General features: G+C 30.6%; 1 protein-coding gene and 1 long non-coding RNA gene across 7 annotated transcripts; both read right to left on the bottom strand.

Annotated features, from left to right (window-relative positions):
- Window positions 1-1355: 1355 nt before the first annotated feature.
- LOC134721035 (cell adhesion molecule-related/down-regulated by oncogenes-like) lies at window positions 1356-86877 on the bottom strand. 6 transcript variants are annotated; one of them, XM_063583712.1, is made up of 16 exons: window positions 86743-86877; window positions 67137-67172; window positions 57626-57697; window positions 35254-35414; window positions 25890-26180; window positions 25247-25393; window positions 18437-18592; window positions 10533-10697; window positions 9814-9924; window positions 8993-9430; window positions 8112-8521; window positions 7482-7707; window positions 4955-5167; window positions 4439-4677; window positions 3112-3532; window positions 1356-2481 (listed from the first exon to the last, which is right to left on the bottom strand). In XM_063583712.1, exons 4-16 carry the CDS (start codon window positions 35339-35341, stop codon window positions 2372-2374), a joined length of 3015 nt encoding a protein of 1004 aa, XP_063439782.1. In that variant the 5' UTR covers window positions 35342-35414; window positions 57626-57697; window positions 67137-67172; window positions 86743-86877; the 3' UTR covers window positions 1356-2371. The 6 variants fall into 6 exon arrangements, with proteins under 6 accessions (XP_063439782.1, XP_063439784.1, XP_063439783.1 ...); XM_063583714.1 differs by lacking the exon at window positions 67137-67172; XM_063583713.1 differs by lacking the exons at window positions 57626-57697; window positions 67137-67172; window positions 86743-86877 and adding an exon at window positions 57205-57523.
- A 6617-nt stretch (window positions 86878-93494) lies between these two features.
- LOC134723294 (uncharacterized) lies at window positions 93495-112432 on the bottom strand. Its single transcript, XR_010108040.1, has 3 exons — window positions 112343-112432; window positions 110520-110677; window positions 93495-93608 (listed from the first exon to the last, which is right to left on the bottom strand). It is a non-coding gene; the product is annotated as an uncharacterized LOC134723294 (long non-coding RNA).
- Window positions 112433-120747: the final 8315 nt, after the last annotated feature.

Consider the following 120747-nt stretch of genomic DNA (forward strand, 5'->3'; position numbering starts at 1 on the left):
TGCCCTAAACATTCTATCAACAACAAACTTATATTCTTAACAACCTTATAAACATTTTGGTCTGCAAGTTTTCATGTAATTTAAAGATTTTTTTTCAACAATGATCATTTATCTGTTTGTTTTTTCCCCCAATTTATGACATATATTTATTAAAACAAAAGCGCATCAAAAGGAGCATGTTTGAGCAGAAACTATTTTCATTTGATAAGACTAAAAAAAATCCTTCTGATTATAAATATTCGACCTTATAAAAATATCTAAACAATTCTTCATATGAGACAATGAAACTTATATTTTTTTTCATTTCTAAGTTTAATTTCTTTTTCAAAAACAATTGGTATAATAAGTACCGGTACCAAAGTACATAATTTTGTTTTAAAATCTTGTTTTTCCCTGAAAAATTGACAACAAAAGTACATGGAAACTTGTAGATAAGGAATTGTATGCAACAATCAAATATCTTCTTCATTCGATATAGATAGCACCATCGACAGAAATAAATATAGACCCTGAAAGACTAACACTGACTGACAAAGGAAAATATTGTCAAAAAAATAGCTGATATTTAGGGACTTTTTTACCCTCCTGTTTTTTAAATTTGAATGATCATAAAATGTAAATAAAGATGTGGTATGATTGCCAATGAGACAACTCTCAACAAGAGACTGAATGACAAAAAATATTTACAACTATAGGTTACTGTGTAGCCTTCAACAATGAGCAAAGCCCATACCCAGTTTTACAAATTTTAGATAGAGCTTTTTAGAGATATGTGTCATGTCTTATGTGTAAATTATCTGTATCTTTCAATATAAGCAATTTTTTGAAGACAAGTCAAACTTCATATATAAAATATCTGCTTCTTTAAGAACTATATAAATGACTCTTCAATGTTCTATGAAATGAAAATTCATTGTTGTAACATTTACGGTCCAAATTTTCTGCATCAGATGTGCATTTCGACAATTAATGTCTTTTCAGTGATGCTAGAGGCCTAAATATTTGAAAAATCAAAAACTAATTAAAAAGAGGAAGAGCAAGAATCCAAAAGAAGGTACAAAAAGTAGAGCTCAAGCTGGTCAAGGAATCAAGAGCTTGGCATTGTAGGTTGATAAGATAATTACAAATGGTTTTATCCCAAGACGAGTGAATGCATAATTATTTCCCTACTGTCAATCAGTGCATTGATTGTTGCTAACATTTCTATAATATATTGCATAGGTGGGACATAACAATGACACCAATTTAATACTGAACAATGCTTATGTACAAAATGATATAATTTAGGGAAAATTCTCGTTATAATCATACACAACAGTGACACAATCTTCCTCCACTTCATTGAATTAAAAATGTTACTTTCCCCTCCCCAATGTAAATGTACAGTGAATGTTTAATGAATGAAGACTTCTTAAATTAAAATTAAATATTTAACGATTTCGACAAATGTCTTCTAAGTCTGATCTATGTTAAAAATAAAATATTTAATGATTTTGACCAACAAATGTCTTTTAAGTCTGATCTGTGTTAAAAATAACCTTTATTGAATAGTATTTCTCATTAGTGTTTATGTTTAAGCTATGCTACTTTTAAATAAAAGATGTATAAACATGAATGTCTTTTTCTAATCAAACATGACAATATTGAGAGCTATTATCTAAATGGAAAAGTTGTTCCCGAATATTCATAATTAGTTGAAAATGCTGCAGAGATTACAAATGGTTTCTCTCAGCGAAATATCTATTTATAGAATTAAAATCTCCTGCAAATTAGGTAGAATCTGAATGATATATGAAGTGAAGAAAGATTGTTCTGCTAACTTAAAACTTGTATAAATTTGAATTAAAGTACCCATTTGAGCACAAATAACAATCTGTAGATTTACCCTATAGGACTGGTTTACCCTTTAACAGGGTACCAGTATACAACGATACGACCTGGCAGGGGTCAACAATACTTCATTTTAGAAAATATTTTCATACTTCACAAAAATGAAAATATTTTCCATGGATTTCAATCAACAATGTCACATCACAAGTAACTTCCTGTTTAGGAATTTATATCACAGCCAATCAAATTATTGTTTACTTGTGATGTACAGTTTCCATGGTACTATAAATAACTTTGGTTATTTGTCACAGTTACTATATAAAGAACTGCAAAAATATGTCCAATCTTTGGCAGTAAAGTTATCCAATGGAATTATAGCATGATGCACTCCATACAAGTATTTAATCCTGAGTATTAATAACATGATGCACCATAGAAGAGATTCTCGTATTAAATGAAATGCCAGGTAGACTGTACATTATTCTCGTTTTGTTGAATAAAAGCTGTGTATATCAGTCTTTTATTTGAGGTTAGTTCCGTGTCATACGACCTGATCACAATCTTCACTGGAGCTAGTCCGTGTATAACACTGTTCAAATGCTTCTGGTGAATTTGTATCTCTATTTACATGTGAAGACTCAATTGTTCCTTCTGAAAATAAATTGAGATTATATAGATGAATATTTTGCAAAAACAGTGGCTGATTTACATTTGATGCATAATACCAGATTTCCCAATGAATCATATAAATATAGATATAAAAATTGTTGCTTAAAGGTGAGAGATGCACATGGTAGGATAATTTTATAATAATGCATTAAGAGTTTAAAAATTGCACAATAAAAAAAATATCAGTTAAATATGTTGCTCATCAGTCAAACATACATGTTCTAAAAAGAGTGTTATTATTTTCAAATAGTAAAATGGTTTAATTACTTTATGTACCCTAAAAAATCCATATTTCAGAAAGAAAACAAAATATGTTTACATGCTGCTGTATTTTTTCTATCCCTATATGAGGGTCTGGATGGGGGGGGGTCTGTTATTCTGTAAACATTTAATTTTCACCCCGTTTTCTCTAATTTTCAAAAAAATTAGACCACACATTTCTCTAATCTTGATTTTTTTGACCGTTATTCTCTTATCTTCTTTTTTTTATGAACATTATTCTTTAATCATTTAACCCCATCCAAACCCTCCTATATGGCTTGTAATTGTTTTCTCACATCAAAACAGTTCGATGGTTTACATTCTGTTACTATCATTATTTAATATACTTACCATTACTGCTTAAATCAGTATTCGTTGCTTGATCTCTTGTAGAATTTTCACTACTTGCTGCTTTCCTTTTTCGTCGTCGCTTATGTTTTCCTGAATGAACACTATTTTCACTGGCCACAGAACTGTCATTAGAACACTGCTTCACAAAATCTAAATTGTTTGTGTCATGTGACTCAGCCAGCTGATCACATGACTTATTAGAATATTGCTCCTGAGAGTCTGAAGTTGTAAATTGATCGTAACCAATTGGCACACTGTAAGAATTAGGTGAGGGCGGGATGGCGGGTGCCTCCCCACTACCCATAGAATCTGGAGTATTGAGACACTGACTGCCTTCCAATGAATTGTCCAGATTCTGTTTATTGTTATTATCACTATATTGACTAGGTAAGGTGCCATTTGGATCAAAAGTGGTGGACTGCTGAAAAAAACATAAACAAAGGTCAATATAACATGCATAGCGATAAAATACAGGTTGATAATGATTTGCAGAATGTCGATGTAATGTTTTTTTTTAAATGCATTTAAATTTTTAACAAGCAATACTAAAACAGCATTTCAATATACATGTACATATGACCTATAGTTGTTAATTTCTGTGTCATTTGGTCTCATTGGCATTCATACCACATCTTCCTCTATCTATATTTTACTGTGTTTGTCATATGTAACATATTGCATCATAAAGGTACATTCTTTGGTATTGAAAATTAAACAATAATAAAACAAATTAAGAAGTGGCAATCCTTAAAGTTTTAAGAATGAAGCTTACTTCAATATTGAATGACTGTCCTAATATTCAAACCATGATCTCTCATACCCTGAATAAATATCAGGTAGCATTGATGTCTAATTATTTACTGAGCAGATTGCATGTTATTTGACTCTGAGTAGCTCATTTGAATTGGTACTTTGAAAACATTCCATTACAAATATAACATGCATAGCGATTAAATACGTCGATAATGATTTGCAGTATGTCTTTTGCTCATTGAATGCATATGAACTCTGGCCCCTATCTAAATGACCGTTTGACCCTAATAATATATCTGGTGAAGTTGATTCCCAGTATGTTCATTGCTCATTAAATGTATATGAACTCTGATCCCTATCTACATGACCTTTTGACCCTTATAACATACCTGGGGAATTGGTTCCCAGAGTGTCCATTGCTCATTGAATGCATATGAACTTTGACCCCTATCATCATGACCTTTTGACCCTTATAACATACCTGGTGAAGTTGGTTCCCAGTGTGTCCATTGCTCATTGAATGCATATGAACTCTGATCACTATCTAAATGACCTTTTGACCCTTATAACATACCTGGTGAAGTTGGTTCCCAGTGTGTCCATTGCTCATTGAATGCATATCCATTTCTGACAATGGATTAACATTTACATTCATCTTTGTATAAGTATTTTGAACCTGTCCATTCTGAACAGGTGGCACTGTAGGAACAGCTGAATATCCACCATTTACATATTTCTTCCGCAGACTGTCAGCATAAATTCTTTGAGATGGATCTTGAAATTTGTTTCTCAGAACTGCATCATTCATAGCATCTGTAATTTAGACAGAGATATATGTTGAAGCAAGGATGTAATGGAAAAAAATATCCTTAAAAATATGCTATATATTCTCTGAAAATTATTATGTTTTTTCTTATGAAACTTTTATTGAAATTTCTCATCCTAGCATTCTTTAAAGCAAAAGTGTATAATGGAGTTTAATTATTCTCAAATTAGCACAAATGAAATTAGTTCCTTTTCTCCTATAATGGTAAAGGTTTCTAGAAATATTCTAAAATATTGAAAAAAAATATTTCTAATTAAAATTTACCCATCATTCTCCTTTGTTGTCTCTGTTTCCACCAACACATGAAGATAAAAACAATCAACAACAACATGAGAACACCAAAGACGATTCCCAGGATCATGTATAATAGTTCACTGTTAGCCTGATTGTCAGGTTTAGTTGGTGAACCCTCGTTGCTCTGTTCTGCTGGTGGTTTAGATGTGGATGGTGGGATGAATGGAAATTTTGGTTCCTTTCCTGAAAAATACAAATTAATATCTCATGTAAGGATTTTTTTTAAACATATTAACTTCAAACACAAATACGGCTATCTGCATATCAAGATAATGATTGAACAGTTTCACCAAAAAGAAAAATATGAATACAATATAAATATAATGAGATGTGGTATGATTGCCAATGAGACAACACTTCAATACACTCCATATAATGGTTAGTAGGTTAGTGTGATCTGCTTTCAAGATGCCAGTGGAATAAAGACATTGATAGAATGGGAATATAACTACATAGAAGTTGTACAATTATTTTTAAGAACAGCATACTTGAAAAAAACCTGTATGCGTTTTTATTTGGTTTATATTAGTTTTCAATATGTCTGAAGGAGCCTTTTAAAATTTAGCTTAGATATGGGTGATTGATGCAATGTTAAGTCACATAAAAATTCAATCCCCTAGTCACATAGGGTTACTCAAGTTACTCAGACAACGGAAGTTATCTTTATGCATTCACTGACATAAAATTTCCTGCCATTAAATTAAATAAAACTATTGCATAATATCTTTTGTCTAGCAATGGTATTCTCATCAAAAGTAACAACAATTCATCTATATAAAAAAAATAATAATGTGTTTTTTGTTAGATTTTTGAAAACAAAACAATTTGACCTTTTTGCCCCCTCTATCAAGTCTATCATCTGACAAATATTTGATGTATGTTTTAGCACCAAACTGTTTTACAGTTCTTATTTGTAATTCACTTTACATTTCTCTTATAATTACAGAAATAAAACATTAGATGATAAGATCATATCTATTTATTTGATTGAAGTAATAGATTCTGATTTTTTATTAATAATTGTGCAAAGGTCAATGCTATTGCTATTGATATTCCAGCTGATAAAGTCACTATCAAAAACAAATATACCATTATTATTCTCTCTCCTGTTGGTTAGCTCCATAAAATTAAGATGCATCATGGGTATATTTGAAGAAAAAAATCAGTGCTTATAAAAATTTTCACTGGTTATTCAAAACATTTAAAGTGAGGGGTGGTTTGATCTTTAATTATGAATGTAGAGATCGGGCCTTTATTTTTTTGAATACGGGATATGCACTTCTCCTTCTCCGAACTAATGATATATTGATAGGAATCTAGAAAAAAAATGCTTTAAGGTGGTACCCAACACTTTCACTAAAATTAATTTGGCTTGTTTAATTTTCTTTTAATTTTGTCAAAATATTTACTTTGACTTTGGTTATATAGCAGTTTGACAAACATCAATTTTGATCATTGAGAAGCCTAATATTCCTTTTACAACACATCATAATTAAAACGTTTAGCTGACTTTACAGAGTTGTCTCCCTGTAGTGTTAGGTACCACCTTAAAAAAATGGGTTTTTTTGCGGGTATTCAGGATGAGACATACTCCTACCAATAGAGTGATTCCATTGCTTTTATTCTTTTTCTAAGAATGTAAAAATGAGAAAATCTTTAAAAGATGAAATTGTTGTCTACAGCACATGCTATCAATGTGTGTGGTTTGTATGTGCAAGATTCAGAGAAATACAATCAAGTTTATCTACAATGTAATATTCAAACTTTCAAATCTAATGAGTTTACGACTTTACTATCTATTTAAAGGGATTTTATCAATTTATAAATAACATAAATGTACATATTACACAATAGGTATGTACTCTCAAAATACATTCATTCATGTTATACTTACATCAAACTGATTATAACCTATTTTTACCTTAACCAAAACTTCAGCAAATTGGATTGTAACGATGGAGGGAATTTGTAATTGAACTTCTATAATTTATACTGCAACTATTTTTGCAATCAAAATTATTTTTGCCAAGAATTCCTCTTAAGTCTGTGCTAGGAGCTGTCTTAAATTTGTATTGAGTTGAGATTTTTTTTTATCTCTCCTTGTTGAGGTACCACTGTGACTTTGAGATGAAGAACAGCAATAAATGCACTGTTCCTTTTAATTTCATGTTTCTTAATGTGCAGGTACTGATTTTGTGTCATAGATGAATACCCCATATTTTTTTGTTTTTCTTTTGTATTGGTTCTAATAACTGTTGTATGAGGGGGGATAGGACCTTTCTTGGGACTCCGGGATCGGGTGTTTTTAAGCTCGGGATTTCGGGATTAACCCTTTCGGGATCCGGGAATTCTTTTTTTCGAAAAATCGGGACCTCAGGATTTCGTATTTTTTTAGCCCGGGATTTCGTGTTTTTAAACCCGGGATTTCAGGATCAGGACCCACTCCTACCACCCCTCTTGTATAGTCACTGACAATATTTAGACAATCTATACTAACCTTCACCTTGAGTTTTCATGACTACTGTGTTACTAAAGTCACTCATCCCCTCTGAATTGAAGCACTGCATTTTAAGTGAGTATTCTGTCGCTGCTTTAAGTTCAGCCACCAGATAAGTTCGTATTGATGGTTGCATCAACATCTCCTTCTTGTAGTCTCCCTTAGAATTGAATGGTTTATAATACAAGAAGAATCCTTCTATAGGTGATGACTTCACTGGGATGTACTGAAACAGAAGGATTTAATAGTAAATAATTACAGATTTAAAACATGTACATGTCATGTGTGAAAATTCATAAACAATGACACCTATCAAAACTTGGTATATGATATAAGGAATTGTGAAGAATATGAGAATAGACTGCAACCCAACAACATGAATAATAGAAATCTAGGCAAACATCTATATAATACATCTGTCCAGATTGAACATAATCTTCAATCCTGAAAGACAACTATCAAACAAAGTTAAAATGAAGTGAATGTAAGCGTTTATAGGCAACTGTACAGCCTTCAACAATAAGAAACTCACACTATAAAGACTGCTTAAAAGGTCCCTACATGAAAAATGTGAAAAAATAAATTGAGAAAACTAACTACCTAGTTTATAACAAAACTTGCTAGACTTACATTCCACTTGATATTGAGAGCATAGTTGTCCATGTATGTAATTGGTTTAACTTCTACTATCGTTGGCGGATTCTTAGGAACCTGTGGCTGCTGGTATGTTGGAAGATGTAATGTGAACTTGTCCGAGTTAGGGCCAGCTTTATTGTCATTATTGGAATACACAGCTGCAATACGAAACTTAAAAGTTCCCTCAGCAACCAAGTTCTTGACTTCATACTGCCTACGATCTCCCTGAATCTCGTTATCATCTGTCTGCCATGGACTCTTCTTTGGTTTGATCACACGATACTGAACACGGAAAAATATAATATTCAGTCCATCATTGGCTGGTACAGTCCAATTCAACTTGACTGACGTGTCTGATAACTGGTACACATCAGGTGCTGATGGGGGTACCAGTTTTACATTGGCTACAAAAATAAAGACAAACGATTACAATGACTATCAATTAACATGGGAAAAATAGCTTTATTACCTATCTGCAATTTTATTATAAGTTGAGAAAATTATATTTTTTTTATTTCATATTACATATCAATCTTTTAAAATGATAAACAGCAAATACAGACAATATAATACTCTGTGCTTTTGAAACTGTTTTTTTATAAGTTGTTACCAGACATATATTTTTAAAAATAGTGTTCAGCTGTTGTCAGCTCTTTGGTCAGGATGTTGTCTCTGACATATTCCCCATTTCCATTCTCATTTTTTTCTGCTAGCCAGTCTATATTGGAGAATTAGTTCTTATTGCATGTCACATATTCAAATGTTGAAACTATCATAACTAGAACACATAAATACATTTTTTTCTTCTCTTATGAGATATATTTGAAAGTAGTGTTGGTAATTTTTTTCCGTTTTTCTACTAAAGAATGACTTACTATCAGGCCCATCATTAACAGGTTGAGGACCTTTTGTTTTCTTATTCTTTCTCTGTTTTCTGTTTCTCCTATTTTTCCTTCTACGTTTACCATTTTTCCTTTTGACATTTGGCCTCTGTCTGGGATTGTTATTGTTTTTGATAGATGTTGTAGGAGCCATTCGATCACCTGTGATGTCCACTCTAATAACGGCATAATCAACACCAATGTCATTACTGGACATACACTGGTAAAGTCCAGCATCATCGTGGATCACATTATTAAGGCTGTACGTTGTTCCCTGATTCTCGTCCACATTGAGAATGTTAGAGATTGGGACAGCATTATGATACCATATCACCTCTGGTTTAGGAGAACCTCTCACCTGACAACGTAACTTGACAGAATTTGATGGAGTCAAGGTAACTGAGGTAGTTTCTGCAGTAACTGTTGGAGGTTCTGTAAATAAATTGTAAAGAACACTTAAGATCATCCATTTATATTACCCACTGGTTTAAGATATTACATATTTAATAACTGGGCAAAAAGTTAATCTTGGGATATGGTTTTTTCACATTCCTTTTTCCAAAATATTTGTCCCTTTTTTTCGTGAAACATGAAGAGAAAACATTTTTTTATCTTAGTAACCTTGAACAATATTTGCTACTTTAAAAATTTTACCACAATTTTAGTATCCACTAAAATATAGATACATTTTATTGGTTACAACTGATGTATTCAAATAATCTATAGTGTTTGGATCAATTTGCTACAATAGGATTATAAATAAAATATTTTCAAAACAAAATTTTTGGTGCCGTGGCCAGGTAATTAGTACTTACCAATTAGTTTGAGATAAACATCCTTTACAGTCTGTTCTTCATTGCCACTGTTCACTTTACACAGGTATGTACCTGTATCTTCCTGAGTCACATTTCTAATTATTAAATTTCCTGCAAAAAAGAACCAAATGATTATCATGACTACTGTTGATTTATCATTATTCCTGGGGTACTTATTTTAGTTCACTTTGAGGTTTATGTAACTACAAATTTAAATATTCAACAATATATGGCGAGTGAAAGATGAAAGTACAATAACATACCCTCCATGAACTACAAACTTTTATAATGTAAAACTTAACTAGGTCTTTCTGTAAAAAAAAGCCTTTTTATAAATATTACCAGGCAAACAATGTTTTATAGTTTTTTATTTCAAAATCTAGACTAAATTCCATTAGTTGTTGTCATGGTTGTTAACTGATTGTAAATTTGGTTTTAAAGCTGCAAGTTGGTCACATATCTGAACAGATTTTGGTCACATAAAAGAAGCAATGGAATTTAGAACAGCCAGTTTAGACATAACAAGGTTAAATTTGATGGATTGCAGGGGCGGATCCAGCCATTTTGAAAAGGGGGGGTTCCTAACCAAGGACAAAGGGGGGGTTCCAATTAAATGTCCCCATTCAAATACATTGATCGTCCAAAAAAAAGGGGGTTTCAACCCCCGGAACCCCCCCCCCCCCTTCTGGATCTGCGCCTGGATCGTAGGAAATACCTACCCTGAATAGTTTCTGTTCGTTCCTTTGGTAAACTGCCGCCATATTTGTCCCATGATACAACAGGTTGAGGTAGACCTATAGCAACACATTCTATTGTAACGTCCTCTCCTTCGTGGGCTTCAACTTCTGTTGGTCTGTAAACATTTACATTGCCAGTAGTTGAACCTAAAAAAAATAAAATTGAGAATGAAAATGGGGAATGTATCAAAGAGACAACAACCCGACCATAGAAAAAACAACAGCAGAAGGTCACCAACAGGTCTTCAATGCAACGAGAAATTCCTGCACCCAAAGGCGTCCTTCAGCTGGCCCCTAAACAAATATATACTAGTTCAGTGATAATAAACGCCATACTAATTTCCAAATTGTACACAAGAAACTAAAATTAAAGTAATACAAGACTAACAAAGACCAGAGGCTCCTGACTTGGGACAGGCGCAAAAATGCGGCGGGGTTAAACATGTTTATGAGATCTCAACCCTCCCCTATACCTCTAGTCAATGTAGAAAAATAAAAATTCAAAAATAATTTTTCATATTTTGTCACCATTAGTTGTTGTGGTTGTACCTTCTAGTAAAAAGGATGGTTATGTTGCTTTATTTATCTGCATACAGAATGAAAATCATTAAAGGATGATTTAATGTCTTCTAAAGAACTTTTTTGTTTGCAGATAACTAAACTTAGACTCCCATCAAAGGTATATAATGTATTGTTCCTAAGGTTTAATAATATTCTTTCAAATTAATTGGTGGTTCATTTAAAATCATATATCATACATAATTCTACTCAAATTTTAGTTATATTTACTAACCAAACAAAAATCAAGGTTTTAATGGCAAAATGATATTTAAAGTAGCCGATTTTAATAGATGATTTCACAACATTTAATACCTCATTAAAACATGCAATTTGCAAAATTACAAAGAATTCATTATCCTATCAAAATATGTAATTTGCAAAAAATAAAGACTTTATTATCTATTAAAAATATTTAATTTGTAAAACAAACTTTGTAAGATAAGTTCATATCTAACAAATTATCTACAACAAGATTTTTAGCTTGTGGATTAATAGCCTATTACTCTGATATGTAAGTGAAAAATACAGGGGAGGTAATTACAGCACATTCATGTCGGAATTAATATTTCTTCGAAAACTCAAGAACAACTTATTTTGATCACGTTATATATTATTAACTGTAACATTAGGTAAATAATAAGGCTTCAACCTCTCGTTCAAAATGGCAGTTTTGTTGGTACACATCTGTTTTTATAGTACTGTTGTTAAAAAGTCATTAGCGATTGGTAATGAGTACCCCATTTATTTAATGATCATCTAACTAACAGTGAGTAATTATACTGTAATGAAAAACATGTGATAAATGGACATTTTTCTCCAAAATAGTGAATTCAAAAGTCATTTATTTTTTGTTTGAAGTTGCTACAATAATGTTTTCTGGGTAAGAACATAGATTAACCATCCGGAAAGCTGGCAACGCTTCCTTAACATGCAGATTAATGGGAAAAAGTAACAAAAATAGAAGGATATATTTGGCAATATTGTGTTTCAAACTTATCGATAATTAGGAATAAGATATATGAATCTGACAAATCTATAAAATAGATGTTTTACATGCACCTTTCTAATACATTTTATTTTACAATCTCAGAAGTCTTGATTTCACCAAATTTAAATATAAGTTTTAGCTCTGAAATCAAATCCAGATGGAACCATCAGATTATTTTCACGAAAAAATAAGTTAAACCTTTTTTCTGTCATTGTTTATGTTTGGAAATGGTAGTGAAAAGATTATCAGACAAATACAAGCTTCTTTGTTTAAGGGAAGAATAAGACTTTTGACACAACTGTAATTTAAAAAATATTTTGTTAATTTTAAGGATTTAAATATTATAAACCAGATGAAGCAAACTTAGCAACATGTCAAGTTTCACTAAAATATGACATATGAAAACTGAAGTAACCATATAGCTTTATCTTGGATCTAGTGCAAAGTTGAACAAAGATCAAATCAAATATCTCCCCTCCCTGGACCCTCACTAACATTATCATTTTTCATCATCAGATAGCAGGCGAACTCATCAATCACCCAGTAGATACCAAAACCACATCAACAGGGGCCAGCCATGGGGTGCAATCATTATTCTCACTTTCTAATATATAAAGGTATCAGATAACATTTCAGATTAATCGTCTTCAGTATTTTTCTAATGAAATTAAATTTTATTAAAAAACAAGGGTCAGATTTCACTATGAATGGTAGGCCTATTAAATCATGGCTGACATGCCCTACACCTGAATTTAACACCTGTCATTATACTAAGCATACAATTCTTGTCACTATCTGGTCATCTCAGTGGTCACTTAATGGTCAACACTTATCAATGTCAATTCTAATCACAAAGATACATTTCACATCATCAAGGATGAAAACATGATACAAATGAGAGGCTGGTTTTTGTCCCCTTTCAATTTCTTTTCTCTTTCAGTTTTTGGCATTTGAAATTAATGACATAATGTTTATATCTCTAGTGACTTGCACAGGTGACAACACCCCTCTAAAGAAAACATAAACACAAATGTTACCCTTACTGGTACCCTTATTAATCAGAATGCCATTAATAATGACCTGGTATCCATTTCCAGGTCATATCAAATCCAATGATATAATTCTATGACTTTAAAATCTCATTTGTCAAACTGTCCCCCCTGACTGTTATCTGTTGAGAGGGAGTGACAGTACTGTGCAGCTGACAGGAACCAACAGGCTGTACCTGACTGGTATCAGAACCAGGATACTCATTCACATAGTCACCATAGTATTGAAAATGTCGAATTTCTGAAGATGAATAATGATAAAGTAGGGAAACTTCTTTCATCAGAGTATGTCTAAGAAGTATGTCTACCAACAAAATGAAGGCTTTGCTAACAGGTAAAATAAATGCATCTCTCCACAGTTATCCCTCAAGTTGTCATTTTTTTCAGGTCAGGAGGTGAGGGAGTTTAATTACTAGCAAACAAGAAACCAAATATGTAAGACCTGGAATTTAAAAAAATAAATCTAGGATATAATTTCATGGCAAGGAAATTCCTTTGATCTCTTATCCATATATAGTTTTATTGAATGAAAAATGTCTGTGAATAAAATTGTTTACAGTTTGTATACGACCTTGAGTAAAAATGTCAAAACTGGACAATAGCATTCATATTAAAAGCATATACTTATTATATATCACAATCTGTCAAAACAAACCCTGACTAAAGTTAACATCAAAACACATTCTTTCAAAAATTTAATTATTATATTCAGTGAATCAAAAAGTGTACCGGATTGCTAAATTACACACTCATGTTTCTTTCCTCTCCATAATTTAAAGGATAAATTTGGCCTATTAATACCATGGTCGTCTGTTTTGGTAGATTGTTCACCCATGACAACTTATAATTACTGTATCCTTATTTTCAGTAGCTTTGTCAGTCTAGAACTGTAGTTAAGTAATAAACCCAATCATAAATTTAGCCAACCATTATAAGTACTGGGTTATTTCTGTTCTTAGTCATCCTGAAACATCAGTGCAAATATCCTACCTCAAAACACTGAATAAGGGATATCATTATTAATCATAAGTGGTTAAAAATTATAGCAAATTTGCAAAATACAACTTCATTTTTTCTTTGTACTTTTATTAGAAGTCTTAGATTCTAGGAGTTACTCCCCTTTGTTTTTATTTTTTTCAAATTGCATGACATTCAATAATAAAACATTAAAATCTTGTAATTAATACACTAATTTGTTGTTAAATCTAAATTTGAGGTAATTAAATATTGCACACAGATGTCAAATAATCCCTAATAAAGAAGTTGTACAAGTAAAAGACGTAATACACAAAACTTTTTTGTAAAGTTATCTTAAGAAATTTTACATTGCTAATAAATCATAGGAAGGAACCTTTTTTTTAACTGTATAATTAAATGAACAATGAAGAGATACAAAAAACTTAAGGATTTCCTGACAAGTATGTCTTTTTTATTTTGATGTCACATTTTAACAAATAATTTCATAAACCAAAAAAAACCACCACATAATTCATGGTCATAAAAATGGACAAAATAAATTTGGTTTTATCCTTCATAAATTCCTGAACAATTTGTCCATTATGAATGTTCAAAATCTTAGGATATCTTTCTAGCCCAATGAACACAGTCGACAATTTGGCCAAATTATTTTTGAAAGTTTAATTACCCTGAAATAATTAGAACCATTAATGGTATAGGCCTATTGATGCTTTATTAGTTGGTGTATGTCAAAGTTTCACTACATTAGGTTCTTGTCAATCAACTTTAATATAAGGTTTATAGAAAATGAATTTAGGGTTGAATGAAATGTTATGGTATGAGCAAATGTTGGGGAAACATAATATCTCAGATTTATTTGTCAGATGTAAAATATATTGCTTTTTTTTGGTTTTAGATAACACAATTTTACTACATTCACAAATTACACTTTCAGAAAAATAACTGAATGTAAAAAAAACTTAGAGATATACTGCTGTCATGATGACCCTTGTCTTGGAATAATCAAAGCGCTGAAAGTACTTTCTAAAGCTTACTTCTCAACTAGAGGACATTTCTAAAATATTTTGTAAACTGAGTAATGTCTATTTCTTATAAATAAAAGGTAGCATGTCACAATAAATTAAAATATTAATATTGTGTCTCTTAAATATCATTATTCTTTGCTAAAAGTAATTTTATTTTTAGTACTTTTAAATATTTCCATATTTTTTTCTTTCTTGAAGAATTTATTATATTACAACTGGATATTCACCAATCCCCTGACAATTATATAACCTTGTTCATGTGTCATAAACCCAATGAGGAACATTAAATAGGATGAATTACTTTTAGACCCAATGTTTTAAACACTTTTTATGTTATGTCACATAAATTCCTACATGTAAATTCCATTATACAAGTTAATTCTGTTATCTAACCACCATACTTGACTTCATAATAATTTCTTCAGTAAAGTCAGAACATTACTTTCAAGGACTTTTAACAATTATTATAATAATTCATATTTGATTTATTTTGGCAAATCTTAACTGACAATTTGGTAAATAGAGATCCATAATTATAAAATATTTTCATTGGCACGTACCTAACTTCCATTATAAACGTCTATAATAGCACTTCTATAAAATATGACATAGGAATTTGGTGATATCGGTGTATAATATTAAAAGGCATTGTAATGGCTGTCTTATCAAAGTAAAAAATCATGCCTTAATATTGTAAACTGTAGTTCATATGAATGTATTACTTCTGCATGGTAGAACTATATCATGCCATTCTATTGAGAAGAAATCGTATCAGTTACCTTAAAAACAAGTCAGCGCAGAAATCAGGTTGAACTTTGACATAACAAAGTTGTTATCAACCATTTTCTATACCATTTATTTCATTGAAATCAGTATTATTTTTCGTGTAATCATGTGACTCCATTGAACAGGTGAACAGTCTAAATCATCACTCCATACATTTTCAAATATTTTTTTTAATAAATGCCATAATTATTTCTATTTATAACCCATGTCAAACAATCAAACTTTCTCCTAAATTAAGTTTTAAGTTTTTATTACCTTAAGTTTAATACAATATGCCTTCTCTTATTACAATATCTCTTTTCAAATTACATAACTATATTCAACACAAATTAAAAATATTTTTGCTAGTATGACAAACCTTAAGGTCATTGCAAATTATCTAGAGATGCAAACAGTTGAAACACTTATTTACAAAATGTAAAATTAACAGGCTATTATTTAAACTTGGAATTATTTTTAATTATGGAATTTGCGTTATTTCTTGTGCTTGAAATTTTTGATAAATTCCATGTCAATTCTGTACTTAAATGTTCTGTGCTGCGCACAACTTTCTATTACAAAGAAAATAGTATATTTTCAATAGAATGTTCTGTGCCAGCACAACACTATCTAACCAAAATACATTGTATGGAAAATGTTATTAACCGCCCAAAAGATTATAATACCAAATAAACATGGAATTTATTAAAAAAATTAAACACAAGAAATTACACAAATTCCATAACTAAAAATAATTCCAAGTTCAAATAATAGCCTGTTAAATGTAAAATTATAGAATATAGGTATAGTGGTCATTAAATAGATGTTTTACAATTTTCGTAATTTGAAATTTTTGTTTTAATGTACTTAACTAGATCAATTTGACCTTTTTTCCATGTTTTATGTTGCATACAAGAAAGTTTACCATGATAATTACTCTGGAAATATTTAGGTTGATGGGACCTACTTTTATCTATGCCCATAAAATACAATATTAACTTACCAAAGTTATTTTTCAAAAGCCTTAGTCAAGTAGATGTGGCCTTTACTTGTGTGCAGTTTATTGTAGCAGATACATAGTTGCTTTTTAATTACAGAGTACTTTAAATAAATGGCTATGGTTAGAATTTCTATAAAAGTAAAAATTCTTTAGCCATAATTTGGTAGATGTGACCTACTTTACAGATGTAGACAGTGTATAGTATAACTTGACAATGTATGTTTACTATTAACAGATAAATAGTTACTATTTAATTACAATAGTACTTTAATAAATGGCTACGGTTAGATTAATTTACCAGTTAATACTCTTTATTCATAATTTGGTAGATGTGACCTACTTTACAGATGTAGACAGTGTATAGTATAACTTGACAATGTTTGTTTACTATTAGCAGATAAATAGTTACTATTTAATTACAGTAGTACTTTAAATAAATGGCTTTGGTGAGAATGTTGATACACAGAGATAATGGAATCTATTTCAGATTTCGTTACCTTTGGCAGTCTTTTTATCAACATACAGATAATAGGTAGAAAATATAAGTATAAATCAAAGAAATCGTCTTTGATCTTTTTCAGTAAGCGCCAGGTGCCTGCCCCGTAAATTAATGCTTCCCAAAAGATAAAAGTTTTTAACTGGGCAACGTGTGAACTATTATGAGCTCATTTCACTTTTGAACAAAGCACCACGCTTTGGAACCAAGCAAATAATTAAGATTAATAAATAATTTGGAAATATTCAAGACCACCTCCGATGATCAAAAACAGTACTTGTTTTTAACCAAGCTTAAATTTTATATTAATACAGACTATTGTTGAAATGTCTCATTCATGAGTTTTATGGCTCTTAATATACCCTCATGAATAGTTAAATGTCAAATTTATATTCGTTCACACATATATGATAGGGAAAAGATTTCAAAGGTCCTCTGTTCATACACATATATAATCTTGTAGATTAAAATAGACAGGTGAGTACAAGTGCAAATATCATTAGACATAGAATATATAATGTACTGTCTGTTCCCTTCCTTGATTGTCAACTCTTGGAGGACACTATCAACAACTACAATGATCTGCAGTTTGTGAAAAATCGGTCACTTTCTGTTTACGAGTTTTTATTAAGTGGTGATAGAACAAAAGTTTAAAAACCTTATAATTTCAAGATAAAAATATCAATTATCCATAATTGTAAAGGTGTTTAATACAATTTTTTAAAAACCATGAAAGTTTGAATTCTGTAAAATTTTGCAACTTTTTTCTAGTATGTCCTATGGTGATGAGTTGAAATGCTGCTAAATCTCTTTTAACACATTCTGATGGCAAAAATTCAGACTATACATATAAATGGCAATGTTGTTTTTTTCAAAATTAAATAGGATAAGGATTGCATTTATGGAATTTGCATTTTTTTTTTAACTCTGGGACCATTGTTTCTATGATGTATTTTCAGAAATTGCTCTTATATAACAATTTCAATAAAAAAATATGTAATTATTTCTGAATATGTTACTTTACCTTGGGTATAATTTCTAACACTGAGAGAGATAATGTGGCTTGATGTTCTATTTTGATTGGATACTGGGTTCACAGCAATGCACCGGTATGTCCCTTGGTCCTTTAATGTAAGGTTTCTGATGAGTAAATAGCCAGATGATAAAATTCGGTAATGATCTGAAATAAATAAGTAACACTCAATATCAATCACAATTTATAGAAATACATTGAAATTCAAAATCGTACAACCGGCTTAAATGGTTTCAGAACAGAGTAAATGCATGATAGATACTTGGATGATAAATAATAATTAACTGCAATTGCTCACTATACAATTTACTCAGGAGTATTTCAAAAAGATGCTCAACAATAGCACACCTCTGTGGCAGATATAAGGAGGTTTCTGGGGATGATCGATGCATTTGAATGGGGACATATGGTTGGCATCTCCTTATGAAAAAGGCTGAATCCACTCCTGCACCTGATTTGATCATATAACCACCTTGTTTTACATTACAGTGGTCATCTGAATAACTTTTAAATCAGTACATGTGAATTCTATTTTATTTTTTTTATTGATTATTTTAAAAGCCAATTTAATGACTATTAATTAATCCTATTAAGGACCTGACAATCTGCACATTCTGTTGATTAATCCTATAAAGGACCTGACAGTCTGCACATTCTGTTGATTAATCCTATAAAGGACCTTTCAGTCTTCACATTCTTGTACTTTCATCATCAGAGATATAAAATCAAAATAATTAACCGTAATTTACAGTTTACACAGAACACAGTATAAGTTAATCTTCAGTAAAATTAATATCCATCAGAATGAATCAAAGAAGATACAGAAGCAGAGATAAAACAAACAAGAAAACACATTAAACAGATTGCAGCTAATTACCCAATATTTAATACATCTAATTGATAAAGTGTGCAAACATCAAAAGTGAGGCCCCAGATTGTTAGAATAACTAACATCAAACTACAAAGGAGTCCTGTTTACGATGACATACATCTGTGCAGGATCAATCTCACCGTGCTTCATCTGAGCTTACTAAGACTTATGTACATGGGTCCAAATGTAAACAATAAGCAAATGGAAAAAGAAACAAGGATGGTTCATAAATGTCTTGGAAAAAGAAACAAGGATGGTTCATTAATGTCTTTTAAATACCTTACTACATATTTAACTAACTACAAAAAATGAAGGAAACAAATTGACACTTTTTAATTCAAATTAGGGAAAAACTGGTTTGTCACAGCACTCCCCTTGTTTAAAAATTATATCCCCAACCTCCCATGATGTAATGAGCCGATTAACCTTTGACCTGGGTGAAGCATCAGAGAGTCAGAAACTTTTGAACTGATGGCTGACATCAGACAGAGGTTTCATTAGAAGCAATGAACCCCAGAAAAAATTCACTTCAAAGAATCTCATTCTCAAACATAAAAAAACTTGACAAAATCCAGAACACAATATCATACAAAAAAGTAACAAGGATTTTAATAAATAATTAATTAATAACATTTCATAAATTGCAGACAAGTTTCAAGATAAGACATTTCCTGCCAGGTTTAGGTTTCTATGGTAACAAATTATACTTTATCATATTTTATGTCGATACATTGCAAAAATATATGTAACCTAATGATGGTTGGTAAATGAAACTGTTGGCAGTTGCCATATTGCTTAAATATGCAGCTATACAAAGCACAGCTGTGAGAGGAACAGAAATTTATCATTTATCATTCTTAGCTTCTGTACAAGGCCACTGACTTCTGTAGTCTAGTTTTACATTGTCAAATTTACTTCATCAACAAAGAAAAAAATTCAAATTATAATCGCAAGCAGCAGTTCATCATGGTAGATAAAATATATTCTCTTAATGATCCGTTACTACATAATCTCTATTGAGTCTCATACTCGGAGAGTTAGGTGATTTAAATGAGATATATGAATGGATTTCTATTATTTCTTTCACAATTTCAAGGGGGAATACAAAAAAACAGCCTACAAATGGATATTTATTTTAACTTTTTAACAACATCATAGAAGAAAATGTGAATATTTAAACTAAATCAACGCCAAATTATACTATTCATTTGTATATATTTCTTAAAGATTTGAACATCATCCCTGTCATTTAAAAATAAATCAAAATATCCTTCTGGAGCCTTACCAAAAGTATGAAATAGTTTGAGGCATATTTTTATTGTCAATAAAAAGAAAATGATCAAGAATAAAACTTGTGAAATTATAAATTTATGTGTAGTATGATTATAACAATTACATTAACATGTAAGGTGATATAATTTATTACCGTTACAGGTTTAAGATGAGATCCAAGGCTAAAAATAATACTGGAGAAGAACAATAAAAAGTTTATAAGGTAACACATCCGCTGTACGTTGACATTTAACGAAAATAACATTGCTGTATATTTCAATTAATGCCTGTTTAGTTTCAATTGCTGCAAATGGTTAGCTCAGTATAATATGAGGTCCTATATAACCTTTCCAACTGAAAAATTCATGTTGTTTATATACTTATAAATATTCAGGTTAATGGTTTCATGCAAATTTAAAATAGTTTTGATGCATTTAGTGTTCTAGTATGTCAAAGTCATTTATAACTGGTAACTAAAAAGAGGGTAGTTAAGGTTGTTTTTTTTAAATTCAAAGTTGTGTCCATTTTTATTTCAGCGTATTACCACCATAAACTATAGAACTAAATCAAAGAAGAATGTGTCCCCCACTCAAGCTTGCTTTTCAAATGAAAATGGGATGGACAAAAGTTGGATGGAAGGAAGGTCAAATTTCAAAGTTTTGTCTGATGATTAATTAATGCTTCGAAATTATGCTGCAACAAAAATGATGATGATAAAAAGTCTGAATCCTTATAATTTACATTTTTGGAATGTTCTCATGAAATTTGTTACCCTTGCATTTAGATATATTTTTGACAATCTTGAATAATGCCTTTTAAGATATACCATTGCATAGTATTATAGATAAAATATCAGCAAGGGGTGATGTTGGAAGGTTTTAAATTCACAATAAATATGTATAAAATACATATATCATTCTCTACATGAGGTTAAAATTACAAACGGAAAAAAATAAATAAGATAATACAGGTAATTAATTACGTGAAAACCAATTACGCCATAATAAGGAGTACTCCTATCTGATATGAATTCACATTTATCTTGCAAAATTACTGACCTAACCATATTAAATTTTCTAAATTGACTTTGAAAATGCATTAAAAAATACCCATTAGCTTACAGAACTCATCTATTCTAAAATAAAGGTCTAGTAAACGAGTTGTGTCCTGCAATCTGACTAATACAATCTAAATGCAGATTTCATACAAAATACATTAGTTAACTTAATATATGTAACTTAAATCTTTGATATTGTTTCAGAAATACATTAACATGTCAAAGAGTTGTTCTCACATTGTTACTTGCATGTACAAATCACATTAACATTCAGTTTTAAATCAACACCCAGATTTCCCAATCTTACTGATTTCAAAGGACTCTATTACTAAAATGAAACTGACCGTGGAAAACATATTAACATTTGATACCTGTAGCCTTGGAAGTTTGACATACTTTATTATTCGCAAACATAAATGACTTTTAACATGATGGACTTATAACATTTGAAAACATAGAGTTATTTCCCCTGGATTACAGTTTTTATCAATATCTATACATATTGTAAATTCAGAAAATTATTTTTTATTATTGGGAAAAAGGCTACAGAGTTGTAAAGGCAATAATTTAAACTCACATTTTGAAATATTTTATATATCAATTAAACAGGATTTTTCTCAAAATCGTAAAAATTAAAAGCGCATTTTTAAAGTTGAAAATTACAAAACCGCAAGAATAAATGCACTGAATTTACAGTATTTCAAATTTATTCTTATTACAAGTTTAAAAGCCACTAGATATTAAATTTTTCTAATACATAAATCATTCTAAATGATTTTTCACATTCTTAGTTTTCCAGACTTAAAATTTAACAAATTTAAAATAAAACAATACGGTTAAAAAGCAAAAACATTTTTTCTTTGAAGTCATTCAATATACCATACAGATTATATTTCTTACAGCAGATCGCATGTTTCAGATTTAAACAGAGTTTAAAACAATATAAGACTATAAATTTTCAACAAATATTGCCTAAAGACTTGAAGTGCAGGAACTTAGGAGAATTTATCTGATTGAACATGTTATCGTTTATAAACAATCTCCACTAATTTGTCCACGGAGTTTTAAACACTTGACTAATTTGTCTTACAAGAAAAGGATGATTTACTCCTAAAGTTACTGATTATTCTAATTAGCAGAGCCATTTAATTTTCTCCTTGGTATGATAGACATCTGAATAAAGACAATAGCATGGACGGGGTCAATGTGGTTGTCGTCCCTTTAAACTTTAGGAACAATATAATATCCAATCACACTTCACATACCTTAGGCCATTGATATACTCTGTATTACACCTAATTGGAATTTTGTTTTGTTCCGATTCAGAATTACATCTGATTACGATTGAGCACATTTTAAATCTCTGCTGTGGTCAAGAATTTTGATCTTTTTTTTTTAAATACAAAAAGTTTAGATAACAAATGGATTTTTCTGATGGTTGGGAAAAAATTAAAATTTCTTTGTTCCAACTTGATTTATTCTTCTTTGTTCATTGCATATTTTAAATGATTTTTTCTTTAATGTTTTCTTTTTCCTATTTGTTTTCAAAAAGAGATATAAAATTAAGTTAGCGTCAAATATGAAAACATCTGATACTGATAGGAAAAACATGCTCTTAGAATTACCAATATTAAGTTATAAATTTCCAGAATATTACATAATTTGATTTTTGCCAGTGAAACTAAAGCACTACTCCATACCCTCATTACTTCAGCACTGATTGTACCAAAATATATCAAAATGATTAATATATGTTTGTTGTAAAACTGCAGCTGTTAAAAAGTCACTACCATGGAAACATGATACATTTTAAACATCAGGGGGCGATACTAATTAAAGGGAGAATCTCAAAGTTAATTTTTGTACAGTATATTTAAACACATTTCCACCTATTACTGAAATCTTATGTTGTTAAAGACTCAAAACAGTGGCCATTAAAAATCAAATATATGGAACTGATTAATTCATTTACTAATTACTAAAAAAAACCTTTACTGCACCCCTTAAGTTATTAGAGCACCTGCAAAGTTTGTAAAGAATTTTGTAACAATTTCTATATACAACCCCAGCAGAAGATTATTAAAATTAAGATATATTAGATGGGGCTTTCCACTTGGCACTTTGAAGTAATCTATCCATCCTAGTCCTATCATACTAATGTGTTCGTCTGCAGCGGGGAGCTTTACACGCCAAAAAAATTCTCATTTGTATCTGTCAGAGTCACCTGAACGTTTTTTTGAAAGAAAGCATTTGTAATCATTTTTACATTCTTTTATCATACATTATAGAAATTCTCTTTTTCTTCCATTTATTACAAGGACATAGCTCATTTATATATTTCAAACACCAGCAAGATGTGTTAATGGGAAAATAGAAGTTCCAGAATCATTCAAAAACAATCCGTTCTCATTTTTCTTATTTATCACTAACAAATGTTTTGAAAACATTAGGGGTGCTGTTTGGGAAATTTTTTCTGCAGATTTGTTTTTCATCAAAAAAAAATAAGGTTGATTTTCTTCGTCTCGTTTAGGTTAAGTGTGTTATGATGCCAAGTTTCTACGTAACTTAGATAGCAGGATATCATAGGTAATCCAGTTTAACCCCCGTTTATCTCTTAATGACATTGGTACCACTTCAAATGGGTGTGTATTTCTCCTAAATTTTATCAAGAATCGTTTAACACTTTGGTCAAAGTCTCATAAAGAACTCTAAAAACATAAATCTAAATTCATCTTTTTGCTACCTTAAGCTATCAGTTTAAAAATATTGCTTAGGTTTCAGTATCATTAACCATATAAATGTCATAGTAAACAGATTATACTGTTTCTGTGGAAAATTTGATACAAGGAGTGTAGAAATGACATAAGCCTACTTTACACTCATATATCTTTCAAATATTTCAACCTCATATTAAAATATTTATCATGATGATATTTGAAAATTTCTAACAGATGTTTTAAGTTTTTCAAGTAATTTAAATGAACTATGCAGAGAGGCAAACATTTTTTGTAAAAGGATAAAAAAAAGTGGAGAAATATCTAGATGAAAAAATTAGAAAGATATGGTACAAAAATTGTAAATGAAAGTTGGTATACAAAACTCTCTAACTCCAAAGGATTCTATTATTTTAGGGGATACCAATTTTACAAATTGGATTTTTTTTTACTTTAAATGAAAGTTGAATTTCATGGTTTTCCCAAAGTCTGCATACCAGTGGCTGATCCAGGGGGGGGGGGGGGGGTTTGGGGGTTGGAACCCCCCCCTTTTTAGGACGATCAATGCATTTGAATGGGGACATATAGTTGGAACCCCCCCCCCCTTTTTAAAATGGCTGGATCTGCCCCTGGCTTACATTCCTATAAAAAATCTTTAATTTGTTAAACATTTAAATTTGTGGTTCCCATGTACCCAAGATATCCATGAAAAAGGGTATCATAACAAATAATAATAAAACTACAGTAAAAAATCTTGTACAAATTTCATATTTATGAGGTCAATCTTAACATATAACTATCTCCCTTTTACTTAGCAAATTCAAGGGAGACAACCCCAGATTCTAACTTAGCAAATTCAAGGTAGACAACCCTAAATTGCGACTTACCAGATGAAGTTGATATAATTGTTCCATTCAGTTCAAATAAAATATTTGCTTCCGGACTGCTGATAGGAGGTTGGCATGGCAATACTATACTATAGCCTATAGTTCCATTCAATCGTAAATCTTCTCGACTTTGGAATCTTTTTAATACTGAAATTGATAATAATTAAATTAGGAAACAAAAGATTCAGTATTCAAGGCTATGGTATCACTTTTTATTTCTCATAGATATCATGAGGGTTGAATATATATAAAAACTTTGAACATTGATTATACTTTTTTCACTGCTATATCAAATGTGGAGTAGTCAAGGATGAAAACTTTGGCTGCCTTAACTTATTCCAACCTTGTTGAGGGGTTGTCCATTTTTAGTGATGTGGATAATTTATTTTTAATATATGATTCTTTTGGTATAGTTGAAGCAAGGCATATGATGTTAAAGTACTTATAACTAATACATGTATACGTCTATTTTTATCTTGGATTGGTATGAATTATTATAACTAGGTCTTCACATAATTTTATTTTGTATTAAATGCATTTCACAATAACTTTCATGACTTTTCGTCTGTTAGGTGTCTTATATGGTGACATTGTTAACTGTTTTAGGTAACTTTAAGAATAGGTGATTTGTCAACATAAATACCTGTTTTAGAAAGTCTGGCTGGCCGGCTAGCCACTTGTCCAACAGATGTCTGTGCTATACATTGATATATCCCTTCGTTACTATCCTGCTTCCGCTTATGTTTAAAATTTGCTATATGAAGATTTGTTCCTTCAATGCTAAACCCCCTTGATCCCCCCTCTTTCACAAAGTCTCCATTGAATTTCCACCGTACAACAGCACTAGAAGGCAGCACCTTGCACGGTAACGTCACTGATGCATGATGGGATATTACAGCTGATTCTGGTTCTTCTAAGAAGATAGGCAAAGAATCTGAAATGTAAAAAAACTTTTTATCAATCTGAAACAATATCAATATGTTTATACATAGTACTAATAATGAAATAGCAAGGTTTTTTAATATCATCATAACATTTATATTTTCTGGGAGACTTTTAAGGAATTTTAAGTCACCAGATATTCAATGTTCGCTGTTTAATTCCTGACAAATTGCCTAATTTCTAGGTTGTTTAAAGCTTGTCCTATGAGGTTCCAGCCACATCCTCCTTGAAGAACTTGTTTAGGTTACAGGTTGTTTGTTAATACACAGTTCTTAAAATGTTCCATTTATTAAATTTATTCATTTTAAAATTAAGTTAGCATGCAACATCTTAACCTAATACATGAGTAATCATAAATATGAAATTAGACACCATCATGAGACTTTCAATATCTGCCTGTCTGGACAGTGAAAAATCTTGTCTTTACCATGATACAAACCTACATTAATTTAAAGGTCAAATTTCTGGATACTCTTGATCTTATTGTATTTTGCAGATAAAATTTTAACCAGTCTAAAGCAAGAACAGGAAACCAGAACAATACAAAAAAATTAGGTTTTTTTTCTCTTTTGAAGCAGACGACACAATGGAGATTTTCTAACAATGATATATTTTTTTTCTAATAGAAAAATAATCAGAGTGTGTAAAAATTTACATTTAAACTCTATAAATATTTCATTTAGATTAGACGTGAATATTTTATACATCAATCTTGTATCAAAGTTTCACACCGATATGTGTAGACTCTTCAGTTTACTTTGACAATTGTTATATTGTGGTTCTAATCCAGATACACAGAATAGACATTGTTGTACACTCTGGGGTTCCATAAAAATTATCAACAATGAGAAGCATGCTTTAAGAAGACTATAATCAAATAAAGATTACAAACTTTTAAACTTTGTTTGAAAGTTATATTTTGAAATGCAAATTTTAAAATACTTATAATATGTATTGAGGCAGCAAACAAACAAAACATTTTTTCTTAAAAAAAACCAACCTTGTATATGGCACAATTACTGCCCTTACCGAAAAATAAATGAAACTACATTGAACAGTGTAGATAAAATCAGGATACTTTACATAAAATTTTAATTCTCTCCATATGAGATCCTTAATGGTTTGAAAATAACTTAATAATTTGGGAAGCAGCATTATAATTAGGTTAACTTGAAACTAGTACACATTTATGTTTAGGGACCTGAAGGCCACCTTCATGGTGCGGGATTTTCTCTCTGTGTTGAAAACTAATTTGTGGCCTTTGGTTGTTTTCTGCTGTTTGGTCCGGTTGTTGTTTTAAAAACAGTTCAGTTTTAGGGTAATGATTTATAGGTTTCCTCCGGTTTCATAATGGATTACGGCCTTCTCCTGTTTATAAAAGAGGCTTGGTCCTGTTTCTGATGAAAGGTTCCCTACTGTTCATAAGAAATGCTCCCTCCTGTTCTTATAGGAACACTCCAACCATGACTATTATTAGGTACAGACTATTTTAAGGTGTTACCTACTGGATATTATCTAAAGTCATTTACTAAACGTCTAACTTCTTTCCTCATTAGTTTTATCATGTTCAAAAGAAAATAAATTATCTTCTCCTGCTTCTACAACTTAGTGAAATATCAGATGATTGTAGAACTATAGAAAATAATGGTTTAACAGCCTCACACACTTGAAAAACGCTTTATGGATTCACATTTAGATATAAAAACATATTTGTTGTAAGAGTTAGATAAATGTTAGAGATATCTGCACTCTGTAAATGAGCAGGCAAAGAAGAAAGATTTGTTTCTTCAACCATTATTATATAGTATCACATCTGTCTAATATTCCTAATGGCCGTGTAGTGCCAAGTACAAAGAATGTTATACACCACTCTACAATCAGTTTATAAACATATTAACTTAATGTGTATTGCTTATGTCTTTTTCAAAAACATTTTTGTCATTTTCTTTTGCCTATCGACCATCTGTAGTAGATTTAAAACATATTTACTCTAATTTATCAAGTTTGCTCAATTTTCAAATAAGCAATTACTCTGTAACAACTAACTGCTCTCCTGAATGCCAAAAAATTCTTTAGGAAATCAAGAAATAAAACAAATTAGAAAATGTTAAAATTTGTTTACTCATACTTGTCATACCAGAATTATATGTAATGAATACCAAAAGTCATTTATTTTACACCTAGAAACAGGCTTATATGATGATTAAAAATCTTTTCCATTTTTTGTTTTGTGTCTTGTATTCGTATTAGAACTGTTACCATAGATGTCTTTTTATGCATGTTAAGAGTGGGGATAGGAGGGGTCCTGATCCCCAAATCCCGGGTTTAAAAACAAAAAATTCCAAGGTCCAGAAATCCAAAATAAAGAATTCCCGGATCCAGAAATCCCAACCTTAAAAACACCTGATCCCGGAGTCCTGATAAAAGTCCTATCCCCCTTCATGTAAGCAAACCAAGAAAACTGGACTTTTGACTATAACATCAATCAAATCAATAATTTCATATTTAAATGCAACAGATTGTTTGTTCAAGTACATTAAAGGGTGGAACTAGCTGTCACGTCAGAAGATCACAAATGTCCCTGCCTGCAGTCAACTCATATGGTGTACAAAAGTATATACGGTGGAATCTTCAATTTTTGTGGGTATCAGTTAAGTGGATTGCAGAAAACTTGCATTTTTGTTGATATTTGATTTCATGGTTTTGCCAATCTCTGTATACACAGCCTATTGAAAATATCTGAATTGTTGAACATTTGAATTCGTGGTTCACATGTTACCACCAGACCCAAGAAAATTGTTATCCAACAAATAATAATGAATCCACAATAACTGATACAAATGAATCCACAATAGCTGATACATTTGAATCTACAACCTTGATCTTAAACTCTGAGTGTCAAAGAGAACGCATTAGTGGAACTATTTTTTGTCCATTATGTTAATAAACAATGTATAAAAACTGATACAGTCCAAACGCAAAGCACATGGCAAACATATTCCAATAAAATGTATTTTTCCTTTTTATCATGTGTACTGTATTTTTAATGTATCATTTGAGGCCACAGTGTACAGTTACAGTAAACCAAAGCAATGATGTAGGTATTACATTATTACAGCTCTTTAAGTGCCTGACATCTCAAATCACAGCCAAGATATTTCTTAAACAATATCCATAAAATGTTAAAGTTATAGTTTTATGACGTCTTTCTGAAGAGTAATGCAGGGTATCACTAGTGTGGTCTGATTTAACTTTATAGTTTCTCTTCTCACTATGATAACAATAACTTGTCTATATTAACACTCATAAAACAACTATCAAATACCCCATAAAAACACACACTTACGATACATATACCCTGTTTGTCAAACAAATGTTAAACCATCAAGGTCAAGGTTAAATGATGCAGAAGATAATTTAGGATTTTTGTAAGTTTTATGACGGGAATAAGAATTAATATTTTGACGATTTGAATCATACACCATATCAATAGAAGATATAAAATTCACAAAACCCGTGAAATTTTAAATACAGATATTTTGTTGATGTTACGATATGTAAAACATGCCCCTGTTTCCTTTTTATACAGTCTAGAGGTGTATGGTTGATTTCAAGTTTTCATTGATAAAACATTATAGAATGCAGAAATGATAAAGATAGTAGCTAATTCATCACTCTATCCAAACGATCTGTTGAAAGTTTGTATAAAGTAGAAATAAAAACAACTTTAAATTTATTGCTTTAGAAAAGCTTCATGTTTTTTCTACTTCTGGTTTGATATGAACACAAGAATGCTGGAGCTGTTATTCATAAGACAGCAACCCAATAAACAATAAGACCAAATAAAGAATAGATTGAATTTCTTATTTAATGGGAAATTTATTAATTTGGTTTTTTTTATACTACACATTCTAGTCCAAATTGACATGCCACCAAACAATCACATTTAGCAAAATTCTGCATATCTCCACTTTTCTTCTACTGCATGTTTGGTGAGGATGCTTGAATCCCCCAACCCTCTGGCTTTGAGTGTGATTAGATAATATGCTAACCTCCATCTCGAAGCTCTGTTCTCTGTACAATCTGGTACCTTATAGTTCCTTAGTAGTGTTGGCCATTTTATCCTAATGTTGTATAAATTTATGAGCACCATTTTTAAATATGAGATCAAAGTCATCAATTCTAAAGATTAATGAGGAAAATATCAAAATTAAAGTGAAAATCTAGTTTGGACTTCTGCTATACCCTGAAGGTTAATGTCCCTACTTTGCATTAAATAACCATTTAACAAGATCAGGATCTGAACATTTCTATAGGTGTGGATAGAATGTTATGCAAATGGACCCATAAGGTATTGTACAAGTGTTTGGCTGAATGCATCTAGAAATTTTACTTAAAAACATAAATCATGAAATAATAGGGGATTTGAATTAAAGGAGGTGTGTTTTGGAAATGTTTATAAATGTTCGTTATACATGGGTTTTGTGTCCTACGAGATGATTTTGTACCGGGTTATACTGCGTAGTAATAGACATAAGCAAGTCAAGGGTACACAGGTAGAATGATTGATCTTCTGCTCAGAAAATCTTGTTCACTTCAATGTTTTGTTTTATGGATGTTTGACCATGGTTGACCAGGTTCATTTTGATACTGAACTTAGAATTCAAACATAAATTTTCCGATTAAAATGTCATTTAACATCTAGTGCTGGTTGATTCAGCAACTTTTTTTCTTAGGTCAAGTACTGTAGAATGAAATTACACAATAGTGTTACAATGGAATTGAGTATTGACATTTGAACTTTGTGGGCTATATTTAAAGTAGAATTTGAAAAAATTACTAATAAAACTTATACATAGACTGAAAACCTTACTGGTGATTTTTTCTCTCACTCTCTATTTTACACTGACATGACTTCCTTTTCAATCTCTTCATGCATTCTTTCATCAAAGGAGGTTAAAGAGGAAGTCTTTAGCACCTTTGTTGGTGTTATCCTTTAACTTGAGGTCTAATTACTTTATATCATTTGATTACTTATCTATCATTATATAATTTATTTGGTATGATTTTCCAGAACTAATGTTAAAATTAGAGACAAATCAAGAAAGTTTACTCTAGTCAGGGACTTTCTATACTAACTTAGCTCTAGTTTGATCCTTTTGTAAAAATAGGCCATTGTTGTTTATTGTTGTCAATGTGTTTGAGAATTTTGAGTTGGTAATTAGATCAGTCAGATCTACACTGTTAACATCCTAATGTTGGCAGTATGGACATGTGAATATGCTGTAATGTGTAATGTCTAAGACATACCATTGACAGTTTCTACAATAAATTTTGCATGCATCGTAGTTCCACATTTTTGTCATATTTTTTTTCACAGGAAAACAATTCTCATTTTTTGTAGCTTTTGCCTACCTTTTGCAGCTGTTGATAACAAACTTCTCAGTTTGAGAGGAAAATTGTACCTTAGTCTTAGGACTGCTCTTGCATCTTTAGTTGAATGTTTGAATTAAGACTGAAGGTTTAAATACCATAGTGTGTGTGTGCTTTGTTTTGTAAAGACTTGAAAAACAAGTCATCTCCTTTTATTTAGATACATCTCTTACAGACATTCAGCTGTTTGGTTTGAGCCAAGGCTCCTGCTGAAGACCATATCTTGACCTATTTTACTTTGGTTTACTTTTATCAATTGTTACTTAGATGGAGAGTTGTATCATTGGCACTCGTACCACATCTTCCTATATCTATTGACGGTTTAAAAAAGTGGACACTAGTTGATGAGACTTTTAAAATCAAAAGTTATTTAATTCATGGTATATCAATACAGATTGGCCAAAGGGTTATAGGGAAAGAGGAATCATTTTAAAATCTTTTTTAATCTGCCTCATAAATCATTTGCTGTCACAAGTCACCACAAATGACAAATCAGACATATAATTTCTGTTTTCAATATATGTGTTAATTTCAGTTAACTTGTCATTTATACCTGCTAAACTTATCACTAGTGCAATAAGGACAAAAATTCTAATCAATCAATCATATTGCATATTTTTCAATTTTATTACAAAACAGCTCCATATTAACACGCAGTAAATCATATCTTTTATGTGATTGGTCAGTCTATAAATGTAAAAAATGTCGGAGATCATAAGATATCAATTGTATATATTAATGTTTTCTGTCACCATGTATGAAAAAAACAACTATAATTCATGTCTAGTATGATTTAAGGCCATCAAATTTGAAAGAAGTAATTAGAATGAGTTTTGTATTCAAACCTGTAACCAACCAATTAAGACATTACCATATTAATGTTCGTTGCAGGAAGACATTATGACTAATTTTACATTTTCTAGAATACAAAAGTATGACAATGTTCCATATTTTGAGAATAATTATAAATCTTCGTTCATGTCAAAGATTTCCCACATTCTCAAATGGGTCCATATATAGCTGTCTCTCTTTCTCAACTGTAGTCTTTTTCATAGAACCCCTTGTATTCTCTAACTTTTCTAAGGGACATCTCTATTTCAAGATACATTGTATCAAAGATTTCATTAAAATGTAAGGAGCAATACAACAATTATGTACAAGGAATTTTTCCCAAACTGTGACCTCAATACTACAAATCCAACTTCATGCCGTTATGATTAATGAGAGAATTCTTGAAAGCTACTGAGCAACAAATAAATAGATTTGGATATCAGGTAATTTGATATTGAGTTATCTCCCTTATCAATCATGTTGAAGATGTGACTGGTATACCTTCAAGGGAGATAATCAATCGTGTTGGAATGACCAATGATAATCTATAAATATCAAATAAATATTTACCTATTGATTAGCCCTCCCTCCCCCCTTTTTTTTACTTTTAAACCAAGCGTAACATGAATAGTCATTAGTTTCATTACTGAATAAAATTCTCATAAATAACTCTCCATATCTACATTTTTCATCAGTTGTCCACACTAAAAAGGCATGCTTTAAATTACTACCTATTGACATTTTTTTTTATTATATAAAAAGACTTAAACATTTCCTTTTAGAAATATTTTCTTATTTCTATCAATGACAAATTCCAATAGATCTAGGAAGATGTGGTGTGAGTGCCAATGAGACAACTCTCCATCCAAATAACAATTTATAAAAGTAAACCATTTTATATGTCAATGTATGGCCTTCAACACAGAGCCTTGGCTCACACCAAACACAAGCTATAATGAATGTATTTTATTGGTAATATAATGTATTTCTAGCTAGACTCGTCCTGAATATGCATGAAATATTTGACACTGGACGTTAAGCAACCAACAATTAATCAATGTATTTCTAATTAATAATAAATTAAAACATTTGTGGGAAGACATATATTCTAAAATGTACTATAGTGAGGTAGAGTGCACATCAATAAAACAAGCAACCAAATTACAGATTGAGTTAAAGAATCAAAACTAGGAGAAAATTGGGGTTCCAAAATTATTATTTTAAAGATAAAGCCTTATCCTTGATCTGAATTTAAAATCTGGACTTACAACTTTAGCATTTTTACTTAAAAAGTTCTTAGTATTCAATCTTGAGTTATAATTTTCCGACTATTGCTAAATCTTGCTTCCTTATTCAGTGGCAGATCCAGATGGGGGTTCCTGGGAACCCAACTGAATTTGACTGGAGATATAAAGTTGGAACTCCCCTTTATCCTGGGTTGGGAATCCCCTTTTGAAAATGAATGTTTTTTGTCTGTAGAATAACAACTTCAATTGCCCTCCGTATATTTATATATCCCTCTTTTTTAATTAATGTCTCTAATTGTTGTCATGGAAAACTGCATTCCTATCTCAGATCTGATTATCATATTAATAAATTACCCAAAACCAAATGTTCATTTCTGTGAAATCAACAACCCACAGAACATTAACCACCATTTCTAAATTTCTAAATAGTCAGATTCGAACTGATGATAAAATTTCTTAAACCTTCAAAGATTAAATTCAGAGGACCTGTTCTATTTTTATACCATGCCACTAAACCTCTGTGAAAAAAACGCATTAAGATTTCCTTTAATAACCCAGTGTAACCAGACACCAATCAGATAGCACTAATATATAGCCAATATTACCATACATAAATCATATAGTTTTTACAGGCAAAATGAATTTTTACGTTAATGGTTTTAACTGAAAACTGATCAAAGGTTTTCTGTAATTCTAGATGTCCCTATTGATTTATTTATATGTTTTTGAGGGGTTCTCCATAAGGAAATAGGGTAAATCCTTCACATTTTTCTGAAATCCTCAAATAAACAGACAATCTGTGTGTTGTTAGGTTGCAGTCTCATTTACAACATCCTAATTTTTTTTGCCCATTTGTAAGAAATCTATTGTAAAGGAGTGGATGATAAGTTCACATTTTTCGAGTTCCTCTTCAGGGATTGTTCATTCAACTCCCTATGGTTTCTAGCATGTGACAAGAGTGAACCTGGATGAACTTCGTTTGATTTTTTTCTAACAATTTAAGGAAATGTTTAAAATATTGAAGGTCATGAATAAAGTATCTCTGCACTACCTGGTACATGTACGGATTGTTGTTAAGAGAAAAAATAATTGTCCTTTCAATGGCACAATAGTCTTTGATGCCCTGTAATTTGTGCAGTCTCTTATTTTTAATAGTTTGAAAAGAATAATGCTATGAACAATTTTTGTGTGGTCTCAAAAATAAATTTGCAAACTTAAATTGAAAATAACTCAATGGCATAAAAGTGAGAAAGATTTAAAAACTATTATAAAAGGGAGAGAGAACTCTTGCCATTTCAAGAAATGAGAAAATACTATTGGAAAAGCTGTTATACACTAAACCATCCAACAAATATTGTGTTCAATCTGCTTAAAGCTAGAGTCAACATATAAGTGACCTTCTGAAATGTTACGCTTATTGGAATAGATATTTATCAGTTGTTGTTAATATCTAAACAAATCAGTTTTAGGATATAATATGGTAAAATATATCAACAAAATTCTAAATATTCCCAACAGTAAAATCACTGTTCCATCTATGTAATATTTCTTTACCTTCAGAAGTTGTTGCTTTCACCATGACGACCAGGATCCATAGTAACAGACCCTCTACTAGCATCCTGTTGATGCCAGGCCTCTTCATACTCTGTCATAAAGACACATAGACAAATAGAATCCACTCATTGAATCACCCGTTTATAATCCACGCAACAATCCTGAAATATACAAAAATATATATGATTAAACCAGATGCTCCGCAGGGCGTAGCTTTATACGACCGCACAGGTTGAACCCTGAACAGTTGGAGCAAGTATGGACACAACATTCAAGCTGGATTCCGCTCTAAATTTGGATTGTGATTAAATAGTTGACACAGCATAGGTTTCTGACACAGAATGAATGTATTCAAATGAACTTAAAATTTTTGTTTTCTCTTAGAGCAATTCACTATGCTGTTGAATATTAATCCTCTCAAAAAAATGTTAGAAGAAATTTTCTTTTTATTTATGAAATTTCAAATGAGAAAAATTGAACCCAATTTTTAATCACATCCCCCTTTCCCTTATTCCAAAACTAATTTCAATTAAAATATTCTAATGGAGTTTGCAACAATTACTACTCATTTAAATACATCATAAAATATTAAGATGTAAAAAAACTGCTTGTTATCACTGAATGGTAAAGATTATTTAAATTTATCAGTTGGTAGTAAAAAGTGAATATACATTGTATATTGAATATAACAAAGATTTAAGTTGATTCTGGACAAAGAAAGATAACTCCAATTAAAAAAAAATCTTGCAGATATTTCTTGCTTACTTTACTGGACAAAGAAAGATAACTCTTAATTAAAAAAAAAATTGCTATTTCACAATATTGTGCAATTAGATATTTCTTGCCATTGCACAAAACTGTGCAATTGAAAAGACTTGCTATTGCACAATACTTAATATAATAATTTTAGATCCTGATTTAGACCAACTTGAAAACTGGGCCCATAATCAAAAATCTAAGTACATGTTTAGATTCAGCATATCAAAGAGGCCCAAGAATTTGATTTTTGTTAAAATCAAACTAAAATCAAACTAAGTTTAATTTTGGACCCTTTACACTTTAATTTAGACCAATTTTAAAACTGGACCAAAAATTAAGAATCTACATACACAGTTAGATTTGGCATATCAAAGAACCCCAATTATTCAATTTTTGATGAAATCAAACAATGTTTAATTTTGGACCTCGATTTTGGCCAACTTGAAAACTGGGCCAATAATCAAAAATCTAAGTACATTTTTAGATTCAGCATATCAAAGAACCCCAAGGTTTCAATTTTTGTTAAAATCAAACTAAGTTTAATTTTGGACCCTTTGGACCTTAATGTAGACCAATTTGAAAACGGGACCAAAAATTAAGAATCTACATACACAGTTAGATTCGGCATATTAAAGAACCCCAATTATTCAATTTTGATGAAATCAAACAAAGTTTAATTTTGGACCCTTTGGGCCCCTTTTTCCTTAACTGTTGGGACCAAAACTCCCAAAATCAATACCAACCTTCCTTTTATAGTCATAAACCTTGTGTTTAAATTTCATAGATTTCTATTAACTTATACTAACGCTATGGTGGGAAAACCAAGAAAAATGCTTATTTGGGTCCCTTTTTGGCCCCTAATTCCTAAACTGTTAGGACCGAAACTCCCAAAATCAATACCAACCTTCCTTTTGTGGTCATAAACATTGTGTTTAAATTTCATTGATTTCTATTTACTTTAACTAAAGTTATTGTGCGAAAACCAAGAATAATGCTTATTTGGGCCCTTTTTTGGCCCCTAATTCCTAAACTGTTGAAACCAAAACTCCCAAAATCAATCCCAACCTTTCTTTTGTGGTCATAAACCTTGTGTCAAAATTTCATAGATTTCTATTAACTTAAACTAAAGTTATAGTGCGAAAAACAAGAAAATGCTTATTTGGGCCCTTTTTGGCCCCTAATTCCTAAAATATTGGGACCAAAACTCCCAAAATCAATACCAGCCTTCCTTTTATGGTCATAAACCTTGTGTTAAAATTTCATAGATTTCTATTCACTTTTACTAAAGTTAGAGTGCGAAAACTAAAAGTATTCGGACGACGACGACGACGACGACGCCAACGTGATAGCAATATACGACGAAAATTTTTTCAAAATTTGCGGTCGTATAAAAATGGTCAGTAACAAAATTATTGAAAAGTTTGCTAGTGTTATTCAAAATAAAGGCAGTATTTTCTTTTAATATTATTATTCAACATACTGTCAGTAATTACTTTTTGACAGTATTATTCAACATACTGGCAGTACATATATGTACTATTTGACAGTACAATGTACTATTCAACATACTGACTACTTATTTTTTGACAGTAATATTCAACACTGTCAGTATTTACTTTTTGACAGTATTATTGAACATACTGGCAGTACATGTATGTATTTACTTTTTGACAGTACTATTCAACATACTGAAAGTAATTGTTTTTAAAAATACTATTCAACATGGTGACAGAAATTGCTTTTTGACAGAATTAATCAATTTTCTGACTATTTTTGTTTATGAAAGTTTACTGAGTTTTTGAATCAACCCAGAAATAAATTAAAAGGAAACATATTTTGCACAGATTCAGTAATCTTTATTTAAAAAATAACCAATTAAAACTTGAAAAATAAGACCATTTTTGTTTATTAAATTTGGCAAATGCTGTAAATTCACTCATTACTCAAGTATTATGACGAACCATACATAATTTTATTACCCAGAAAAACTAAAAATTGTATAGCTTATCAAAATATCTTTTCATGACAATAACTGTCAAACACATATGTAAGTTAACAGGGTATGCTTTCTAAACCCTATATATTTAATTCAACCACAACTAAGTAATGTTTTGGGATAACATGTTTCCCTGTTTTTGTTAAGAGACATAAAAATCCCTTAAAAAAACAGTAAAATTAGTCTATTTATAAAAAGTCTGCTAGCATTCCATAACCTGCGATAACAGACCATAAAATCAGCAACAGAAGTGAAGTTGTATACTGGTAGCAAAGTCGTAAATCAAGGGATGTAAGTAAATCTAAACAACTTTTACGACCTTTTTCAAACAGAACTCGATAACAGTCTACACTTCTCAAATAAATTCAACCATCAAAATTGGCAACTTTTTATAAAGATGTATTTTTTTCTCTGTAAAAACTATGTCATTATTTTGATATAATTTGTTATGTATTAACTAAAACACATTAAAGAACTGAAATCGTTTTAAATGTGAAAGATAACCGGCGATTTTTGTTCATGTTGAAAAAAAATGTTATGCTATTCATAATAATAAGAATTGCAATTTCTCATTCAAGATTTTGATGATAATTGGGGTTACATCCTTCTAAAAGTTCCTCATTAATTTACAGGAATGCAGCAATTCATATATACAATGTATATAACACGTAAAACAGAAATATGAAACTGTATCAGTGATTTCATAATATTATAAACTCATTATAAATTCTTTAAATCAAAAAACTACTGAACTCTTGAGGAAAATTCAAAATAGAAAGTCCCTGAATCAAATGGCAAAATCAAAGGATGAACAAATGGACAACAACTGTCATATTCCTGACTTGGTACAGGCATTTTTAAATGTAGAAAATGGTGGATTCAACCTGGTTTTATGGCGCTAACCCTCTCACTTGTACCACAGTCCCATCAAATTTAATAATATTGATAATAATGCGTCAACAAAACAGTCTGTATTGTCAAGAAACCATGTCAAATGTCACTATGGCAAGGTCATAGAAAAGAGAAAATTAGTTTAAGCTGGTTTAAGCCAACTATATTATGTTTTATATTGTTATCAAAATTATGTTTACAAATCCTTTATTATAGCTGCAACAGGTTTTCTTGTTTATTTCATGTGTTTGCAAATTTGGACAAAATTTGGTTTGTACCTGAGCCTTCTGCATTGACAAACTGCAGTTCAGGTGTGTAAACATTGTTTAAAATTCAACAATAAATAGTTTGATAAATCCATTTAAAATTCAAAAGTACTTTCTGTCTGGTTTTCAGTAATAGCACCAATATTTAAGTCATTAAGAACAAACTTTTGTGCACTTGAAGATTTGTTGAATTTGCTGATCAAATTCATAATAAAACAAATCAAGCTGAATTTTTTTTTATCTTCTAATTTAAAATTTATGAAAAAATTGTTAAAATTAAAATGAAGTGACAACTTGATTGTCAATATTGTTTTAGTCCTTTGTTGTGCTTTTCATCATTGCCCTGATGACCATTTGAAATACAAGATTTATTTATGCGATCAATAACTGTATCATAAACTATGTTAACATACGGAAAAATAAACTTTTTATTTATGTGATGAATTCCATGTAATATTTTTGGCAATAATGGTATCACCACAAGACATTTATCTTCATTATAATTCAGGTGTACAAAATGACCATACCTCAATACAAGAATGTTAATCCAAACTCCCGCTGTTCCAAACTTTCTAAAGTATTATCCCGATTATTATATACACCCCCTATTGACCATTGTGATATAATCTCAGCCTAATGATTGGTCATTTCAATGATAATCAATGACCACTTATCATTTGAAGATTGGCCAACTTAAACAGGTGAATCGTTTTATCTTGAAGAAGAATGTATATAATCTATCAACAAAGACTGTGGGGGAACTTTCTGCTTACTGATACTTACTCCTGTCAAGGTACAGAAAGTGCCTCCAGGGTACAGCTGAATACAAAGCTGTTTCCATCTGTCGGCACAACAAAATACACAACTAAATCACCATCTCTAATCACTTATTTTATGATTCTGTCGATTCATAACCATTTATTTCTGATACCATGATTTCATTATAATTCCTTGGATACCGATTTTTGTGGATTCTGGGGGTCTAGGTTTAAATACATGAATTTAAATATTCAACAAAGTACAAATTTTCTTTTGGCATATTATGCAGACTTCGGCAAAACCAAATGGGAACGACCAAACAACCATTCAGGCCCTTTTGGATATACATAAACTGTCAAAATATTTCAATCGAAATTTATCCAAAATTCACAAGTGTCCAGTCTTTTGCTTTTCTCTGGGATAAGAACATTTTGATTTAGCAAGACAAATTTAGCAAATAATAACTGATTGGGCATTCCAAATTTTGCACCATTTAATAACAGGATTCCTTTAATCACTAGATAGTCCCTGGACAATAAAATGTGCTGATAAACAGGTTTGCCTTTATGTGATGGTATTTGAAGATGATTGATTGGTCAGTTATTTGGTCAGTTAAATTGCCACCTGTGGTCATTTGTATCATAAAGCTGCTAAGTGACCGATTGATTCTATAATCAGACCAGATAAACACTGATTGTAAACATGATAAAGCAGGAACTAGGTGACATTCATCTGACCTTCTTGTTATTTTAGTAGAAAAACTAATTTATCTGGATTCTTGGGGAAAGAGAAAATTCAATGTAAAGATATGGTTTTTGATTAGTTCCATGGATGGAAATGGGCTACTTTGATTGGACAACAAACATGAAGAAATTTAATGATTTAAAAAACTTCATTGGTGAATGCTTATGTCCTAAAAAAAATTAAAACCATTAGGCAACGCAGCATTTCATATCATAGTAGGCCAATTTCAAATTCAGTTCACAATTCATGAAGAAGAGACATATTACGAACATTTCAAATTCATTTGGTCTCTGTTGAATAATACAAAGATATTGCACTTCATTTGATGTGGTCTTGTACAAAATACTGTGCTACAAATGACGCCAATATTAATTATATTTACACAGATTTGTCTAATTAACAAAAACTATCACCTCTCTAGACATATATTACTAGAATAATTATCCTTCATTTTGACAAATTTATACAAAACATCTTGGTATTTGGTTTGAATAGCCCACAGCTACTTAATCTTAACTTGGAAATATAAAGATTGATTGTTTTTCACACATGAAATGACAATATTAAGATATTCATTGAAAGCTGTTTATGACATATGATATGTATATCACCAATAAAAGCATATTACATTTGTTGACCCTTATGCCATGTTACGTTTGTTACGATATTTTCATCATCAATCAAGACAATACCGCAAACTATAAATATCGAAAAAAAAGAACAGCGCAGTTAAAAGTGATCTAGAAAAAACAGGTTGAATATTTTGAACAACATGGTTTAATTCCAGCTGTAGGACAAAATAAGCAATGAATTAGATGTATGGTGATTTCAGTATACAACTAATTTGAGATGATCCCTAATGATGTGGTAAATGTGAAAGAATTTAATTATTTTTGCACATATTAACCACTTCATTGAAAGGTCATTTTATTAAAACGTTAAAATAGAGTTAATTACAGATTTATTCTTCTGAGGTACCCTCTTCATTTCAATCTGACTTGAACAACTTATAAATTGACTTCTGACCCCAATAGCTTGCTTTCTTTACAATTATAACAAACATAATTGTTTTCTTAATGCCATTGGTATACTTCTGCACAAAGATCTCTGCAAGAGTGCTCCTGCTGTGTTATGTAATACTTTACAAAAGATAAGAAAACTTCTGTCAAAACAATATTCTTTTCATTTCAGTGATGTGATACTGAAAATTACTATTTTATTTATTGTGTCAATAAGTTGATAACTCTTTGGCCGAAAACACTACCAATCTCAAGAGGGAGGTATGTTGTGTTATATCTTAATTCATTTCAATGCTGTTTTATTTCATAATTATTTCCAATTGGAACTACTGGATTGTCTTTATTTAAACCAAGCTGAGCCCTTTTTCAAATAATAAGATTTTGATAAACAACAACATGTCAAATGAGCTGATATCAGTACAAAGAACAACTTTTAGAATGCATTCAATGTGCACTGTACTTGCCTTAATCTTGAAAGAGGGGCGAAAGGTTACCCAGAGGGACAGTCAAATTAAAGTTACCTCTCAAAATCTTTCACTCAAAGGTGCACTTTATTTACCTAAATTGTCCTCCTAAACTGCAGTCAACTTGACTAAATCATCCTCTCAAGGGTGCATTCTACTTGCCTAAATTGTAATCTCAAAAGAGGCACAGTAATTAATCTTGCATCAATTTTCAAAAAACCTTTCATTAAAGGTGCATTCTACTTGCCATAATTTCCATAGCAAAAGTTCCACATCACACTTGCCTAAATCCTCTTAAAATGTGCTCAATTTGCCTTAAATCAGTATCAACCCTCTTACTGAGACTCTCAAACCAACATGATAGCTAGTTTGACACACACCACTTATTTATTATTTTTTATTAATTTCAAACGTTATGAGGGCTGTAAAACTGGTTAAAGAAGTGTCAAGAAAATATAAATATACTTAAGGTAATCAATAGGCTACTGATCTAAACCAAAGTACCCCCAAAACAATATATTATGGAAAATTACAAATTTACAATCATTTAAAGTTATCTAAGGTTTACACTTCTGCCATCGGAACAGTTCCTTGTAAACACTCCAGTAGATTAATGTCCCCTTGTTTAAATTTAATTTGTGATAATATAATCTATTTATTTGTTTAAATATTTACAAACTTATTAAATCAATAAAAAGCACTTTATTATACCGATATGCTATCATTGGGAACAGTTAATATTGTCTTTTGTTTAGTTATTTTCCTTGTACTCTTCACATGATGCATTTTGTAAATAAATGGGGAAAATCACTTTTTTTTTACCCATTTCTTAATTGACGAGTGATCACTGCTTGAGTGTACTAAAGTTGAATACACATTTCAGAGCTCAAAAGGCCTTTTTATCATGTACATGTTGTAAAAAATGTTCAATGTGTGAAGGCAATACATGAAATGTTTTCCGAGCAATGAAAGCATACAGTCCAGACTTAACCAACACATCCAAGTCCATCAAATGGTCCATCATTAAACTATTATGGTTGATAAATATCACCACTGGTAAATCATGAAGAAGGACTGCAATGGATAAGACTTGGTTTTAAAGCTATCAGCCTAGAATTTTAAATTACAAACAAGATAACTATGAGTTTCAAACTAAATGCAGAGGTGGATTTAGAGGGTTTTTCAGGGGTTGATTATATAGGGAATCACTGAAGCATGACGGGAGTGGGCCCCCTCTTATGCAGTCAATGGGCCCTTACTTTTGAAAATTTCTGGATCCACCACTGAAATGGATTACAATTTTACCAAAAGTCTAATAAGATAAAAGAATTGAGATAAACATCAATGTGGCCAACAACACATATACAATGTATACACCTAAATATCATGTTATTTGTCATGTTTATAGCAGAACCCATTTAGAACTATCACCTCAAGACAGAATTCTCCCTTTAGTCTGATCCATACACTTTTTTCCTCAGACAGATCTTTACTTTCTAGTACTGCATTGTACTACAATGGCTACAAGTAGAGGATGGACCTCAAGTCAGCGTACCGTACCTATTCATTATTGCAGTGGATTTGTTGATTTAACAATCCCTAAAATGCAGTGCAGCATGTATGATACAAAATGATTAAATATAGCAATTTGTATGTCAAAATAAAGAAAAATGGTTGATTTAACTTATAAGCTACATTACACCCCTTTCTCAAAGTCAAGGGGTACAAATAGTCTAGTGACATTATTTTGATACGGTAGATTGGATTTAGTTATGCAATCTTTACAATGTATCTAATGTATGAATTTTATCTAAAATTAGGACTGCTCTGTTATATTTTACATGGAAAATGAATGAATAATTATGGATGAATTACTCCTCTAACCAACCAGGTGTTACCTTATCTAAACACACGATTTTCTAGAGAGGGTCAATTTCATAGGAAATTCTTCATTCAATGAAAAATCTCAAACTGATGATACACTTTAAAGATCAAGATTTCAGCTTCAGTAGTAATGCTTTACCAACCAAATCTTTCTAATTAAAAAATGACATTATTATTACTTAATCCTAACCCCCTCTCCTCTGGAGAGGAATAGGTTATTCGTCAACAGTAGACCTCAAGATTAATGCTACTGTGATCTAGACAAAACCTGCCTGGCCCTTTTGATTTCATAGTAAGAAGTGGACAGATTTTGAAAAGTGTTTTAAATAAATGTTAAAATATAAAAAGAAAAAAAAATTGAGAGGAGATTTAATCGCAAAAAAGGTATAAATCTTTTTTAGCAATTTACTTTAATTACTATTTACTGCTAATTTTGAAACAACAATGGTGAGTAGTGACCTCCTACGATGCAAACATTACCCCATTCATTTGTAAGAGTGGCTACACAATTGTCAACACTTCTTCAAGTTAACAAAAGCAACGGAAGAAATTAAGAGTCACAGACCTTTGAACTCAAAATACTTTTTAAATATACCTAATTTTGGTAATTATACCTTTCAAGGACACCGTACCTTGTGGCTCACTGGTCAATTTATTCAGGTATAGAATCAAAACCTTTAATTACCAGTTGTTAGCATGCAATAGTAGGTTTATAGGGCTGTAATTATTCCGTACATAGTGACTCATCTGAAAATAGTTTTTTTGTAGTATTTTTATATGGACTAAAGCAATTGATAAACAGGTGTTTAGAATGGACACTACCTGTGATTTACGCTCTCTATTCATGTATGGATTTTCTAAATCTGGACACAAGAATTTTCTGCATGCCCTCTTAGGAATTTCTTCAAAAATCTGGATGGAAATGTTAATACTATTTCAGATGGTACTAAGAAAGGTTAACTGATGAAAATGGCTGTCTCTTGGTTAAACTGCAAACTGACACAGATAAAAATAACTTCAGAACAGTAAAAGTAACTAGACCAAATTTCAAAACTTGAACTGTTTTATGTGGTCAAAAGCATTGTGTACAAGTTTCATAGCATTTGGTTGAGGCAAAATTAAGAAACAGAAGGGAAACCAATTTTGGGATGTATGGAGGGACAAGGGGAAACTTAATGTCTACTCTGTAACAGCCGGGGCATAAAGATCAGTACAAGTCTTCCTGAACTTCACACCTGTATGACCTTCTGTGCCTGTTACAACAATGATCTGACTGAACACCAAACACAATGAAAGATTTACTTCCTGGATATCTTCCATACAAATTTTGTTGTTATGTTGTAACAATAATTACTGTTTATCATCATGAACCTTCACCAAATAAACAATCCTTCCTCAATACACAGCTGGAATACAACTTGACCCCTTGTGCTGCTTTTTCTTCTTCACACAACGAACATTTCAAACATTATACACTTGAAACAGATAAAAGATTCCACAGATTCTGTACATCCTATAAACTGCCTAGAAAAATTTCACACTAGAAAAATTAATGATATTTTATTTCTGGCAGTATAACACTGATTACCAGAGTCTTTGCTGGAATTTCATTTAGGATAAAGTAGAAAATGTTGGCTTTATATATAATTATTTATGCCTGCATACACTTAGTTACAAACAAAAAAATATGTCAATGAACGCAATCTTTTATTAATGAAATGAAATTATCGACCATAAAACAGAGTAATAGCCTACCACTAATGAAGAAGGAAAGATACATTGAGTGCAAAGGTAGCCTAAACCTGAAGGTATGCAAACAAGAATATGTGAACAAGAACTAGAAAAAAAGTAAACTGTAGGTCATGTAAACCTTTCTTAACATGAGCACAAAACTAGCTGAAGGTCATCTCAACAGTAAAGCATGAGCACATAACCAACTGACACACATCATCTCATCAAGAACACATGGGCACAAACTAAATGTTTGTCATCTCAACAAGAACACACGAGCACATGCTAGTTGTAGGTCATCTCAACAAGAACACACGGGCACAAAACTAAATGTAGGTCACCTAAACCAGAATACATGAGCACAAAACAAGTTGCAGGTCATCTCAACAAGAACACATAAACACAAACTAGTTGTAGGTCATCTCAAAAAGAACATATTAGCACAATACTAACTGTTGGTCATCAAAAAAAGAACACATCAGCACACACTAGTTGTAGGTCATATCAGCAAGCACATAGGAGCACAAACTAGTTGTAGGTCATCTCATTAAGAACACATGGGCACAAACTAAATGTATGTCATCTCAACAAGAACACAAGAGCACATGCTAGTTGTAGGTCATCTCAACAAGAACACACGGGCACAAAACTAAATGTAGGTCATCTAAACCAGAATACATGAGCACAAAACGAGTTGCAGGTCATCTCAACAAGAACACATAAGCACAAACTAGTCGTAGGTCATCTCAAAAAGAACATATTAGCACAATACGAACTGTAGGTCATCAAAAAAAAGAACACATCAGCACACACTAGTTGTAGGTCATCTCAACAAGAACACATGAGCACAAAACTAAATGTTGGTCATCTCAACAAGAACATATGATCACACAAGTTTGTTGTAGGTCATCTTAACAAGAACACATGAGCACAAAACTTTAATGTATGTCTTCTCAACAAGTACACATGAGTTTAAGCATAAGAACAAATGTATCTGTAGATCATGTTAAACAAGAACATGAAAATCATACCATAAACTGAAGAGAAGCTATAAATGAGTTACTAGTTCAACTCACGTAAGGACTATAAGTCACCTGAGTATGCAAAAAGGTCATAGAAAATTGGACCACTCTATTTTTAGACAATGTTAGAGGGCCATCTTAATTCCTCAACAAAATAGTAAATAGATTTGATTTTTATGTTAGTAAAATTGTCCCATATCATATCCTTTCCTATTTTATTCACATTTTACTTCATCCTAATTACATATCTGAGATATTTGGCCATCTTGTATTACTAGTTAATAGTCCAGATATAAGACACCTGTTTGGTCCGATGTAAACAAAGCCTTAAGGTAGGTACAGGTGTTATAACAAATCTGTTAAGGTCTACAGGTCCACAGGAAACTTGTGATAGCTCATAACATAATTGTTTTTCTTCAAATATTTATGAAATTTTTTAAACTACAGTAAAGATATTTTCAAATATTAACTTTAAAATTTTCAGATTAAAATAGATACTTAACAGGGGTTGAAAGGAGATAGGCATATGTCAAAGCAGTGGTGCTTACATTGACGTTCTTCATCACGAGAGTCACTAACAATCTTCAATGACACATTAACTGACAAGAACCTTACTATACAAAACAAAAGTCTGTTTTTTTTTCAAATATCAAATCATCTTTGTTTAATCAGAATCCTGAGAATATACAGGAATGTGGAAATTTATTGGCAGAACCAGGATTTTGAAAATTGGAGCCCAAAGAATGCAACATATGACATACATATTTTAAAACATCTAGGCATTAATCTTACATGTGGCTTTATAACAGTGACCAGGGTCAGTTCTCACATGTCCAATGGGTAGGCTATATTTTCATTATTGATAAAGACTTCTTGATAGAAAGAGAATAATACCAGAAAAGAATCCCTGTTATATTGCACGATGCAATGAAATATATGCAATGAACTAAACAATATTCACCATCAAAAAGATAACATGGACAAAAGCCCCATACTTGAATAGTCATTTTTCAAAATATCCTTTTTTATGATAATATATATATATATAGAGTTAACGTCCAACATGTTAGCCTGAAGCTTTTTTCAAAGCCAGACATATCTTTTTGTTCACATTTGATAATTTTATCATTCTGAAGGGAGAAAACATAAAACAGAAGTAAGTACAAATAAAGAATATACATTACAGGTCAAAACATCTAAAAATACATTTTAACTAATATAAATCATGTTAATAAAATAAAACAAAAATTCTTCATTCTAGAGAAAGACTTTGTAAAAACAATTAAATGTTTCTGTTAGCGGTTTAGGTTTAATACCGTTCAAAAAAGAAAGAATGATCTAATATTTCTTCTGGGGTAAAACAAATGTGCTGCACATTTTAAATTCCACATATCGTAAAACGTGTAAATATGAGGCGGGAGCATGAAAACATGCAACTAACACTGATATTCTATTATCTAATTCAAACGGAAACAAAATAGATTGGTTTGTAACCAAAGGTGTTACACAAACATACACATAGCACACAGTTCATTAATACTTACATTCATATAGAATTAAATTGTGTGAATTAAATAATCCAAAATACACAAAAAAACATATCCAACAATCTCAAAACAGTTTTGAACTATAAATATTGTGATTTATAGATTTGTTTCCATTGTTTTGCAATATGTACAACACAACTTTCAACACAACTAGTGTCTATTTTTAGCTCATGGTTTCCTCATAAAAACTACTCTAACAAAACTTTCAAATGAAGCAGAAGAATAATTCCCTTTAGAAACATAATGTAACAATTACTCCTCCTGCACATCAACAAAGTAAACCATTTTATAAACTCTCTTTTTATCCACCATCTTGTGTACAAGCAGAGCTAGGGGTGAATTAACTGTATCATAGTATCATGTTACCAGGGCAAGATTTCTATGTTTTTCTTGTCAAAATATAAATTTCTCCACATGTTCGTACACTTGATACTTCATCAGAGAGCAGAGGAATGCTGATAAAGGAAAGCTTTCTGATTATATACCAGGTTTCTGGTGGTAATAGTTTTTGTAATTGTGTTCTTTTAACACTGGGTGAAAACTGGGAATTTTATGAAATATTTCTTCATAGATCTTATCAGAATATTCTTTAAACAAATAATTCATAATTGTGAATGGTTAAAAGAAATGTGGGGTATATGTGAATGAGGCAGCAACCCACTAACACAAATAACCAATAAACGTCTAGTAGATAACATACATCTTTCACAATAGGTGCACAGGTGGTTATACAATATGTAAAACTGGAGTAGAGGACATATTTTGTTTGTTCCTTTGAATATATATTTTTAAATTGCACTACTTAAATTTTTCAAGTTTTCTAAAGCATAATACATAATGTCTTTATCTTCTTATTTTTTAGTTTTCAGCTAAACTAAAAGATTTGAATAAGAAATTAATGGAGTCAAAGCTTGATCTTAGTATCTATAATCCATACTGTACGGTTACCTTTAATTGTTAATGTTTGTGTCATTTCGGTCTTTTGTGGATAGTTGTCTCATTGGCAATCATACCACATCTTCTTTTTTATATTAGTACCCCAATCCCCCCACCCAAAAAAAAAATACAAATCTCATAAAAGTAATTTTTGGTGTGTAAAAATAATGTCCCCAAATTAGGTTTATTCCTAATTTTCAAAAGCCGTGAAACTTTATAGTAAAAATGTATTTTCATTTTTTTTTTAAATATTTTTAATCAACATTTTAAAACTGCATGCATATCCATTAAATCTTAGCAAAAGAGTCCAAATAATGGCACCTGTCAAATAAACTAATTTACACCTTCCAAAGATATTTATATAAGTTTTTCATCCAAACTGCACTCAAAAAGCAATCTTAATTAAGTTCACACCCACTGGGCATCTTCCCTAATGATTAAAATCAACATTGTGGTGTCAATCAAAATAAAGGGAAATAACTCTATAAGAGATTAATCAAACTGCAGCGAATATAAAAACACTAATGTTTTTCTACAAACTGCCTGAGTACTATACATAAACATGCCTTTGGACAAGTCCATCTCACCAAAAAGGTGTCACTTATATCTTGTGGTAAAAGCTTGTATAATCTATTTCATTTAGATTACTATAAATAGCAAGACAACAAATAAAATTTAGAGTTTAATGTTGATGGGTTCGCAAATTGTTGTGAAAAATCAAGTTTCTTAGCTGTCAATTTATCAAAAAATATCCAATATCTACCTAATGATAAAATAGAATTTTCCACAAGAACTAATTCACCTTCTGTCTGTTAAAGTCATTATATCATTTTTCACAATGTGTAAGATTACTTTCCTTCCCCGCTGACATTTTGAACAATTTCTGCACATATTTTGGAATGGTTTTCAAATTCTACTTCTAACATTTCATGGACAATTCATCATTCTCCCTCTCACCTGACTGTAATTTGTTAGGAAATCATTTTTCAAACTTGCTACATACTGCCAAAAAACAAAATTCTCAGACTTATCGCCTCTCTGGTAACTTGTTAATGATAGATATGAGCTCCTTTTGATGGTAATATCTGGAACAATTGTTTGCTGTATTTCTATCAAATTTGAGTGAAGCGACCAGGAAATGTTTGTAAAAACACAGATGTCATTTGTATCTACCTTTATTGAACTGCCACCAAATCAAAGTTCAACAGATACAATAGATTAGAGTAAGAGCGCATTGCCAATAATCTTAACTCCTACTGAAATGACACCAAAACATACCAAAAACATACAGAAAATATACCCAATAGAAACGATAGTTCAGAGCACAAGCTTATTGCCAATACAGTAATTCATACAGAATTGGCATCAAAACATACTACAAAAGATACCATAACAGGCTGCACGTTTAGCCACTAGTCCGATGCCCCAGACTAGTAAAATTTCATTCGGACTAGCAAGTTTTTGCAAAAATTTGTTTGGACCAATAAGAAAAATGTCTGAATATTGGTCTTTGGACTAGTAGTTGAAAAAGTTTTTGGTGCAGACTGCCATAATTCAGAGCATGAGTTTGACAAATAACTTTAATCATTGATACAAACAGTACCGTATTTACAATCACAACAGAATTTTTTTCAAATTTCAGTTATATTATTGACCTCTAGTTTTCGTGCCTAATAGGTTGTAGCTTTTTTTTGTATATGTATACCCACATCTCCTTTTATTCTCAAGTATGACAAAAAAAAGTGTCTATGATATCAATATTACATTGCATTGATATAATGATAAAGTACTGAAAAGGAATTTATTTTTTCAGAAACTCACAACTTTATATGAAGTTTTTTTGGTTTTTTTATATAGCAAATTTCAAAGAGACATTAACCTATCTAAATGACAAAAAAATCTCATTATATTATAATGATTATGTTCCATAAGAATTCTTGCATACATGGTAATATTTAGACTACTAGTATGTTGAACACATTAAGGCAATCTATATTTTAGGATACTTAGTGCAACATATATAATACTTCTTTTAAAATTTACTACATTCTTTAATCAAATATGTCAAAGGTTGAACTTCAAAATTGTAAAATTTAATACCGAAACCCATTTTCCCACAAATATGAAAGCTACATTTATCATTGAAACCAAACTTCTAATGACATTAAGGTTTATAAGTCATTTTCTAAGGATACAAAATTATTCAATTAAAAAATGTAAATTAGTATAACACATCACGTTCTTATATTTTAATAGATTCATATTTTTACATCTGGAGCATTTATAGTAAAATTAACTTAGACCATTTGAAGGTGCTGAATTCAACAAATGAACAAGCCAAAATTATATTGCATAAAAGAACGATAATTTAAGTTGTTGAATGGCCTATAGGTTGGTTTAAAGTCGAGAACAATATCAATCATGGTTTCACCAAGTGCAAAATAAAATAGCTTTCCCAAAACATACAAAGGATCCTGTGTCAATCGCCTAGCTATTTATTTCTGTGTCGCCATATTCATCATTTGAAAATTACATTAAATTATATGTTAAATATACCCTTACACTGTCGGGTGTAATATAATGTTGTTTTCTCTGACGACTTCAATAATCGCTGTTTTGTGTGTCACAAGATCTATAGCAGAATGAACCTATTACATTAGAATAAACACTTAACACAATACCACTACAGAAATACGCTTTTAGATATTTTCGACTCAATCTACTTTTTTCTCTCGGCCAGAATTGAATGTAACGGTGACAAGACAATACAAATCTTTGTTACAGTCAAATGTTTAAAAACTTTATGTCAATACTTAATGGCTAATCGTTTGAACACATCTGAATTATTGAGAAGTTTTTTCTATAATGGGGACAAAATGTTACCAAACATTCCCTCCTTACCTTCACCTGTTTCCATAACGACCAATTCAAATTTATAAAGACCAAGCTCTTCTCTTTTGTTGTTGGCATTGATCAGCCTCTCTTTTTCATATTAAAGGTATTCATCAATCTAAATATGACAAAAGTCCCCTTGAGTCGGGTCTTTGTTGTATATTTATAGAAAAGCTACAATACGCTTAATAGTTTGTACACTGTTTAGGAAAATGCTAAGGTGTCTTACAACTTTATTTGAATAGCAGATGAACCAGGCAGGGTTCCTTTTATTTTTAATAAAAGCACTATTTTTTTTCAAAATAAATATTTTTTTTAAGAATTCAGAACTATCCATTTTTACTAATTTTAGATCTATCGTCTTCGGTTAAAACTGTGACCAAACTGATTAATTGTGACATGTCCAGTGGTAAATATAACCATCAACCAACCAAATAGGTAGCATGATAAACTCACTTATAAAAAAATCTTCCGGAATACATTAAACACTTGTGAGCTATGTTTGATAGAAGATTGCCGAGTATGAAGATATTAACTTCAATGTTCCTAGTACAAGATAAATTACTTAACCCAAGAGTCCATTATACAAGTGAGCATAACTGTTCTGGGCTATTACAAACTCAAGTCTACTATGAAACCAAAATATCAGCCTAACACTTAATCTAGTCCCTTAAAATGTTCTCTGGTGTCATATATCACGTTCCTATGAAGTTATAGAGGTATTATAGAATAATAAATTGACTCCTGTGATCAAGTCTGTGGTCTGTTAGGTGATAGATAGAAGTTTTAATGTTGACACAAATGTGTGAATTAAGTAATAGACAAACACTGATAAAGTCATTAGTCTTCATAATCCTAAAAAAACACTCAGTCTGTGCAAATAATGAATAATTAAAGGGTGCTCTCAAGGAGGTTGGAAATAAAAAGCGATAGGATTACTGCAGATCAGTTACCATATAAACGTATTTACTTTCATAAACATTTTCCTCCAAACGATATTTTTAAATCAACACCTTGTACTTTTTACAAGTAAATATAGGTTAATAAAATGTTTTTATTACACTTGCATAAAGTTGAACTGGATTTTATATGAATAAATTATTGTTGCTCTGATCAAGGCTGTCCTTCCAGTTTACCTTCTGAAGAATAAAGTAAAACACCATCTTACATTTTTTAAAAGGTATTGAGAAGGAAAAAACTCCATGACCTTGGACAAACCTTCGTGGTAATAATTTTTTTATTTAAAATCCTGAACTTAATCTTTTTAACCTCCTGATTTCTAACCCCTAATTGGCCTCTACCAACTAATCCTTAACAATTAGACAATGTATATATCTTAACTAAATACAATGATTACTTTCTGTAGATAAACAATTTATTTATATGCTTGACCTAAAATTGGAGAGGTGGTATTTTTTATGTTCTCACATACCATTCAAAATCAAATTAAAAAACTAGTAAATCAATAGGGTGGTAACATTTCACTCCGATGCTTTCAAATTAAAACATTTAAACTTTCTGCATATCATATTGATTAGGTATCTTGATATTCTATATTTTAAAGATTTAAAGAAACCATAAAAAATATATCCTAATTTTCATGAGTGTTTTCAGATTTGATTACTAGTAACAATGCCACTTTACATTCAAATTTAAAAGAAACTGACATACAAACCTCAAATGAATTACAGTAACACACAAATATAATATCCAAAAGAGATGAATAACGAGGAATTTTGGGAATTACAGTAACACACAAATATAATATCCAAAAGAGATGAATGACAAGTAATTTTTGTAACTCTCTGCCAAATTTAACCATACCCCTATTTTTAAATCCCTTACACAAAGTTTTAATAAGAAATTATTAATGGTTACTTCACCTATAGAGAAATAACAAAACTAAGATTAGACGCTTGTTCTTATGACTTAGCATGAAAAATGTTTACTGGACAATGGACGATAGAAAATCGGAAAAGAAAATATTTCATAATTCAATAGATGGGGAATATTTGGGCGATAAGACCGTGTGTTTCAAGTTACATCAACAAAAAGATCCACAGCCTCTGGCCAGGTTTATAAGTCTCTTGTCAGATATCCTTCATAGGGTTGATACCTTTTATATCAGCTGTGTCACATGGTGACTAATTCTAACAGTGCATCTCAACTAAAGGATATTTTGACAACTATTTTGTCATGTCGGACATGTTTTATTCTTTATTATAGTTTTATTTTAAGTGTATCTAATCATTCATGAAGGTATTACCAACAGTTATAGGTACGCTTACTGTAATTTCAATTCGCTTCAAACTCCGCCATTATATCATTGTACCTTGGATGTCATCAATAGGAATAAAAGGTGATGGGGTGTATGTGTAAATAAGACAGCAACCTAACAATACCATAAACCAAAAGACAAAAGAAGGACAACATGCAGTCATGAGAGTATTTCCAATTTGATGAATAAATAAAAATTCTCGACTAAAAAAACAGTAGGATGCAGCAAAACATTACAATACAGACTTTAAAGCAAATACCTTTTCTTGAAAGCGTAATGCCATATTTTTAACAGGTTGAAAAAGTGCCTCATCATCAAAATGTGAGAATGCAGGTTTTTAATATTAATAAAACTGAACATTATGATTTTTCAACTTCTTTTTAATTCTTAGCTCAAAACATGTTCAACAATTAAGAATAGAACCTAACAAATCTGTACAAAGTCACGTACTCATATCGATTAATAAACGTTTATGTAATATACCCTTTACAGGGAAAAAAGAGAGAAAAAGAAAATGACTTGATCGCAAAAAATTACATTAAACTGCTACACACTAGGGTTAACAATGGCAGAAATTAATGAGTTTAAAGCCCTGAATAATACAATAATTGAAGTTTGGAGATCTCCACCATGTGAAGAAATATAAAACCCTTTCAAAAGTTAGGTGAAATTTTTCATTTTGGCATGACAACAAAAGAAAGATGTATGGTTTTGGTAAAAGTGGAGAATAATGTCTAGTCACACAGAAAATGGTGATTTGTATCAAAGCAACAAATACATCAATTCATATACAGCTTTGGAAAATTGCTGGATATTAAATTAACAAATTTTACATTAACATTTATCACTTTTAAGGAATTTTATATAAGAAATGAGTTAAGTATTAATTATTCAGGCCAGGTATCCTCCTTTCCCTGACAAGAAATGTGTATGAATAAATATGCTGTGTGAAAACTGATTAATTATACCTGAACCATGCTGACCCAGGTTAATCTCTGAACTTTGACATCTAAAGCCCATAGGCTGATTTTAAAAAAAAGGTTAAAAAAGGAAACAGGCTTATAAATAGATGTAAAGGTACAAACTAAAACATAACTGACAAAATTGTATATTGTTGAAATTTAGAATATACGTTTGCAACAAACTTCTGATCAATAAAAACACTTTTTGTGATAACTTACATGTAGTTAAAAGTGGACAATTCATTCTATTTATTACACTTCATTAACCAAAAAAAAATTCCCTAAACTGTCATAACTGACCAAAAAATCCCTATTTAATGGAAAGAAATATTATTGTGGTAAAGCAGATGATATTTTTTTGTTATTTTGATCATCTGCTTGACCACAATAATTGTAGTGTAAAATTTGGAAAACAAATATTTGATAGAAAGGGTGGAAAAACTAAAATAAATGGTTTGTGCTTTGTAGAATTATTTTTTTCTAAATCTGACAAAAATTATGAAGTTAAATGGTTGCTCTCTTGACTTACATTTAGCTTCAGTAGTTTGGGGAAAATTAGAATTATTGAAATTGGCATTGATGACAAGAGAATCTTTTAAATAAATATATGTTTTCAGATTACTTCGCTGTTCAGTATGCAGCAAGCCAAAAATGACTTTCAAATCGGTTTGCAAATAAACATTTTAAGAATGCAATGAACGTAAAATGTGTTTTTATACTTTCAATAAATTAAAATCATAGTACAATGAACATATAAAAATAAAATGCAATTAAGTCTTTCTTAACTAAGAATTTAACATACTTTCTGTCAAGTCCACAAATGTACTACACTTGTTTTAAGGTTTAACCTATGACCTAAAAGAACTATGACAGGTTGTAATGGCCCACGGATAATTTATGACATTATTTTATAGGACACAATTCTTTACTTAAGATAACACTTAATACAAGACCAGATATGATGATCTCATCTTTAAGTTAGTGTTTTCTTAAAAAAAATTGGTCAGTGTTCAAAACCGAAGTAGATATTTATTAGCAATTTTTTCTTCGAATAAGGTCACATTCAAATTTATTGTATGAAAAAAGAAGATGCAACTTAATTCAATTCAACAAACTCGAGAAAACGGTGAAAAAATCTACATTTGTTTAGTTTTTCTAGAAATGATCTTTCAATTTTAAAAAAAAGTTCTTACTCAATTTCAAGGCTTTAAAACAGTAGATGCAAATTCTTTAACAAGCTCCAGAAACAGAAAAAAACCCAAGCCATTTGTTTCTGTTAAATCTGACAACTTAATGTTTTTAGAACCATGTCAGCTTTAATGTTAAGAAAAAATTTCACTGAATCTGTTAATTCAATTTTGATGCTTAAAACGTTTATTACAGAGCCGTATGTTAATACAGCTTACATTGAACTTAGATATAATGCTACAAAAACTTGCACTAAAAGTGTAAATTTTAAATATTTATTTTGGAAGTTAGTGCTCTTTTTTTTATTTTAATCAAATACAATTTTACGCTTTTGTTGTGATAACCCTCACATTTGTCATGAAAAAATCATTGAAATCTTCCACTTAATGTCAACAAAGTTTAATCTTCTTACTGCCAGATTGAGGTTCATGTTTCAATGAATAACAAATATTTTTGTGGCATAATTTGATACAAATTTCCGATAGGTAGATAAACATAGTTGTATGAATAGTACAAACAGGAAAAATATATACAAATCGTTCCAATATATCTCCTGAACAAAGAGTAACATCAACATTACCGTAAAATGTAACAATGCTATACACAAACTCACCTTTCATGATCAGGTGAAAAAAACAGGTAAAATTGTCCACCATTTAATATCCGATAAACAAATTAAATCTCAAGTATAATTCCCTACATAGTGTAATAAAATGTTTTAACCTCCTATTATAAGAAAATGCATTTTTGCAACAGAAATGTACACAATTTATTCTCTACATAGGTTTTAATCCTTGTCCATCGTCTGTATTTTATGAAAACATTTACACACAACCAACACACAAAGTTTTCACGCTTGGTTTGCTACATAAAGAATACAACCCATTCATTGCCTGTAAGAAGGACCACGTGTTCTATTCCCTAAACCATTACCTTCAATTTGATGACTGACAACTAAGAGGCCATCAAATAGGGTAAATCTTCATGGTAATATAATTATTATACATAAAGATCATACAAGATAAGAAACCTACTTTAAAAACCCTGTGGTGCTCTTGTGTGGATTTTATTTCTTCCCTTCTCTGTTTTTCTTGGATACAGCAATTCTGGAAAAGATAAGATGCATAAAAATATATGTATAGAAGAAGATTTACATATCTTTACTAAAAAAAGTTTTTATTATTACAAAAAACAATCATTGCTTCTAAAGACTCATTTTAAAAAGTTTGGTGTAATAAACTCTGATATGATGTAAAGATGAAGTTTTTTTTATTCTGTTTTACTCTAAAATGAGTTTTAATTTACATTTAAAAAAAAAAACACAACCAAATGAAAACAATTTGCATGATTTTATGACCAACAAAAAAAATAAAAAAAAAAAATTGTGCTTCAGCAGTATTTGCATTTCCACATAATTTTTTTTGTGGAATGTTTTTTTTAAAGGAAAACAGAGCTCACTTAAAACTTTTAATTCCTTCCTATCACCCCCTCTCCCAAAAAATCCCAAACCCTAATCAAATAAGATTGAGAGAGTAGGCCCTCAAAAATGAATGCATTTAATTCTAAAGGCCTGCTTGATTAAAGCACACATAAAGGGAGGTAATCACTCAAAATAATATTTCAAGAGCAAAACTAAGAATTTCTGACAGTAGGAATAGAGAACTTTTATGCAAGTTATCTCCCTTTTACAAGAATAATGGCACACTAAGCAAACATAAAAGACAAAATATAGTGAGTTTATATAATGTCTCTTTATTTTTAATTCAAACGTACACACTTAAAAAATATAATTTTGGAGTGTTATTTTCTAAGAAAATAATCAAAATGTTTTGTTTCTTCGGACCCACTGATGAATAAGTTTAGAAGTAAATACATGAAAATTAAAAGCATCACTTCTAAATACAGACCTAAGCAGAAAAGCCCAAAGTGTCTTGTGTCAAGTTTGCATGAGGGAGTGGCATCTTTAACCTTACAAGTACAAGACTCAGAATATAACCAGACTAAGAATATCTAAATATGTATCATTTTAATCATGTCAGTACTAAAGAGCACTCTCTACTGCAAGTATACAAGCATCAGCATCAAATCTGAACCAGTAATCTCTTTGTATGGAATTAAGATATTTGATCTGGTGTTTATTAGATAACATAAATGACCACAATATTGAAACCCTACGAGAAAATCAGGAATTGAAATTTTATTTTCTGTTGAGACTAAAAGATTGGAAAACTTAATGCATAAACATTTAAGAGCATCAAAAGAATTCAATTTTGAAAAAAAAGAAAGCTGGCTTGATATAGTTGAATAGCCCTTGTACAGAATTGAGAATGGAAAATGGGAAAGTGTTAAAGAGACAAAAACTTGACAAAAGACCAGAAAATAGCCCAAGGCCATCAATGGGTATTCAACACAGCCACCAAAAAAGACCAATATTTCACCCTGTTCCTACTGCACAGTGTTTCCTTTTACTTTTAAAAGGCTCTGTTCATTAGGAGTAGGATTAAGTTTTAGTTTAGGTTTAAAGAAATATATAAGAGCTATGGTAGATGTTAAGGTAGGATTAGGGATAATAAGAATATATATCCCTTTATGGTAAATATATCCTAAAACAAAATGGCCTAAAATGCCCCCCCCCCCCCCCCAAAAAAAAAGAAGATTTTCCAGTACAAGAATAGACTCCTGTCTAGGACCTCTTTAAATAATGTTTTGGGTATTGTTCACAAGTTTTTGTCAACTTGAACAGGTCAAATTTCCAACAAGAGAAGGGTATTGGTAGCTTATTTAAAGGTGCAAATATTTCTACACGGTTGACGTCCACAGTATTCAAAATCATCCAAGTATGCAACAATAAAGAATTTTAGACCTGTACTTAATTACATGTTCTATTTGTTATTGAATTTTACAACATAATGATACAATGTGCAAGATCTATATCATAAAAATGTTTATAAATGAACTAAAAATCTAGCCGTCAATTTCGTTATTAAAATGCAATGTGCATATTTTTCATTGATTTTCACTTTTACTTTGGACAATATGTGAAATGAGAGAATAGATTACAATAATTACATTTACCGATAAGTGGTAATGACAAGCAGAGAGTTATGTAAGGTTTTATCATAGCTTACAGGTATTTTGTTTCTTTTCTTGCAACATATTTCTGATTTTTCAATCATAAGAAAATTAATATCTTTATTATTTGCATAGCTCTGCAGATATGGGTTAAAGACGGAATGACTTATGAAATTAGCACAAGAAATGTTGTTTTGATAGAGATGGAACAAGACACCATCATTTGATTTTTAAAAAAAAGATAGGACCAAAGTTAGATAATGATAGGGACATCATTATATTTATTCATAAAAAAACTCTTTAGAAGAAATGATATATATATACTGATGAGAAAAAATAAATATTATCATTCCGAAATATAGATCACACAAATTATAATCTTTTGAATTAATTGAAAAAAAATGCAATAATTTTTTTCATTTCATGTGAAGGACTGTCATATCTTCATAGTTCCATAAGTTAAAACTATATAATGGCTCATTGGCTAAAAAATAGTGACACATAAGGAAAATTATCATGAGTTTTTGAGTGTCTTTTATTTGCCAAATAATTGAAATAAAGCCAAAAATATATATTTGCATATCATTTGTTTTCTCCTCTTTTATTTTTCAGTTCACAATTTTTCAAATTTCATTTGCAACTGTTAAAATTTCCTTTTCATCCTTTGTTTAGTATATATTTGAATGGAAACAGTTTATTGCATTAGAGTTGCTTCCCTTTAACCAGTGATAATATTAGTTGCCTTGGGGTTACAGATAAAAATGTGACAGGATGATGTATCAGGTGAGATATTTACCTGCAGAACATACCAAAATCTATCTCATTATAACACCATATAGATGTTAATCAACAAATGTAATGATTGAGGGAACTGGGGGCAACGCAAATTCTAGGATGGAAAATGTTTGGCAACTTTAATTCAATCTACAATGGAAAAGGTCTTAGTGTAAAGAATCAGAAACATTCAGGGATAAAAAAATCATTATAAGTAAAATGTATCAACAAGAAATTTTTCAAAATAAACCATCCTTGAAGAAATATTTTTCAAAAATAAGAGTATTTGTCAAAATCTGAGAACCATAGATATGCTGTTTTAAAATTTATTTTGTTTTTTTGTATGGAAATAAATATTGTAAATTTTAGCAAGAGTCTTTTTTGGAAAGGTTTCATCCCTTACAATGTGTTTGTCATCTATGGCATTTAAAGGTACATACTTGACATAACTATCAAAAAATTATAACTTTCATGCCTTTTTTTTTTTAATTTTTAAAGATTGACTCAATATTCCTATCTTCAGATTTAGTATAGTTACACATTATACCTTATATGTGTTATCTTGAATGGTAAAAAGTATGCAATATATATGTTCAGGGAGAGTTATCCCATATTTTAAGATAAAAAAATACCAAAGACAAATAATGTCAATAATTAATGATAAATGGAGTTAGTTGCTACCATATATGTTGAAAAAGAGACCTCCATAATTATCATTAACACCTTTCTAATATTTTTTTGTATGAGTTATTGACAACTTTTCAAGTGAAAACAACCAATATGTCAACTTATCTTCAATTCAAGCTATAAACTTGAGGTGAGGCTAAAAGAATGTTATTTGAATCAATTGAATATGTGTCGATCATAGACCAGTAAATTGTGCTCCAAATCAGGATGCACACATCATTCCTAGAATTATTTTTGGAAATAAATAGATCTATTAACGAGAAACATGACATGTATTATCACAGAATGTTACAAAAAGACCACAGCTATTTCCACTTACGGGTTTATTGTTCCTTATTAAGAAGATGTTACAATGTTCAAGCATTTTGTTTTTCTTTGCTAAATCAATGTAGTATTTACAGAGCTACTAATAAGTTAGCTTTAAAAGTATAATGGTAAACTCATGGATATGTATTAAGCCAGGCCAGGTTTCACAATCAAAGGTGTAAAACTGGGTTTGAAAATCCATCCGCTTGGAATAATTATTCATGTCTTAAATTGATGGCAAAGCAGAACAATTAGTTTTTTAGGTATGAATAAAGAAAAAATTTACTTTTGAAAGATAATGGGAAACATTTTTAATAAAGTTCCTGTTTCAATGTGTACAATGAATTTTTTAAAACCTCAATAATGAGTAAAAATATATAGAGCCCAATGCTATTTTTCTCCCCATGATATATCTCTTTAGCATGAAACAATGTAAAATGAGCTTTCACTGTGAATGAAAAATGATTGTATAATAAACTACAATTCTATCTAAACAGATGGTATAGTAATTAAAGACTAATATTCTGTTTTTTCCTTTCTCCAGAAAAAATAAATTAAAGACAAAACAAGGATGCATAATGCCAAATTCTTGACAAAAAATGAATGATATTAAAACAAATATATATTGTTGCACAACTGTATAGATGATGATTGTTACTGGTAGATGATACAAATGTTTGTATTTATAGCTGGAGAACATGATGGATAGCAAGCAGAGGCAATCTGACAGTTTAAATAAACCAACAGATACACCGAATAAATAATCACATTTTGATTTGAACATTTTTTTCGACAAACAGAATTTTTTGACATGAGATTTATGACCACAGCGTCTCTCGTCTATAATCATTTTTTCTGATAAATTTGATTTTTTTTTGGCAAAAACGTTTTGGTATTTGTAAAGATTCTAAATTAAGACAAGTCAACCCACATTAATTGAAGGTATCATTTGTTTCATTAATTTTTCTTTATAAAGTTGGGCAGATTTACAAAAAGATTTTACATTTATTTTAGTAGGAAAATCAGGTATTTGATTACAGTATGGAATTTGTATGTTATTCTATTGCCTGCTAACATTGCCATATTAAGTCTTTTAATTTTCTTCATAACAGATTTTTTTTCAAATTCTGACTTTAGACTCTGAAGTAAAAAAAAAATCAACATCTTACCTTCTCTGTTGCAGAATATTGTTATTTTTGGGGTAAAAAATAAAGGTGGTTATGGTTTCGATACACAACAATGATTTCCCCCAAAATTTCACCAAAAGATAGTTTTATTTTCCTTCTTTTAGTTGCTCTTAAATGACCAAGAACCAGAATCTCCTACCATAGAGTAGGTATAACCTGTCAAAATATTATATATTCTGGGATCAAAAGTTGGTAATGCCAGGTCTATATTACAATTCCCAAAACTTCTTCTTTCATATTCAAACATCCTAATAAAATCATCTAAAACTGTTCTTTTAATTATATACAACATTCTTTCTAAAATCCAAAGAAATGGTCTACTGTATATTCATTATTATTTGTTGGATACACATTTTCTTGGGTTTCATGGGTACAGCTGACCATGAAATCAAATATCCATGAATTATAATGCAAGTTTTCAGCAATTCATAAAAATTGATACCCATGAAAAATAAATGAATCCCCAGTAATCTATTATATCCATTCATCTTACTAAAATCACTAGAATTGTATCTATTATCACATAAACTGAGCTGTTTGTTGATTAGCTTTGTGACCCTGTACATGACAGATAGACGAAGTACCCATGAGATATCCAGCATTCTTAACTGACATAGCCATGAATCAGTTACACACTCAATTTCTTCAAATCTTTCATCAAATTCACTTTAATTGTAAATTTTGATGGATATAGAATCATGTTGCTTTGATGAAAATTATCAGTTTGAACTTGCAAATAACTTACTGACACAGTTTAGGACCATCTCAATGATAAAAATAGATTATAGTCATCTAAGATAGCCATCAAAGAGACTGATGTGATTAATTCTAATATTTTTGATGGAGACTTATGAATTTTTAGGAATACTATTCTATTTTTTTTAAATGGAAGATTTTAAATTTCAAAGGAAAAGGTACATAAAATTCAGATATTTTGACACCAGTCTAAAAAAACATAGGTTTGTAAAAATGCAATAAATCTAATCCATGAAAAGTTTGGAAAATTCACTTAATGCTGTTCCCAGAAACTGACCCTGTTTTGACTAGACTAACACAGTTTCTATTGTTCAATAATAAAAAAAGCTTGAAATTATAAAAATAGATTGAGATGAATGTTCAAGTTCAATGAAAAAGCATTAAAGAACCAAAATCGAACGAAAAGGGCAATCCCAACATCTAGAGGTTTACATATGTATATAAACTACAAGTGAAAGGTTTAGCTAGCTAAAAAACCAGGTCTAATCCACCTTTTTCCAGGAAAAAACAAACCAGGAATCAGCCTTAGTAAGACATATTTTGAAAATATAATTTACATCATTGACCAATCACATTGCTAAAAATTATTTGACCTTCACCTTAGTTAAAAAAGTTTGCTTGTTTTGTCCAATATCAAGTTGTTGCAACATAAATGAATCTAAGAGAATGTTCTGACAGTTTTCATTATTTATAATGTATTTAGACACAGTAGGGAGTATACTAGGATTTCTAACCTTACATCATAAACAGCAATAATTTCACAGAACATTGAAAACACATCAGTTTTCTGTCATCTGATATTTTTTTAAACTTATTAATGATTTTTCAATATTATCCTCCTGCATGGAAACTTTTGAGAAAAATTAATGGGAAACCATCAACCACAGTTTTATACTTTTACAGACACAAATTTTGCATGTTACAGATAACAATTTGGGAAGGTAATTGATTTTATAATTTGATTAGGGACCTTCCCCTTTTGAGTTTTCCTTGTCGATGGGTATATTTCTTATTTTACTTTTTAGGTTTTTCAGGAGAATGTTGCCATAGAAAAGCTTATAGATCCATCTTCCATATAAATTACAGTAATTTCCGAGAATACCTTTAGACTAAATGTAAAGGAACAAAAATCAATAGAAATCTCTATAAATTGAACAAAAGTGCAGGGGTTGAAGTCATGAAATACTTGAAACATGAAATCCAGCATTTTGATTGGTTGATTTTGGAGAGTGAGTAGAAAAAACTTACTTAAAATTTTGAAGACTTGAAGGCCAGGACCTAAATCATATGTCAGAACTACTCCCTTTCCCATCACTATAAAGAGGCTTCAAAAAGGTTAAAAGTCTCAAAAAGAATTTCAATAACAATACATTTATCAAATTTGATGTAAGTGATTAACCAGGTGTGAGACAACATTAGTACAATTTCTCCAGGTACTTCTCAGCATAAAACTATTAAGTAACAGTGGAAAACTAGGAGCTATAGGTTTTATGTAATAAACTTCAATTGATAAAATTACCACCTGTCCCTCATAATTTATGTTTCCAGGGTAACAAAAATACATTAAGAATTTATCTTTATAAATGTTGTTTCCTCAGAAAAAAAATTCAACATCTTTTACTTTTTCAATCAATTTTTAACATCTTGAGAAAATATGACTAGCCATTTGCAAAATGGACCAGTCTACTGCAGAGATGAAATTCCAAATGAACACCACATAGTCAGGGGAGATTACTCCTGCTGTTAAAGGGGCACTAGCTGTCAAATTCATGTTCACCTTTTCTAATCAAATTCTCATATTTAATTTTATAACAATGTAAAACATTTATCCAAACTATTAAAAGTCTAAATAAAACAATAAAAAAGGCACAGGCATGAAAATATGTAGCTTCGTTTCATATGTATTTGAGTCTAGATGCCATCTAATTATTTGTGGAGTTGACCTCTATAGTCATCCGATGACCATATAAGTGATGTAAACATAAATATAGATATAAATAGATTAAGCTAACACGCGCTGTTGAATTATTCTATGTCTATGTCTATTTAATTTCATATCACAAATAAAAAATAAATGTTTTTCCTTGTTTTTCCCTGTATTATAATGTGTATTTGTGGATCGAATCAGTCAATCAAATGATTTACCTTTGTTTCACTTTCAATGTTGACATTCTCATCCTTTAAATAAGTTTACACATACAATTCACGTGTTATCCATCTCAAGCTAAGGGGTTAAATTAAAGTTCACATAAATACAGATTCAAGGAGGTCTAATTATTCACTTGCAAGTGAATAATTCATAATCAATTTTTTTTTGGTCAAAATTGAACCTTATTTGCTTCTAAAAGGGACTTCTTATTTCACTATTTGTATTTCATTACTGATTGAGCCAAAAAAAATAATATATTAGGTTTTTCATATATCTCCTAGCTTATTAGTGCCCCTTTAAGGGTCATTTCAGCAAAAAAACTAAAAACAAATGTGTTTCCATTCCTATTCTTAATTGTTCCTATAAACAAAAGATATGAAAAGCTTAATTTTTAGATTACTTTAAAAATAATAAAAAAACAAGTTTGAATCAGACTTTCCTCCCCCTTTTATAAATAGCTTTCATTGTTATTAACTACCTTCCACATCAGAAAACATTTTTATTGTAAGCACTAGCGACACATTTATAAAATGTAAAGAATCTGCCTGACAACTGACATACATATATGAAGTACATGATTTTAACATAATGTCATATCATCATGTTTTCTTGTCTTATTTGGAGTGTTAGTTTAAAATCAAAGAAGTTTTTATGTTTTCTCCAGGAAACTGTCGATGTCAAACCAGTGCAAACACGACAGCTCAGTCCGTAACTAATGTCCTCACTGAACAAACATCTCTGGTCACTTGTTTTACAGTTTTCTGAGACAATTTTCCCATAGTTTTATCACAAAAATGTCTGTAAATTTTCTTTTTACTATAAAGTGTGCTTGCTTCAAGTTTTACGTGAAACTTGAAATTGTTTCACCTTAGACTGAAATAACTCAATTTTTAACAAAGATTTATAACATGAGGTTTCTTTTGTCCATAATTTTATTTCAAAATAAAGAACACATCTTCTACTACTTTCACATTTTTCCATATATGTTACAAGAGACTGTTTATTTGTAAATTATTCACTAGATTTCCAAAGTTTCAAGATTTTAAGCAAATTTTTTATTTCTTTTTTGCAATATGAATAACATTTGATAGTCAAATTTACTTTACATAAAAAAAAATATGTTAGGTTACCTGTTTTTAAGCCACAAACAATTCAAATTTTATGATTTAAGACATTATGCAGGGTTATTATAATTAGAATTAATTATATACAAATAAATATAGAGAATTAAATTACAGAAAACAAGAACTAGTAGAAACCCATGAGACAGCAAGTCAACCCCAAGAGCAAAACAAAAATTACCATATGTGAATACCCACAGTTCAATCATTTATGATTTCTTTTTTTTTAAATTCAGTTTGAAATCAGGTTAAATTCTGAATTCAAATAACAGAAGGTCATAAAATAGCACTCAACAACATTAGTTTGGAAAAAAACCAACATAAATGCCAATAGCAATAAAGCAAGGGAGATAATTCAATGAAAAGAAAAGAATATTCAAGTAGAAAGAAAATGGTGTTATACGATATTTGCTGATGGCAATATTTGTTGAATCAAAATTGACAAATTAATTTTCATGTGATTAGAAAACTATGTAATTGTTTGTTTACTCACTATCTGAAATCAAAACTCGTCACTTTCAACTCAAACCTGAAATAGAAGAAGAAAATACTTAGCATTTTACACCAAATGTATTACTGCAATAACAACTAAATATGTGTGACTAATTCTAGAAAGCAACACTTCCAATAGGAGCTTCCAATGCCTTATACTAGACAAATTGAGCACCATGGATAGTGTGTGTTGTGTTACATGCTAGATAAGGATTTTTCATTGGCTTTTTTTTCTATTCTAGTTGTTTTCAAATAGATTTATGCTTGACAGATATTGGTTTGTGGCAAGCTTTATCCTTAAAATATATATACTGGGTTTTATACTTCAAATCATCATTTAATAGGCTTCATTCAAAAAGACACTTTAAATTAGAAATAATTAGTTTTCTTTCTAATTCTTGAAACAGACAGGAAGTACTAATCAGACATCAGTTAGAATTTGGAGATGGGGATTATTTATTTGCCCAATTCTGCTAAATTTAACAGGCCTTGCACTTAATAGCCTAACTGAAAGCATGCTTTCTAAATCAAAAACACAAACACTTCTATCATAAGCTTTGTCATATCACTGAATATGATTCATTGACATACTGAAAATATAATAAAGAAGATATGGTATGATTGCCAATGAGACAACTCTCCACAAAAGACCAAATGACACAGAAATAAACAAATATATGTCACCGTACAACAATTAGCAAAGCCCATACTGCATAGTCAGCTGTAAAATGCCCCAAGATGACAAATGTAAAACAACTTTTAAGTTATGTCCCCTTAATACAAAAGTACTTCCCCCATAAAGTGGTATTAATACAGTTCAAACTATCCATTATGTAATATTTCCAAATAAATAAATCACAACTATAAAAACATCAAAGAAAAGTATGTACTCCCTCCTCCTGGTTCTAAATTTATACATCGAGTTCACTCTGGCAGAAAAAGGATTTTCTTCTTCAATTGAGTTAGCAAATTTAAAGGTAATTTTGCACCCTGGTGACTCTCCCTGAGAAAAATATGGACAAAGTATATTTTAGAATTGATTTTGGCGATCGGTTCATTTATTTCTGTATCTCAAGCTGGTGCAACAGGTCATGACAAACAGTTGGACGTTATTTTAACACCAATGAATACACAAGATTTTAAAAGGTGTATGTAAGCTTGGTAAAATGATTGATGTATGCATGAAGTGACAGTACTGACGATTCGTAACAGGTGAAGAAAGTTAGGTAATGTTGACAAAATCTTACAAACTTTTGTTCCGTGTGGACGTCTAACACAATGATATGGGACAATCATCTACGGCAAGATGAATAAAGTCAAGTGTACTCAAAAACATTACCGTCAAATAATTGCTTTCTAAACGGAAAATAAAGGCAAAATATAGGCGACAGATATTGACAAATTTTCTATTTGCTTCACGACAAGGTAAAGATATAAATGGCGAGTAAATCCTTTTTCTAACGAAATCCAACACCTGGAATAAAAGATTTTATTGATTCAATAGTTCGTATATTTGTAAGGATATGGATGCAAATGAATCTTGGACCTAGAACTGTACTTGGCTATCCAGTTTAATTCTCCATCCATCATTTTTAACATCTTTTCTAAACCAATTTCAAATCACAAAATAGCTCATATAAATTATCAATGGAAGTTTTGTGAAAGAAGTATCTTATACGTCACCCTTTTGTGAATATTCTTTTTTTTAAACTATGCATTTATATGGTCAATTTCTTCAAAATTGGTTTTTATGAAAGAAATAGATTGATGGCCCTTAAATTTTAGGTGAGAAATTTAAACACTAAATATCAAACAGAAGCAAGTTCAAATTTACAAATAAATTGTCTATCTACCATGAAAAACTCACTTGTGAACATTAAATAAAAATTAATATGGTCATTTGAACCATAAAAGCAGATGGCCATATGTTAATCAATTTCAATGTTAATATTTCAAAAATACATTTAATCAACAGGGAAAAGAATAAAGTGGAAAAATAAAACCTAATAAATTTGTAAAATACAATCCTTTGATCTCAAAACAGAGGAAATCTCCACTTTACTACCCATATTATTAAAGCAATGATTCAATATTACCCTGTTTTAAATAATTAAAGAATATCTTGTATTACTAATCTTTCGTTAAAAAAAACAAACTTAGAAGAGTATATGTATAGAGTATTGACCCCCTAAATATAACACCTTTCTGAATATGCAATTTAAAGCAATCTAATAAAGACAATCTTAAAGATTTGTAAAGATTTCCATTCAAACTTAGACACCGTGGGTTATTTAGCATGACTAATTACTTTGAAAACACACCCGTCTTATTCAAACTGATACATTTTTTCCGTAAAGACCCATTGTATGTGACTGGGATAGAATTTCAGTCATCATAAAAAACGTCACTTCAATTTTACTTAGCGTCTTCGGTTTTGAAAAAAATATCTAAACTAGTCCATAGAAATCCTCTATGCATATCGTGCTAAACTATTTCAAGTCGGGTGTCGATACGGCAATAAAAACAGACTAAATGCTCATTTATGGACTCGGAATGTAATTGAGACACCAGGTTACACAATGGTTTATAGATCTCCTAACTGATATAACATTGTTAACAATCTGGTATCAATACCAGACCGGTAACCATGACAAACAAATTTGGCCACAAAGGAAATTTGTCAAACTTACTGGTCAGCAGAAAATAAAAGTAAAAGATCAAGTAATAATACTTGCATAACTTTTTTCCATGACATTTTCTTATAAAAGTTAAACACAATTTGATTTTCTTAGGGTGTAGCTATCATTTAGTCACTTGTTATAAATCATCCTTATAAAAAGAAAGAAACAGAATAAACCATACCTGTAGCCAGGGTGGGTTCAAGGGAATTAGTACAAAACAGAATAAACCACACCTGTAGCCAGGGTCAAGGGAATTAGTACAAAACAGAATAAACCACACCTGTAGCCAAGGTGGGTTCAAGGGAATTTATAAGTACAACCCCCCCCCCCCCCCCTTTTTGCAAACAAATAAGTACTGTTAAAGTCGACATTCTGTTTGAATTGTAACTATTAAAGTTGAGTTAGCTAGTCCATGTAACCCCCCCCCTTTGGATATTCCTGGCTTCAGGCCTGTAAACACCATGGATATCAAACTGAAAATTTACTACATAGGGGGAATTTGTCATATCCTAAACACGTGTCATATCTACTTGTGTTTCTAAAACAGTTTCAGAATGACACATAATTGTTGGAGTCGTCTTCAAATTGTCTAATGATACAATAATTTAGCAGTTTTAAATTACAAATAATATTTGCAGTAATTTCTCTCCTCCAAGGTTGTATTACTATAAAATATATAATTGCACTTTTAAAGATTGCATATAATTATATTTTTGTCAATAGATAATTTAATATTTTGTGTATTATTTCAATTTTGTGACACAACATAGTTTGTAATAGAAATCAGGTGAAATTTAGACAGCATGAACTTTAAAGTCTATTATGGTTATTTTGTGAATAATTTGAAGATTCTATGGCTGGTATTTTAATGACCAATCAAAAGGCCATCATTTTTTTCTTAGATCAAGGTGAAATACTGACATAACAAAATTGAGAACGCCAAATTAAATAGGTTTTTTTTAAACATTAACCTCCCCTTTAAAAGACCAAAAATAAACAATAAGTATAAGATGTGGTATGGTTGCTAATGAGACTGTCAATGTATATCTGTTCTGTCTAACAGAAGTTCCAATGGAAACTTTGTTATAAACATTGTCATAATATCTATTCCTGCTGGATCAAATATTCTATTCTATTCTATACCATTTATGTAGGAACATATACTATAACATTTATTCCTGTGGAAATAATATTCCTGAATATTTTTTCCTTTTGGAACTTATTATATAAAGGAACTTCTATTCTATCAGAGACCAAATGATTCAGATGTTTGCAACTAAAGAATGTTGCAATTCAATAAACATGTAAACTAATGATGCCCTTGTTAACATCAAGGCCAAGTTATAAATTATAAGTACTGAAGATAAGGTCAGAGTTTAAATTTAGAGTTAACACAGGTCAGATAACAAATTTAGAGTTAACACAGGTCAGAGATCAAATTCAGAGTTGCACAGGTCAAAGATCAAGTTTAGAGTTAACAAGGGTCAGAGATCAAATTCAGAGTTTCACAGGTCAAAGATCAAGTTAGAGTTAACACGGGTCAGAGATCAAATTCAGAGTTTCACAGGTCAGAGATCAAGTTTAGAGTTAACACAGGTCAAAGATCAAGTTTAGAGTTTACACAGGTCAGAGATCAAGTTTAGAGTTAACACAGGTCAGAGATCAAGTTTAGAGTTAACACAGGTCAGAGATCAAGTTAAGAGTTAACACAGGTCAAAGATCAAGTTTAAACTTAGCACAGGTCACAAATCAAGTTTAGAGTAACACAGGTCAAAGATCAAGTTTAGAGTTAACACAGGTCAAAGATCAAGTTTAGAGTTAACACAGGTCAAAGATCAAGTTTAGAGTTAACACAGGTCAGAGATAAAGTTCATTGTTAACACAGGTCAAAGATCAAATTTAGAGTAACACAGGTCAGAGGTTACTGTTTATAGTTTTTTCTACTGGTACCCTTACTTTTGTCAACATATATGTGTTCCTCCTAACAGAAGTCGCTGTGGAAACTGTTATAAACAATGTCATAAAATCTGTTCCTGTTGGAAAGATATTCTTTAATCTTAATTCCGTAAGATAAAAATAGTGTAATATTTGTTCCAGCTGAAACAATATTACAGAAAATCTCATCCACTTGGAACTTATATTATGAAGGAAATTTTATTCTGCGACCTTTCCCACATTGAGGTCCCATGCTCTCGATTTTCTTGCCTGGTTTTATAAACCTTGTATGACAGGAACTTTATATAAAACAAATCCTAGAGCTGGTTAAGGTATGGATAAACTATTCATAAGGGGGTTACAATAATGTTTATCTTTCCACTCTGGCTATATTTTAACATACTTATAATTTTACAAGCTCGATATCTATCAATGTTTACATAAATTAAATGTTATATTAAATTTCCTAAGTACTCATTCACACAATGTTTATTATGTAAATGTTTACAAAAATCATAATGAAGTATATAATTTCAAGATAAAATATTATCAAGATCCCCACTTCTGTTTTAATCGTTTAATGATATCGATAAACATTTAAAACATATTTAAACACATACGAAAATACCAATGATATTTGTAACCTTTCATAAGTACAAAAATATTTTGAATGGCAATATTTGAACCAATGGCCCCCTACTAATACAGAAACTAGGTCTTTTTATGTCTACATACTATGGACAAATTGGACATGGGATTTCTGACAGACTTGCTACATTCTCTTTAAACAACAACCAAATGGCTTTGTCCCCTATTTCTAAAGACGAACATATCCATTTTTATATATTCATTCTTTTCTTTGTCCTTTCGCTGCTTGATATGGTATTGATAAAATACATCCTTTAACAAAGCAATAATTAAATTCAGTTTTTTAAACATCAAATCATTAAATTTAATACAAATTTGATAAATACCCATAAAAAAACTGTTCTTTAGGAGAGTATTTCAAAATTAAAGACGGTGTGAAATTTGACAAATTTGTACTGGGTTGTTCGGTGCACTGCTGTTTGTTGTATCCAATTGACTGGAATTAACATTCACAAAACCTGGAGTAATCATGCTTATAATACGGAAAAATGTCTCCGTCAATGGGGAAAACATTAATTTTAAATGCTTGTTTGAGTCTAGAATATTTTTACTATGTTTAACTTTTAGCTTTTATAAGCAGATCACTATAGCGTGCATCCATTCTTTTCTTAAGCTAACAGCAGTCATTATACTATAATCCAAACTCACATTTTTTTGTGACCTTATTTTAAGCATTTATGTCATTTAGATACATAGCTTATTTCACAAGAAAATTCTAATGTGCTTTGAATTTTTGTACCCAAAACAGCCAGTACTTAGATTTGAATGACTGCAAATAATGATCCTATAAAAGCCACTGCAATGAAAACAATATCTACCGTGTTACGTAACTACGTCAATCAAACACCAGCTAAAAACACATGTCATCAACATGGTGTAACCTTGTTCATACATTCCCAGATACAACGCGGACATGCAACATTTGTGCCATGCATATTAATATATAACAATATTCAAACAGAGCTTCGTCTGGGATCTACGGATCATTTCTAATTTCCGTCTAATTTTGATATGTTTCATCTTGATATGTAAAGGATGGGATCAGGTGCCAAAAAATCAACTTGATAAGTACGGGAAAATAAATATTTATGATATTATCGAATAATGCAAAAAATGTGTTACAAATGCTTCTTGTTGTAAATTGCTTTATTTATTATAGATACGGTAAACTTGATTCTTCTGTTACTAACATTACTAAAGTTCCCAACTACATTCATGTGATGTGATGTTTTTACAAAGCCTAGTACCTCGTCATTATATAACGATCGGTCTTTGTTGTGTTTTTGAAGAAACTGTATCCTAGTGCTAATGTTCACTTTAGCAGCGTGTTTCCATACAAAACATGACTATTTAACTATAAGTACTTGCTATTTTTTTCTTCATTTTAGCAGCATGTTTCCATACAGAACATGACTATTTAACTAAGTACTTGCTAGTTTGTATTATTTTGGATCCAACTGATGTTGAGTTACATTCAGTTCGAACAAATTGACAGAAACGCTGTCTGATTGAAAATGTCATGTGATTCAATTATTGCTAATTTCCTTATTTTCTTTGTGAACTGTAAACATATTTAGGTAATGATGGTAACGATTCACAAATGAAATTCTGATAAATTCCAAAATAAACGTGTCTAATGAAGCTAATTTACTGATTGTCTTGGTTCATACAAATCTTGCACCATGATTTTTTCATTTCAAAATAGAAATGTTTCAAGCATTCAGACAGTGACGATACATGGTCTCAACCGGGTTGGACTTTAGTTGCCAGATTTCTAAATAAAATAAAGCACTTGATAATGTATAAGTTCTAAAAGATGGGTGAAAGATAACTAAAGATTTAAAAAAAAAATACCATATAAAACAAAGATAGAGTATGTTTCAAACACTCTTTTAATTTTTAACAGATCAGGTGAAAACCTGTTAATAGAAGACCAGTCCTAAAGATATGACATCACCATAAATCCCTCCCCAACACAAATAATATTGTTTTATAAGTTTCCAATTCTGAATCAGAACTTGTAAAATTAATTTTAATTTTAAATTTTAATATTTTTTAAACTTCTTAATTCTTATGTACTGTTTTAATCTTTGGGTTAAAAAAGAATTCAAAGATCAGCACAAGATGTTAAATTAATAGCATATGACCTGCTTCTGATTCAACATCTGTGACCAATGCACGATTATTAAATTTGTATTACTTATTTTGTGATTCCCTTTTTGTTATTTTTTTTTATTTCAACTATCAAAATATAATTTTCTTTCTGTTAGTGTACGGATTAGGACTTCAATGCCTATAAACTTTATAAAAATCCAATTAAAGATATCATAGAAATCTTTAGTTACTTCCTTTATAATCATTCAAGCATTAAATAACATTTGTGAAACAGACTATAGCTCAATTTTAATAAAAAACACATAAATGTCAGTAAATATCTTATAAAAGTGTAACACAACTCATAATCTGACAGAGAAGCCGAGCTATGAAAATAACATATGAAATCTTATATATCTGATCAACGTAGATTAAATAGTTACTCTCGTACAAACAATCCATTATGTAATTGCCGGTAATGTACAATTCTGATCATTTCTGTAATTCTCATCGTGACATGCCATAGTCTTAACTGAAATTTCATTAATTTATCCCCTCAGGAATTTGGGCAAAAGTGGGAGATTGGGAAAAGGAGTGGACTTTTTATTTAAATCAAAAAAAATAAAAATTTCGAAACCTTTTAATACACTGGTTTTTTTTATTCAAAGCTTAAGGTATTTGTATTTAGTTTTCTCATAGGAATTTATAATATGGTATACAATTTCCTTATACCAATCCATCAACAGATTTTTTTTTAAACTTACTGTTTGTTATGCCTTTTTTTTTTAAATGACAGTTAACTCTTTCAATTCCTTTTCAGGTGTTGTTGATAACTGAACAGCAGCTACCAATGAGATACTAAGAGCAAATGTTCAGGGGGCAAGAGTTTATATACTGGGAAACGGGACCTATCTTCTTGTCTGACATTGCAACAACCCAACAGAAAAAAATGCCTAAACATTAGACATACATGATTTGTTATTTGAAAAAGACTATAAGCTATAAATGACAAATTAAGAATGTTTTTGTGATCCATAAAAGTCAAGTTTATTTAGCATGATCTTAACACTTGGGCAATGCTTGCAGTATTTGTCAGTAATTGTTGAATACATGTGTGAAAACTTGCACAATTATAATCAGAAAGTGATCAAGTGCACGACCTTCAAGAACCCCAAGACATGAGGGTCTAAAGGTGTCACTTGCATCCAAGAAATAACATTGTCTTTTCACATTTTGAGACTTTACATTTGGTCAAAGCAACTGCTGTATAGAAGGAAAGTTAAGCTGTTCAAACAAAAGGTTTTCAGTGAATATGAATGAAAAGATACAATGTAAATATTAATGAAACAGTAACCGATATTACACAAGATGAGCAAATTAAAAGACTGGCATGACAAGTTACTAAAGCGGCCTTAAACTACCTAATCAAAATAGATCATGTCCATGATATGCAGTCCCAGGTGCTGGTGCAGCAAGCCCATAATGATCAAGAAACATAAAAAAGATGCTGCTTCCAGTTGGGAACTTATGGGGCTATATGGTTAATGTATAATGCTTTTTTAAGTCCCATTCCCAACAAGTACCTAGATGGCCCTGTTCCCCTACCCCCTTTTTATATTCCTGGAACTGCTACTGATGATTTTTCCCTGGATTTTTGGAAGCTCTTAACATGTTACAGATTTGTTCTCTAATACAGAACTTTAATGTGCCTTTTGAGTAAAAAGAAATGATTTTTTATATAACATAGACAAAATAACAAAAATATGCTTTAAAACCTCAGATAGAACCTTACGTCTACGTAATGCTTTAGTTGCAGTATACCACAAGAAAATTCAGCAATATCTAATGTCTGATGCATAACTCCTTAAAAACTAATTACATGTGTGAGAAGTTTCACAATTTTTATGAAAGCATTATTGAGTGCATCACCTTCTCTAAGAACATTATAGGCCTATAGGATATCTAAATATATATACACACTATCATTACAAATTGTTCAAATTATGATACAAGACATACTGATAATATTGGGTTATTGAGAACAGATATAATTAAACCTGAAGTAACGAGGATTTAATAGAATAAATAGGAGGGTCTAGGATCAAAACTCAGATGAAAAATGTAAAATTTAAAATGATTTTTTTCTAAAACAATGACTCAAAGAAGTGAACATACACTCCACTAGATTTCATGGAGATGCATGTACAAACATTGCAAAAATTTTGAATAAATGAGACATGAGGTATGATTGCAAATTAGACCACAACCCCTAAAAAATCAACCGATGTAGAAGTAAGCAACAAAAGGAGAAGTACAGCTTTCTGCAATATCAGTTTGTAGACTATCTCTCCATCTGGGGTTAAACAATCTTTGACCTGATTCTACAAGCTGCAAGGTACCAAACAAACATTTGATGCAACCAATACTACTAGATTTCTTAGTTGGACCAATTCCATGTAAAAGTTTACTTCATTTCAATTCAGGTTGTTTCATTTTATCAATGATCTGATTAGAGACCATAATGTTCATTCAAATGCTGAATTGCTAAAAACTGAGAAACAAGCTGAAAATCACTCTTTGAGTGCCCATACAGACCCCAAGTCTTCCACAGAATTATCTTCAGTATATATAAGTTTAAGTAGCTCTTGAAACCTCATGAAATAATTATTTTGATAGCAAAGGATTTATTGAATTCCATCAAATAGTGTAGAAAACAAATAAAATAGAATTGATATAACTAAACCAAGACAACAAAACAAAGCTTACTGCAAAAGAATAACATAGAATTAAGTCTTCCTTACAATAACCTCATGTCTTACTTGTCTGGAACTTAACATAGATTATTTTGGACTATGTAATACCATCATTTATCATAATGATTGAAGAAATATTAAATACCCAGGTTAGACAACTCATTGTTTGCCTTGTAAAAACGATCTTTATTACAAAGCATACCTAAAAGTTGTCTTACCATTTTGGTATTAAGTGTCAATCTTTTGAAGCATTTTGAACAGCCTTGGTCAAGATTAATTTATAAGAAAATATTTTGACCACAGTAAACCCAAGAATTCACCCTATTATGTTTTCAAAGAACCATCTGCCTTCTGAAGATGTAATAAAATCAACGGTACCAATTTTGTTGCACCAGATGCGCATTTCGACAATACATGTCTCTTCAGTGATGCTCGTGGCCAAAATATTTGAAATCCAAAGCATATATAAAAGATGAAGAGCTATAATCCAAAAGGTACAAAAAGTATAGCCAAATTCGTGAAAGGAATCAGAGCTTTGCATGAGGGAGATACATTCCTTAATTTATAATAATTTCTAATATTTTGTAATATGTGCAAGTCAAATAGAACATTCAATAGGCCAAAAAGAAATAGATCAAATAATAATTTCAAAATGGTAATAGTAAAAGTTAAGAAATTTATATATAGACAAAAACCTAATAAATATTTGATGCATAGAAAACCACTTACTACTATTCATATCACACAAAATAATCCAGAAAAAACCCCAAGTAAAGAAGTCTTGTCACTTTCATCTAAATTAGTATGGACATCTAACATGACAATAAATCCAAGCTTTCAGTTTCAATAACAACAGTTCAATGTCAAACAATTTCAATCTGTCAGTCGTCCATTGTTAACCATGACCTCTACTACAAAACAAAATCACTATGACAACTTAAATGACATTTTAGAAATTAGATTTCATTGCAGCGGTCAGCATGTTGTATGTGGGTGGCCATATTTTGAAAGAAAGTGCATGGAACATGACAGAAATGGAACAATAACAGTGGTTATTTTACTATTGGTGTCCTGTGCTCTTTATGAAATGTCAACAAAATCTGACATGGTAAATTTAACTCTCTCTGCCTTTATTTGTATTGAAATGAAACATGGGCTGTTAAAGGCTCAAAGAATAATGCTTATTTGGGCCCAAACATGAAAAGAGTCTAGCTATCTTAAAGCTTCAGCAATGTTTACAATCCTATAGATATAGCAAGATGTGGTGTGAGTGCTATCTCTATAAATAGCAGCTTCTTTTTCCAAGGCAACCCTCGCTGACTTTTGGGATGATTTTTTTTTTTAATAATCAAAAAGGAGAAAAAACTATCTAAGAATGTAGAATGTGCTATGAATTTAACAATGAACAATGCGGTTAGGATAAAAAAGAGACCCAAATAAGACTGTTTAATACCAGTGATGACAAAGCCAGCGATAAAATCATGTCATTTTTTTCAGTTGACACCAATACTTGTACAAGGATATACTATTATCCTATTGAAGGATCAGAAGGTTAGAACTATGTTTTAAACAATATCTTTATGATGTTGCGTGTTAAGTGTCCAACTAACAATGATCATTTCATCCTTGATTTCATTTCTGGCGACACCAGTAAAACTGTTGTATAAAATTACTTTCTACTGTTTCAATTTATTTAATTGTTACATAAAAAATGTATTTAATAAATATATGAAAAATGATAACATAAACAGATTCAATTGTAAGTTGACCAAGAAAAAAACTGCAAATCATCATTTTGTCTCCATAATCACTTTGATATAAAAATATCTCAATTTAAGCCAATCAAACCAGAGAGAATTGGATTCCATTTAACTAAATAGCCAATCAAAAAGCAATAAAATTTTGATCCCTGATAATAGTTTTATACAGTAATCATAACCTTTATTGTGTCTCTTTATTAGAATTTTATGAGCTTGTATTATTTTATGACTTCACCTAACACAGATTTAGTCTGATGGTTTAATAGTGAATTTTATTGAGTATTTTGTCAGCCTACCCTATTAACAATTAGTAGATAAAACTCCTCATAAAACAAAGTTGGTAATTTAATACTACCTCATCACAACATCATACTCCCAAGGCATATTATTAAAAGCAAGTTTAAATTTAAGTTTAATTTCTGTGAACACCTTCAGCAAAGAACGAATACCTTTTAATTTAGAACTACCACTCCATTTTTGTAGGATGCTCATAGAAATATTAAAATAATGAGGTTTGATTGCAAAAGCTATTCACCAAAAGGAAGTCAACTACAGGTCACCGTATTCCTCCAACAATGGCTAAAACCCTTACCTTAAAGTAAGCTATAAATGTCCCGAGGATAAGAACACTGTTCTTGCTTTTTGATTGTTTCCAAGTATAGTGGATCCATTATTATAAACAGGATACTAATGTTTGTTGATTTTGTAGCTAAAGGCTAACAAAATATAAATTTTCCTGTAGGACAGTTTGTTGAATTGGTTAAACCACGAAATTCAATGTTCACAAAACTAACGTTATTTCTCATACATCCACAAAGCTACAAGTTTTACTCCAAGATAAGTACATGTACCTTGAAAATAATTTAATCCATAACAACCACTGCTCCTTTGATTTGAGTAAAGTATAAATTACTGATAGTTCTATTGAAATTTCTCCTCTTATGAGACAATTAATCAGAGTAACTTAACACAGGAAAGTGGCTACTACCGGTAGTCAGACCAAAACTAGTAGCACAGAAATCCAAACTAGTACAGATCGGTTCTTAAAACTGCTAAGAATTGTGGACAGACTCAAGTACAACTAAAATCTGAATCAAAAAGCTAACACTAATGTCATATGCTTTCAATGTTAAATTGTTCAAAACGAAATGAACAAGGTCAAAGGTCTAATAGAAAAGTGACATGATACCTTGACAAAAATTCAGTTTCAACAAAATATTTCTATGACAGATAATAGCCCCTTCAATCTGACATGTTAAGAACCTTGGCCATATTACAACTTTTTGGACATGATAAGGGCACAAGAAGTCAAGTCAACAATAATTCTATGACTTCAACAATAACCTGTTCATAGTGACACTAACAAGACGGTCAAAAGACCTGGCTCAAATTGTGGTCGTCTGACAATAAAATCTTAATGACCATCATTCACAGCTTCTCAGACACTCACAAGATTGTCTCCCTTACCAATACAATTCAATTCAATATTTCCCCACTTTAAAGTGCAATAATAGTGTATTGTAACAAAAATTGGGTAATACAGGGGGAATTCAATCTTCTCCATCAATTCTATAATTAAAATGATGGTTTGTGGATCCCACAATAGACATTGTACCGAACAGCAAGCCAGTAATTAAATCGGTGATGGGAGTGACCGTTCATATCAATGATAATAGCCGTCCATGTCACTTAAGAAACATGATCACTTTCTTTTTCATCAAGTTCGGTCAACTGGTCCAACGTCAATGGTCACTGGACCATGTGACTGCCGATGTCTGCATGAGTTATTTATCATATTGGTTTATTCATTAGATCATCTTGTACCAAACGAAATGACCGATGCTAATATCAAAATTAAAGCAGCCATAGATCACAAGTCTTGTCACAGGCACTGGAGTGTCCTCAGGTCACATGCTCAGTAAATCACACCACATATCACTTTTTTAACATATTAAGTCCAACTCTGAAGGAAATGGTCATTTACACTTAATATAAAAACTCATTTGTCATCATTAATGGTCAAAATAGCTAGCACTTAGTGACCACAATGTCAATATCTAAATGACCAAAAACTGACCAGAAACCACAAATTAGAATTTACTCAGTGGTCACATGAAAAATCTTAAATATGTGCAAGATTAAACATAAATAGAATAAAATGCATCATTTTGTATTTTAATTCCAGTATAAATAGATGTGGAGACTGATATCAACTCTCGGAAAACATTTTCATTTACAGAATTATTTAAAAGTGGTCATTCAAACTAATGAAGAATCTGACCAACAGCCAGGCAAAATTTTTATGATGAAGTTGTATATTGTTTAAGAGAAAACAAGTTGAAGATGAAAAACCCTATTACTTCTCCAAATTATATATTTCGGTTAAAAGAAATTGGGCTTTCTGCTACATGTGTACCAACGAATAGTTCTATATCTCAGAGTATATCTTCCTTATAATTATGATCTGTCATCATAAACCTCTATTACAAGAGAATCATATTTCATTAGTAAGTAAGACTTCACAATATTGTCAGTTCTGAAATGGAAAAGGTTCCATCACTCAACTGAGTCCTTTGGAATATTATAACTGATGAGATATAAACAGATTGCCCAAGGATACAGTCAAATCACTCATATGGCACCTTTGGAATGGAACAGTAGGCAAAACATCCTAGAGGAACATGATGTCAAAATATTCCGATAAGAAGCAAATAATCAAGATTTCTTCTGGAGAATTTTCTAAATTCTAAATGGACAAGATGTCTACAGATTGATTGATTACTTGATTGTTTCTGTCTTAAAGCCAATTTTGGACTATTTTATGGAGGCCAGTTTTCATTGGTGGAGAAAGCCAGAATGATGTCTACAGACATCAAAAACAAATGTCTATGCGAACTTCATATGGATATTATATATGATATATTAATCTCCCTGTCGAAAGAAAGCCAAAGAATGTTTGTGTTTCCCAATTTTTTCCCAGAATAAACTTGAAAACAAACGATTTTAAATCCTGACAATTGAATTGAATTCTCAATTGAGGAACAAATTTGATTCTTTTGCAAAGTTATAACAAAAATCACAACATTATGATAAAATTCTCAGGATTTTAGATATAAAAATCATCTATCTTTTGTATACATTGGATACATGGGTCTTTTCTAATTCATCACTAGAATAAAAAGTTTAGAGCATTTTAATAAAAAAATAGTTAGCCAAAAAATGGATTAACAACGAAAATTACACTTATAAGTTCTGTGCATCCAAAGATCTTCTCTGAAATTCATCTCCATCAGGAACACACAATCAAAACCAAATCAAAAAGACAGAGATGCTTGAAAGACAGGCGGTCAAAATAATAAATGAATAAATGAGGAATTGTAGTTTGATGACTATTTAACTGATGTCAAAGTGAATAACACCTTTAGGTACTTGACATATAAAACTCAACCTTTGACACCAATTTTGTAACAATTAAAGAGTCATATCAATATAACCATTATCACTATTTAGAAATGATTCTAGAATTTAATTTTATCAAAATACAGCTTCCAAAAAGACTGCCACTTTAAAATAACCGTGACTGGTAAGGAGTATCCCTTAATATTCAAAATGTCCTCCGTATTTTGACTCCTGTCTCTCTTCTGACAAAAGCCTGAATCAATTCTGAAATTTAAATTAAATCTGATCTAAAAGTCATTTAATCATTGAAACTTCAAGTTGACGGTGACAGCTTGATTTAATAGGAAGGAAAGTGAACCAATTTTTGCAGTTTGATTTTTACATTAATGATAATTTTTTAAAACTAATGATCCAAGTATACAGTGATTACTTCTGTTTGATTTTTGTGGGTTTTTTTTCCATCAAAGGTATAAAATTTCATTGAAAACATGACTAATATGTAAGTCAGAAAAGTCAAAATACAAACTACGAAAATTTCTGAAGCCAATATTCAAACTTTTTAATAGATTGAATTCCTTTATATCATGTTTTTGTCACAGAGTGACTGAAATGCACCATGTATTCAATGGTGTTTTTTTTCTCTTTATCAATTTGTATTTAGTGTTTTATTTACACATTTAAATCAGAAATTTTGACTATTGATTTCTCAAACTCCATTCAAAAGTTTTGGCAATTTAATTACATAAAAATATTTTGATATCTGACAGTTGTGCATTGTTAGTTTTTTTTAAATTAGTACAATTAGAATTTAATATAAGGAAATTCATAGAAATGAAATAATGAATCACTATCATTATAGATTCAACATTTTGAAATGTTTTAGATCAAGTACTAAATATATTTTTCTATAAAATTTTTAAATATTAATAGTAAATCTGCATATCAAAAGAGAGAATACTTCCTATGATTCAGGCTTCTTTATAACCAGAGTTCGCGAAAACTTTTTTTGATCCGTCAGTCATAGGACTGACAAAGCAAGATTATATGCCGGTCCTACAAATTTTTTGCTGGTCCTACAAAATCTGTCAATTTTATCCTGAAATAAAATCAATAACTTATTTCAACGGAAATTAACTTTATTTATTATATAAGGTTCCACCGCCGATCGTTTGCCAGGAACAGCTCCTTGAACAAATTTGATAGGCCACATGTGGCTCGCCGCCTTGGTCAGTTGGTTTGTTTATAATAAAAATCGGAAACCAGTACCGGAAATTACCGGCAGGTACATCTAATGACCAATGAAAAAACAGTCCATCTGATAACCGATGTAAAAAACGTGCCGACATAGGCACTGCAACGGCCGTTTTTGCATCGGTCATCGGGACCGTCACAAGTGGACAACATACTGGTCCGAGCCTCATTTTGGCGGTCAGGACCGACAGGACCGACGGTTTTCGCGAACTCTGTATAACTAAGATTTTTTTTCTTAAAAATTTCAACTCTTTAAAAATATGAACATCAATAAACCACAGCTTTTAAAATGGATAAATTTCCTGATTTAATATTCATAGATAGGAGGGTAACTAGAACATAGAACTGTTTGTAATATACTTTAGCTACTGACCATTATTCAATTTTGATAAAAATAAAGATTTTATGGGCCAACAAATATTACATTTCCTATTTGATGTATTGATACAGCAGACAAAAAATCTACCAAATATATTCTGTATTTTAGACAAATGACGCTTCCTCCACAGGACAACTCGTAAACTTCAAATATTGATGGATCACATCCCTACGAAAATCATTTTAATATCTAACTGAGAAAAAATAGATTTATTGTAAGAAGTTATGTTGAATGCAGGGATACATAGGCAGGGAATTGTCCCGTCAGTATAAATGGGCATTGTGTAGTAGAAATATATTTAATAGCCATCAATAAAATGGAATTTTAAATTCTCTCTTTCATCTTTGACGCCCATAAACAAAAATTTAAAAACCACGACAGAATTTCTTTTAATATCATTTTTCACGCTTTTCTTATGAATTGTGGGATTTAAGTTTTTTGCACTTTACTAATGACTGTAGCAGAAGTTAGACCCCTTTGAAATTTGATGAAATCTCCTAAAGTATGAGGTTTATATTCATATTAAATCTATTTCACTTCTTCACAGATAAACTGCAAACTGTTGATGTACTTTGTATCAATACTAAAGAAAAACTTGCAAAAAATCCTGCTTTTACTCATTCTGTGTGTCGGTAACAGACTTCAAAGAAGTTAGAATTAATAACCTTTTGGGTAATCTATCTTCTTTTTATCTTTCTTTCAAATAAATCTTCTGAAATATTTGACATAATATGGATAAACACCCCAAAAAAATTCACATGTTAATAATTAAAGCTTCCTCAAATGACATTATTTATCAAACATTTTTTTTTACTCTAGGAACATGAAAGTTTTAAAATTTAAACAGTGAATTTCATATCATTTCTCAAAAATATTAGGAATAGAGACATCAAGACCATTAACAGAGATCTGTTCATAGACTCTAGAAACAGTTAACATTGAAATTCATATCATTTCTCAAAAATTTCAGAAACAGAGACATCATAACCATTACTACAATTCTGTTCACAGACTCTAGAAACAGGTTTTAAATAAAACAGCAAATTTTATTTCATTTCTCAAAAATATTAGATATGGAGACATCATAACCATTACAAGAAATCTATTCACAGACTAGAAAAGGGTTTTAAAATTAAGCAGTAAATTTCAAATCAATAATCAATTCTCAAAAATATTAGAAACAGAGGCAAAATGTAAACTCAAGAAACAGGTTTTAAATTAAAACATATCATTGCTCAAAAATATTAGAATGAATGGCATCCTGACCATTACTAGATATCTGTTCACAGATTCTAGAAACATTTTTTTTTAAATTTAACAGTGAACTTCATATCATTTCTCAAATATTAGAATGAGTGGCATCCTGACCATTACTAGAGATCTGTTCACAGCTGGTTTTATCTTAATTAACTACTTGTAAACTGATATGACTAGGAAAATGATGTGTATTGCCCAAAGCTTGACACTTTTATCACTTCTAAAACCTCTACATGTATAAATTATTACTTCCAATCAATTCAAATCTTTCTATTTCATATACCAAAACAATATAGGTAATAAATCAATAAAAAAACTATCTAAGAAAAAAAAATACATGTATATGATTTCTTGATTATGAAGCTATTCATGGCTGAAGAAAAAAACTTCTGTCAGAAATGAAAGTGTTTGTTGTTAAGTAATGATAATTATCTGTAATGTAATTCAATTCATGTTAAATATGAATAATTTATGTCTCGTTTGAGTTTTTGTGACATGTAAAATTAACATAATGTAGATTTTAATAGTAATTTACATTGTTCTATTATTACCTGACCACATGAATTAGTTTCAAAAAAAAAAAAAATCTTCTTCAAATGTTCATTTCGTTTTGAGGATCATATAAGATATATGGTTTCTTTGTTTTTCGTTCTCTCTATTTTTCTCTGTGGATGGGATTTTTTTTTAAAATTAAAAATTGAAGCAGAAAGCAAAATTTAAGTTCAAATTTTAAGATAACATTTCGCATTCAAAAATTCTTCAATCAAAATTCCTTCAAGTTTTATTACAAGTGAATAATTTATTTGTATTTTTTCTAAATTGGAATTTGGCAAGATATAAAAGTACATTTTGATAAGAGAGATCATATATCCATGTTCTTATGCCTCTCTAATTTGTTTACACACAAATTCAAATAATTTCACACTCACTCCACATGGGGATGATAAAAAACACATAAAATTTGTTTTATGTTCGTAACAAACTATGAGTATGTATTGATAAGTTTAATGTAACTGTATTTCTACGCTGAGTCTATAGCGTTAGGATGTTGATAGTATTAAATCCACATGCTCCTTAGTCAATTTTAACTGTTTTCCAGGGCTAGTAAACATATATTTAAACATTTTATGAGAGGTATTAAAATGAAAATATGAGAAATTACTGTAAATTGATAGGTTTTATAGCATTTTCTTTAAATATTATTTTTCCACTTGAATGAATGAAAACATGCACGATAAAAAGTTTAGTAAAAATTTGATTCGACATTAATTATTTTAAACTGTTAAAATTGAAAGTAGGGATATAAGTAAGATGCAATCTGAAACAATATATAGTTCACAGGTGGATGAAAGTTTTTTTGTCATTTTACATATTGTTTGTAGATTACAGGTAAGTTATTGTTTACCTGGCTATATTTACGATGTAAATAAAACATACAATACTTACTTACCTTAATCAAGACAAAAATTAAGATTTATCCACAAAAAAGCTTTAAAAGTCACAAAATCCACTAAAAGTCATAAAATTTGACAATAAATGCTTGCAGACCTTCAGAATAACATACAGATCACATACTGAAGCAATCCATTTTGTATGGCTGTAGTATAACATAGCGCTCTGCCCACTGGGGCGTACCACTACATAATGACAGAGAAAAATAGCTCTATACTCAACGGCTTTAGTCGTTCAACCAACCAAGCCAATTGTTCAAAGAAAAATATAATTTATTATATTTAAATAAGTGTTGACACTTGGAGGATGAAAAATGAGAAATTTATTAATTTGATTAGATAGAATCCAAATATGGCTAAATCCTTGTACTAATGCGTTTTTTAGCGTTTCTTTTTTACAGATGAAGTTATAGGGAAGATTATACTTGAAGTAGGGAGGACATATCTTATAGGCCTAACTATCTCTCATAAATATGATTAATTAATTTTAGTTGCTAACTGAAATGTGCTGTTTTAAACGTGGAAATGACTTTTTGATGCTGCCAAGAAATCTCTTGCAGCTTTTTGTTTATGAGTGTAATAAAATATCTATTTACTGTTCCTTGTAAAAGCTGAAAAAGGGGGACTGTTTTTGAGATTCTAAATCTTTTGTTTTCTACAAAATACATATTTGTCCTTTTTCTATTGTCTCATTTATAAGCAAAAACATTGAAGATCTGTGAATAGTTTAAATTGAATATTAAATTTAAGTAATTTCAATTACTTTCCAGTTCAAGAATTGGTACAGACATTCTGGTAAAAGAAACTGACATGCAACAAATTGGTAAAAAACTTTTATGCTTTTTATATTAAATAAAAAAACTGCTATTTTGGATAGAATTGTTCATTTTTTTTTCGCCGTTTAAGATATTTCTTTTATTATAACTGTTGAACCATTTGAGATAATTTTAAAATGTAAAGTGTTCTGATTTCAGTGTTTTATGCTCTATCAAATCAAATGGTTGATTTTATCTAATAAATCTATTGAAAATTTCATGTGGCATACCTACAATTTGAACGCTGTTTATTTTTTAACTGCATGGACATAGCAGTGTACTTTTGTTCTTATAGTGTGATCATAGCAGTTTAATTTATTTTCCTGCTTCTCTCCTAAACTAGTGTTACATGCTACAAGCTACAGATTCCATACCCCCTTCCTACAGAAAAGTCCAAATCTTCTTTAAAAAAAACCTCTAATTTCATTATGTTCAAAGCAAATATAATTTTTATACATTAAGATTAAACTATGACCTGTTATCTTTTACAAAACTTTAAAACTGCAATGCTGTAAGGAATTGCTTTCATATTCTTTATACAGTTGTAAAATGAGATGTTTCCATTGTTAAATGTTGTCTTTAATCAAACAAAAACAAAACTCCTTCATAATAAAGTATAAAATGTCAGAAAAAATTGACTCTACTGTTTGGGATGTTCATGACAGTTGTTAAATTAGACCCTTAACATATCTAGTTTTATGTGCATCTTCAACAACTACAACTTCTGTCCAAGTTTGGTAAAAAATCCAGGATAATTTCAGAAACTTATAAAAAATTTTAAAACTTTAACGACAGAGTGTATATAATGTTAACTGGCAGAAAAGTCCATTTATAAGTAAAATACGGATAAACAAGATTTCTTTAACAAAATTTACTTCTAGAGATCATAAACAAGTTTCTGTCCTAAGTTTGGTAGAAATCCAGGATAGAATCAGAAAGATAATAAAATTTCAAAACGTTAACCACAGAATGAATATTTGTGGATGCTGCAGACAACAGCATGTAGGAATGCTATGTCTAGCTTTTAAGACAAAAATCAAGGCTTGACAAAAAGCAGTAAAATTCGACATGAAAGCAACTGGTAAAATTGACCCTACACAAATGTGTACTTGATCTGAGTTTTGTAGTAATAAATATTAGTTATAAGTCTCATAACATTTGGTTGAGGCAAACTTAGGTAAGAACAGAAACGAAAAATTCAGCAATTTTTCCATTTGTAAAGGGGTAAAACTCTAAAACAGTAAAAGTTACACCGCCAAAATCCAAACTCGATCTGTATTTTGTGTTAATAAGCATTGTGTATAAATTTCAAACCATTTGGTTGAGGATTACTAAAGTTGGATTGACACATTCAGCATTTTTTACATTTGTAAAGGGGGCATAATTCTAGAACGTTTAAAGTGAGTCTGTGACACCACTTAAATACACACTTTATCTGTATTTTGTGGTAATAAGCATTGTGTGTAAGTTTCCTAACATTTGGTTGAGGCAAACTTAAGTTAGAGAACAGAAATGACAAATTCAGCATTTTTCCATTTGTAAAGGGACATAACTCTAGAACTGTTTAAGTGACGCCACTAAAATTCACTTGATCTGCGTTTTGTAGTAATTAATCATTTTGTATGTGTTAAATATTAAACATTTGGATGAGGCTACTGTTAGATCTCAACATTCTCAAAATTTCTGCCCTTCAGATTTTGTATAAAGCGGTTTTCTAGATAACGGACAAAACCAGAATTTTACCCCTGTGTTCTATTTTTAGCCATGTCAGCAATATTAGTAGGCAAGCTGGGTCATCAGACATACCCTAATGATGAATGTTTTATCAAATTTGGGCAAAAACTTTCAGGAGTATTTTTTTTAAACATTTAGAGACTACAAGGACAAAGGATGCCAACTGAGGAGATTAGCTTATATGCTAAGAGAAAAAGGTGTAGATAGACATTAAATAACTTCTCTGTCATTTTTTAATTTTATGCTCATTGCTTAATTACATATATTTTAGTATCATATGTTGAATTAAAAATAAGCTAAATAAACAATATTTCAAAATTTTATGAGAATAATAAATCTTGTTAATTCTTATTTTGTCCATTTAGCATTTGCCTGTAATAGAACAAGACAGATTGGTTATTTATGAGACTTATTTGCATTCTGTGAGAAGTTGTTACTAAACTTTTACCAAATTAAGTTAACCACTTATGAAGATATATGGCCATTAACTCTAACAGAATAATACTGGACCATTTTTTATGAAGATGGATGATTATTTTAGCGTCAAATTGCCCTTTAAGTAGTTCCTTAGTCATAAAGACAGAATTCATTAATATCAGGGGAATTGTGTACTCAAAATCCAAGAAACATCAAGAAAACAATTAAGGAATAATACATGTATCTTACAGTTGTTATGTGAAGCTAAGAGTAATTTTGCATCCTTCAATTCTTTAAAAATAGATTTATTATTTTCCTAAGAACCAAATTTGTTAATCAACCAACCCCCTTTTTAATAGGTTCTTTCCATTACAGGAAGTGCTGATCTGTTCTTTTAGACTTTTAACCCTGATCCAGTTGGCTAAAACACCTTCCTTCAAGTTTCCATCCCAAACTCTACCATTTTGTTTTTACCCGAAACTTTTGGAAATGTTGAACTTATAATCAATAGGATTCTTATACCCCTCCCCCTCCCCAATCAGATACATGACCATAGGTTTAAGTAGGATTCCAATTCCATGAAAGATTCCAAAATAATCATTTAGAAACCACTTTTCTGTAAAAAAAAATATAGGTATGTTTTTAGTATCTGCAATGTTGCAATTTAGAAAGTCAACATCATTATCTTTTCATTCTATTGGGACCTTTCCTTTATTATATTTGACCACTTGATCCAGTTTGATCCCATCCTAAGTTAACAATTGGCAGTTTAAACTAACCTGAGGCACTGCTACTTTATGAATCACCCTTTCTTGTTCTTGACTTAAGGTTATGAAAAAGAAGCAAACGATCAATGACACTTAGGTCAAGGTCAGATTATTCATGTCAGACAGACATATACACCTTACAATTTTTTTATACACCAAATAGTTGCATATGCTAATTGAAAATATATCACAAAAACTTAACATTGACCAATGAACTCTACAAAAACAGGTTAAGGTCAGATGAAACTTGCCAGACAGACATGTGCACTTTACAATTATTCCATACACAAAATATACATGTAGCTGACCTTTTAGTATTTGAAACACACCTAAACACAAAAACTTAAACATTGACCATTGAATCATAAAAATGTGGTCAATGTCAGATGATGCCTGCCAGACAGATTTGTGCACCTAACAATCATTCCGTACATCAAATATAGCTGACCTATAGCTTATAGTAATTGAAAAACAGGCAAACACACAAAAAGATAACATTGACCAGTGAACCATGCAAATGAGTTAAAGGTCAGATGATACCTGCCAGGTAGACATGCACAACTTACAATCCTTCAATATACCAAACATAGTTGACCTATTTGCTGATGGTACCTGAAAAACAGACAAATGCACATAAACTTAACATTGATCAATAAGGCATAAAGGAGGTCAAGGACAATGGACATAAGGACTAGGTAACTGCATACAAGATATGAAGCATTCAGGTCTTCTACCTTTTGAAATATAAAGCTTTATACAAATAGTTTACGCCATAGCAACCACATTTTACATATGTCTTGCATACTGCAACTTGTATCAGGCAAGACAAAAAGAAAATCCTGTGAAAAATGTTCTCATCATTATACAGAATGTTCTCATCATTATACAGAATGACATCTGCCTCTGGTTTGAAACATTAACATCAAATCAAATTTGGCAAAAAGAAAAAGAAAATATGTGTTGTTGTGCTAAGCATACAACTATCTTTGATTCAAAGTATCAGAAAATAAGAAGAACTTGTCGAATAGATATGTAATAAGCTTTCATATTACGGCATATCAGTGGCAAGCAAGCCCCTCACCAAATAGAAAGTCATTTTGAAATGTGCGATGATTTTTTAAATGTTCATTCAACTTATACAAAAGTTCAAAGTGTCTGAAAATAGGGAGTGGACATCACACATATATAAAAGGTGGTCCACAATTTCAACTCTCCGATGGATGGACGAACAAGGTGATTGCAATAAAGATCATGTTCCTAAAATTCGGGTTAGAGAATTTTCAGGTGAAACTTATAATCATTTTGAATTGACACAGGGGACAGTAGTTTGTGTGACCTTACAAATAGCCAATGGAAATATTGTATTTCCTAACAAATAGCAGGACTGGCCTACCAAATTAACATTTAATTTTTGGTATCACTTATTCCTAAACAGCATCCATAAGAAAAATTTCTCTTCATTTCATGCCGCAACCATAAGAGAAAGTTATTTTACTGCCATATTCATACTTTATGTGAAAATGATTTGTTGCCCATAAAATCACTTAAGCTTTATTATAAAGACATGGGAAGATGTGGTATGAGTAACAATGAGACAACTCTCCATCCAAGTAACAATTTATATAAGTAAACCAAGCTTTATTTTGGATAATTTATATCTATATGTATTCTGTAAAGAGTTTAAATTGTGATATCTTTTTTTATCAAAATACCACCTTCAAACGTAAAACTGAAATTTAAAATTTATTTATGATCACTGAACCATATAAATTAGGTCATATCATCCCACTGTAACCTATAACATAAAAAGCTCATATTCTGATGTAACATTATATGAATATTTGTGCTTCATAAACTACATTTAATAAAACTTTAGGAAAATGCATTGGAGTAACTTGACAATACTGATGCAAAGAATAAGAATTAACCCCCCCCCCTCTACTACAAGACACAGGCAGGACATACCTAGATTAAACTATCAATGTTTAACTTTGCCATAATATAGCCTATTTGTGCTGATGAGGCGTAAAGCAATCATCAATCAATCCATCAATATTAAACAAGCTTCTTACAAACATTCAAAAATCCAGCTCTGTTGCAATGGAAGGCTCTTTGATTCAGCTATTATCAATATTTAAACCTATAGAATTTTCTGACCTCACATTTTTACGGTATTTGTACAAAATTAAGCAAATTCATACATAGATGAAAGCATCAAAGTAAACTACTCCACCAAAAAACTTTTCTCTACAAATTTCAAACCATTTATTCACCATTACCATGTTACCTCTTTTAATAATTTAAAGAAAGAAATATTCTCTGTGTTGTACACATTAAACCCTACCATATTAATTTTTCTATAATTTTTCATTATTTAAGAATGACTTTCACAAAAGCAATGCATATTTGATTTATGACATCTTTCTTTTATCCACCTCTAAAGAAAACACCAAAAAGTCATCCTAATGGATTTGAAAGTCGCTGAAGTGTAACCATGAATATAGGACATACAAAGACTCTCGATCTGACAAAAACTGGTAATGTTCTTGTGTTAAATAGTGATGTATGATTTATATACAAATTAGCATGTTTTTCTAATATTTTCCTATCATTAGAATCTAGGGCCCTAGGTAAATGTGTTCTCTTTGTAAATGTGTAGGCAGAATTTTGTTGTTTGTTTAGCTAATGTTCTAGAAAACATTTCATTATGGCTCCAAATGTGAAAAAAAAGAAAGAATTTTAAAAGTTTTAAACGAATCAACTTTGCATATCATGTTCTTCAAACATATATTTTAAAACAGATTAATTTTTCTTGGTGTAATTCAAAAGAAATTTGAAATTATCATTAAAAGGCGGAAATTAGTTTTTAAAGCAGTCACTTCAATATAATTTTATTTTTTGCATCTGATTAAATATTTATCAAAATATTTTATACCAAGCCTTAAATTCCCTAACAAAACATGCATTCATCTTTGTAGAAAAATTCCTATTAATTATCAATACATTAATCTTACTAGCTCTTATACTGCCTCCTGTCACATCTTCAGATTACCAGTCACTTCAATTCTCTTCTTTTCTATTCCAAAATCTCATTATTAAGCTGAAAACTCTGTATTTTTAGCATTTGGTCATCTGAAATGAAGCAAAAATAAACATCTTTTAAAAATTGTTTTCTACAAACTTTAGAAACAAGCAACTTTATGCATGTGGCCGTACAGGAGCCCGTAATTTAGTGGTTAACTTGGTTTTTTTGTTTGAATTGTTTGAAAATCAACTTTTTTTATGTGCCTGTACCAAGCCAGGAGCCTGTAATATTAGTAATTGTCATTTGTTGCTGTACTTGGGTTTTCTTGTTTGAATTGTTTGACATTTTGTCATGTTGGGGCCTTTTTTAGCTTACTATAAGATATACATTTTGTCATGTTGGGGCCTTATTTAGCTTACTATAGGATATACATTTTGTCATGTTGGGGCCTTATTTAGCTTACTATAGGATATACATTTTGTCATGTTGGGGCCTTATTTAGCTTACTATAGGATATACATTTTGTCATGTTGGGGCCTTATTTAGCTTACTATAGGATATACATTTTGTCATGTTGGGGCCTTATTTAGCTTACTATAGGATATACATTTTGTCATGTTGGGGCCTTATTTAGCTTACTATAGGATATACATTTTGTCATGTTGGGGCCTTATTTAGCTTACTATAGGATATACATTTTGTCATGTTGGGGCCTTATTTAGCTTACTATAGGATATACATTTTGTCATGTTGGGGCCTTATTTAGCTTACTATAGGATATACATTTTGTCATGTTGGGGCCTTATTTAGCTTACTATAAGATATACATTTTGTCATGTTGGGGCCTTATTTAGCTTACTATAGGATATTCATTTTGTCATGTTGGGGCCTTATTTAGCTTACTATAGGATATACATTTTGTCATGTTGGAGCCTTATTTAGCTTACTATAGGATATTCATTTTGTCATGTTGGGGCCTTATTTAGCTTACTATAGGATATACATTTTGTCATGTTGGGGCCTTATTTAGCTTACTATAGGATATACATTTTGTCATGTTGGGGCCTTATTTAGCTTACTATAGGATATACATTTTGTCATGTTGGGGCCTTATTTAGCTTACTATAGGATATACATTTTGTCATGTTGGGGCCTTATTTAGCTTACTATAGGATATACATTTTGTCATGTTGGGGCCTTATTTAGCTTTCTATAGGATATACATTTTGTCATGTTGGGGCCTTATTTAGCTTACTATAGGATATACATTTTGTCATGTTGGGGCCTTATTTAGCTTTCTATAGGATATACATTTTGTCATGTTGGGGCCTTATTTGGCCTACTATAGGATATACATTTTGTCTTGTTGGGGCCTTATTTAGCTTTCTATAGGATATACATTTTGTCATGTTGGGGCCTTATTTAGCTTACTATAGGATATACATTTTGTCATGTTGGGGCCTTATTTAGCTTACTATAGGATATACATTTTGTCATGTTGGGGCCTTATTTAGCTTACTATAGGATATACATTTTGTCATGTTGGGGCCTTATTTAGCTTACTATAGGATATACATTTTGTCATGTTGGGGCCTTATTTAGCTTTCTATAGGATATACATTTTGTCATGTTGGGGCCTTATTTGGCCTACTATAGGATATACATTTTGTCTTGTTGGGGCCTTATTTAGCTTTCTATAGGATATACATTTTGTCATGTTGGGGCCTTATTTAGCTTACTATAGGATATACATTTTGTCATGTTGGGGCCTTATTTAGCTTACTATAGGATATACATTTTGTCATGTTGGGGCCTTATTTAGCTTTCTATAGGATATACATTTTGTCATGTTGGGGCCTTATTTGGCCTACTATAGGATATACATTTTGTCTTGTTGGGGCCTTATTTAGCTTTCTATAGGATATACATTTTGTCATGTTGGGGCCTTATTTAGCTTTCTATAGGATATACATTTTGTCATGTTGGGGCCTTATTTAGCTTACTATATACATTTTGTTCTATATTGAAGATGACCATTAGTTTCTAACATCTAGGTATAGCTTAAGTAAATAGTTGTCTCATTTGATATCATGCCATGTCTCCTTGTTTTATAAAGTGTCTATAAATACCTGAAATATAATTCAAATACAACATATCAAGTAAAATTCAACAATTTAATTAAATCATTTTATCTGTTATTGAATTAAATATGTTGTTTTTATTTCAATTTTAGCAAAGACAACAGCTGTCCTGACATGTGCCATGATCCAATTCGCTGTTACAGAATCTAATGCATTCTAGGTAATATTTCCAAAAGCGTACACCAAAGCGTTGTGATTGGTTTAAAACGAGATAAACAACAGAAATTCAACCAATGATGTAACATTATTTTCATTTCGGTGTACGAACAATGGGATTACCCATCGTCCTTTAGATTCTGAAAAGGCCAATTAAATGTTTAGAGCTCTAAAACTTCCCCCTTTTTATTTCTTAATTGTTGGAAACTAGACTAACAGTTCAAATTTTATTTCTGGAAAAAAAATTCCAACTATGATGTCAACACAAAATTCTTTTCTAACTAAAGGGGAGACATTTTTTGAATTAATCAAACCTGCATTAAAATTTGAAATTAACATTTCATAAACTTATAATTCATAATGTCAAAATTTAATAAAAATGCATTAAAATTTGAACTTAACATTTCATAAGCTTATAATTCATAATGTCAAAATTTAATATATATGCAATGCTTCCTTTAAACATAAAATTACATAAAACTAGCCAATATATGTATGCTCCACTTTATTTGAGACCATTTAAGACTGAAGTGAGTTTCTTATTGTCTGCTAGAGTTCTTTTACTGATCTTGATTTTAGGTTATTTTATTCATTGGGTTTTTGAAGCAAATTGCTTTTATTCCTAGGAACATATTTTTTTCTTTTATTCAAATCAGATAACCCATATGGTTCTGAATAAATTTAATGGAAAACTTGATATTCAAAAGAGAAAATATGGAACCTGCATCTTTTGTAATGATAAGAATGTCAATAAATCACCAATCACATCTGCATTCTTAAAAAGTGAAAAATGTCAAAAAAATGTTTAATTTATCCCCCATAACATTTGTCATCTATGACATGTTATACATGTAGTACCTGAACAGAAGGTATTGTGTTTTTTGAATGGGTCATCTCAGCGTCCACATGCCATAGTCAAAACCTGCTACATTGTAATTCTAGTAGGGGGTAAAACATACAGAGGACCCAGATTGTTGACCTAAAATGTCATTGTCATTATTGTCAGATTGTTAAGCAGACGATGATTGAAACTAGGGAAATTTGTGTCACAACTATCTAGAAAATTGATGACAATAATTTAAATTTTGAAGTTTGAAAAATTGTCATACTCAACAAAAATTCTGTTCTCAAGGGAAATCATGTCACATTTATTTATAAATACAAGACAGTCATCAACAATATCATTTGTATTAGAGTAAAAAAAATAAAAGTAAACAACAAGAAGCACAAGATAAATTAGACCAGCAATCTAGTTTTTTCATGAAGCATTTGTTTGAATCCTCTCTTTGAACTGCAGGCCAAGCATATCTTAATAATTTATACCGGTAGAAAGGTTTGAAGGGCATACCTACGAAACGTCTGATAAAGGATAGGTAGACAGGGCACACTTAAGAATCGTCTTATAATGGTCAACAAGGAACATCTAGGAATTGTTGATAATATAGACAGCTAGACAGGGCACATCTAGGAATCATCTGGTAATAGACAGGTAGACAGGGGACATCTAAGATTCATCTGGTAATAGACAGGTAGACAGGGTACATCTAGGAATCATCTGATAATAGACAGGTAGACAGGGCACGTCTAGGATTCATCTGATAGTAGACAGGTAGACAGGGCACATCTAGAAATCATCTGATAATAGACAGGTAGACAGGGCACATCTAGGATTTACTGGATTCATCTGATAATAGTCAGGTAGACAGGGCACATCTAGGAATCATCTGATAATAGACAGGTAGACAGGGCACATCTAGGAATCATCTGATAATAGACAGATAGACAGAGCACATCTAGAAATCATCTGATAATAGACAGGTAGACAGGGGACATCTAGGAATCATCTGATAGTAGACAGGTAGACAGGGCACATCTAGGACACATCTGATAGTAGACAGGTAGACAGGGCACATCTAGGAATTATCTGATAGTAGACGGGTAGACAGGGCACATCTAGAAATCATGATAGTAGACAGATAGACAGGGCACATCTAGAAATCATCTGATAATAGACAGGTAGACAGGGCACATCTAGAAATCATCTGATAATAGACAGGTAGACAAGGCACATCTAGATATTATCTGATAGTAGACAGGTAGACAGGGTGCATCTAGGAATAATCTGATAGTAGACAGGTAGACAGGGCACATCTAGGAATTATGATAGTAGACAGGTAGACAGGGCACATCTAAAAATTATCTGATAAAGGAAATGTAGATAGCACATCCAGGAAGCATTTGATGATAGACAAGTACATAGGGCATAGCTGAAAAACCCTTGTTGATAGAAAGATAGACATAGCAAATGTAGGAATAGTTAAAATATAAGAAAGCCTTAAATAATCCAAAAGGTATACATAACAAAACTAGGAAAATTTTCTATGATAACAAAATATGGACAGTACAAATTTTGTTATCCTCAAGTAACAAACAAAGTGATAGGCATTCGGCACATTTATAAATTCTTAGGCAAAAAGGCATTGTGAATCTGTTACTCATATAATTGACCTTATTGCTACTGGAGATTCTCTGACACTTGACCAGATGTCAAACACCAAATTATTTTGTTCTGCATTGATCATCAGTCATTTTGAGGACTTAAATTACAAAATGGTTGATAGGGCATATCTAGCAAATATCCAAAGTACTCATTATTTCTATGAACTATTACGTATATACATTGCCAGTTTGCAAAGGCCATAAGAAGGACCTTTAGAATGCCCTGTAAATACTTATAAAGTAAGGAAAATGGCACACAAGCTGTAGTTGAAAAACTAAGCAAAATCTTACTGTCAGATCAACTTCACATTTTAGATATAAAATGAGAAAAAAACCAAATCGAAATTTCTGCTGGTAAAACCACTTTTTTTCACATTCCAAAATAAAAGAATGATTTCTTCAAGGGTGTGGTTGGCACTTTCTTAACAGTGGAAAATCTTGACAACTCCTATCTAAAACTTCTGATGAAAAGAAGCTAAATAGACTGCCATGCTAAAATCAACATTCACCATTTCTGTTTTTCCCATTATAATGTTCAAATGTGTTGGCCCTGGGTAAAAAACATTAAGTAACGGATCATTACCAATTTATGACAACTGCGAAGAAATGTTCTCGACTGTCTTTATGGAATTGTTTGATTACAATGTTCTTGCAAACATTTTTCTCATTTCAAAGATAAAGTTTCATTCCAAATATTGCCTGTTTTATCCATTAAGTTTGACTTCGACTGCTGAGGGAGAGAAAAAAGTTGTGTTTATTCAACAGAGTAACGGAATATTTTGTTCATTTTAAAGCGATTTCTATGACAATGATAAACAACCTCTCTGACATGATTGATTTACATTATTTTCCCATCTTCTATATAAATTATTATATACCAAAACAAACAGTTTTCACAATCTGCTCTAGTTTTTACCATGTTGTATGCAACTTCTGTTGTTTTAGAACCTTTAGAATATCTTTGGAGACGGGACATAGAATAAAAGACAAAGGACCAAAAAGTCAAATGGAATTATCAATGCTTTTAAAAAACTTCATACCCACTTTTTTTGTAACTCATGAATGTAACTTGATCTGACCAGAATAATACAGAGATTTGTTACTGTGGATTCATTATCATTTGTTGGATACAAATTTTCATGGATTTCTCGGGGACAGGTGAACAACGAAATTAAATGTTCTCCAAAAAGACAATTTTCTATAAGCTTATATGGTATGCAAGCTTTGGCAAAACCAGGAAACTAAATTTCGACAATTATACAAATTGAAATATGCAGGGATATTCTCAAGTAATATGAACTTTGAAACTTTTGTCAGGGTCAAATGAATAATTAGATCATCTGCATCCACACATCTGATAAGTCAGAGTCAAATGTGAAATATTAATAAACTATCGACACAGAGATATGTCTCACCTATATAATAGGCATATAGAATATAGTCCCATAGACAGCAACATTGCTTATCAGTTCAAAGTCCAAAGACTATTAACTAGTGAAGAGGGCCTCAAAATGGTCAACAAACTGTAATGGAACCATGAACTTTCAAAAAATGAATAGAGTTTTTTACCTGGTAGAATGTAACTTTATAGGAAGTATAATTGTCTTTTGTAAGTCAGAGCCCATCAAACTAATTAAAGCAAAAAGTTAACATTGGTTAGATTTTATGTGTTTAAACGTTATTTTAAGCACTGCTATTGGGCTTTTTTTTGGCGGCCAGTTTTTATTGGTGGAGGAAGCCATAGTGTGAAGAGAAAACCACAAGCTTTGATAAGAAAATTGACAATCCTAGTCAATTAAGATTGAAGTTGAGTGCACCCACAGGAGCAAGATTTGAACTCACATCTTCAGTATTGACAGGCTAGTAACTACTTATGACCTCAAAATAGTAGTCAAACTGAAAAAGTACTGATACTAATTTGCAACTTCATATAAAATATTAATGATCTATGACAGGCATTCTAATTTCAAAATCCTTCTAATAAATGATGTTTTCTCCAGATGTGTATTGAGCACTGTTTTGGGCTTAATTTAACTTTGCCCAATCTCAGATGCCAAAAATATTTGTGTCTTGGGAATCATTATCATCTATAGCACATTTTGGTTTGAAGTCTTAATTTTTATACAGCTTTTATGTAAAATAAAATATATTTTAAGTGCACAAAATCATCAAATTTTACAAAACTGTGTCAACTTTGTAGATATACTTACTACTACATGTGTATTATGAAGATGTTTGGCTTACCTGAAATCAAAGCTTTTTAATTAGATCCATTTAAGAACCAGATTTTGGATATTTTATAATAAAGTTGAAATTCAAGGCTATTTTTTGCCAAAATCTAACTAGTCCTCTCATATACTGCAAAAAAGTTAACTATCTAATTCTTACAGTATCTTAAGGACAAAATACTATAGAAATTAAATTATAGAATATCTATTCCCATGGATAAATAAAAAATATTCAATACTAGTACTTCAAAATAAATTTCATGTTACCCTGACTTGAGCATCAACAGTTGTTTTGAAGGACATTACACACACCCCCAGCTTATTAAAGTACTTCCATCTATTTTTGAATATCATAGATTTATTAAATATTGACATTTCAATATCTGTGATTATTTTCTGATGAACAAAACCCAAACTTATGTAAGAACCAGAAATCATGTTTGAGAATTCCCTTAGGAATTTCCTTTGTAGCCATTTTGTTCTGATTGTATAAGTATTTTATGGCGTCAGAATTATACAGTTCTGAGAAAATATTGCCCATTATACTTTAGATAACGACAAATTTCCTTTAACCTTTAACAATCTTACATGTTTCAAAATTATTGGCATAGAGAGAACATTATATTATATTTTAGTTAATAAACCAACATCATAATGTTTTTGAAAATCAAAAATAGTAACATTATGCTAAGTATGTGTTTCACAAGAACAAATAAAATGTTCAATAAATTTTCAAACAATTAACATGCAACAATTTTCATCAGAAATAAATGTAAACATAAAAATAAAACACAATTGTTATGCTGTTTTGAGTTTTTACTATAATATAAATGGTTCAATTTATATGCAAACATGATGTACCACTTACAACATATATACCGGTAATGCTTTTAAAAAAAATAAATCTAAAATTTAATTTTCAAGCACAATTTGAATTTTTGTGAAGACTATGAGACTACCAATGTTGTTTTTTCACTGTAAATTCTAAATTCTAAAACTGAAAGAGAGTATGTTTTCTTATAATTAGTTTGCTGGCAAGATTTGAACTCAATTGAGAGCACTAGCAATGCAACTTTCAATAATTGTGAATATACTCAATATTTCCAAGGGGCATAACTCTTTTAACAAAAATGTGTTCATAGTACATGTATGCCCCATCTGCACTATAGTTTTTTATGTTCAATGGACTGTGAAAAAGGGAAAAATTTCTGATATGGCATTAAAATTAGAAAGATCATATCTTTAGGAACATGTGTACTAAGTTTCAAGTTGATTGAACTTCAACTTAATCAAAAACTACCTTGACCAAAAACTTTAATCTGAAGCGAGACGAACAGATGAACGGACAGACAAACGGACCCACAGACCAGAAAACATGATGCCCATAAATGGGGCATAAAACCATTTTATATAAAAAGATGAACGAAAAACAAATATGTAACACATAAACAAATGACAACAACCGAATCACAATCTCAGAGAGCTAACAAGACCAGATGGACAGACAGCACCCAGTGTTTCTATATCTCCTGCAATGTGCAGCATGAGGACAAACAAATTTTATATTTTATTATTGGCTTGCAGGTCAAAAGTTTAACATTTGAATCCATAACTATGCATCTTTTCAGTTTTACCTCAGCTAAAGAAGGATTGTGAATTTTTTATAGAGTGTATAGTTATATTCAAAAAGAACAGAATGTCAACATTTAAGAAGAGGCTGTCACAACGACAGCAAACCGGATTTATTAACATTTATTTGTGTCCTGGCAATATCACAAGAACCATTACTGATGATTGGTGAAAGTGAAAATCGTCAATATCAAATATGACCTCCATTTTGTCATCAACATATTAAAATTTGAAAAGCAAAGATTGAATGGTTCATGAGTAAATGCAACAACGTAAATGGAAACGTCATTTTACGATCTTTCAAGAACCATAACTCTTGAACAGTAAAAGTCAAAATCGTCATTATTTAACTTGACCTCTATTTTGTCAACAGTTACAACATATCAAAATTTGAAAAGCTTTGGTTGAATGGTTCATGAGAAAATGCACGGACACGACTGGAAACACCATTTTTCAATCTTTCAAGAACCATAACTCCTGAACAGTAAAAGTCAAAATTGTCATTATTGAACTTGACCTCCATTTAGTTGTCAGTAACAACATATTAAAATTTGAAAAGCTTTGGTTGAATGGTTCATGAGAAAATGCACGGACACGACTGGAAACACAATTTTTCAATCTTTCAAGAACCATAACTCCTGAACGGTAAAAGTCAAAATCGCCATTATTGAACTTGACCTTCATTTAGTTGTCAGTAACAACATATTAAAATTTTAAAAGCTTTGGTTGAATGGTTCATGAGTAAATGCACGGACAACATTTGATTGCCCCCTCCGCCCGACTGCCCATCCCCAAATCAATAACCGACATTTTTGTCACAAAAATCTGGTTAAAAATGAAAACAAGCTACCAGAAAGAAACTTAAATTATTGACTGATTGAGACAAAATAAAATCCATCTGATATATATATTGATTTACATATATTTTTTGGTCTATGGCTTAAAAAAAATCGAGAAGACCTAGCTAGAGCTAGATTAACCATAGTTGTACAATTGCACATACTTACTTGTGTATATATGTTTAAAGCAAGTCATATGACCATCAGCATTACCCAACCAGAAAGGTAAGCACACATGAATAACAAAACACATGAAGATGAGGTGCAAAGGAAATGCATTAAAGACATATATGACACTTAAATTATTGCATCTTGTATTATACTTGACGTAACATATCTAAAACGTACAGTTCAAGAAAAACTGACCAAGTTTAACAACCATATTGTCTGTGACATCTGAACAATAAATAAATTGTGGCAATTTGCACATCTTTTAAAAATATACAAATATCATGTGATACAAAATGGTTTTAGAAAGTAGGCAGAGATCAGTCAACACTAAAATGTTCATACTTGAAAATAAGACTGGGCAAAGACTAGTAAAATTATGTCCATAACAAAGGGATTTAAGTAATTGTCATGAATTGGCTGTGAAAATGGCACCAAACCAGATTTTTCTTAGATGTATAAGAGTCATTGCTCTTGCGATAAAAAATGAAAACAAACCCTGACCTCCATTTTTTTACAAGACGCTATTTATCAAAATTGGATCAAGCTTTATCAAAGAAGCAACATTAAGTTCCATTTTGCAAATGTTAAAACTCATCAGTATTGAACTTGTCCTCTATTTTGTCATCAGAAACAACAGATTTAAAATTTTAAAACCTTTACTCAAGAGGATCACAAAGTAATTGTAAAAAAAAACACCATAAAGTGCTATTTCATAATCTATCCATGACACTGATTTTTGTACAGAAGTGAGAATATGTTAGAGTGAATTTTGAAAATAAACTACTAAGATTTGTAACTTTGAGTTACAATAAAATTTGATGTTCTGACATTTTGCTCTACCAAGAATGCTAAACATGGTAGAGGATTTGTTTTAAGTATTCTTGTAAGGCTCCTAAAAAATACAAAACAAAAAACACAGGTAAAAATTACATGACACATGACAGACGATAATTTATAAACAAACACTGATTTATTAAACTTAAAAAAAACCATTTACACCTGGCCAATGACTTCCTGTTGGCTAAAAACTATTGTTCCAGGTTAACTGATACTTTTACCACATATGCATCAGAGACCCATCGAAAAACACATGTATAAAACGTAAAGACACACTATGCAGAAGAGATTCAAAATATTAGATTCAGAATTTCAATAATGAAGATTTATTAGATTAATTTTTGTTTTTCAGTAGTTTTGAGCATTAATAGAATCTTTACCCTATTTTAAACACTAAAAATTAAAGATATCAAAGATTCAGTTTAGTCCTATCAACGTACATTTCAATTATTAAAGTTGTCTTATCAATCATAGGGTGTTCAGTAGTTGTCGATTGTTGATGTCGTTCATAAGTGTTTCTCATTTTTTATATAGATTAGACCATTGGTTTTCTCGTTTGAATAGTTTTAGAGTAGTAATTTTTTGGGCCCTTTATAGCTTGCTGTTCCGTGTGAGCCAAGGCTCCGTGTTGAAGGCCGTACCATGACCTATAATGGTTTACTTTTATAAATTGTTACTTGGGTGGAGAGTTGTCTCATTGGCACTCAAACCACATTTTCCTATATCTATTAAGTTGTGTATTCAAACATTGTTTATCAAAAATATCCTACAACTGACTTCCACCATTAATGACCAAATCAAGTCATCAGTTTTAGACGAAGACAATTGATATATCAATGGTTAAACAAATTCATTTTTAATGACAGATATTTCACGTTACACTTTATCTTTTTCATAAACCTACTGTACAAGGTACTTCAGTTTGAATTACAAAAAGACATTTATCCACAGCAAAAGCCGTGCCAATTCTGTAAATGTTTGCCAACTCTTTCAAAGACCTCCCAAAGCACTGTGGTTTTTAAAGTATAATCGGTAAAAATAACAGTTTAAAAGAGAAATGAGGCAGTGCAAAAGCATGGGTAGGAATAACCCTGCCTCACAAGATCTTTATTTACTTAAGGTCATATAAAACAACAAAGACAACAACACCCATCAATTACCGCAGGGTAAGAGTTGTTGTTGTCTTTGTTGTTTTATTTTACTTTTAAAGTGAAAGACAACTGCGAGTACCTTAAGGTATCCACCCACTATTACCCTACCGCACAATAACCACTTCAGGTGTTGGTTCACCCTGTTCAAATATATGGTCATATAATTCAATTTTGATACCAATATGAATTTTTGATACAAATTTGCATGCCAGCTAATATTCATCCACTTGACTCAAATATGTAATGACAAAATATAACTTCATGTGCATCTTTAAGAGATAAAAGAGTCAAACTTTACTCAATTTCTCTCCATTAGACAGACATATCTAAAGCACACATATTTTAGTATAAGTAAAAACATTGGAATATCTTCTTTACATGCATGTTTACTCTTAATTTGTGTAACACTTTTTTGGAAGTATGAATTTTTATTGAATTTTCAAAATTAAAGAAAAACAAAAGGCTTATTGTGCTTTCTTTGTATCCATGTATCTATTCATCAGTGATTTGTTCATTAAAACTGGTACATATAATTGCCAGAAGTTTTTTTTTTTAAATTATGATTAATTTTGTCCAAGGACACAGTTATCCTCCTTTTTGACAAATGTAGTCCCTACCATGAAGTGTATAATTTTTTTTCATACACTTTCCAAATTTATGTCTTAATATTTTCTGCATGAAATATCAAGTAAAGGGATGAAATTACATGTTAAAAAAATTTGGATGCTAAATCTTTATGTTAAGAAGTGATTTGGTCCAGTTAAAAAAGCTCAAAAATGAGTATGCCTGAAGCTGTCAAACTGAATTTTAGACCCCCTTAACATAGAATTGTCCATATATTGAGTTAGAGCTGGTAGACTTTTCAAAAATTTTGACATTATTTGTACCAATAGTAGTTCCCTACACTGTAAAAATCTTTTTGAGATCTAGAGCAAGTTCTAATTTGTTAATTTGAATTTATTGTCTAAAAGAAATGCACTACGAAATATCTGTAGGCATTTTAATACTCCCATCTAAATCAATTCTCTATATTTTTTAAATTCAAAAATATTGTTCAAAAAGTCACCCCCACTTGCACTATCATTTTCTAGGTTCAGTGGACCATGACATTGGGATAAAATCTCTAATTAGGCATTAAAATTAGAAAAATCATATCATAGGGAACATGTGTACTAAGTTTGAAGTCGATTGGACTTCAATTTCATCAAGAACTACCTTGACCAAAAACTTTAACCCGAAGCGGGACAGACGGACGGACGAATGAACAAACAGACCAGAAAACATAATATCCCTCTACTATTATAGGTGGGGCATAAAAATAATCATGGAGGAAAGGGTTAACTAATTGTACTGCCATCTTGAATTGTAAAATAGCAGAAGTCAATCAGTCCAGTTAAATGATCTGCATATTTGGGACATAAAATGACAGTTATATTTGGATTGTTCTATAAAATTGACACAAATTACTGATTTATAGCAAGACTGTTTTTACCAAATATTTGTTTCCATTCAATCAAACTTTCAACCTATTCATATATTGGGAGATAACTCAACGACATATAGTATATTTATTTATTATAATGGAATCTTTTTTTTTACTTTTTATAGTCAGAAATTAAGTTTGGTGGTACATTTTTTTCATTTTAATTTCTAAAAGCATATCATAAATTTGTCTTTTCATATTTTATTTCAAAAACTATCTCATTTAGATTTTTATTTGTTTCACAAAAAAAAATTTTCACAAATAGTCTGCAAAATTGGACAGTTTTGTAAAACTTGTAGCTTGAAAATGTCAATCTGTAACCCATAATTTTTACAATATTTTATTAAAATTTTAATATTTAGAAAATTTTATCTTAGGAAATAAATAGTTATGATCCAACTTAAGGTATGACATAACACTACAGGGAGATAACTCTAAATATCAGCTGAACATTTTTAAATTAGTATCTATAGTTGAGGCATTTAAGCTTTTCAAGAATAAAAATTAGTGTTTGCCAAACTGATATTTATCCAATAAAAAAATTTCCAATAAAGTGTGAGATTCAAATATTTTGAAATTTTTATATTTTTGTCAAAGGGTCAAATTAAATATTTAGCCAAGATTTTATACAATTTAATTGAGTCAAATTAGATTGAGTCAAGGTGTTTGGTACCACCTTAAGCACAACAATCACTCAAAATGAGATCATGTGCTAAATAATGTTCCTACTTCAACATGTTTATTTTCTACAGTCTGATTAAATTTCTATTCTGTGTCCAACCTTGCAAGATTCTGACAACTCTCTTTTCTACGTTCTTATTCAAGATTTTGGGGAAACTTTGGCTTTGCTGCAGAGAAAAACACCTTTAAACAAGAATTTGTCCCCATTACACGGATGCCCCATCTGCACTATTATTTTTTATGTTCAGTGGAGCATGAAAATGGGGGGAAATCTCTAATTGGCATTAAAATTAGAAACTTTATATCATAGGGAACATGTGTACTAAGTTTGAAGTTGATTCAACTCCATCAGAAACAAGCTTCTGTCCAAGTTTGGTAGAAATCCAATTTAGTTTAAGAAAGTTATTAAATTTCAAAATATTTAACAACAGAGTGAATATTCATGGACACTGCCACCGCAGATTACGAAGTCAACAACACCAATGGAATGTAGGATCACTTAGTCTCGCTTTTTGGACTAAAGTCGAAGGCTCAGCAAAAATTGTAATAAAATTGAGAATAGAATTATAGAAATGGTGAATGTGTCAAAGAGACAACACCCTGACCAAAGATCAGAAAACAGCTGAAGGCCATCAATTGGTCTTCAACAAATAAAATTGAGAATGGAAATGGGGAATGTGTCAAAGAAACAACAACCTGACCAAAGAAAATAACAACTGCAGAAGGTCACCAACAGGTCTTCAATGTAGCGGAAATTCCCGCATTCGGGGGCGTCTTTCATTGAACAGAAAGTAGAATAGTGTGTTGTAAGATCCTTTCCAGCAAGACATTCACCCAGGATCATATAATTTTATTAGGTTGGATTATATAATCAATCACTTTGTTCTGGAATAACTCGTCAAACATGTGTATTGCCTAAAGTAAATCTTGTTATAGTTTAGTTGTGTCTCCAGTTCGATTGACCTATTTGTTCTCTTATGAATTTGCCAAGGCATTGTTTTAGAGAAAAGCATGATCATCATTTTAAGATGTACACTTTTGGAGATATCAGATTCTTTACTTTTTAAATGAGAATGTGCAGAAGACGCCTCCGGGTGCGGGAATTTCTCGCTACATTAAAGACCTGTTAATGACCTTCTGTTGTTGTTTTTTTATTTGGTCGGGTTGTTGTCTCTTTGACACATTCCCCATTTCCATTCTCAATTTTACTTAACTAAATTGTACATATAATGTTGATAAACATATATAATGTTGATAAACATAACAATCAGGTCAAGACTATTCCAGGAAAAGTATAAGGGTCAGTTAATATTTTTTTTTGTACACTTTTATTATATTTTTTATAGATCTACTGACCACAATTCCTTTTTATTCACACCTAGCAGCTTGAATGTGATTAATTGTTACAGAGTTAATGTTCAGAGATCAACACAAACTTCAAGAATACAACTAGAAAAATTCAAAATGATGGTGACTAGTGATTTCTAAAGGTCCATTGGTTTAGGAGAAGTTATTTTAAGTAGGCAATACACACCAAGTGATGAAAAGTAAAACTGGTCCTAAAGGGGCCAAAATATATTCTTATTAGTCATAAATGTCAAGTTTGTTTTTCCTCCACTATAGTTTCCCTCTTTAGTTATCAGGTTGCTCAGTCATAAATCTTACTCAGCACTCTGGAGTTCAAAATGTGTGCTAGATTGACGAAATAAAAAATCCGGTTTCTTGATTGGTTGATTTGTGAGTCTGAGTATGAAAATTGTACTTAAAAGTTTCATGCCCCCAAGGCCTAAAGCAATTGTTTCGGACACAAGGACGAAGAAAGGACAGAAAGACAGAGACAATTATATGCTTCTGATTTTTTTTCATGAAATGATTTATAAATTTTTTGAATGCCAAGACACCCCGCTTCATCAGCATGTTCCTAACAAACCAGATATGATCCTGCAAGGCAGACAGATATCTTGCATATAAGATCAATATAAAATATATTAAGTTGTCTTCTACCCAATAATTCCATCGGAACAAGAACCGTAAATCTATTTTAAATGGACAACAGAAAAAGGTCTTGCTGGGTATATCTAACATCAAATGCATTCTAATCAATATAAAAAGCATGAGATTGCGATGTTTAAAGATTGAATAATCAAAACCCTAAGACAGGAATTAATGTTAAGCCCACATGAAGTACAAATTTGTTTTAAATGGACTACACCAATGTTCATAAAGAGAAATTAATCTTCTTAATGCATATTTGTATTTTTAATGTATGCAGTGTCTCTTGAAAACCTTGAAATCCATTTTTTAAATTTGTTTTAAATAGACAACAGAACTGGACCCATATTGTTCATAAAACATTTTTCTCAATATAAAATATATAATATGTCATCAAGATTTAAAATCTTACCTTAGTAAAAAAAAGTCTTCAGATTTGAAAGATAAATGTGGAACGACTTTTAGCAGATAATTAGGAGATGTAAAGTTAATGGTTTACCCTTCAAAAACACATTTCTCACTATTTCTGCCCACAAAATATGACATTTCCCATTACCAAATAACGTTAACCAAATTATCACAAAATATACATCAGTATAACAAACTAGACAATTTATCAAAAGGTAACGCTGGATCTAGAATCCAAAGATCTGGTAGTCATTATACCCTATCATGTTAATAGGCCCATTTATTAGATGTAATTGAAGATAGAAAAATAAATGGCCATTTTTTTCTCTTTGAAGATGAACTGGAAAAACAAACATTTATTTAAATGTTGGTTTTGACGGCACACTTGAGGTGTGTTTTTCCAAAAAAATCATACTATTACATGTGTAATTTCTTTTCTTGTTGAAGAGAAATTATAAATCATGATCTTTTTAATAGAAGAGAGTTATATTTCATCAAAAAAATTAAAAAATAATGTATCAAAAATTATGAATGAATAAATATCTCATATAAAGATAAAAAGTGATATTAATGACTTGTCTATCTTGAATTAATTTCACATAAAGGAAACAATATTTCATATCTAATGAGTTATCTCCCGAAAATTTCAAATACCTGGGTCTTACTGATCTTTCTAAATCTCAAGGTCACAGAAAAGTCAGATTTCTCCAAATGTTTTCCACCAGAAAGGAAACGATATTTCATATCTAATGAATTATCTCCCTTTCATATCTAATGAGTTATGTACCTAACGTTTCAAATACCTGGATCTTACTGATCTTTCTAGTCTTAAGGTCACAGTAAAGTCAGATTTCCCCAAATATTTTCCACTATAACCAACAATCAGTTCTGTACCTTTTCCACTTTCTAATCATTTCTGTACTCGTAAATTTCTTATAGTAAAGGATAAAGTTCATGACTTCTGAAAAAAAAATTCTACACTAAATCAGTTTTATCACTTCCAAACAGATTTGATTTAATATGCTATTAATGAAGTTCAGATTAAGTATAATGTTGCTTTCGATGTATAGTAAAATCTTCCTAAACTAAGCTTAACTTTAGCCAGGGGAGATAATGTCATTTATATATACAAGTCGCATTGCTCATTATATGTGTAATACTTTATTGTTGAAATAAAGTTTTTGTTGCATTGCATTTTAAATTTAAAAGCTGTAATTAATTACTATTTGAATAAGACCTGGTCCTGAGAAACTCTGCCTTATATTGAATTGTACAAAAGAAAGATGTGGTTCCCTGAAGTTGAAATAAAAAGAACAAGATGCTCACCTGGCAAAAACATGCAATTAATTATTTTTTATGATATAAGTCACTTATTTTTTAAATATACAATTTTTCGAGGGTATATAAGTTAAATTCAAGGACAGTTATTTGTCTCTAATACCAGGATCAAACTATAGTTATTTATCAACATCTGGATTATGTATTTGGCAAAATCTTCCTGAAGACCACCAAATCCACTCCTTAATTCAAATGGTCCACCACAAAAAAATCAGCACAATAACAAAAACAATAAGAAATGATTCTGGACATAAACATGTACAAGTACATGACATTGAGGTCAAATACCAAACATTTTTTTAATTAACAAATGGCTGACTGGAAAACACAAGAACCGCAGCTGCAACCTAATTGATAAGTTGATGACAACAAGAGTACAGCTCAATATCAGTACTATTAATGAAATATCACATTAGATGTATGTGTCATTATAACAGGTTATTCTGATTGGTTAACTGCACATCACATGTTATTCCTGAAGCCATTGCATTAATCAATAAATCTTATAGTTCATGATAACACGAGGTCCCACAATAAAGTACACAGGTGTTTTACATAAAAAATTGATAAAATTCGTGTTTTCATGATCCTTGCTAAAAAAATATAATTATAAGTATTGAATACTTCATTTTGTAATTTTTAGTGGTTGTAAAAGAGTTGACTGTGCGCACAGTATAAAGTGCTTCCACGCTTCATACAAAATGTACTTCAGTCAACACTTTTACACCCCAATAAAGTTAGAAAAAGAAGCATTTAATTCTTAAAAATGAACAATTCTCCCATACTCATGTACTGTATCAAATGATTGTCCTGACTGATAAAACTTACCCAATCAAATTCTTATGTGAAATTTTAAAAACAAAATACAGTAATTTGATTGGTTGATTTATGAGTTGGAGTACCATAATCATACTCAACAGTTTTTTTACCTCAGACTCAAAGCCAACTGAAGGAGAATATTTTTCAATACTTTCCCCTACAAATTTTAATAATTCTTAAAAAGTTGAAAATAAAGTTTGAAATTTTCCATTCATGAAAGTCAACTCAATTAAGTTAGTCACAAGCTGCAAAAAATGGAAATTATTGTTTAATATGAGTATAATTCTCAAATTTAGTCACTTAATATAATATAATACATGTACATAAATCATCTGTGGCAGTACATATAATATTTAGAAAAGAATATGTTACAAAAATAACACTCATGTTCCACCACATTTGTAACTCTACTCTTATGAATACTTTCCATTATAAATAAACCTTGTTATTTTTTGGTCATTTGTCATACCCTATTGTATCCTTGACCTTAAGACAGTGTGATGGATGGTATCCTGTAGATTTGATGGTGTTGAAATAACTGACTTTCTCCATCAATCCTGTAAAAAAAGAGAAATTTTTTGAGTAATATTTCAGGTTAATTCAATTTTTTAACACTGATGGATCGCAGGTCAAAAATTAAATATTATAGTCGTTATTATATAATTTGAAGTTATAAAGATAAATGCAGTTACGTCTGCCAGAGAGGCTAATTGAGTCTTTCACTAGCCTTTACTATAGAAAACTGATAGTTCTAGAAGTTCATATTTAATGAGGAATTCTAATAAAGTACCCACTGATTCATCAAAAAGTTAAATTTTAGACAATATAATTAACGAATGATTTAAAATAGTACCCTGGCACCCTATAATCACACCATTTATCATGAAACTGCATTTTTTTAAACAGTTAAGTGCATCTTTAAGTTTTGTATGAAATGTTTTAATATCAACGAAAGTATTTAGTAATGTTCATGCAAAGATTATCTTCCAAATAATTTGAAAATTATCACAATTTTGAAATAAGAGAGATCACACTTCATTTTATAAAGGATAGCATCAGATAACCAGAGAAAAAGTCCCATATTTTCTGAACTTTTAAAACTGAAAGAGAACAGGTCAATAAATTGGAACCCATGGTTCGTCCAAGTTAGTTTAGACCCTAAAAATAAGAAAGAAATTATTGCTTTTCCAAATAAACTTGAACAGTGAATCCAAAACTCTCACATTGAAATGAACATCTATATGAAACTAAATGATTAAAGGCAAGATTCAATGAATGAATAATGTTTATTTCGTCCATGTATATTAGGAATCTGATGTTTGCTTTGTTGATATGGTTCATATGTGTTTCTCGTTTCTTGTTTTTTTATATAGATTTGACCATTGGTTTCTCATGTGAATATTTTTGTACATGTCATTTTTGGGGTCCTTTAAAACTTGCTGTTCAGTGTAATACAAGGCTCCATGTTGAAGACTGTACCATACCCAAAGCCAGTGGTATTTGGACGTCCCCCCCTTGAAAATAAATAAGCACTGTTAAATTCAATGTTCTGTTTGAATTGTGACTGTTAAAGTCGAGTTTATGAGTCCAATTATAACCCCCCCTTGAAAATTCCTGGCTACGGGCCTGTGCATACCTGCCAGTTATCTCGTAGTGCATTTCTTTAAATTCAAATTAAAAATATCCCACCTGCTCTTTCTCAAAAAGATTTTACAGTGTAGTATACTACCAGTGAGACAAATAATATCAACATTATAGAAAATTCTACCATCTCTAACTCAAAATATTGACAATTCTGTGTAGAGGTGGGTGGGGGGGGGGGTAAAATTCAGTTTGACAGCTTCAGACGTGATAAAATTTGACCTTTTTGAACTGGACCAAATCACTACTTAAAACAAAGATTCAGCACCCAAATTTTTTTAACATGTAATTACAACCCCCTACTTAATATTTCATGCATTTAATATCAAGAAATAAATTGGGAAAGTGTATCAAATAAAACATGCAAGTTATACACTGTTTACACTAGGGACTATATTCCTAGACAACGAAAACCAAAGGACGATAACTGTGACCATGGACAGTTCGTCCACGGTTTGCGGGGGATTTCCCCCATGGAGGCTCCCAAATTGAAATTTTGAAAAAGTAATTTTGTCCACAATTTAAACAAAACAATTAATTTTACAATGACTTTAGGCTTATAAATGTATGAAGAAGCCAAAAAAAAACCATTTAAATGTATTTGCAGGCCCCCTTGATGTTTTTTTATGACTATGTCAGCCATCTTGCACGCAAAACCCCCATGGGCATTGTTGGCAGGTATGCCTGTGTACTTTGACCTAGATAATTGTTTGACTTTTTATACAATGTGACTTGGATAGAGAGTTGTATCATTGGTGCTCATACCAAGTATTCTTAAATCTATGTTAACCATTGCATCCACAGAGTATTTAGAAACAAGTGTTATTCAAATAATTATCAAAATACTGTGCATTTTTCAAAATTGAGTATTCAATATGTCATAAGATACTGTTTTTCTTTAATTTTTACTTATTTAATTAAACATTCAATTCATCAATTCAAATCAAGATAAGTATTGAAGACCTGTTGGTGACCTTCTGCTGTTGTTCTTTTATTTGGTCGGGTTGTTGTCTCTTTGACACATTCCCCATTTCCATTCTCAATTTTATTATAATTTATTCCTATGAAAAACAGGAACATCTCAAAATGGTCATTCTAATCTTGCAGTAAGGTCTGCTTTCAAATGCAGGAAAAAAAATCCAGTCTAAACTTATTTTTCTAAAGATAAATACAAGTCCACTAGCAAAAGGCAACCAATTACTGCAGGTCCAAACCGTTATAAAATAAAATACAATGGCATCCTCTTAATAGTTTTTAAATTTTCATTTCCTTACACCAAAAAAAATCAAATTCAAACAGGATTATACTAAGCTGGTAGACCCATGATATTAAAAAGTATTGTTCAACACTGGTGACAATTACAGGTACAACTAAATACCCATCATTATTTCAAAAGAAGGAAAACACGGCAAAACATACTTTGTGAAAGAAACCCCATGTTCTCATCAGTTTTCAACAAATTGACGATTTTTTTTACAAAAACACTTGGGGTTCCTCAGTACGTTTCCATTCAATTTCTAATTTTTAATTTCAATTTTCAAACAAAATGTATTGACTAAAATGTTTGTAAAGTCAGTCTTAAGAAGCCAAAGTTGTGTAAGGTTTAATAATTAGACATTTAATAGTGTATTCAATTCAAATTCCATATTCAATTATCAGAAAATTAAGAAAGGAGTCATTGCATAATACCAGGGGATATCTATAGAAAATCAAAACTAAATATTATAAAAAATGATTTTAAAAATAAAATTAAAAACACTTTGAACTCAAAAAAAAAAAAATTTCAAACATTTATCACATAAAGGTATTGTGCTAGCATTGTACTGATATAATTCCTTTTTATTACTCAAGTGTTTTATAACTTAAAATATATGCATGTCAGTTTAAAACACAAAAGAGGCTGCAGATTAAATTTAAGTACAGTTGAATTCACATTTATAGTAATTAATTCTGTAAAATAGAAGTCCCACGCAAACACTCATACTGTGTAGTCACTCTCCCCATCTTGAATAAGTAGTTCAGCTAGCAGAAAAAAAAACAATTATGTAATTATAATTTGTAATTTAGGTCTTTGTTATTAAGACCCTTTTGATCAAAATTTCTTTCAAAATTACTTGTAGTTTGAGCAGAGTTTTTTTCAGTGAGTGATAAAAAGAAGATGTGGTATGATTGCCAATGAGACAATTCTTCACAAGGGACCAAATGACATAGAAACTTAGAGCTATAGGTCACAGCCTTCAACAATGAGCAAAGCCCATACCTCATAGTCAGCTATAAAATGCCCTGAAATCATAAACGTAAAACAATTCAAACTAGAAAACTAACGGCCTAATTTAAGTGTGAAAAAAAATGAAAGAAAAACAAATATGTTACACAGCAACAAACAACCACTGAACTACAGGAGGTTTCACAAAAAAACTTACGACTAAGATTGATCTTAAGTCATGAACATATCAGTATACTTACGATTAATCTTAGTCGTAAGTTTTTTGGGAAATCGACTCCAGGCTCCTACTTGGGACTGCACATATATATACAGAATGTTGCGGGGTTAATGTTGCGGGGTTAAACATGTTAGCTGGATCCCAACCCTAACCTGGTGTTACAGTACGACATAAGGTTTGTTTTAAGGAATATCTAAGACGATAAGATGTTCATAAACTGGCACTTTCTCAACGTTTTCAAAGCATGAGAGCAATGGAAAAGGTAATTGCTGTATACAAAGCATATACATATGTGAAGGTGTTTCCCTTTATGAACTATAGTACAAGATTTGATTCTTTTTTTGCAAGTCTGAAATAGTTGCATAACAATAATCAGATAAAACACTTAGTACTAGAATGAAAAATAAAATACAATAATTTACTCCCACTTGATATAGTCAAACGAAACGTGTATTATGAATCAAATTTCATTCATAATTCGTTATCATATTGAAATTTCCAGTCTTTAGTTATTGTCTCAGTCTGCAGTTTTATTGTTGATTTCTAAGAAATTGCAAGTTTGAGTCATCAAAATTATTTGAATTTTAATCTGTCATGTCTGTTGCAAAAGTCTTCATTGTTTTAATAAAATCTTGTAATAATCTATATTCATGTATAAACAGCACACACTTTTAAGTAAACTGTGCTATCAGACACACTGGGGAACCAGAAAAACATGTCAGATTAAGCAGGGTGTCGGAATACTCAAGAGTTTTTTCTGTAAGGGTCAGCATATTTTGGGACCATGAAAATATGTTGGTTAAAGCAGGATGTTGGAATACTCAGGTGTCAGATTAAGCAGGTTACATTGTAGTTTGTTGGCCATGTTGGTTGGCAGATAGGATTATTAGACATATTTTCAACAATGATGATTGTGGTCAAGTTTGGTTCCATTTGCAGTTAAGTTTCAGCTGGGACCATCATATGTAGTATAAAATGTTTCAGAGGAGAAAATTCTTGTAAAATTTAGCGAACAATAATAGTCGATGGACGCTTAACATCCCCAAGTGTTGCAAATAGCTCACTTAAACCAATTTGGGCTTAAAACTTGATATAACACTATTGCATTTAGTTTAGACAGATAATCATATTTTAATGAATGCCAATGTTAGAGGTCACTAAATTAGCATACATGTTCTTTTCAAATGCAAATTAACATATTTATGAAATTATGTTCACAGTTCAAATTTCAAAATTACAATTTCATTATCCAATTCTTTAAAAGTTTTTATTTTTAGTTCCATTAAGTATACCTTTTTTGACCAAAATATAAATAGATTTGATGATATTTCTATGTTTAAACAGAGGTTAAGTATTTTCCCCAACTCCTCATGATTGTTCATTAATTTTTGATAAAATTTGTATGAGACAAAAGATGAATGATAATATTGTACTATGGCATAGGGCTATTTTCATTTCAATAATCTAATTATACTTTTTTTTTTATTCTATAGCACAAAAATTTCTCAATATTGATGCAAATAGACACATCTCTGGTGGAAGGAAGGATCTTCAATTCGCTTATAAGAATCAAAACTTGCTTCTGGCAGATATGTCTTAAATCTAATTGGAATCGAAATAGAAATATTTAAGAGGATCTCCCTTACATCATGCCTACCAATTTGGTTAAAATTGGAAAAGAAGTTTGAGAGAAAATGATGAAAATGTTGTTTCATATGGATTCAATGAAAAAAATATGTACCATGTTCCTCTCAATCAACTTTAAACAAGCATGGTTTGTAGAGTTTCTCCTGATCATCAATTTCCTTAATAACATATCTCTTTGTAGTTTTAGTGGTGAACATGTTGAAAAACATAAGTATCAAAGTTAGCTAATAAGTATTCATCCAACCTTCAATTTAACCCTCAGCTGGATATGGGCTTAGATGCATGTGTAAAGCATGTCCAGTTATTTAACAGAACAGAATGTCAGCATTGGAAAGTGAAACTAGTTACTTAAGGGAGTCATGGGGGAAGATCCATTTCATTAACTGATTCTGTACACAAGTGATCATTCTTATTCAGTTGTAAGATTATTCACATATTTGTTTAATTAATAACATAAAAATCAAACGGTGCTATAAAAATTGCATGTACCTGTCCGTGTATTTTAAAATTTAAGTTTATGTGAAATACACATGAAATACTGATTCATTAAACAAGTCCATGCATTGTAAATTGTTTCTTTTGGAGTTTTTATAATTTAGATAGATGTTTTAGTATGTTATTAATCAGATTTAACAATTTGAGTCTAAAAGGTGAACATGAATTCTACAATTAATGCCCCTTAAAAGATTGATTAGTCCATATAAAAATAAGAAGATGTGATATGATTACCAATGAGACAACTATTCATCAAAGTTCAAATGAAGTGGCCATGGATGTAAGCAATTATAGACAACTGTATGGCTAGCTCACTTTTGTAAAATAATCTCTAGCAGTAATTTAGATTTAACAAAAATGTGTCCATAGTACACCGATGCCCCATCCGCACTATCATTTTCTATGTTCAATGGACAGTGAAAATGGGGGAAAATCTCTAATTTGGCATTAAAGTTAGAAAGATCATATAATAAGGAATATGTGTCCTAAGTTTTAAGTTCAAGTTGATTGGACTTCAACTTCATCAAAAACTACCTCGACCAAAAACTTTAAACTGAAGCAGGACGAACGGATGGTACAACGAATGAACGGACAAACGAATGAACGGAAATAGACCCACAGACCAGAAAACATAATGCCCATAAATGGGGCAAAAAAAAGTTAAAGACAGAAGTAAAACTGGGACCTGAGGCCAAGAGATAATTATATTTTATAAAATTCTTCGGTAAAATAATTTTAAACATATAATTGTATGCTAACTCCCAGTTTTGTCGCCAGTCTATGTCAGAACATGCAGATCCAGTATATAGGCCACGGACTACAAACAGCAGTTTGAGGAAAACAAAATAAACAAATAAAATATTCTTTTCATAATCAATGCCATAACTCATATTTCTCTCTAGAAAAACCTCTTTGAATACAATTATCTTGTCAAGTACATTTATTATTGTCTGTTCTATTATTTATCTTGACTTACCGAAAACACAAATATTTATCTTGTACTAATTCAAAAACTCTATTCTAATATTGCAAATAGTATTTCAAACTATTTTTTTTACCTATCAAAGAAAACTCTTCTTTAATCATAATGTATGAAATTGATTATCTATTTCAGAAAAAAAACTTTTGAAATGTTTTATTTACATTGTTAAAAAGTTTATGAAAGAAATTAAGAATAAGTTTCCACAATGTCTTAACCCCCTGCTGAAAGTCTGTAATTTTAAAAGAAGAAAAAATGTGGTCTAAGAATAACAAAAGTTTATGCAAACTGTTTTCTTTATCAATATTTAAAAAAAAAAATATCAGGCTCCATTATATTGAAACAAATTAATTTATAAAAAAACTGTATGAGTAGTTTTATCAAGGAAGGGGAAATAACTCTAGTTTATCTTGACTTTTTCTGTAAAATTATGAAATATAATTCAAATATTTATTGTCTTATAAACTCTGAACAATAAGTTTGTGACAAATAATATAAACATACACAAAATACATTTAACAAACAAAACCATGAAAACAAAGAAAGCAAAAAAGCAAAACAATCTATCTATATGATATATAAATTATATATTTTTTAAATAAATCAAGAGTCCCCTGTCCTCAGTTCTAATGCCTGTTTAAAATAGGACCCTAAGCTTTCTACTTCTTTTGAGGTTGATGGACAAAGAAGATATTTTTTTTTTTCATTTTCTTGCCAGGACATACAATCTTATAATACAAGCAGATGTGAAGTGTACCTGAACGTGACAGCAACCCAACAACACAAATAACAAGAAAAAACATGTATAGCTCAACATACCAAAAGTCTTAATACATAGACAGGGGGTTATACATAGTTTAAGTTTTTGATCCTCCTCGGAGGCTAAAATAGTTCTAAATTAATATTAAAAAAACTATCATGAAATCAGCGATCAAATATATTTTTAAAACAATTGAAAGCATTCAAACTTAAATAATTGCCAAACATTAACATTTCTGTAAGTGATACCAGGCTAGAATTCCTGTCTGCAAATGACGCTTGGTTTGAATAAATTCTTTGATACTTCTGTTAAATTTATTTCATTACCTGTGAATTAAAGTCATTCAGTCTAGAGTACATTTTATGAACTTAGCAAAATGCAATTATTAGCTTTGAAAGTATTTTGTACTTTAAATAAAATGCTTTTTTAAATCTACTATTTAGTAAATTTAAAAGTTTAAAATCTGTCCCAAAACAAATGTCTCCAAACACATACCATTCCAATCAATAATTTGTTATATTACCAAAAAAATTGGGAAAATATTACATTGTACTAAAAAGAATTTAAGAAATTAAATTACAAAAAATAATTATGAAAATACCACACTATATGCAACAAGAATATGAGAAAACTTTACCTATCATATTTTAATGCAAATGGTTTTCTGATTTATATTAGGAAACATTTATTTCTCTATAATCTCGGTCTATAATAAACCGTTATTCCAATATTTCTATGTTCTATCCTTATAACACTTCAAATCAAAGCACACACGAGCAACATTATGAATCTCAAACAGCAAATTAAAATTAAGCACAGTGAGAAACACCAGTTACTTTGAGAATTTAATCCTTAATAAATCAAAGAAATTCAAATAAATTACAGCAAAATGCTGACACATCAAATAA

Source organism: Mytilus trossulus, chromosome 6 (assembly GCF_036588685.1).
Source record: "Mytilus trossulus isolate FHL-02 chromosome 6, PNRI_Mtr1.1.1.hap1, whole genome shotgun sequence".
Taxonomy (NCBI): Eukaryota; Metazoa; Mollusca; class Bivalvia; order Mytilida; family Mytilidae; genus Mytilus; species Mytilus trossulus.

Excerpts from the sequence above, each read along its gene's own strand:
- LOC134721035 (XM_063583714.1), bottom strand. The coding sequence starts at position 35,341 with ATGAAGAGGCCTGGCATCAACAGGATGCTAGTAGAGGGTCTGTTACTA. Across the intron at positions 18,593-25,246 it reads AATTATATCAACTTCATCTG|ATCATTACCGAATTTTATCA; the intron begins GTAAGTCGCAAT and ends TATTTATTTCAG. Across the intron at positions 8,522-8,992 it reads TGTTAATGATGGGCCTGATA|CCAATGTAAAACTGGTACCC; the intron begins GTAAGTCATTCT and ends TTATTTTTGTAG.